The 144,179-nt window shown below is 45.6% G+C and overlaps 1 protein-coding gene and 1 long non-coding RNA gene across 2 annotated transcripts; one reads left to right on the top strand and one right to left on the bottom strand.

Moving 5' to 3' along the window:
* Positions 1–39,548: 39,548 nt before the first annotated feature.
* Positions 39,549–121,454, bottom strand: BACE2 (beta-secretase 2). The gene is made up of 9 exons (XM_014839280.3): positions 120,690–121,454; positions 85,505–85,593; positions 76,065–76,281; positions 72,051–72,179; positions 70,751–70,885; positions 68,438–68,539; positions 63,717–63,866; positions 57,566–57,734; positions 39,549–40,041 (listed from the first exon to the last, which is right to left on the bottom strand). Exons 1-9 carry the CDS (start codon positions 120,999–121,001, stop codon positions 39,788–39,790), a joined length of 1,557 nt encoding a protein of 518 aa, XP_014694766.3. The 5' UTR covers positions 121,002–121,454; the 3' UTR covers positions 39,549–39,787.
* A 14,458-nt stretch (positions 121,455–135,912) lies between these two features.
* On the top strand, positions 135,913–141,757 carry LOC123278373 (uncharacterized). Its single transcript, XR_006515733.2, has 4 exons — positions 135,913–136,094; positions 136,675–136,984; positions 140,286–140,460; positions 141,326–141,757. It is a non-coding gene; the product is annotated as an uncharacterized lncRNA (long non-coding RNA).
* Positions 141,758–144,179: the final 2,422 nt, after the last annotated feature.

Genomic DNA, 144,179 nt, shown 5'->3' with positions numbered 1-144,179 from the left:
TTTCTCCGACTGCGCACTCCAGTTCACTAATTACATATTCAGCTCAATATAATCTGCTGTTAAACCTGTTCACTGGGTTTGTTGTTGTTGTTACTGTATATTTTTTTACTTTTAGAAATTCTACTTGGTTTTTTCAAAACTGCCATATTACTTTTTATACTTTCCTCAAGGTATCTGGAAGCCGCCTTGATTTCATTCATCGTAACCAGCCTAAGCGAGTTAAGAGTGTCTCTGATGATTCATTTGTCCAAGGTCTTTGCAAGCTGTTTTCGTGGTTCGAGCCCAGGGAGGTTTTCGCCCAGTGGCTGTGCATGGGGTATTGTATTGGAAAAAAATAGATGAAAGAATGTCTTGGAGCCAGTGAAAGTAATTTTCTCCAGAAAAGATTTGTGTTTGCTTCTGCTAGGGGCCTGAGTCATTACCACTCTGGGGCCATCTTTAAAAAAATATAAATTCGAGGCCTGAAAATCCCTGGATGACACAGTCAATTCACAGCAGTCTATAGGCCAACAGGAGCTGTTCATTTGAGGTTGGTTCCTGCCCTGACGGAGCTGGGCTCCCAGTTTTTTTGTGTGGAGGGTTTCCTGTCAGACCCCTCGGCTCTAATTAGGAGGATTGACAAGTGCCTTTGGGTAAAACGTGGTTTCCTGGTGTGCAGCCCCCAGAGGCAGGGGGCCATTCCCAGGAGCACAGGGAGATGGGGAGTTCAGTCTGCAGTGGGGAGCAGAAAGGGGTGGGATGTTAGAAGAACATTACAATAAATGAAGAATGATGCATTTTCAACGGGGAGGTGTCAACCGTAACGGAAAACAAGCAGGAAATAAAAGAGAGAAGGGGAAGAAGACATCAGAAGGCCCCCAGACTGAAAGGTGCACTCGGTCCACCCTTGTGACCGGTGGCTGAGGATTATGACGTCTCCTTCGTGATGCTCATGTCTGCATACAAAGGGGGCGCCTCAGAGAGGCCTTCCCTGGACACCCCCAGAGCCCACCCCTCACTCCTTCTTACTCCTCTTCACTGCACTTAGCAGCATCCAAATTCTTTTCCTTGGTTTGGATGCTGTTGACTGTCCGTCTCCTTCAGCAGAGCAGAGGCTCCACCAAGGCAGGGCCTCATCGTGTGCACTGCTGGGACCCATTGCCTAGAACACAGCCTGACATGGACGGGCTGCTCAGCAGATCTCTGGCGAGCACACGAATACATGAAGGAATGAATGATTCCATTGAAAGAGACAGCAAGTCAGGAGGGGCAGCAGACCGCAAGGGGAAGTGAGTTATGAGTCTGGTTTAGCCATCTGAGTGAGGGGTGGAAGGCTGCCCAAGATGCAGGGCCCGGCGAACAGGAGGGTTTACAGGACTCTGGAAAGAGGGAAGGAATCAGCTAAGCAAAGGTAAGAAAGAGCAATCTCGCTAGCCTTGATTTCCTTCTTACAACGAGAGTAGCAGAGGACATTCAGAACAGCGATGATTGCAACCACACCTTCATGTCTTAGCACCAAAATACATGCTACGCATCTTTTGTTTTTAATTAACATTTTTTTTTTAGAGCAATTTCAGGTGTACAGCAAAGCTAAGCAGAAGGTACAGAGATTTCCCATACATCCCCTGCCCCCACACATGCACGGCCTCCCCCACTATCCACATCCCCACCAGAGTGGCACATTTGTTACCACTGATGAACCTGCATTGACTCATCATAACCACCCAAAGCCCATGGTTTACACTGGGGTTCACGCTCGGTGTTGTACATTCTGTGGGTTGGGACAAACGTGTAATGACATGTTTCCATCATATAGTGTCATACAGAGTAGTTTCACTGCCCTAAAAATCCTCTGTGCTCTGCCAAGTCATCTCCCCGTCCCCCAGGCCCTGGCAACTGCTGATCTTTTTACTGTCTCCATAGTTTTGCCTTTCCTAGAATGTCATACAGCTGGAATCATAGTATATGACCTTTTCAGACTGGCTTCTTTCACTTAGCAATATGCATTTAACTTTCCTCCGTGTCTTTTTGTGACTTGATAGCTCACTTCTCTACATGCTGAATAATATTCCATTGTCTGGATGTACCAGTTTCCTTATCTATTCATCCACTGAACGACATCTTGGTTGCTTCCCAGATTTGGCAATTATCAATAAAATTGCTATGAGCATCTGTGTGCAGGTTTTAGTGTGCACATAAGTTTTCAGCTCCTTTGGGTAACTACCAAAGGGTGTGATTACTGGATCATATGGTAAGAATATGTTTAGTTCTGTAAGAAACCACCAAACCTCTTCCAAAGTGGCTGTACCATTTTGCATTCTCACCAACAATGAGAATTCTTCTTGCTCCAAATCCTCACGAGCATTTGGTGTCATCAGTGTTCTTGAATTTAACCATTCTAAAAGGTGTGTACTAGCATCTTATTGTTATTTTAAATTTCTTTTTGAGGAAGATTAGCCCTGAGCTAACATTTGCTGCCAATTCTCCTCTTTTTGCTGAGGAAGACTGGCCCTGAGCTAACATCCATGCCCATCTTCCTCTACTTTATATGTGGGATGGCTACCACAGCATGGCTTGCCAAGTGGTGCCATGTGTGCACCTGGGATCCGAACTGGTGAACCCTGGGCGGCTGAAGCAGAACGTGTGAACTTAATGGCTGTGCCACCAGGCTGGCCCCTCTTATTGTTATTTTAATTTGCATTTCCCTGATGACATAGGATGTGGAGCATCTTTTCATATGCTCATTTGACATCTTTATATCTTCTTTGGTGAGGTGTTTGTTAAGGTCTCTGGCTCACTTTTTTCTTTTAATTTTTCATTTTTCTCCCCAAAGCCCTCCGGTACATAGTTGTGTATTCTCAGTTGTGGGTCCTTCTAGTTGTGGCATGTGGGACACTGCCCCAGCATGGTTTGAGGAGCGGTGCCATGTCCCTGCCCAGGATTCGAACTGGTGAAACCCTGGGCTGCCGAAGTGGAGCACGCAGACCACAGGGCTGGCCCCTTGGCTCATGTTTTAATTGAGCCAATTGGTTGTTTTCTTATTGTTGAGTTTTAAGAATTCTTTGTATGTTTTAGGTAACAGTCCTTTATCAGATGTGTCTTTTGTAAATATTTTCTCCCAGTCTGTGGCTTGTCTTTTCACTCTCTTGACATTGTCTTTTGGAGAGCAGAAGTTTTTAATTTTAATAAAATCCAGCTTACAATTATTTCTTTCATTGATCGTGCCTGTGGTGTTGTATCTAAAATGTCATCACCATACCCAAGGTCATGTAGGGTTTCTCCTATGTTATCTTCTAGGAGTTTTATAGTTTTGCCTTTTACATTTAGGTCTGTGGTCGATTTTGAGTTAATTTTTGTCAAAGGTGTAAGGTCTGGGTCTAGATTCACTTTTTCGCCTGTGGATGTCCAGTCGTTCACGCATCATTTGTTGAGAAGACTATCTTTGCTCTACTATATGCCTTTGCTCCACTGTCAAAGGTCAGTTAACTATATTTACGTGGGTCTATTACTGAACTATCTATTCTATTCCTTTGACCTACTTGTCTTTTCTTTCGCCAATATCACACTGTCTTGATTGTTGTAGATTTATAGTAAGTCTTGATGCCAGGTAGTGTCCTTCCTCTGACTTTGTTCTTCTCCTTCAATATTGTCTTGGCTATTCTGGGTCTTTTGCCTCTCCATGTAAACTTTAGAGTCAGTTTGCCAAGATCCAACAAAATAACTGCCTGGGATTTTGATTAGGATTGCATCGAATCTATAGATCAAGTTGGGAAGAAATGATATCTTGACAATCGTTGAGTCTTTCTATTCATAAACATAGACTCTCTCTCCATTTATTTGGTTTTTCTTTGTTCACGAGAGTTTCGTAGTTTTCCTCATCCAGATATTGTTCATGTTTTGTTGGATTTATACCTAACTATATTTTGGGGGTACTAACTAAATGGTATTGTTTTTTATTTCAAATTCCACTTGTTCACTGCTGGTGTATAGGACAGCAACTGATTTTTGTATATTAACTTTTTTCCTGCAATTTTGCTGTAATTGCTTATTAGTTCTAGGAATTTTTTGTTGATTCTTTCAGATTTTCTACATAGATGATCATGTCGTTTGCAAGCAAAACCAGTTTTACCTCTTTTACAATCTGTATAGATTTTATTTCTTTTTCTTGACTTATTGCATTAGCTACAATGTCTAGTACAATGCCAAAAAGGAGTGGTGAGAGGGAACATCTTGTCTTGTACCTGATCTTAGTGGGGAAACTCTGAGTTTCTCCCCATTAAGTATGATGTTAGCTATAGTTTTTTGGTAGATACTCTTTATCAAGTTGAAGAAGTTCCCCTCTATTCCTAGTTTACTGAGAATTTTTATTATGAATGGATGTGGGATTTTGTCAAATAGTTTTTTCTGCATCTATTGATATGATCATGTGATTTTTCTTTTTAGCCTGTTTATGTGATGAATTACATTAATTTATTTTCATATGTTGAACCAGCCTTGTGTACCTGAGATAAATCCCTCTTGGTCATGGTGTAATAATTCTTTTTATACATTGCTGGATTCAATTTGCCAATATTTTGTTGAGGACTTTTGCATCTATTTACAAGAAAGATGTTGGACTGTAGTTTTCTTTTCTTGTAATGTCTTTGTCTGGTTTCAGTGTTAGGGTAACGGTGGCCTCACAGAATGAGTTACAAAGTATTCCCTCTGCTTCTATCTTCTGAAAGAGATTGTAGAAAATTGGTATAATTCTTCCATAAATGGTAGAACTCACCAGTAAACTCATCTGGGTCTGGTGCTTTCTGTTTTGGAAGTTTATTAATTATTGATTCAATTTCTTTAATAGATATAGGCCTATTCAAATCGTCTATTTCTTCTTGAGTGACTTTTGTCAAATTATGTCTTTCAAGGAATTGGTCCATTTTGTCTAGGTTATAAAATCTGCAGGCACAGAGTTGTTCACAGTATTCCTCTGTTATCCTTTTAATGTCCATAGGATCTGTAGTGATGTCCATTGTTTCATTTCTGATATTGGTAATTTGTACCCTCTTTCTTTTTTTCTTAGCCTGGCTAGACACTTATCAATTTTATTGATCTTTTCAAAGAACCAGCTTTTGGTTTCATTGATTTTTCTCTACTGACTTCCTGTTTTCAATTTCATTGATATCTGCTCTAATTCTTACTATTTCTTTTCTTCTGCTTACTTTAGATTTGACTTACTCTTCTTTTTCTCCCCTGCCCCCACCCCCACTTAGGTGGGATAGGACGGCTGGAGTGGGCTGGAGTTGGGTATTTGCCTTCCCCCAGGATGGTTAGGCTCTGATAATACCCCAGTAGGTTAGGTTCTGGTTAACTTGTCCCCTCCCCTGAGGGCAGATCTTGTTAAGAAGAACAGAGTACTCTGGTGTATTCCAAAATGGTTCCTTTTCCTCTCCCTCTGCTGGAAACAGGAGGAGATTTTTCTCTATATTTACTGTGAGAACATGGTCAAGTCCCCAGAGGTAAATCTCACAATACCGTGAGGGCCCAGCTCTGACTGGGTCCCCCTGGAGCTTTAACCCTCAGGGTTGTCCACCTTGGGCCTCCAGCAATTTGTCAATTAAGGTTCAGGTTTTCCTACCTGGCCTCTGGTTCCCATGGCAGTTTTCACTCCTGAGTCTCTGCTCCCAAAAACTGCAATTCCCTGCATTCACCTGTCTCTCCAATCTTGGGGGCAGTGGCTTACCCTGTGTGCTCTCCTCTCTTATGGACCTGAGAAGAGCTGTTGACTTTTCAGTCTGTTCAGCTTTCCCCTTGTTGTTAGGATGGAACAGTGACTTCCAAGTTTCTTACATGTGGAACTGGAAGCTGCAGATTCCTAGGTGTCTTTTTAATTCTCTAAAATTTTTACACATCACATTACATGTTTTCTTTAGCTGCTGCTTTAAAGAAGGAAGCTCCCCATTTGACTAGTCAGGAAGAGAACTTATCAATAAAACGTTATTTCTATAGATAAAATATTATAGGCTGTCAAAAAATATCTTACATGATAAACTATAGGGAAATGAATTAGGCCACAATCTATGACCAAAGAAAGAAAAAGAAAAAAACCACAGTGAGATAACACACACCTGAAAGAAGAACTAAAATTAAAAAGACTGACACCAAGTGTCACCAGGATACGGAGCACCTGGAACTCTTCATGCACTATTTGTGAGAGTATGAAATGATACACCCACTTGGAAAATCATTTCACAGTTTCTAATAAAGTAAAACACACACTTACTATACAACTCAACAATTCCTCCCCTAAGACTACACTGCAGAGAACAGACTGCATGACATATGTACACAGTATCCACGTAGGATCATAGCTCAAAACCAGATACAGCCAAAAAATCCATCAACAGGAGAATGGATAAACAAATTGTGGCATATTCGTAGGATGGAATCTACTCAACAAAAGCAACAAAAACAAAGAATGCATTACTGATAAATGCAACAATATGGATAACTCTCAAAAACTATTTTCCTACATACTGGATGTCTGATTACACTTAGATGACGTTTAAGAGCAGATACAACTAATCGATGGTGACAGAAGATAGAATAGTCGTTTCCTCTGAGCACAGGGTGGAAAGGTATTCAGTGGGAAGCAGCAGGGGAAAACTTACTGGCGTGACGGAAAAGTTCTTATCTTTATCTGGGTGGTGAGTACACAAGAATCCTACGTAAAAAGTTATAGAGCTATATACACTTAGAGTCTGTGTGTTTTACTGCACATAAAGTACGTTATCAATATTTCAGCGGGAGGCTGGCCTGGTGGTGTAGCAGTTATGTTCACGCGCTCCGCTTCCGTAGCCCAGGGTTCGCCAGTTCGGATCCTGGGCACGAACATACACACCACTCATCAAGCCATGCTGTGGCAGCATCCCATATAGAAGAACTTGCGAACAACCTACAACTAGGAGATACAACTATATACTAGGGCTTTGGGGAGAAAAGAAAAGGGAAGATTGGCGACGGATGTTAGCTTAGGGCCAATCTTCCAAAAGAAAAATTTCAATAAAGTCTGTTATCAAAAAGAGAAAAGATGAATGGATAGAAATGATAGAGCCGAACAGTGTGTGAACCTTTGCAACTCATGGGGCCGTGGAAGCACATTTACAGTTCAGTCTGGCCGACAGAGCACACACAAGCTGTCCTGGTCAAGCGTCATTTCAGGCCTGGCGTGGCCTCCTCCGAAGCCTGCTCTTGGCTCTGATTGCCTGCACACACCATGAGCTGTCCTCACTGTTCTTCAGCAGGACTGGAGGGAACGATCTGTGGTCCCACCTGGACCGGGACAAACATCCCCACTACACTGTGTCCTGCCCTTCCTTCAAGCCTCCCCCAAGCCTCTCCTCTTCTCTGCCACACCTTCCACTGGCCCCCACAGCCTCTAATCATCTCAAATCCTCCAGCAACCTGTCAGTTCATGGGCGGCTGGTCTACAGAGCCATGGCATGAATGTGACTTGGGATCATGAATAGCTGCCCAGGTCAGTCACACACACACATACACACACACAAGACCCAGTCTGTTTTGTAAGTCATGTGCACTCGTATCTTCTTCTTCTTTTTTTTTTTTTTTGAGGAAGATTAGCCCTGAGCTAACATCTTCTGCCAGTCCTCCTCTTTTTGCTGAGGAAGACTGGCCCTGAGCTAACATCCGTGCCCATCTTCCTCTACCTTACATGTGGGATGCCTACCACAGCATGGCTTGCCAAGCGGTGCCATGTCCGCACCTGGGATCCAAACCAGCGAACCCCAGGCCGCTGAAGCGGAACGTGGGAACTTAACCGCTGCGCCACCGGGCTGGCCCCTCGTATCTTCTTCACTGGCCCTTCCTCAGCTTCACACACTGAATTGAACATACAGTCATGTGCCATATAACGACGTTTCACTCAACGGCCTGCATATATACGATGGTGGTCCCATAAGATCAGCACCATGTAGCCTAGGTGTGTAGGAGGCTCTACCATCTAGGTTTGTGTAAGTGCACTCTGTGATGTTCACACAACGACAGAATCTCGTTTTTCAGAATGTATCCACATCAAATTACACATAATCGTACTTATCTTTTTAAATGTTATGTTCATTGGACTTAATTTTTTTTTTTTTTTTGGTATCTTCTCACAGGGCTTTGCAGTCAACGACCATTCAATTCATACTACAGACCATCAGTTCTCAAAGCGTGGTCTGGGGACCCCTGGTGGGTCCATGAGACCCTGCAAGGAGTTTGCAAGGTCACAGCTTAATAACGCGACATTAGTTGCCTTTTCTACTCTCATCCTCTTGGGAGTTTCCCACTGTCTCCTGAGCAGCTCTGCAGGACTCAGTGAAGAAGCATTTTTCAAATGACGGCTGTATAAGGAAACAACATCATGCCAGGGCAAAAGGATCCACTTCAAGTGCCAGGCAGACCAACACATTTTAAAGTAACAGAGGACGAAAAATTCAGTTTCAGATTCTACGCTGCAATTAATCTTTAAGAAACCACCATTTGTTGAGTTTGGGCATACTATCAAAGAGGAAGACCCACAGTTATTTGAAAAGGATGTTAAGATACTGCACACCGCTCCAACTACTTAGCCATATGAAGCCAGATTTTTGCCAGTCCTTCAACCAAAACAACACATTGCAGCAGATGGAATGCTCAGCGGTCTTCTGTTAAGGACATTAAAGAGATTTGCAAAAATGTAAAACAATGCCTTTCTTCTCACTAGATATTTCGTTTTGGAAGTAAAATTATTTTTCATAAAAATATTTATGTCAACATGCAATGGGTATATTATTGTTACTTCAAAATGAATTAATAAATATTGTTAAAATTTCTCACTTTTAATTTCAAATGCGTAACCTACATAAGAACTTACCTGGCCCTTCAGTGACTTGTAAGGGGCTAAAGGGATTGTGAGATGAAGAAGTTTGAGGACTACTGTTTCAGACTGCCTGACTAAAACACGGAGCAGACCCTTTAGAAAGGAAAGGGTCCAACGAGCCGGATTTGGAGTCAGATGGACCCGGGTTTCAGAATTCCACACGGCGCTAACAGCTTTAAGAAAATTATTTAATAGTCTTGAACCTCAATTTTTTTTTAAAATCTGTGAAATGGGAAGAATAATGACATCATTTTCAGAGTTGCTGAGATTAAATAAGCTAATGCATGGAAGGTACTAGCACAGACACCTGCAGCTGGCAGGCACTCAGCCCTTTGATTATCTATGCACGCTGCCCTTCTATAAGGCTTGGAGGCAGCCAGAGCCTCGGCTGAGCTGCGGGTGAAGTTCAGAATCTGGCCAGCTGACCGACTATAAGGAACGCAAAAGCTCTCCATGTCCCGGGAGGCATCTGGGGAAGGCCACAGGCTGGTGGAGGGCTGACCCTTCAGAGCCCTTCCAACTTTTGGGGGAGAAAGTGTTCCTCCCTGGAGGGGCCAGAAATCCAGACACAGCAGCTCTGTGGAGGTACAGGTCTTAGTTCAATCCGATTCAATCAGCCAACTACCTATTAAGCACCTACTAGATGCCAGGCACTGCTCAAGCCCCAGAGATGCATCAGGGAACAAAACTGACCAAGATCCAGCACTCAGGCAGCTTACCCTCTAGTGCAAAGCCATGCAAACACAGGCCCCTGGTGAGGACCGACCTGCAGACAGGAGGACGACCAATGGAAACCGTGGCCACAGAGAGGGAGTGAGCACGTGCGGTGACCCCCAGAGGCTCTGTGCATGGGGTCACATGGTGCTGCATGGAGGCACTGGTGATGCTGGGGCGCAGGGGCCAGGGATGCTAGAGGCCATGCCAAGCAGGACAGCAGGCTGCCCTGGAGCAAAACAAGGGAGGGAAGGGGAGGAAGCCTGAGGCTGGGGAGGGCACCTTTTGGGTGAAAACTTTCAACTCTCTTCCTAATCACAACTCCGTCTGTAGCTTCCTGGTCCACAACACGTTGGGAGGAAGAGAAATTCAGGGGCCCGTGAACTCTGGCTTGGCAGAAGACCCAGACTGAGTCCAGAAATCTCTGAGTCTGAACGGCGCCAGAAGAAGCTGGGAAAGGTGAACTGAGAGTGTAAACTGGTAAGCCTTTGTTCCCGTCTTCCAGCTGCCAGGCTGGGCTGCCTCCCCTTTTGTTCTGGGGAGCAACCTGGAAGGGCCAGGTGGTCACACACACAGGAAGGTCCCACGCCTCACTGTGCCCACTGTTTGTTCATGAACAGCCACTGCTCTCGGGAAGGGCTGGCGGGAGGGTCCAGAGTGGGGCATCCAAGCTTCTGAACTGGTTTCGTTTGTTCTGCTTGTTGAGCTGCTCCTTGCAGCCTGTTTCTCTGACAGTCTCCCGAAGGTGCCAGGTGTGTTTGTGCAGACAATCCACCGTGACCTTGGAGCTTTCATTGGGAAAGGTGTTGCCTGCAGAAACCAAGAGCGTGGTCACACCCTTAGCTGCAGAAAGCCACCGTGAAACGGACACTTCAGGTTTTGAGAAAAGTCCAAATCTTGGGACTGTTTTTGACCCCCGTAATTGTGATTGGGGATGTTTATATCCCGCAGTTCAAAAAGTTTCTTATATATTTTCTGCATCATCTTGTTGTTCACATGGTGGGACAAGGAGAAACTGAAGCAGAATTCACCCTGCACAGGTGACGCATTTGTGGGGAGAAAAGGCATCTGATTTTTGTGAATGATACAGAAGAGAGAGAACAGCTCCAAGGGGAGGTTGGAGCAACTGTTGCCCACTTGTCGGAAGGGAGGGTCCATGTGGAGACTGGAAAAGAGCTTTCATAATAAATCAGGACTACAACTTATAGGACCACCTACTTGGCTGGTCCCAGAAGTGGACGCTGTGTGCTCCCTTGAGCAGCGAGGAATCCTATGCTCGATGCCAGATCCCTGCTCACAGGGTCCTGTACAGGGAGGCAGCTGAAGTGCACAAAGGGGGCATGAGTACTCAACGGCCACTCAGCTAGAACCTGGGTCTCCTAGGTCCGTCCTGCAGCCTGTGTCCTGGATTCCCGGAGGGCCATGTCTCCTTTGATGGAGATGGATGCAATGAGGTCACCAGGTTCTCAAGGGGCAAGGGGAGACAGCACAAGCTCACACGGACCGCTCACACTCTGTGAGACCCTCACATCACGTCTCTTCCCCCTCGCCATTGCCGCCCTTCTGTGATCTGATGATCGCTTCGCCGTCCATTTACAAAACAAAAACAAACAAAAGACCAACACCCAAATTCATTTCCTTCGCTGCTGGTTTTTACTCTTTATGAAGCAATATTTGCTGACTAGAGTGGCCTCACATGTCAGAGAATGGAGGGAGAGTACCTGGAACAACGCTGGATGCAAGAAAGGCACCCTATGATGGTGACTATTATTATGATCTTAATGGGTTATTTTGTCTCTCACTGTCATAAGCAATCAAGAGGAAAACTAGCTGAATTTCAGTTTTGATTTTAAAAAAGCTACCAAAGAAACACTATATGACACCTGTTCTAGAATACTCCAATGAGAAAAGATGTTTCTTAAAGGCAAATCCTTTTGAGAAACAAAACAAAACAAAACAAAACATCTCAATAGCACATGCACGCAACAGCCCAAAAATGCCAAATGGAAGAAAATGAAAATTATTTCTGAAACCCAGTGATTCCTAAGTTGGACTGAGTTGCAGGACTGCCCTTATGCTTTATGTACCCCAAACCATCACTCATCCAGCCAAAAGCTTACTGCCTGGACACCCGCCCTCCTCCGCCTCCCCGTGGAACCTGCACCAACCCATTTTCTTTGCCGTCTTCCTGCAAAGCTCTTGGAAAGATGGCAGCCTCTCACTCGGCCTCCACACTTCTACCCGGCCTGGGCTGGGACCCAGGAGATCTCCTAAGGATGACGAGGCTCCACCTTGAAACACACCGTTGTGAACACGTCTCCTTTGGGCGAACTGAAGGCACGCGGTCAAACAAAGGAGGAGCAAACGCCGGGGAAGTCACGGCATTCGATGTGCTCAATCACTTCAGCACTAACACGCAAGCCACCTGGGGTCCCACCCGCCTTCGGCTCCCACCTGTCACGGTGCCACACGTAGCACAGAGTGACCTTCTGACATCACTCTGACCACCTCACCCTTGACTGGTTGACCTTGACAGCACCCAACTGACCCCGTTTCCAGATGTCCTCCGCCTTCTCCCCGGGGACCGTCCTACGGTCCCCAGCTGGAACCTCCAATGCCTCCCACTGCTTTCAGGGAAAACCACGAGGCTCTCAGTGAGGCACCCACTCCTCCGCCGCGGCAGCTTCTGCCCGGGGTGCCATCGCTGGTCGCCCGGGTGGGGTTGGGGGCATAGGTGGGGGCCAGCCGAGACATCCTGGGTCAGGGCCTGGGGTTCCCGCCCAGGTCCCCTGGGGGGATGAGGGGATGAGTACGGAGCGGGGCCCAAGTCTTCCACAGGCTGAGAAGGGGCCCGAGGGTGTCCTCACGTGGACTGCCCGGTCCACGCCGGCGACCCTCGGGCTCCGCCCTTAGACACCAGGGTAGGGGGAGGGCTCCCTCCGACCCCCAGGGTCTGGGCCCGTGGGGCTGCCTCAGGTCCCAACCAACCCTATCCAGGCCCGGCCCGCCCCGCCCTGCGTTGCAACCAACTCCGACCCTCCCGCCCTGCGTCCCCACGCCCCCGGCCCTGCCCCCGCCCCCGACCGGGCCGCGCTCTCTCACCCAGTCGCCCCCTACGGTCTCTGCGCACGGGGAGGAGTTGGCGCCGCTGCGCCCGCGCCATCCCCGCCAGGTCCTGCGCACGCGTGGCCGGGTCCACGCGGTCCCCCACCCCCACCTCCCCGCCGCTCCAGGCGGCGCCTGGAGTCTACGCAGCCTTTCCGGTTTGGTGGAGCTCAGGAGAAGCAAGTTGGGCCTGTACGGCCTCTCCCACGTCGCAGGCCCCTGGTGTGGCCTTTGGGTCCATCATCGCATCCCCTGCCACATGTCCCCTTGGGTCCATCACCGCCTTTCCTGCCCCCTCCCCCATGTGTCCTGTGGCGTCCACCACAGCCTTTCATGCCCCAGCTAGTATTTTTGGAACATTTGTTGCATGAAACAATGCTCTTAGTCATTGTAATTCAAATTCAGGCCACCCAGGAAGAGGAGTTGGGGCCGTACCCCCTATTGTGGTCATCCTTGTTGACAGCTAAGGTGTGTCTGATCAGCACAGGATTCGGCTGGAGAAAGGCGGTTTTCTGAGAGTAAAACCCTACACTCATTCTCCTAGTTTGTTCTTGGTCTCATCATGCAGAACAGTCAGGATACCTGGTCAGGAATGCAAAGCAAATCTCCTTGGTCACCTTGCCTCACAACACCGTTCCAAGGAAGCTCGCTCATTGTGTCCTTACAATGGAAATCTCCCTTTCAGCCGTGAGCCAAAAGCTGCTTTTCCTTTATAAAATGAAACAGCGATCAGTAGAGTGGCAAGTAGTTAAATACACACACACATCTTTTTTAGAGGTGAAAAAAAACGTTGAAGACATGTTTAGTAAAAACGTCTGCCTTGTTTCTAAAGAGAGAAACAAAAGAAGTTTTGCTCTTTGATTGACTCTGGTTTGTTTGGCCATTGCCCTCCCTCTCTTCCCTCCTTCCAACATCTCAGAGGGACGGGTGAATGAAAGAACGAACGTCTACCTCGGACCTCTGACTTCCATAATGTTGTTTTATAATCACAACAGTCCAGGAAGGGGAGGACTGTCATACCCATTTTACAGGTGAGGCAGCTGAGGATCTGAGAAGTGTAGTAAGTTGTTCAGCGTCACACAGCTGGTAGGACTCAGGCTGAGGGCTCCCCGGTGGGCACTCTCCTTCCTGTCGCCCAGGAGCGTTTATCACTCAGCATTATAAAGATATGTTCCCATTATCTCCGCCAGCCCGGAGCCTATGAATTACCTGTGGACAGAACTCTCTGAGACTAGCTTATCCAGCAACTAAAATGATACTTGGCGCATAGCAAATTTTCAATGCATTTTGAATAAACGAATGAATGAATGAATGAATTCTATGGAAAGCAATGAAATAAAGTGAAGACTTAATTTGATTCGAATTTACGGATTCTAGGTTCTAATCCCAGCTCTGCCGTTTTTCTAGCGAGTCCACCTGATTGTTCTGGCCCTTAGCTTTCTTGCCTGAAAAATCGCATGATGATGATGATGACTGTTATTAACCATCCACCTCCCTAGTTTTCGTAACGATGAAATGAAAACTCCCTTACCGTCTCTGTGCTGTTTGAAGCCAATAATGACAAGTGTCATGTCGAATGGGTTTGGAGAGGGAGCGGCAGACAGCAGCCAGCTCTCTCCTGCGCCTGGGCAGAGTCAGAAACCCCACACATGCAGAGAGGGGTCCTCAGCTTCCCCCACGGCCTGACTGAGCAGACCACAAAAAGTGGATTGTCTTCAGGATGCTCCACACCCTGGGAGCCAGTGTTAGCAAAAACATATGCTGTGCATTTGTAGAGAACATAAAAAGTCCCCAAACACCAACCCAGCCCATGGTTTCCAGCGTCTCAGTCACTTCGGGTGGAGGCCACTGGTTCGCAGCAGGGGTTGCACACTGCAGTCACAGACGCATGGGAAAAGCACAGAACGGAGGCCTCATCGCTGAGATTCCGATGTCATTGTCTAGGAACTGACATTTGTAGAAGGCCCCTAGGTAACTCTACAGACAGAATTAGAGCATCCTGCGTAAGTCTGTAGGGCTTTTCAGCCTGGGCACCGCTGAGATTTTGGGCCAGATACTTCTTTGCTGTGGGGGCTGTCCTGTACGTGGTAGGGTGGTCACAGGGAGCACCATCCCTGTTCTCTGTCCACTAGATGGCCAGTAGGAACGCCCCCACTGTGATCACCAAAAATGTCTCCCTGGGAGGCACCACTGCCCCCACTTGAGAACCACTGGATTTGCTCATAAAGGGCGGGAGGAGAGCAGCTCTGGTGGCATTTGATCCTCAGCGGGTAGTCCCAGAACCTGAATCACCTGGGACCTTGTTAGAGCTGCAGAACCCCCCACCCCACCCCAAGTGGGGTCCTCATTTTCACAAGCTCCCTGGTGACTCACATGCACGTGAAAGTTTGAGAGCACTGCCAAGCCATGGGAGGCCGTCATTACCAGTTAGTTTATTAAAACAGCAACTCACCAGCTGCATCCAGACAATATGAGGTTATAGCCCTGGAGTGTCTGGGTGGAAAGGACCTTGGGAAGTCATCTGACCCTCCCGGACAAGGACCTCGTGGTTGTGTGGCTCCTTGCAGCAGAGCTCGCTAGGGTGAGGGGCCGGGAGGCGCAGGTGAGAGGGCATCCCTGGTCCCTAGCGTGTGCCTAAGGAGGACCTTGCTGGCTGGGAGGGGGGCAGGGATGGGGACAGTCAAATGACAGGAAAATCAATGACGGTCATAACCAAGGAACTGGGTGAGGGAGTCTGCTGCTGTCACAGGGGCAACCTGTTCCTCCCACCCCTCCCTTCTAGACGCCTTGCAAATGACAGCCATGCTGGACCAGTGCTTCTGGGTGTGTGAACAGGGGGCTGCCCCAGTGGGGTAAGGATGGGGAGGGAAGCATGGGCAGGACCGAACTGGCCCAGCCAGTGCCATCAGCTGAGCTGAAAGCAGGCCTGCCAACTGGCACTCACTCTGTTTCCTAAAAGGACCAGTCCTGGAGTTGCCTCTGGCCTCCCCCGGACACGTGCAGGTGAGAGCTGCTGAAATACAGACCTCAAGGTTAGCCCTGAAGTGTCGGGGAGCACGAAAGGGCAGCCCGTGGGGGTATTGTGGACATGGGCCAGGTGATGGGAGGGTGGGCCTGTGATATTCGTCTAAATAGCACCTCCCCCTCCCTTCCCTCTCTCCCCTCCCTTGCCGGTTCCCCTCCTCCACAGCACTCAGCACTACTTGGCATTATTGCAGGCGTTTGCTCATTAACTTGCTTATGATCTGGAGGGTATCCCCTCTCTGCTAGACGACAAGCTCCACGAGGATAGGGTCTGACTTGCTCACAGCTGAGTCTCCAGGGCGTCAGTCAGGCCCTGGATCACAGCCAGACCTCCTTCAGTATTTGTTCAATGGCTGGATAAACGAACGGGCAAAGAGATAGATAAGCCTCAGGTTTATTTTAATAACTGAGGCAACTACCTCTTCTTCCTTCCTCTCCCTCTGATGACTTAGTTCCCTGTATATTTACCTGCTTTTTGAAAGGTTACTTGAGATTTCTCCAATAAAGGACAAAGAGGAGTGCCTCAATGTTAGTTTTCCTGGATTGGATTCACTCTCTTCTAAGACATTAAAGACTGCTTATATTAATACCTCTTATTTCTCCTAAGAGTTCGGCTTAGCAAATGCTTTCATTCATTCATTCATTCACTCATATATTCCACAAAAGAGTATCTATTGAGTAACTACCATCCGGCAGGCAACATGCTAAGTGCTGGGACAGAAAGGTAAGCACAAGTGTGCCCTATGTCACGGAGACCTGAGCTATCGCTGTGCGCTGGAGGTCAGTGTAGAGGGGGGATTGTCAGAGGGATCCCTCCCTCATCCGGTCACGGAGCTGCTCCATGGAAACCTTGCGAAGAGCAGGTCTGAGGCTCAGCACGGGAGCTAGTTTTACAGGATGAGGGAGGCAAAGGCCTTGCTGATGCCTGAAGCGAGGCTGACCACGTCAGGAATCCTGAAACCAGACACCCAGGCCCACGCGCAGGGCCTTCTTCCCCTCGGACGGGTTAGGTAAGTTCAGAGCGCCGTTCCCTGCTAGGTACACAGGTGGGGGGCTTGGGAGTGGGAGCGTGGAAAGGGCTGGAAAGCACAGGTGGATCCATGCGGAGGATCAGAGCAGCTCTCCAAGAGTGAAACCAACATGTTCCTGCCAAGTGCATGATACAGAAATGGATCTCAACACGCACACATGGTACATTTAAGATCTCCCCTGTCTGGGGATTCCAAATGTTTTAATGAGATTGTAAAAAGCATAGACAAATAGAAACAAGCAACCATTCATTCACTTATCCAGGAAAGAGTTATGGTCTCCAAGCCAGGCACAGTGTAGGATTCTGGTGGAACAATGGTGACCACATCCACTGCCTGCTTCCCAGCAGGTCAACAGGTGGGATACAGGCCAAGCTAATCAACATCATGGGTGGGTCGGTGGGGGGGTACTTGGTCTTCATCCCATCTTAGGAGGACCTGGAGGGCTTCCAGAAGGAGGTGGGGCTGGGCTGGGGTCTGCAGGATGAGAGGCAGTAACCAGATAGGGTATTCATTGAAGGTGGACTTGGGGGAGAGGGTGTAACCTAGTTCTTGCTACTCAAGTGAGGGCAGCCCCATGGAGCAGCATCGTATCGCTGGGAGCTTGTCAGAAAGGCCCTGTCCCAGACCTACAGAACCAGAGCATGCACTTTAACAAGATGCCAGGGTGAATTGCGTGTGCATGAAACCCTGAGAAGCCCTGACCTAGAGAATTCTGTGCAAAGAGAATCTGCACAGTCTTGGGGGCAAGACTGAGTCTGGGGCCAATATTCAAACCTGTAAGTGGGCGGGTGAGTGCGACCCAGGAGAGAAGTCTGAAAACCATTGCTCTGGGTCCGTCTCTCTCTCTCTCCTCAGTGAGGCCAGCAAGACGGGGATTGGAGCTTCCTGACTCTCTCATCCAGTTCAGGGTTTTATATTCTTTTTCCTCTTTTGCAGTGGTCCCTATGTTTCAAGTGAAAGAAATGCAATCAATAAACAAGATGTGGACTTCGCGACTCTCGGCAGAGAACGCGGTTCTTCTTTCAGTGCTTGGCGTTCTGGGCCGTGCGCGAGAACTTTTGCTTAAATGTTTCCTCCTCACAGACACACAGAGTTCAGCCAGCCAATTAAAGCACCAGTGCTCTTGAGGCAGAGCAAACTAGAAAGCCTGAGTAAAAAACGGGCCAAGGAAATGAGGCAATGTTTCGCAAAATTCATGATACACAGAAGAAAAGAATTAATCTTACAATCAAGCAGATGCCTTTAAAATTGGTAAGGATCTAACAAATAATAATATTAATATATGTCAGGTGACCAATCTTGTCCATCGCTGAGTGGAGTGTGAATTTGGATATCCTCTCGGGAGAATTATCCAGACCAGGCACTGATCTGATGGAGTCTGTTTCCAATAGCACAGCTACGCTCTCTGCTCCAGCTCTCTAATGGATTGTTGAAGGATTGAAGGAAATAGTGAAAGCACAGAAAAAAAACATGTAAAGACATAACATATAATATGAGCATTTCCCAATCCTAACACTATTCAAAGAATCAAAAGGCTAATTGGATATCGTAATGGTTGCCCTGCAGGAATCTATTCTTTCACACTTCAAAGCCAGGACAAGTCATTGTTTTTCTTGGATGGCTCAGAACTGGTTCTGTCTGGAACTGGGTGCTAAACCGAATCACCTTCCTCCACGGTTCATGCATTCAAACCACGGCTACTGAGTACCCATTATATTCTGGGCTGGGCAGATTCGGTCAGCCCACAGCAGCTGGCATGGCCAGCCACCATCTGTCCTGGTGGTTTGGAGGCTGTTGTGTGACAGTTGTGACATATTTTGAGGTCCTTCTTGTCTCCAGGTTGACAAATAAAAATGGCAAGCAATAGAATATATTGGAGAATATGAGGAAGCCATTTGGTATAAACCTAATTCGGCCTGACCTTGTCTTTCCAAAAGGGCCTGACCGAGGTGGTTGAGCATGCCTTGTATATCTGCTTTAGACATTCCCCATGGCAAGAGCAAAGGCCCTTGAGATAAAGGTGCAACTTCCCTCCCCCTCCCAACGTTGGCATTCCCTTAAGGATTAAGCATCTTTCCTTAGGCTAGGAACTGATTGCTGTGCTCACCTGTGACCACCCAGCTCGAGACAATAGGCTTGCCTCCTGCTGCGCCCGCCAAGATAGCAGACCCACTACCTGCTGTGTCCATCAAGCGCTGTGCCGACAGAGCAATCTTGTGATTATTGTGGGAGGGACATTTCAATCCTATGTGAAACGTCCTGTATGGGGGTATATAACCACTCTGTATACCTCCTTCCTTGGTACCCTTTCTTCTTCTGGAAGAAAGGCCCCGGGCCATGGTCCTCAGATTTCAGCTCAGAATAAACTCACCCAAATTTTCATTCATGGATTGGTTATGGATTATTTTCATCAACAAGGTATAGTGCCAGAATGTAGGGTACCTAGAGACTGCATTGTGTCATGGGAGAGGTAAACTAAAGTCAGACTCAGCTGGCCTGGAGCCATGGGAGTGGTGCAATCCATAGAGAAGGTGGTTTCAAGGTGGGAGAGGCTGAGGGCTGGGAGCCAGAGAAGGAACCAGCTGCAGAGTCCAGAAGACAAGAGTCTTTAGAAAAATCTTAGTGAGGGTGGAGAACCTTGAGCTCATTAGGAGGTAGAGTCAAAAGGACTCAAGAGCAGTTTGGTGAGGGAAATGAAGGAAAGGTGGAAAAATGAATGATTCAGATTTCCTGCCCAGGGTGTGGGTGGGAGGGGTTGCTACCCATTAAGACAGAGAATGGAATAAGAACAGGATCAAGTGTGAGGGATGGGAAGAAAATAGTGGGCGAGGTTTTTTGTGTTTTTTTTAATGGTACTTTCTGATTATAAAAATTATATATATTGACAGATGGCCATTAGACTTTGGGTGGTGAACATGACGTAGTCTACACAGAAGTCAGAATATAATGATGTACACCTGAAATTTATATAATCTAACAAACCAATGGTACCTCAAAAATTAATAAAAATTATTTTCAAAATTATACATATTTAGGAAATATGGAAATTTTTTAAAGAATATTTTAAATCCCCTGTTGTTCATTTTAGTGCATTTCGGTCCAGGCTTTGGTCTCTTTTTCTGTGGGAGAGGTAGGCTCAGATCAGACTTGGGCTGGCCTTGAGCCATGGGAAGTGTTGAGGCTGCCAGTGTGTGGGTGTGGAGGTGTGGGTGTGGGTGTGAGATTAAAATTGTGGGGTTTTTTAAATTGAATATCAACTATTTTATTTCAGATTTCCAGTGAAAGCAGAACCTACGACATAGATTTGCTTGCCAGTAGTGTATGTGGGACAAGAGTGAGGGAGTCGGCTCAGTAAGAAGGGAAGGGCAAGAGCCGCTGAAGGGTGTGCTAAGCTGTGGATTACCAGGAGAGCAATTGAGGCGGAGTCCCATTAGAGACTCAGAGGAACCGTGAAGAATGAAGCCCACAAGTCTACCCCTCGGCGAGGGAAGGCTGAGGTGTTTACCCACCAATTCCCACCTCTCATTGGTGCCAAGTTGCCTTTGGGTTTGTTAAATCTCCATTACTCTGGTAGTTATCCTTTTTATTTATTTATTATTTATTATTATTGCAGTAACACTGGTTTATAACATTATATAAATGTCAGGTGTGTATCATTATATTTCAATTTCTGTGTAGATTACGTCCTGTTCACCACCCAAAGATGAATTACTGTCCATCACCACACACATGCCTAATCACGCCTTTCGCCCTCCTGCCTCCCCCTTTCCCCTCTAGTAACCACTGATGCGGGGTCGGTGAGCCGAGGAGTCAAAGAAAGATTTCTTGGACTCTCAAGATCTGGCAGTAGTGCTCTTTTATTTAGAGAATAGTGTGGAATAGCATGGGGACAGGACCCATGGGCAGTCAGGCTGCTGCTGCCGGCATGGGGACAGGACCCCTGCGTGGGGACAGGGCCCACGGGCAGGAGGAGCTGCTGCTGCCCCCACTAGTGCTGCAAACATGAGTGGAGAGTAAGGCTAAATTTAAGGCATAGGTATGTGAGCCATCTCTTTATAAGACAAAGGAAAGAACGTGTAAAAAAGTTAAAATGGTATCAGTGCAGGTGGGGTCTGGCCATTGGGTGGTCCCACAACTTTTAGATAAGAATCAAATGGGATTAAGCAAAGGCCAGAAGCCACCACCCTAAATCAGTTACATGAGGTCGCCAGACAGTAACCAACTTAAGTCCTTGCCTTCCCCATTAAGAGTTTCCAGAGATAAGGCCATCCTGCCTTCCTCCTGGTGCAGAGGGGGAGGCATGGAGATTTCCTTACAAATGTAAACGTCGCCCAAAAGGGGCAGGCAAACTGTGCTCCTCGGAGCCTGCTTCTCATCCGCAGTTTTAAAATTAACCAGCCTGAAATTCTCATCAACCACCAATCCAATCTCTGTTTCTATGAGATTGTTTATTGTTGTTTTTATCTTCTACTTATAAGTGAGGTCATATGGTATTTCACTTTCTCCCTCTGACTTATTTTGCTTAGCATAATACCTTCAAGGTCCATCCATGTTGTCACAAATGGCCAGATTTCATTCCTTTTTATGGCTGAGTAGCATTCCATTGTGTATATATACCACATCTTCTTTATCCATTCATCCCTTCATGGGCACCTAGGTTGCTTCCAAGTCTTGGCTATTGTGAATAAGGCTGCAATGAACATAGGGGTGCTTATATCTTTGTGCATTCATGTTTTTCAGATAAACACCCAGCAGTGGGATAGCTGGATTGTATGGTAGTTCTATTCTCAATTTTTTGAGGAATCTTCATACTGTTTTCCATAGTGGCTGCACCAGTTTGCACTCCCACCAGCAGTGTATGAGAGTTGTCTTCTCTTCACATTCTCTCCAACACTTATTATTTTCTAGCCATTCTGATAGGCGTGAGGTGATATCTCATTATGGTTTTGATTTGCATTTCCCTGATAGTTAATTATGCTGAACATCTTTTCATGTGCCTATTGGCTATTAGTATATCTTCTTTGGAGGAATGTCTGTTTAGATCTTTTGCCCATTTTTTAATTGGGTTGTTAGTTTTTTTGTTGTTGAGATGTATAAGTTCTTTATATATCTTGGATATTAACCAAAAGATACATGGTTTGCAAATATCTTCTCCCAATTGTTAGGTTGTCTTTTCACTTTGCTGATGGTTTCCTTTTCTGTGCAGAAGCTTTATAATTTGATGTAGTCCCATTCATTTATTTTTTCTATTCTTTCCCTTGCCCTGTCAGAGATGATACGTAAAAATACGCTGCTAAGACCGATGTCAAAGAGTGTACTGCCTATGTTTTCTTCTAGAAGTTTCATGGTTTCAGGTCTTACATTCAAGTCTTTAATCCATTTTGAGTTAATTTTTGTGTGTGGTGTAAGATAATGGTCTACTTTCATTCTTTTGCATGAGGCTGTCCAGTTTTCCCAGCACCATTTATTGAAGAGACTTTCCATTCTCCAGTTTATGTTCTTGGCTCCTTTGTCGGAAATTAGCTGCCCATGGATGTGTGAGTTTATTTCTAGGCTCTTGATTCTGTTCCATTGATTTGCATGTCTGTTTTTGTGCCAGTACCATGCTGTTTTGATTACTACAGCTTTGTAGTATATTTTGAAGTCAAGGAGTGTGATGCCTCCAGCTTTGTTCTTTTGTCTCAGGATTCCCTTGGCTATTCAGGGTCTTTTGTTGTTCCACATAGATTTTAGGATTCTTTGTTCTACTTTTATGAAAAATGTTGTTGGAACTTTGATAGGGATTGTAGTGAATCTGTAGATTGCTTTAGGAAGTGTGGACATTTTAACTATGTTAATTCTTCCAATCCAAGTGCACAGAATACCTTTCCATTTCTTTGTGTCATCTTCTACTTCTTTTGACAAAGTTTTATAGTTTTCAGTGTACCAGCCTTTCACCTCTTTGGTTAAGTTTATTCCTAGGTATTTTATTCTTTTTGTTGCAATTTTAAATGGGATTGTATTCTTAATTTCTCGTTCTGCTACTTCATTGTTAGTGTACAACATTGTTAGTGAAATGCAACTGATTTTTGTATGTTGATTTTGTATCCTGCAACTTTACCATATTCATTTATTATTTCTAAAAGTTCTTGGTGTATTCTTTAGGGTTTTCTATATATAAAATCATGTCATCCGCAAATAGTGACAGTTTCATTTCTTCTTTTCCAGTTTGGATCCCTTTTGTTTCTTTTTCTTGCCTGATTGCTCTGGCTAGGACTTCCACTACTATTTTAAATAAGAGTGGTGACAGTGGGCATCCTTGTCTTTCAGTTTTTATCCATTGAGAATGATATTAGCTGTGGGTTTGTTATATATGGCGTTTATTACATTGAGGTACTTTCCTTCTATACCCATTTTATTCAGCGTTTTTATCATAAATGGATGCTGTATCTTGTCCAATGCTTTCTCTCCATCTATTGAGATGATCATGTGATTTTTATTCTTCATTTTGTTAATGTGGTGTATCACATTGATAGATTTGCCGATCTTGAACCATCCCTGCATCCCTGGAATAAATTCCACTTGATCATGATGTATGATCTTTTTAATGTATTGTTGTATTCAATTTGCTGAGATTTTGTTGAGGATTTTTGCATCGATGTTCATCAGTGATACTGGTCTGTAGTTTTCTTTTTTTGGCGTTATCTTTTTCTGGTTTTGGTATCAGGGTATCGTTGGCTTCATTGAATGAGTTAGGAAGCTTCCCCTCCTCTTCAATTTTTTGGAAGAGTTTGAGAAGGATAGGTATTAAGTCTTTGAATGTTTGGTCAAATTCACAGGGAAGCCCTCTGGTCCTGGACTTTTATTTTGGGCGAGGTTTTTAATTACAGTTTCTATCTCCTTACTGGTGATTGGTCCATTCAAATGGTCTATTTCTTCTTGATTCAGTTTTGGGAGGTTGTATGATTCTAAGAATTCGTTTGTTTCTTCTAGATTATCCAATTTGTTGGTGTATAGGTCAACTACATCACCCGATCTTGGAGAGATGGCCTTTGTAAGAGATGCCTTACAACGCCTGCAGTGTGCTTCCCTCTCATCACCAGTTCCAAATGTTCCAGGAGTTTCTCTTGTGTGGGCTACGTGTCTCCTTCTGTTGCAGCAGGTTTGCTCTTGCTGCAGGTGCCCAGGGTGGCTAGGCTGTCCCCCTGGCTGGCTGGTTGTAATGCTCAGCTGTGTGTGGCTGCTGTGGTCCTTTCAGTTACTTTATTGGGTTTAGGGAGCCAAGCACAGTTGGTTGCAAGATCTAATAGCACATTCCTGTTGCAGGTTTTCTGTTAAGTGAACAAGCTTGGCTGGCTGCTAGGGTCAGGGACTTACAATTGCTATAGGCCCCCAGCCTACAAGGCTGTTGTCAGCTCTCTCAGGAGTGCAGCTGAGTGGGTCCAGCCCCAGGCATGGCAGCACGTAATTGTTTCAGGCTTTGGAAGGTGGGCCTGATCCCCTATGTGGCTGTTTGACAAGTACAAATCTGCTGCAACTGACAAGCCCCACCACCCACAGGGCTGCACAACCTGTCAGCTCAGTCCCGCCCCATGCGTGCACGCAAAACCATGGAAGCAGACCCACTCCTCCCACTGCAGAGGCCACGTGCACTCCACCAATGCAGGCCTGCCCCTTGCCCACACCCTGCCCCACCAAGGGAAACCCACTTTCCCAGCTGTAGAGGTTCCAGGCACCCCACCTTTGAGGGCCCACAATTTGCCTGAGGGTTTGCTGTTGGGTGGGGCCAGTCCCTAGGGTAGGGTGCCTGCTCTGGCTGATTAAATTGGTGCTCTAGTGGGTGGGGCAAACCCATTGGCTAAGAGGCCAGGGGAGGAACTCCAATGGCATCTGCCAGTGTCTGTGTCAGCATCCCCGCACTAGGTCAAAGTAATGGCTGCCACTGTCTCAGTCCCTGGGGAGGTCTCACCTCTCACCGAGATGCACCCAGAGTGTATCCAGTGAGTCTCTTTTCACCAAAGGACTGTGTACCTTTCTTTCTGGTGATTTTAGCTTGTTTTCTGAGATGAGTGAATTTGTACATGGGCCCTTAAGAGCAGGCTTTTTTTACCCTCTTATGTCTGATAGCTTTTCTGGGACAATTCCCTGGTTTTGTTAATAGCCATGAAAGCCAGGTATTATGACACTCATCTCGGTTGTGCTGAGTCCAAAAGCTGCTTATTGCGGTAATGCTCCCCGACTCAGATCCTCTCCTTCAGAGAAGGCTTTGTACTTTAAGGTTGTGCCTGGCTGGCCATGAAGTTATGTGCTAGAAGGTGGCATTTCCCTCTCCAGAAAGGATTTCTGCCTTGTCTACCTCTGTCAGCACTGTCCCTTGTTGTCGGGGTTCCTTTTTATCTAGGTTTCAGTTCTCTCTCAGGGGTAATTATTCCAAGAGTAGTTGTAAATTTGTTGTGTCTGTGGGAGGAGGTGAGTTCAGAGTCCACCTCCACTGCACCTGCACACCTTCTCTCTAAAATTGCTCCTCTCACTGCATTGACAGTTTATATTACTTTTTCTCTTAATATAATATAATCATTTCCTGACCTTGAAATTGTTAAGATTTTGAATGGTTGTGAGTATTCCACCCTATAGACGTGTGACAATCACTCTTTTTCTTTACTGTTGGACATTTAGATTGCTTCCATTCTTTTCCACCGTGAATAACACAGCAATGAATATGTTTGTGACAAATCTTGATTTGAGTTTTAACAAAAAGTTAAAAAAATTTAGATAGCCAGACTAAAATCTTCCCATAATAAAAACCAAACAAAAAAAAAACCCTTAAAATGATATGAAAATATATACAATCAAAACTGAAGGCCAGACTTTCAGAATGAACATGGCCATATAAGTCAGTGACTTTCTCCTTTTTCTCTTTGAAATCATAGAAGAGAAACAAGAAAAATGAAACCAAAAAGCAAACTACAAACGAAAAAAGCGAACTAAACTACAGTTTCGTACAAACTACTAAAAACCTTGCATTTTTAGTGAAATGAGGAGAGAGAACGGCAGACTACAAGTCTGTGCAGAAGCTTCCAAAAGCAGCTGAGGTCAGGCAGAGGTCATGGGGAAGAAATGAAGAGACAAAGGATGGCAAGTGAGTTAGGGTTCAGCAGCATCCAGTCTCAGAAGGCACTGGAAAACATTCATTTCCCTGAATGAGTGGCTCCCCCTGCAGTGTAAAAGGCTTATTCCTTCTTTTCAGCAACAGGAAAGGAGAGTGAACAGGGCTGATGGCACTCCTCGGAGAAGCTGTGAAACTATGTACACACAAGTTTCAAATTTCCAGAAAACAGTCTGCTTATGTGGCAGCAGAGAAAGATGTAATATGAGAACTGTGAAACCTGGGAGGCAAGGTGAAACCTATGTTCTCGGTCCCACTGCAACCTCCTGGAAATAGCTGGTCCACAATTTCCAGTGAGTGAACGAATGATTTAAAAAAGGAACTCAAGCAGAATGGATGACCAGATGTTACAAGAAAAAAATGTGGAAAAGAGCGGCAAAACTTAGCATCTAATGAAGAGCACTGACCAGAAAAAAGATCTTCAGAGAGCAGATGAAAAGTGTAAGCATGCATTTTGTGACAATTTTAAAAAAAAGAACGCATTGAAGTAATTCCTTCAACGAAGGAGGCTCAAAAAGAAGAAATGCAACAATTGGGGAAAGGCAGCAAAAGAACAGGAGGAGACGAAACTCAAGCTGACCGAACTCAAGAAAGACATAAATATACTAGAAGAAAATACGTTTGTGTTTCCTTACACACTTGGAGTTGAAATGGCTGTTCTAATGCTCAAGTGCAGAACACCTGTTAGAAAACACTTAGTAAATTTGAATGTGTGTATACACCTTTCTCAAAGGCAAAAAGAGACAAAAAAAAAAAAAAAACAACAAAAAACCCCAACACAAGCTAAGTCAAAAGACAGGAAAAACTGGAAAAAAATATTTGCAACTGATAATCTCCCTTGTTTTTTTTTTTAAATTCAGCCATCGCACATGGTGCTTTCTATGTGGCAGGCATTATACTGAGCTCATTGCAAAGATTAGCTCAGTTAATTTGTGCACCAACTCTGAGATGCAGTGTTGTTAGTAACCCCATTTCACAGTTGGGAAAGTGGAGCAGGAAGGGTTAAGTAATTTGCCAGGATGACACAGCTAGTATGAAGCTAATATGTAGGCACCTCCGCATATAAAGTCTATAATCTGTATACCAATATTTACATGAGTCTCTTGAAACTGACCAACAGCCCAGTAGAAAAATGGATAAAAGATCTGAAGAGTTCATAGAAAAAAAACTGCAGTTGGCTCTTAAATAAATGAAAAGATGTCCAAAGTCTTTCATGATAAAAGATATGCAAATTAGAACTACACTGAAATATCATTTTCACCTATCAGCTTTGCAAAAATCCCCCAATTTTCTTAGGCTTGTTTTTTAAAATTGAGGTATAATCGATATATAACAATATATTAATTTCAGACGTACAATATACTGATTGGATATTTGTATAGATTGTGAAATGATCACCACAATAAGTGTAGTTAACATCCGTCACCGTGCAGTTACAAATTTTTTTTTTCTTGTGATGAGAACTTTTAAGATCTCTCTTAGCAGCTTTCAAATATGCAATACAGTATTATCAACTGCAGTCAGTCGCCATGCTGTACATTACAAAAGTTCTTGATGAGAGACAGGGAACCAGGCACATTCATATATTACTTGTAGGAGTGTAAATTGGAATAATTCCTTTTTTTTTTAAGGTATACTTTCTGACGAGAAAGATTGGCCCTGAGCTAATGTCTGTTGCCAATCTCCCTCTTGTTTTTTTTTTTTTCTCCCCAAAGCCCCAGGACATAGTTGTATATACTAGTTGTAGGTTATTCCAGTTCTTCTATGTGGGATGCTGCCACAGTGTGGCTTGACTAGTGGTGTGTAGGTCCATGCCCAGGATCTGAACCCGTGAACCCCCGACCGCTGAAGTGGAGCACATGAACTTAACCGCTTGGCCACAGGGCCGGCCCCCTGGAATAGTTCTTGTAAAAGGCAATTTGACAGGGCTTGTGAGGATTGTAAATGTAGGTGTCCTTTGACCCAGCAATTCCCCTACTGGAAATGAATCCTCCACGTGGACTTGCCCACACAGTGATGTTTGTATAAGCTTACTCATTGCAACAACCTTTTAAAGACAAATGGGAAGGCTACATGGCAAACTCCTAGCAGATTCCCTTGGCAGAGGTTAGGGGTGGTGGGGAAGGGGTTGAAACGAGGCAGATGAGGCGTCAGGAGTGGGAAGGAGATTTTTCACCAAAGATTGTTTTGACTTTTGAACCTTGCGAACGTATAACCTATCAAAAGTTAAATGAAAAAAGGCTTAAATGTAAATAAGGCATAAAAAAGAAATAACAGAAATAAGAGACAAATATTAGGAAGAAGATAAAGTTATCATCATTTGCAGATGATATAATTTTCTTCTCGGCAAACCTCAGAAAATCAAAGCAGGAAAAAAACTTGTTTGAAACAATAAGTTTACTAATGTGGTCAATTACAGGATGAAAACATCAAAGTAGGTACATTCAGATACATAAGCAATAACCAATTTTAAAATGTCATAAAAAAGTCCCATTTATGACAACACAAAATCCGCAGTCCTTGGGGATTAACTCATCAAGAAATAGGCATTCACCTCCCACATGAAGTGAACTCTTCTGAGGGATGTGATAAATGACCTAATAAAGACACAACTATGCCATTCGATTGAATTCAAAGGCTTAGTTTTGTAACAATGTAAATTCTCCCGAATTTCATCTACAAATTTAGCATGACTTCTAAACAAATCTCAAGAGGACAATGTTAGAAACACCATCCAATATTTCTAAAGGATATCCAGGAGAATAAATACATGCTAATCTTACATCAGAGGACTAACCAGGGGGAATTGCCTCCCTATATATTAAAATCACATGAATAAGTGACAGTAACTGAGACAGTGGACTCGAAGCAGACGCACACATGGGTCAGAAGAGTCCTGAAGGGGCCCCCAGGAAATGCAGGGATTTACAAACACTCAGGGTAGCGTTTACTCAACCAACAGGATCTAGCCTATTGGCTGAGCGTGTAGCAAACATCACATGAATACATTGTTTAGAAATATGGAAGTAGCAGGAAAACAGGACTGGGAGGGGGCTGCCTCTGCTCAGCGGGACCTCAAGGTGGGTAGAGGTGAGGCAGCAGCCTGCCCTGTTTTTTTGTGATAAGCTTTTTGAGATAATTTGAATTTTTAATAATGATATCAATGTATTACTTGAATTAAAAAAATTAATTCAAAAATCCCTAAACCATCCCTTTCCTCCTTGACTCCCACTTCTTGGGGTAACACGTTAGGCTGAGTTTCATGGACTCACCAGACTCTTATTTTTTGTACTCTCACATTCATATCAACATATTTCTCTTTAAAAATGGATGTAATATTGGCATATTATGCAGCAAGTGCTTTTCTCACTCTATATATTTCCTGGTTTGTCCACATTTCTGTTTCTTGAGGATAGATTCCTAAAAGAAGGATTAATTCAGAGGTGACCTGGGTATTTTCGGGGATCTCCGGCATGATGTTTCCGAAGCATACTTCCCATTGGCAACCTAGGACACTGCTCACCTGTTAGGTAGCTATTCATCGTTAAGAACTTTGTTCATTTGGGGCTGGCCCCGTGGCCGAGTGGTTAAGTTCGCGCGCTCCACTGCAGGCAGCCCAGTGTTTCGTTGGTTCGTAATCCTGGGCGGGGACATGGCACTGCTCATCAAACCACGCTGAGGCGGCGTCCCACATGCCACAACTAGAAGGACCCACAACAAAGAATATACAACTATGTAACGGGGGGCTTTGGGGAGAAAAAGGAAAAAAAAATTTAAAAAAAAAGAACTTTGTTCATTTGACTTTTAACCATAGTCATGCATCACATGGTGACGTTTCCATCAACGACGGACCACACAGACGACAGTGGTCCTATAAGATTAGCGCCGTGGAGCCCAGGTGTGTAGTAAGCCGCACCATCTGGGTTTGTGTTAGTGCGCTCTATGATGTTCATGTAACCGAAACTTCAGTTTCTGAACCCGGCGCCAATCCAAACAGCAAGAACAGAGTCTTGGGTGAAAAGGAAAAACAGCTTGACTTTCTTTGCCAGGCAGTGAGAGCAAAGCAACGGGCTAGTGCCTTAAGAATTGCTAGCTCCCCATTAAAAAGCGGGTAGGGGTTTTGTGTAGGGGAGGGGGGAGCATGAGGCCGTTCTGGTGGGCTCCTCCTCACCAGCCTGTTCGGCCTTGAAGCCTGAATTTCTTTTTGCTTGACTATCTAGACTTTTCTGATCAGGTTTCATCTTCAGTCTGTGTTTGGCCTTGTGAGGCTGAATCTTGATGTCTGGATCTTGACTTCCTGGGAAAGACAGCTCACTCATATACTAAGGAGGGACAGAAAGACCTGGTTAGTTTTATTTATTATTTTTTTTAGGAAGATTAGCCCTGAGCTAACATCTGCTGCCAATCCTCCTTTTTTTTGCTGAGGAAGACTGGCCCTGAGCTAACATCCGTGCCCGTCTTCCTCTACTTTATCTGTGGGACGCCTTCCAAAGCATGGTGTGCCAAGCAGTGCCATATCCGCACCCGGGATCCGAACCGGCGAACCCCAGGCCACCAAAGCGGAACACGCGAACTTAACTGCTGCACCACTGGGACGGCCCCAAGACCTGGTTAGTTTTAAACAGCAGTTGATGATGCTGAATATGCACAGCTGTAGTTAGCAAAGCTTATCTCAAAGTTTTTTTTCTCTTCTTCTAGCCCAGGGAAGATTTTTTTTAACCTCTTCCTCCTGGGTTTCATTCATCCAACAATGAAATCGCCTGATGATGTTTCTCAGAATGTATCCATTTGATAGTCCCACTTCTGGCAGCTTTTGTTCACTGCCTTTGCCTGTTTTTCTATGGGGCTCTCATGTTCTTCTTTGGTGTTTTAAGGGTACCTGGGGTTTGTTTTAATGAGGTATGGTAAGACATGCAGAAGCAGAGATGACTGTTATGAAGGAAGACCATTAGAAACAGGATGGACGCATGGACATGCCACGCAGGGTGGAACGGGGAGCATCAAGGTCGGCCAGGAGGCAGGGAGAGGAGGGGGAGAAAATGAGCCTTTATTTTGGTTTCCCAGGAAGGAACAGGTGAGGCAGGGTAGATAGGTTTAGGATGGGCTAGACTGAGTAATTTCAGCAGGCTCTGGGGCACAGGCGCTGTCTGTAATCACCTGGTATCTGACCCTGGGGTGATTAGTGGCCCAGGGTGTGACAGCCGATAAAGGATGAGTTTGAGGGTGGGCTCCAAACTGGTTGGTTTGCCTTTGAAAGGCACGCATCTAGGTGTGTTGGCTCCCAGGTGAGCTGCTTGCTGTCTCTAGGAATCGGCTAACCCGGGAGTCCAGTCTCTCCAGGGTCAGCCAGGTCCCAGATGTCAAAGCATCAGCATACAAAAAATAAAAGACGTGGTTAACACATTTGGCTTATTTGTATGAGATGTTTATATGTGAAGAACAGAGGGCCTTTTGGTTTTATTTATTTATTTTTTTTACCATGCTGACACACTTAAGACCTTGGCCTGTGGGGTCTCATCCTGTGGGGTGAGATCTCCCTTGCCCCGTACTCCTCAACTTCTCTGAATCTGTCCTCTCTGTGCCCCATGCCGTCCACCCCAGGGTTTAAGAATATTATTAGTAACAATGTGTACCAGATAGGGCTGATCTGAGGATGAAATGTCATAACGCATCTAATATGCATGTCCAGAATTTGCCGTTCAATAAATGTTAGCTTCAGTCCTTATATTTGTTAAAAATGTTTTCCCTTGTAGCATTTTGACTTTAGCAGACATCATGTCCAATTTTTAAAAGCATAATTTTCCCTTCAATTTCCAGTTTTTAACCTTATCAAGACAGTAGCAGAATGGTTGAGATTGTGGGTCTGGTCATCAGACAAGCTGGCTTTTTGAATCTGGACTCTGCCACGGACAGGAAGAACCTGGAGACATTACAGCCCCTCTCTGTGACTCAGTTTCCTTCCCTGTGCAGCAGCCAAGGGGCTGGAGATGTGTATTTGGGGATTGTCGCTAAGATTTATGACACATCTGGGCACCCTATTTTGCAGATTCTATTTTGGAGAAGAATGGAGGAGCAGACATCCTTGGATAGTTGCTGGGGTATAGTTTAGCTACATACACATGCTTGATGAAGGTAGCCCGTGAAAGTGAGCAGAATGAAAAAAATAAAACCACAAACGTCATACCGCAAAGTTTCACAACAGCACCACCTAGTGACAAGCACACAAAATCACACCTGCAGTGCCATCCACCGCTTAGGATGGCAACATGGGATAAACCAGCACAGAAAACAAAAGTGCAATGAAATCAAATTCTCTCCTTCGTTATTAGAAAGCAAACATCCTATTCTGTTTCTCCAGTAACTCATGCTTCACTTCCTAATGGTTTGACATTCTCTCCCCGCCCCTTTCTTTTTGTCTGGGTATCGTCAAGCAAGAAGTGTCTAGTCCTTGAAAGAAGCATATTTTTCAAGGATTGGTGTTAACAGCCAGATCACGGCTCACAGACGAGGTCTGCCTCCATTAATTAAGTACCGTTACTCCTTTGCGAGAGTTGGTGCACACCCCTCTCTAGACTGACCCACTCAGCTGGATCCTTAATGCCCAAATGATACAGCACACTTCTGGAAGGTGTGGCTCTGCATCCCACCTGGGCGAGAGCGTGGTGTAGAGAAAGAGCTCGGCTTTTGCAGGTGGACAGAGCTGGGTCCACCCCCAGGATAAACACTTTCCTGACTGTGTTTTCCTCGGCACGTGAGTTGGAGCTGGCTTCTGAGTTGGAGCTGGCCTCTCATCTGCAGAATGGGGAGAACACCATGTCCTTGAGGGGTGACTGTGGCAGGGGGACGGCCAGCCATTCCCAGGCGGGCATATTTGGTCCCCAAGACTAGGCTGAGCACCCTAATCCTTACCACCACTTACGTGCGCTCATTGTTGTCTTTTGTGTAGGCGGTTTCTCTCCACTCCGGGGATGACTGTCGCATCTAAAGGACTTTATTCCTCTCCCATTTTCAGCATACTTTACATCTTAACCATTGGGCCTGGACCCTCCCTCTGTTCAGTTTTACCTTTGATGCTTTACGGGACTCTGTGTGAAAGCAGAGGAGGTTAGCAGACCGGGACACGCCGCCAACAGCAATTTCAGGAGTGTGACTTGCACTAAGAATTAAAAAATTCCAAACCCAGCAAGTTGGAAGTATTATTTATTCAAACAAACCAAACTCTTTTATTTCCTTTTCAATGGTATACATCTTAAATTGTTGGTACATACAAGTATAAAAATAGGATTATTTTAGAAAACTCCAGTTTTGAAGTGCACAACGATTCGGACATTGGTCAGTAGCCGCAGGGCCACTTCTAAGATGGAACGAATACTTCTTTGCTCCAACTCCTGGTCCTATCACACCTTTAATTTAAGTCGATATACTAAAAATAGAGGGAAATTCCAAAAGGGAAATATAAAATAACCTTAAGCATTTTCAGAAATACAAGTTACACTGAAGAATTGTGTATTAAAGGACATTAATCTGAGATGTACACATAAACACATTTCGTAAAGCACTACTTTTAGCATCCATTTTAGCAGACAAGGCTTGTAGCTCTTTGGCCCAAAAAGAAACGCCACTAGTGCAGCAGAAAAGTCACCCTTTTTAAGAAAAAATGAGTGCCTCCTTTAAGTGACTGAACATAGAGATTTTAAACTTTAAGTATATTTAACTGTGCGAATTAACAGAAATGGTAGGAAATGCATCATTTTAGATGACAAACATTCAGCTTTTATTAGCACATGACAAATCTCATTCATTCTCTTTCCTCTCCTCGTACTAAGTAATGCCAACGCTAAGTACAATTCCAAAACTCACAGCTAAGAATGTAAAATAGTACATCCACAATTCGGAAAATGAGAGAAAGCAATTCCAGGTTGTTACCACCAGCAACAGAGAACATAAAACTGGATAAAAAGCTGGAGTCAAGGGAGTTTATTTTGGGTGATTTTTGTTATAGATCAGTAGGTCCTTAATTACCTTTGTTCACATTTTCTTTATCTCAAAAAGATAATCTTTGAACGTTTTCTTAATTTTCATTCAGGAGTGTTAACTGCAAAAATGGGAAATTTTACCTCAATAGGTAACATGAGACAAGCTGAAATCTTAGTTATATCAGGACTTTTTCAACAACCTCTACATGTAGCACTTAGAGGAAAAAATAAGCCCTGCCTTTTGGTCACACCTGCCTTCTCACAATATTCTGATCCATGCGTGCATCGTGAGTACAAACACATATATTCCAACCTAAATTAAGGAAATTCTGTAGAAAAACATCATTGCTACAGGACGCGAGGTTTCAAAGAGGCTCAAGGTTTCAAGTCTCCTTTTAGTAACATCATTAAGATGGCAGCTGTGCTCAACTTATTTGAAATCTATTTTATAAACCTATAATCTGTAATTATATAATTATAAATCTATATTGGTAAAATATTCTACTCCGATGGATATGTGTGGTACACCTGTGTGCTACGTACAATTTAGACTTTACCCATTGGGTCCGGTAGAGGTCATTCTCCATCTGTAAAGGGAACTGCCTACTTCTCATGACTGCCGGGTAGGCGGGGGCAAACCCCGGCCCGTGGATATCTAGAGGTGAGACAGATCGTCCACCATCACACCCTCTCCTGTAACCTGAGATGCTAACTGGTACCCAAAGGCTGTATGGGACACGTGGAGGCCCTTGACCATCAAACATCAAGTGCCCTGGAGTCACTGTCACTGTGGGCTGGATCCGAATTTATCAGGAACCTTGATGTGCCTCTTGACCCAGCCTTGAGCTACCGGGCGCTCGCTCTTTAAGAGCAAGTGTGCTATAAAATTACACAGTACAGTGCAGTTTAGAAACACCAGACATCTATGTGCAGTATCTGATTATAAAAACCTCAGCGAAGGTTCAGGGGTAGGGGAGAAAACACTGTATGGATTGGTTGAAGCTGTGTGTCCTCAAGTAACTAATGTGCCCAGAGGTTTTGCAGACACACTGACGTCACTATGAGGCCTGGCTCTGCTCTCACTTCCCCATTCCACAAATATGACTAATGACAGGCTGTGTCAGGCTGTCCTCACCCGCCCCCCGGAGGACATTCTCAGCAACCCAGGGCGCTTGCCCAAGGCTGAGAGCCATGGGTGGCCTTCACTGGAGTCTCCTGGGGAGACTAATGAAGTGCTCTGACTGAACTGGACCAGGGTGAGCTCCGGGATGTCACGGGCCTGCAAGGGATGCTGGTTGCCCGTGAGCCACACTGATGCACAGGGGCTCAGAGGCTGACAGCAGTGACATGAAGGAGCCTCCTGCTTCCTCTCCAGCTGTTCTTTCTGGAAGTATCTCTGACAGAAGGTATTCTCAGAGGAGTGTGGTCGGGAACCTGTAGGACTCTGAATCACGGCCGGCCTGGCAGGGTTGGATAGAAATGGCTGCGTCGGACTTGCTCTGGCTTTCAATGAGACAGTCAGGGCAGCGGCTGCCAGGAGCCCTTCCCAGATGCTCAGATCCCAAACTTTGCCAGCTCCCCTTTGGCCCCAGCCTCTTGACCCTGCCCTATGAACTTCCTAGCGCACAACCTTGAACCTGCAGCCTGAGGACCGTGTCCGTCTTGGGAGTTTGGGTACCATAACTTTTAGTAGAACACAGGTGATCTAAAAATGGCTGCAAAAAAGTTTCTCTTTCACAAATTATAAATCCTGAGGGGTCCCTTTGGATAATTCCTAAAAAGAAAGCTGTGCCAAAAATGTGGGTGAAATGAGCTGCCTGTGACACCCTGGGGTGTTTTCAGCTCCTCTAGATCTTTGCTTTCATCTGCTGGTCAAGGGTTATGACATCTTACCCGACCTTCTTTCCCAGATGCTAGAATTTTCCAGGTCCCAAACATCCTCTACTCTCTATTCCTTGAATGAACCAATCTTCACTTGGCTTGGTCAACACAAAGCGGAAGGGGCCACAGTTTTTCACTTTGTCTGTGCTGACATCTGACACACAACTCCAGCTCTAACATTCTTGAAGTTTGGGGTTTGTGGCTGTGTAAGATAAACCACATCTCCAATTGATTTAGCAACTTTAAGGTTAAAAGAAATCTCAGGATTCCTGCAGTTAAAGCTACTTTTCCAAAGGAGCACATTCTGCTTATTTTGTCAGCATACTTTTGCTTATATTTTTATTTCCCTTCCCCAGTTTCAAATGTATTTTTCCAGCTTGCTATTTAATTGGTAAACTGCCAGAGGTTCAAATCCGAAATCCTTAAAACCCACTAGAAATGTACACAATAACTTCTGTGGTGTGGAGTTTTCTTGGCACTAAAAAATCTCATCCCTCTCTTGGAGAAACCTGTAATTTTACATTTTAGGGTGTTTAGTTGTTTTCCCCCCAAAAGAAAAATTCTTAGTAGCAAGCTTTTCCTCTGAACAGTTCTGTAATCAATTCTAATAAGTCTGTGCAAGAGAAAACGCACTGGGATTCCACCCAATTATTTGGTCTCCACTAAAAAGGAAAAAGTCTGTGAAACTCAATTATTGTTGTTTATGGAACAGGATGTTTGGCAGTGACTCTTCCAAAAGACATCAAGTGGCACCAGGCCAGGGCTTAGAACTGAACCATGCTGGGCAAATCCACCACGTGGGGATGCGGTAAGAGGAATTGAACAAATTTTCATTCACATAGAGAACCTATTAAATAGTGAAATAATCCTTCGTCACCTCTTAAATGAGTTCATGGAATCTCCAAATCACAGCTGCTCTGCAAATTCTATTACCTGACGCTCTGCAGAGCTGTGAATGCTGCATTGCTGGGAATGACTTCCGTCATTTCAAACCAGAATGGACCCCACATTTATCTCCCACCAAAACCTCTGCATTTCACAATGAATCAGGTAAAACATCCTTCCAAACACTTGGGAGTGGACTGTGTTTAGGGAAACATTCCCCGCTGTCACACGCAAGGAAATCTGTTTCTTTAATGCCAAGTACTTGTTTTTGATTCTAAGAAATACAAAATAGTGTACGGTAAATGCCAGGTGATCTGACACCAGTCACTTGTGGTTCTTTTAAATTCCGGAGGAAAAAAAATAGAATCAATCCTCATCTCATTTCCTTGCTATTTTCCATAAACAGTTTCAGTTGCTGAAGACAGGATTTCATTTCAGGCTTCTGAACAGCTTATCAAGACTATAAAGCCTCACCCTATTTAAAAAAAGTATTGTTCATGTAGAAGCATCTATTTCCCATCAGAGAGTTGACAAGGTTTTGACAACAACCTAATGCTAGGTTGAACCTTTCAGGAAAGGACCATCTTCCAGCATTTTCCACAGTGTGTTACAAGGTAAAAATGATACCCTCAAATGGTTGCTACTTCCTTTCCTGTTCAAAGCCAGCCTTCTTGAAGCTTTTCCAAGCTAAGTATCAATTTACATAACTCGAGGAGGTGGGTGTCACTAACAGGGTTTTGACTCAAAGTCCAATTTTCTGCAGCAAGGCACGCCAGGAAAATGTCTCACATTCAATTGTCTATTTCATCCGTGTTGCTAAGTTATGCTTTTGTAATTTAAGTATTTCCATTAAAATGTCACATCCAATGACATCTGAGATGAAAAGGTAGCGAAATTTGATATGAAATACAGAGCATTATAGCAAACTTCATTCAAATACCCTAGCTTGAAATCTGACTTGGTATTATCATGTATTCTGGGAACAGTGCCTGCTAATCTACTTCAATAGAAATGTTCCCCAGCTCAGAAACCTAACACAAGAAAATGGAACAGAAGACGCCTGTGTGAAGAAACACGGAGCAAAACTAAGCGGGTCATCCCAGCCATTCTATCCTTTCATTTCAGGGGTTCATATTTTTCATAGCAAGGGGAAGACACAGTCCAGGGGCATTGCCTTCACTTCTATGCAAAGTGCCCCACAAAACAGGAACCAATGAAAAAGCCAACTGGGCAAGCAGAGAATTGGACTTCCAGAGACTTCTAACTCTGAAATGTATTTTGAGACCAGAAATGATGATGAGCATCTGACAACAGAATCCCCTTCTACCATCCCATTCCAAGATGGCATTGTGCCCACCATGCTTGAACTATATCTTGAAGAACACAGAAGACTCACGCTCTTTCTAAGATGCAACTTAAACCTTCTCCACAAGAATCTCACAGATTCTTCTGGCTGTGGAGTCTGCGAGGACACTGTGACATGTATAAGTGGCCCCACGTCTCTTTGGCACTGTCAAATATTTCTAAATATGGAGGTGACCTGGGGAGCCAGTGAGGAGAGAGGGCTGAAACATGCACATGTAGCCTATTTTGAACACAACGCTCCAGCTGGAGGAGATGCTCCATAGTCAGCCCTTCCAGTGCAATTTTATTATGTGCCCAACTCATTCCAATAGCAATGCAGAGTGAACATTGAACATGGCACACGAATGAGAGAGAAGGAATATTACCTTTGAACTCTTCTCCTAATTACATCAGATCATATAAAGCTGACTACATTGAGTTAAAGGCTTCCACTTTTCTTTGGCAAAGGCCTAAATAAATGACAGCGAGTGGAAATTTCCTCAAATAAGGATACCACTGCACATCCAACTCGTCACCCAAGATTGAACACACCAAAGGGAAGAAGGATGTGGGTCAACCGCTCAACGGATTTGTTTAAGCTGATTCAGATGAATGTGCTTGAGTCTAGGGGATTCTGCAAACAGAAACACATAGTTTCAAAGCACAGGAGGAATTGGGTGTTCCCTTCACGTCCTTTGCAGGTCTTGGATCTTCCTTCCCCGAGACATGCTCAGAAGTACGGGCATTTAGCCATTTCCCTATTTCCCCAAAGGGTAATAATCAACTTACCTTCAGAGAGTTGGAAGAGAAACAACTAAGCTAGGGAAAAAGAATTAGTGTTTCTCATTAAAACACTGTTTGTTCATTTTAAGTAAGAGTAAGCATGGCGATAGTGACCAGCTTGGTGACAGACCTTCTCCAGGTTGATGTGAGCTCAGCACCTGTTACATCTCACCTGTTGGAATGAGGGTTCTTTTAGGTGAGGTCAGCAGCTGGGACCAGGCTGCCTGCACTCCCACCCAGGCACAGGACCCTAGGCAAAGTCTCAACAGAGGTAGTTTTTCACTTTTACACCAACAATACTATGCAAAGCAGTGAGTACAAAAGAGTAGGTTTCCTTCCTACTCTATCACGATGGATGGAAGGTCTTCCATCTTCAGAAGAGGCTGGTGAAGGCTGCTGGGTGACGATCTTCTCCTTGAGGATTCAGCTCCCAATCAGAGCACAGAGACCCAGAAAAGGGGCCTGCTGCTCTGTTTCCGACTCAGAAGGGGGCAGGATGGTTATATCATCAGGCCCCAGGCTGCTTCTCCTGCCATCATATTGCAAGCCTTCTTGTATCACTCTGACCTGGGTTGAGGCTTAGTGCAAAATACTCTTAAGTGAAATAGAAAAAGCTTCCCATTAGCTAAGAGGAGTTATAAACTATATGCACTCACTTCTCCAGAGATGGGAGGGAGAGAACTAGCCAAGGCTTGCTTTTTTTTTTTTTTTTTTTTTTTGGTGGTATACCTAGACAGTTTGGTATAATCAGTCACATAAAGGCTGCAGCCCAATTCACTCTGTTTTGGTTTAGAAGGAGGTGTTTTTTATTATCATTTTTCTTGGAAGTAGGAGAGAAGGAGGAAGCTTTAAAATCAAGAATCAAAATACAGTGAGTCTCGAAGGCATCTGGGAGCAGAACAGAGATTTAAGACTAATGGACATAGGAAGAAACCTTGCCTTAGAACCCCTGCTTACTGCACTTGAAATTTATTTCTCTTAATAGTTGAGTTCAAGGTTGCCCGAGTTCAGGCTTTGCTCTTCATTTCCAGCGATGCCGGACGAGAGAGGACTCATCATTGACAACCTCAGGATCTCGGGGGCCATGCCGACACCGGAACGGAACTAGCAGCAGGATGATTAAGATAAGAAGGATGATTCCGCACACGCTCATAAGAGTATAGGAGACAATCCACAAAATGGGCTCATTCAAAGGCAGGGCAGGGACACAGTTGCTGGCTACATCGTCTGTGGAGAAAGGCCCAGAAATTTCAGACACCGGAGCACCTGCAATTTCTGAGGAGACAGAAGGGGGAAAATCCACAGCTATGAAATGAGCAGTCCATCTCTAACATATGACAAAAGAGATAACCCCTTGCTTTATCAAACCACAGTCACATCGGCACTCAGGTTCCAGGGGCTCAGGCATCTGAGCACGCACTGAGCAAAGTCTCGGTGGCTGCGTGCCTTCAGAGGGTCCAGTCCCTTGAATCTGGAATGACAGCATGTTTCAAGGTCTACAGGTGCTGAACCTATGTGATGGAGAGCGATGTGCATAAGGGCATACACAGAAGCATCAGGTGCTCCGTGGAGGGCTAGCAATGGCTGGAGCGCTATGCAGGTCAGAGAGTACCGGTCAGTGCCCGGTAGGGACATCTGGGTTGGTTGTGCTTCCTCAGTGGAGACCAGCAAGGAAGCGTAAGTAGGAAAAGCAGTAGCATCTGAAGCAGAAAGCTCAGCTGAACCTGTCTGAATCATGGGGATGTCCCCTGGTGGATTCTATAACAGTGTCTCTTAATGGGTTCCAAGACCACCTGGGTCAGACTGGCCCAGGACACCCTTCCCCGCCCCAAACTTGTCCCATGTCACATCTACAGTGTACAGAGGACCCAGAATCAAGAGTGGTAAAGGGGTGCACCACCAAATCCATGACATCACTGGCAAGAAAGAGAAACAGAGCTAAAACTCATGGGTGACTTTTGCTAGCAGACTCTGGGATAACACTTTCACTGGGAAGGACGTCTTAGATGATTTCTTACAGCAGGTTTGGGGATTATCAGTATCTCCTTTACCAACTCTCCACTTATCTGCTCCTTTCAGGGGTACAGATTTGTTTGACACCTTAAGCTTTACTTGGAAAAATAAATAGGCCTTGTTACCCATTTCACTCATAATTAAGAAATGAGTATTTAGGCACTAGAAAGCAACATTCTAAGCATTTAATTTTTCTGTAACTAAAGTCTCAAGATTCTAAGGCCTGCTTTACTGAGGAAAGAAAAAGTCAAACTAACAATGGAATAATGCCCTTAAAAATGAGGGACAAAACAAACTTGACTAATACATTTTCTTGCTAAGGTGGATTCTGTTCATGTGGATTCATGGCTTTTACTAAGTGTACTGGAAGAGAAAAGGAATGAACAAGAGCCTGCAAATACCTAAGAACAGAGATGCTAGCCTGTGGTTAATCTAGACCCCCAAGTGTCTACAGCTGTGGTCAGCAAAGGATATCCCACAGACCAAATCCGGCTTGCCAGCTCTCTCTCTTTGAAAATCGAGTTTTGTTGGAACATAGCACATCCATTTATTTACATATTGGCTAAGGTCACTTTTTTCTTCTTCTTCTTCTCCCCAAAGCCCCTGAGTACATAGTTGTATATTCTAGTTGTAGGTCCTTCTGGCTGTGGTATGTGGGCCGCCGCCTCAACATGGCCTGATGAGCGGTGCCACGTCCACACCCAGGACCTGAACCAGCGAAACCCTGGACCGCTGAAGTGGAGCGCGTGAACCCAACGACTCAGCCATGAGGCTGGACCCATCGGCTGTGGTTACTTTCATCCTATAACAGCGGTGGAGCAATTGTGACAAGACCACTTGGCCCACAGACCTTCAGAATCTACTACCTGGCTCTTTATGGAAAAAGTTTGCCAACCCCCAGCCTATAGCATGAAAATGAAACATTTAACAAATATTTTAAATAACTAAAAATAACCCTACTCTTCTTGTTACAAAGGCAATACATATATATGGTAGAAAACTTGAAAATATGAGTAAATAAAAATAAGGAAATAAAAACATTCATAAATTCACCACTCGAAAATAATTAATATTCATATTTTAGAGTATAATCTTTTTCTATGCATCAACTTTTGAACAAAGATGGGACCATGTCTACATGCTGTTTTGTAAACTATATTTTCACTTTACATGTCATAAAAATCTTTCCGTATCACTTAATTTTCAACCATGCTATTTTTTATGACTACACAAAAACCATATTCCAGATGTATCAAATTTGTTGACCAATGCTTCTTTGTGACCATTTACGTGGTTTTCAATATTTCTACCATCATAAACACTCACGTATGAAACATCTTAGACCTAAGTCTGTGCCCATTTTCTTAATTTCTTCAGAGTGAGTTACTGAAAGTAAAATTATGGGTTAAGATGTGCTCACTTTTATGCATCCAGATATACGCTGGCAAAATGTCACCAAGAAAGACAGAGCCAGTACACATGCCCACCACCATGGTATGGGAGTGTCCACTTCCCATTCTTACCACACTGCCAAACAGAAAGAGGAATGATGGTCTTCAATCCAAGATCATAATGTTCACAAGGTTTTTTTTTTTATTACTAGTTGGGGAAATCATTTAAAAAACACACTTTTTGGCCATTTATATTTCTGTTATAATTTCTATCTTTTTCTCATCAATTTGTAAGAATCCTTTATATGGTAAAAGCTTTATGCTACAAATGTCTTTCCACAGTGTGCCATTTGTGTATTTTTACGTATTTACTTTATAATAGAGAAGCTTTAACAAATACAATTATGAGAGTGAAATACACTTAGTGGAAACCATGCTTAGCTCAACACCCTGACACAGGAAAGCATATAGAAATTGAAAGTCCCTTGAAACCACGTCTGCTTCCAGACAAGATGGAGTAAGAAGGACCAGCTTTACCTTCCTACCTGAAACAACAAAAACATTGGATGTAATATATGAAAAAAAAGGGCTCTCAAGATGTTGGAATTTGGGTGAGGAGAGAGAGCCAATCCTGAGGGGGGAGGGCAGCTGCAGCGGGCCCCACAGTTGCCCCAGCTCACCACCTTGAGAAAGTGGCTGGGTTGTGGCACAGAGGAGGGCACACAGGCAGAGGCTGGCAGAGTTAGACTTTGCAGGGAGAGTGATGGAGAGCTCCACATCTCTCTAGAGAGCCTCCCTTTTTTTTTTTCTTTTTTGAGGAAGATTAGCCCTGAGCAAACTACTGCCAGTCCTCCTCTTTTTTGCTGGGGAAGACTGGCCCTGAGCTCACATCCGTGCCCGTCTTCCTCTACTTTATACATGGGACGCCTACCACAGCATGGCTTTTGCCAAGTGGTGCCATGTCTGCACCCGGGATCTGAACTGCCGAACCCCGGGCCACTGAGAAGTAGAATGTGCGAACTTAACCCCTGGACCACCAGGCCACCCCAGAGAGGGCCTCCCTTGAGCCTTCAGCTGAGTGCTCACCAAAAAATGAGTGAAAGCCCCTGGAAGAACCACTTGAAAGGATTAAAAGGAATAGCGCTTGGGGCTCACAGACAGGGCTGAGAATAGCGCCTGTTACCAATTGTTCCCTGTTTACTCTCTTTTCCAGAGTGAAAAAAATCCCAAATCCCATCCACAGGGCATCAATTAGATACTAAGGGTCTTTCTCTGTAACGGGAAGAATTAACCTTGGCCTAAGCACTGCTCTGATCCCATCCAATGAAGCTTAAACGAAAGACAAGAAAGGACCAGACTCTTTCCACGTACCTTAACTATAACCCAGAACAGACGTCAAGAATATCTGTAAGAACACAAAAGTACTCAGCACTCAACAAGGTAAAATTTGCAACGTCTGGCATCCAATAAAAAATTACCAAGTACGCAAAGAAGCAGGAAAGCAACTTATAACGAGGGGAAAGAACAATCAACTGAGCTTAGCAAGAAATGACACAGATGATAGAATTAGTAGAGGAAACTAAGACAGCTATTATGACTGCCTTCCACCCCAGATGCTAGAAGAAATATTAGACACGTTAAATAGAGACAAACAAGCCACAAAAAAGACCCAAGTCAAACTTCTAGAGATAAAACTTGCAACATGTGAGTTGAAAATAGGCTGTTGGGTATTAATAGCAGATTATATAATGGCAGAGAAAAAGACTAGTGAACTTAAAAACATAACAATAGAAATTATCCAAAATAAAATGCAGAGAGAGGAAAGTACAAAAAAGAGAGAGAGAGAGAGAACGTCAATAAACAACGGGACCACTTGTAATCAGAGCACCCAAATGAGGGGAGGGGAGGGGAGACAGAAAAAGTATTTCAAGAAATAATAACCAAAAATTTTCCGAATCTGATGGAAACCATAAGCCCACAGATCCGAGAGGCTCAAAGAACTCCAAGCATAAAAAACACAAAATAGACTACCCCAGTGTATTGCTGAAAACCAGTGATAAAGAGAAAACCTTGAAAGAAAAAAGAAATATTATGTACAAAGGAACAAAGAAAAGGATTACAGAAGATTTCATGTCAGAAATAATGCAAGCTGTAAGACAACAGAGCAACATCTTTAAAGTACTAGGAGGGGGAAACTCTGTCAACCTAGAATTCTATACCAAAATATCTTTCCAAAAATGGAGACAAAACAAAGACGTTTTCAGAGACACACAGCTGAAAGAATTCATCACAAGTGCATACACACACACATACACACACACAGTGGAATATTATTCAGCCTTAAAAAAAAAAAAGGAAATTTTATCATCTGCAACAACATGGAAGGCCCTGGAGGGCATTACGCTAAGTGTAATAAGCTACATACAGAAAGACAACTACTGCATTATCTCATTTATACGTGGAATCTAAAAAAGTCAAACTCATAGTAGCAGAGAGCAGGATGGTGGTTGCCAGGGGCTGGGAGAGGGGGACAGAGGCAGATGTTAGTCAAAGGATACAAAGTTTCAGTTATGCAAGACGAGTAAATTCTAGAGATCTAGCACACAGCACGGTGGCTACAGTTAACAACATTGAACTGCGTACTTGCAATTCACTGAAAGGGTAGATCTCAAGTGTTCTCACCACCACGAGAAGAAAAGAAAAAAAATGATAACTACATGAGGTGATGGGTATGTTAATTAGCTTGACTGTGGTGATCATTTTACAGTGTATACATATACCAAAACATCGAGTTATATCCCTTAAATACACATAACTTTTATTTGCCAAATATACCTCAATAAAGCTGAAAATGGAAAAAACCATCACAGCAGCTCTGCCCTATACAATACACTAAAGGAAATCCTTCAAGCAGAAGAAAAATGGTATCAGATAGAAATTTGGATCTACACAAAGGAACGACAAACATCAGAAACGGTAACTACGTAGGCAATTATAACATCTTCACTTTTAATTTAAAATATTTCAGAAGATAATTGACTGAATAACGCAAAAATAATAACAATGTTCTGGGTGGTGTATAACATGTGCATAAGTAAAATGCATGACCACAATAGCACAAAGGACAGAAGAGAAGAAATGGAGCGCCCTCTTGTGGGTTCTTATTCTATACGAAGTAGTAGGCTGTGATAAATTAAAGGTGTGTACTATAAACCCTAAGGCAACGGCTAAAATGACACAACAGAGAGTTACAGCTAATAAACTAGAAGGAGACAAAAGACATAAAAATACTCCATCCAAAAGAAGGCGGAAAAAGGGAAAAAAGAACAGATGACACAGAGAAAACAAAGAGCAACATGATGGACTTAAACGCAACCGTATCAATCATCACATTAAATAAAAATAGTCTAAATCGGAAGTTGGAAAACTTTTTCTGCAAAGGATCAAATAGTAAATACATTAGGCTTTTTTGGGGCACAGATGATTTCCGTCACAGATTCTTTTTGAATTTTTTTTTTTTACATAATCCTTTAAAAATGTAGTTCACTGGCCATACAAAAACAGGCTCCACACCAGATTTGGCCCGCAGGCTGCTGTTCATTGAACTCCATTCTAAATATACCAATTAAAAAGCAGAGATCGTCAAATTAGATAAAAAGCAAGACCTCACTCTATGCTGCCTACAAGAAACCCACTTCAAATGTAAATACTCGAACATGTTAAAGTCAAAGGATGGAAAAAGATGTATCAAGCTAACACTAATCAAAAGAAACCCAGAGTGGCTATACTGATACAGAGTAGATTCAGAACAAAGCGTACAGCCAGGAATAAAGATGGGGATTTCATAATGATACAATGTTCAATTCATAAATAGGACACAACAATACTAAACATTCATGCACCTAATAAAAATCTCAAAATACAGGAAACAAGAATGATGAAACTGCAAGGAGAAATGGACAAATCTATAAACAGAGTGAGAGATTTCAACATCCCTTTCTCGATAATAGTCAGAGCCACTAGACAGAAAATAAGTGAGGATACAGACTATCTGAACAATGCTACCAACCAACTTGACCTAATTGACAATTATAGACTACGCCACCCACACAGCAGCATCTACATTGTTTTCAAGAGCATATTTATCAATATAGACTATAGTGTGGGGCATAAAACAAGTTTCAATAAATTTAAAAGGATTCAGTTTATACTAACTATGGTTTCTGACCACAGTGGAGTTAAATTAGAATAACAAAGATATCTGAAAAATCCCTAAATATTTGGAAACTAAATAATACACTTCTCAAACTATAAAACTTCTAGAAGAAAACACAGGCGGAAATCTTTGTGTCCTTGGGTTAGGCAAAAATATCTTAGCTACAACATCAAACAGATCAATCTATAAAGGAAAAAAATTTGATAAATTTTATTTTATCAAAATTAAGAAATTCTCCTCTTTGAAAGAATATATCAAGAGATTGAAGACTGGGAGAAAATATTCGCAAGTCACATTTCTGATAAAGGATTTGTACTCTGAATATAAAGAACTCTGAAAACTCAATAGTAAGAAATCAAACAATTCAATACAAAAATGGGTAAGAAAATTTGAAAATACACTTTACCAAAGAAGATATGTAAGTGGCAAATTAGCACATGAAAAGATGCTGAAATTATTAGTCATTATTAGGGAAAAGCAAATTAAAACCACAATGAGATACCACTTAACACCTATTAAAATTAAAAGGACTGACCATATCAAATGTTGGTGAGGATGTCGAGGTGAAATAACTCTCATACACCGTTGGTGGGAATCTTAAAAGATATAGCCCACCTTGAAAACAATTTGGCAGTTTCTTAGGAAGTGAGACATAACCCTATTATGTGACTGAGCCATTTCACTCCTTTCTATTCACCCAGGAGAAATGAAAATATATGTCCAAGGACTTCTGCACAATGTTCACAGCAGCTTTATTTATAACAGCCAAAAAACCTGGAAACAACGCAAAAGTTCAATAGGTGAATGGGGGTAAAGAAATTGTGGTATATCTATACAATTGAGCATTGCTCAGCAATAAAAATGAACTATTGATACATGAAACAACGTGGATAAAGCTGAAAATAAGTATGTTGAGCGAAAGAAGTCAGACAAAAAGGAATGTATGCTGATTCCATTTTTACGAAATTCTAAAAAGCGAAAACCAATCTAGAGTGACAGAAGGCAGAGCAGTGGTTACCTGGGGGTGGGGTGGGGTCAGCAAGGGCTGGGGGGCAGGCAGAACGAAACAGGGCAAGGAAACTTTGCGGCTCGATGGCAATGTTCATCAGCTTGTTTGGGGTGATGGTTTCAAGGGTGCGTACATATGCGAAAACTTATCAAGCTGTACCCTATAACACGAACTTTTCACTTTAGACCCATTTTATCTCAATAAAGCCGTTAAAAAACTCAAAAGTACACGATAGTCAAAAACGTAGTTAAAGAATAACACGTGATATGATCACATTTAGGTTAAAAAAGAAAAACGAAACCAACCCCAGCTATGCTAGGTGCATGGGGATTGATTTTAGTATTGTTCTACAATGCCCAAGATTATACACATTTTTTCATGTATTACGTCTATATATACGCACAATAAAAATATTAAAAAACCCAACAAAATAAAATTTTCTTCAACGTACATGTATTACTTTTATAATCAAAAAAGTTGTATACTTTTTTTAAGTTTTTGAAAAATAGCACCAATTGAAGATTGTCAGACATAATGCATAATGCAGGAAACAACTGCATTCTCACATTTGCTAACCAGCTCCTCAACGTTAAAGGAAAGTTGATTTAAAATTACTTCTGGAGGATATTTTCTAGAAATGCCATTCACCGGACATTTATTACATATACCACTAATTCCACGGTCATAGAACAGATTTTCATTTTTTATGTTGGATTTATTTATGAGAGGTCATACTAGGCAGTGATGAAGAGCACAGACCCCAGGGCCAGACCCTTGGGGTTTAGATCCTAGCTCCCATTTATGAGCTGTGTCATCTTGGCCAAGTTACTTCTTTGCCCCTCAGTTTCCTTATCTGTAAAACGGGTATAATAATAGCATCTACAAGTCACCAGCTCATATGGATAACCAAGTTAAGAGAAGTTAAGCACTTAGCATGGTGCCTGCAAGGAGGTCAGTGCTTCCTAAGTGTCAGCTGTCAACATACTGTTATTTTAAATTCTTTCATCCATGCCTTGGGTTAAAATTTTAATTACACATTTTCTCTGCCCCCCAGAGAGTCCAGACCCAGTTGATAATGAATACCTGAGGAAGAGATATCAATTCACCAACTATAAATATTATAATGGGGGCCAGCCCGGTGGTGTAGTGGTTAAGTTCTTGCACTCTGCTTTGGCAGCCTGGGGTTTGCAGGTTCAGATCCCAGGTGTGGACCTAGCACCACTGGTCAAGCCATGCTGTGGCAGCATCCCACATATAAAATAGAGGAAGATGGGCACAGGTGTTAGGGAGGGAAGGAAGGGAGGGAGGGAGGGAGGAAGATTATAACGATAGGGTCTTTTTGGCCATAGCTTACAACATAAAGTGCACTGTCCCTTCAGATGAGTTAGTAGGCACTGAGATGCTTTCTGAGTAGACATGGTTTACTTGGAAGAGTGTTCTGGAGTTACAGGACAGGTTTTCTGGACCCAGGGCCATTTTGCTCTGCACACACATGAAAGCCACTTAATATCTGGGACCTCAGCGTTCTCTTCTTTAAAATGAGAAAGGACGGCTGCCTGATCTATGTCTTTGGGGGCCCCTGCCTTTGGCATCTTTTGACTGTATTCTAAGTAGATGGCAGAGCATATCTCTGAAACCCTGTTCTTAACAGCTAACTTTCCTATTTTAAATACGAACATGCACCAGATGATCCACTTTCAGACTGCAGCACGGAAAATTCAGTGAAGTGACTGCCACAATCCATGATATGCCTCAAGTTGTATAAGCTGAAATCTATACAGCTCTTGGGTGCTAAATGTCTCAATCTATAAAAAGAGATGGGTGGTATTTCAGAAGCTTTGGATCCATGAAGAGAGAGCTGTCAATTTTCACACTCTATTATTTTCCTAGCTATAGGAATCTTGGCCTGGGCAACAAAGAGATCTGGTCCAGGGATACGAGACTCTATGCTGAAGACTCAGGTTGGTCAGCTCTGTGGCACATCATGACCACTGCTGCCTTATTAATCTGGCTCTGATCTGAGACTAGATAGAGACTCTCCATGGGGATGCTGGGTGAGCTGAGGAGAGGCAGGGGCGGCAGAAGAGAAGCATCTGAAGATCTTTTTCCAAAATATCCATCACCCCCCTACCCACCACCATTCTGATATCCCCTGGCTGCAAAAGTGGGTGAGGAGGTAGACCATGTGGCGTTTAAAAAGCTCCCCTGGGGATGCTAATCAAAGAGCTCCCACTTACTGCTCTTCCCACCCTGCCCCAGCCCTTACAGACAAGCCTAATGAAGGGCACCTCCCAAAGATTTTGGTTCCATCAACTGCTCGTTGGTGCAAAGATGGAACTTCCTCCTACTATAACACATAGAACTGAGGATAAAATATAACCCCCAACTTAAAAATATGGAGCTGAGCCCAGAAAGAGGCCCCAGGGCTGTGGTTCCAATGACCAGGGCGGGGCAGAAGACTTGACCCCAGCACTAAGGCGACAGATTTTAGAGCCGAGATGCCAGTGAAAGCCTCGCCCATTGGTGGAAGGAGCTTCTACCAACAAGACGGGCTGACTCTTTCTGAGGTCTAAGGAGGAGCGAGTGAGGATGGCAAGAAACAATCTCCTATGGGAAATGGAGCCTCCACAGCTCTACCCCAAGCATGACTGGGATCTAACTTTACACATCTTGGTGTCGAAATCCGAAAGGTCTCACGGTCTGAGGACACTCAGCTGAAACAAACGTAAAATTGCTTTACAGCAACATTTTTACAACCCAAGGCACACTGAACTCTCTCAGAAGGAAAACAAGCACTCCCACTAAAGATAAGCTCACAAAAAAAATTGCCAAGCAAGTGAGAAAAAAATCCACGGTGAGAGAACAGTCAGCAGACACAAAAACAAGGAGACGCGCTCTCCATAAATGATAGAAAAATAGAAGAATTCGTTTGAGATTACACAACAGCTGTGTTTAAAGTGATTAAAAACTCACTAAAAATACCAATAAGATTTTTTTTTAACTAAACAAGCTGATTCAAAAGTTCATAAAGGAAAAGAAAATGAAGAAAGAATAGTAGGGAAGTTTTGAAAAAAGAAGAAGAAATGGAAACTAATACTATGAGACATATCAATGCAACAGAATAGAAAATCCCCAAATAAATATACATCTCCCAAATATTTGCTAGAATTTGGTATGTAATAGTGGGATTTCAAATTAGTGAAGAAAATATAGATTATTCAATAAATGTTATAGGAACAATAGGGTAGTTGTCTTGAGGAAAGAGAGGCTTAACCCACACATTCTGTGTGAAGGCAAACCAAACACAAAAGTACTTGAACAAATTACAAAAGAATTTTAGTGAGAAAGGCCATTTAAAATGTGACATTAAGCCCAAGGGCCTTAAAGCAAAACACTGATATATTTAAACATATACAAGTAAACATTTTTACACTAAAATTCATCCTAAGCAAAGATTAAAAATAATTGACAATCGAGAGATGAATTATAGTTGTTTTCTCCAGACAAATGGTTAATTACTCCATTACGCAAAGAGCTCCTACAAATCAATACCAGAAACTAAAAACCCAACGGAAAAAATGGGAAAGAGATATGAGTGGATAGTTCACAGAAAAGGAAAAACAAATACCCTTAAACATCTGAAAAGAAACTCCAGCTCACTCACGTACAGTAATACAAATTAAAACCACACTGAGATAGTCTTTTTCATCTATGAGATTGGCAAAATTCCCCAACATGTGACAACACCATGTTGGTGACGCTGACTGGAGAAACAGGCCACCGTATACGTTGCTAGAGAACTGGGATAGCCAGGGATAAACGAGTATTACCTCTTGGAAGGCAGTGTGGCAACTTTCATCAAGATTACAAATATTTATCCCCTTTAACCCAGAAATTCTCCTTCTAGCAATCTAGCTTCGAGGTATACTTTCATATAGTGATAGACATTTATGAATGGTATCCATTACAGCACTGTTTGTAATAACAAGAGACCGGAAACAACCTAAATGTCTATCAATAAGGAATTGGTTAAATAAATTAGAGAACATCCATATAAGGAAGATCATCATGCTCAAAAACAAATCATTAAAAACATAACTTTACAGACTTATATGATTTCATATGACTACCTCTGAGGGAGTGGGGCACTATGTAATTCATTGTATCTTTTGAATATTACCTAGCCAGTTTTTTTAATTAAATAAAAATGACAAGAGATAAAGGAAATACAAGCCATAAGAAAATTATTACAGAACACCGCAGAAAAGTGAACTAGTATATTTGAAAAAGTACAAAATAGAATCTCTAAAATGAAAAGTACAGTCAATGTAACTAAAAACTCACTGAATAGGCTAAATAGTAGATCAAACATAGCTGAAGACAGAACTAGGCCAATATAAAATGCACCTGAGGAAAGCACACAGAACGCAGTAGAGATATAGAGAGGAAAATATGAATGAAAGATCAAGGGACACGGAGGAAATAATGAGAAGTCCCAAAGTTTATCTCACAGGAGATCCAGAACAAAGGATGAAGAATGGGTGTGAGGCAACAGTGGAGAGGTAACAGCGAAGAACTGATGATGAAAATCAGGAATGATCAGATTTAAGAGGGCACAATGAGTCTCAAGAAGATGAAAAAATAACCTGTGTCTAGATACATCCTGGTAAAACTTCAGAACACTAGAAGTTTAAAATAAAAGAAGTAGCAATAGCAGCCAGAGAGAAGAAACAGATTACCCTTGAAGGCATAATCATTGAAACTAACTGGGGTCTTTTCATCAGCAATAACGATGGCCAGAGAACAACAAAATAGCATCTTCAAAACAGGAAGGCAAAATGGTGGACCTAGAATTCCACAGGCAGCTGAATTATGATTCAAGAGTTGGAGCAAAATGAAAGCTACCTTTCAGACTTTTATAAAAGAAATCTTAAAGCACATTCTTCAGCAGAAAGGAAATGGCTGTGTAGTGTTCCATGGAACAGATAGATGACGATTTGTTTATCCATTCACCTTTGTTGGACTTCGGGCTGTTTTTAGTTTGATGAAAATGACAGTTTTATGTAATTAATGTAATTATTAAATGAAGTACTATTTCATTTAGTTTTATGAATAAAGCTGTTTCTGGTCAAGTCTTTGGGTGGACATACACATTCATTTCTCCTTTGCATATACCTAAGAGTGAAATTGCTGAGTTATCGACTAGGAGTATGTTTAACATTAGTAGAAACTGTCAATCAGTTTTTCTATGCATACTAAAGAATTTCAGCAAACTGGGAATCCCTTAGGGATTAAAAAGGAATTCCCAAAACCTACCCCGTGCATCATGCTCAATGGTGAAATATGATAAGCATTCCCAATAAAAAGACAAAAATGTCCATTATCATCATTTGTATTCAATATTGTCTCTAAAGGCATCACAAAAATAAATAAAGAAATAAAGAAAAGATATAAAGGCTAGAAATGATAAAAAGTGTATCATTTGCTGATTATATTACGGCTTTCATAGAAAATCCAAGTGACTCTAACAGCTATTAAAAAAAGGAGAATCCAACAAGATGGCTGGATAGAAGATTAATATACAAAAAAATTGCATGCCTATATATCAAGTCTTATTACAACTACAGAAATTGAAACCATATGTTATAGCACAGGGATAGACAACTACACCAATGGGACAGAATAGGATGCTCAGAAACAAACCCACGTATATTATGGGTCTTGGTACATGACAAAGATGTTATTAAAATTCAGTAGGTATAATATTTAATCTGAATTAAATAATTCAATCTGAATCTAATCAAGCTTCCAGACCTAAGTTCAAGTTTACATAATATATGATATTAAATAAATATGTTAAATGATACCATGAGGAAATACTCAAGCAAATCTGAATACGATACCTTCTACAAAACAACTGGCCTTCCAATTAAAGCTAAGAAAAACATTTTTGGAACAACTTGGGAAATTTTAGTATGATGTAAACATTACATGATATGAGACAAATATTGTTAATTTTTTAGGTGTCATAATGGTATTATGGTTATGTAAGAGATTGTTCTTATTTTTAAGAGAGACACAATGAAATATTTAGGGGTGAAATGTCATGATATCTGCAGCTTATGTGCAAATGGTTCAGCAAAAACTACATACACACATATACACTTACACCGATATATGGCAAAATGTTAAAAATTGTTAAATCTAGATGGTTGGCATGCAGGGCATCATTGTATTCTTTAAGTCTTTTCTGTATATTAAATTTTTTCTTAATGAAATATTGAAAAACTCAGAGAGGAAACATATATTCAATAAATGATGCTGAGAAAGTTGAACGTCCCTATAAAAATTAGATTCCTACTTCACATTTTAGAAGAAAATGAAAAAAAGTATACAGCATCTTTAGAAGAAAAAGTCTGTACTTTCTTAGATTAAAGAAGAATTTCTTAAGGTACAAAGTAAAAGTGATAAGGAAGAGATTGGTAAATTTTATTTCACTAAATTAAAATAAAATGCAGATGAAAGACACCAAAAGCAAGTAAAAAAAAGCCAAAGGGATTACAAGAAGATATTTGCCATGCACATAACCCAGAAAAATTAATATCTCAAACATGTAAAGAACTCATACACAGCAATAAAAAAAGATAAGTAGAAAAATGTCCACAAGCTGTTAATAGAAAAATTCACCATCAGAGAAAAAGCTCAAACTTCCCATAAACATATTAAAAGTTGCATAGGAAGTAATCATATGAAGTAATCAGTTACAATGTGACACACCTAGATAGGCAAAAAACCAAAAAAGTATGATAATACGTTGAGGGAATGGAAATTTTTATATAATTCTGGTGGTCTGGCTGTTTTGCAGACAACTTTGACAGCAGCCAATAGCATTGAGGACTGGCATACCAAATCACCTAGGAATTCCACTTCCAGAAGATCTTATCCACATGCACAAAGATGTTCACTGCAACACTATTTATAATTGCAAATATTAGAAAAAATCTTAATCAAAGAGGGCCTGGGTAAATAACGGTACATTTCTACAATGGGATACCACACAGCAGTCAGAATGAATGACCTAGTGTTCCTATCAATATGGAAAATCCAGAAAATGTAATGTTGAACAATCAAAGCAAGCTGACAAAAGATACACACAGTACCATTGCATTTGTATAAATTAAAAATACCAAAAACTCGAAAGAACCTGTGTTTTAAGTACTTATTTACGGGTTTATTACAGGCAGCTTCTAAAATGACTCCTGCTGATCTCTGCTTCCTGGTATTTACTCTTGTATCAGGGCTGCTCTGGGCGACCAATAGAATAAGGCAGAGTGATGGCGTGTCACTTCCAATATTAGGTCATAAAAAGACTGTGGCTTCTGTCTTGGGTGCTCTGTTGCATGCTCTCTCTCTCTGGGATCAGTTGCTCTGGAGTGACCAGGTGCCCTGTCTTGAGGACATTCAGGCAGGCTTATGTGGAATCCATATGGCAAGGAATGGAGGGCTCTGCTCACGACCACGTGAGCTAGCTTGGAAGCAGACCCTCCAGCCTTCAGATGGCTGCAGCCTCATGAGAAACCCTGGACCAGCATCATCCAACCAAGCCTCTCCTCAGTTCCTCACCCGCAGAAAATGTGAAGGTCATAAAGTGCTGCTAAATTTGGGGCAAGTTGTTATCCACCAATAGATAACGAATCCAAGGTACTTATAACAATGTAGTGAAGTTATAAGTGTGTGGTAAGTATGAAAAACCATACACACCCATTTCAGGCTGAAGGGTAACTCTGGGGAAGGAGGTGAGTTGGGGCTTTAGCTACACTTATTTTTTATTTCTATGACAAATTTTTGAAGAAAATATGACAAAAGGGTAGGATTTGTTAACTCTGGGGGTTCCATAAGGGCGTACCCAGAACATGATTTCCTGCAATTTAAAACATTTTGTTATTTAAAATACGTTATAAATTAAAAATAAACTCTTAAAAAAGAACAAAAGGCTGGCTATCTATCCCATTTATTATGATGCTACAGACCACTGTCTGGCTGCTAACTGCAGCCCTGAGGGAAGTAATTGCTCTAATGGCTACAGAATTTGCACTGAAGGGAGGGGCACAGCTAGGTATATTCCCATCACTGGTAAAATCTGTTTAAGAACCAAAATCTTAAATATATTTTTAAAAATAGCAGCCAAAAAACTTACACAAGAGCACCTAACAAAGAATTCACGATGAAATGCAGGAAAACAATGTTGCTCTGCCTAGAGATGCTTAATATTAAACCATTTCCCACAGCGATCCACTTAGGAAACGTACGGTAATTACGCTGTCCGTGGTACTAAGCAAAGCGACCCGTGTGATGGCTGTTGCCATAGTAGCCCCTGCTTTAATGGTATTTAACAAGAGAACAGAAATTGTGGGGAAAATTGCTTTCATTCTTAGATTCTCTGGGTTAAGAGAAGTAAAACGTTCACAGCTGGGAGCGACAGTAGCGTTTCCGGGTGTATGGCCCCAGCTAACACCGCAGAGAAAGTCCTTCCTCGATGACGACCTGATGAGCTGCAAGTTAATGCACATCTGAGAGGTACACATTTATTTACTCACCACTAAGATAAAAAAATGACACGTCCCAAGGATTCTGAGTGTATTCACTAATACAAAGTCAAAGAAGTCTGCATTGCTATTTAAGACGCTATATTGCAACGTACAAATGCGTATATGGGGTTGAGTGATTTTATTTATATGGAATACGAACTGGCCTCATAGTCCAGACATCATTTTTTCCTTTTACTATTTCTCTTTTTCCTGTCTCCAAACTGTTATTTTACTTTTCAGGAATGACAGTATGTCGAAACCAGGATAGGAAGCATCACTTACTTGCTTTCTTGACCAGAATTCCCATTTTAAGACCATGATTTAGGGCGTGAGACATAACTGAAATCTCTTTCTCCTGAAGAAGTCAGCTGTGACCATTTAGCATTTTGCCTTCACACCCTCATCTCCGTGGCTCTCCTCCGAACTCTTCAGCTGGTTCTAGACCACAGCAAGGTCTGGTCAGAGCTGAGGCCACCAGCATGACCAGTGAGTATTCCTGCCTGTCCTACAACTTATCTAAGGTTTAAGGCTTTTTTCATCAAACGAATTTCTGTTCCTTCGTACATGGTGATCTTGTATTTCACGACAACCCCGCCCTGCAGTTTTCTTCTGCTCCACCTCCTTGTCATCAGTTCTTTTGCTTCCTTGCATTTGCTTATTTTTTCTCTGCCTTAGCATGTTACCAGCACAACTTTGGGATTTCTGTTACTGACCCCAAACTGAATGTACCAGAACTTTTTTCAATCCTGCAAAGTCCTGGTTTGAAGCGCCGCAGCCCTCACAGCCACTTCCTCCTCGCACACTCTATCTCTGCTCGTCTCCACAACTCAATCTCGTGCTGCCTTCTATGATTTTCCTTTTCCTCACTAGCCTGGGCTATTAGTCAGAACTGCCTGATCCTCCTACTAAACCGTGTGCTGTGGGAACGCTCCATTTCAAGCAAACTGTTAAATCTGAGGACATTCTCAAGTTTCAGCGGTTTAAGCATACTGTCAAATTTGTCATGCTCTCCTGGTTTCTCTGAACACCTGCTCAATCCTCAAGCTAGACTCTGCAGAATAATGCTGCTGTGTCATCCTCATATCATCTCTTCCAAGGAATTCTACGAGAAAAATGGGCTCCTTGGTCTCATTATTTTAGGATTTTGAGAAATAGCAATGACAGGTCTTTACTTCTTATTTCATAACGAAGATTTCTTCGAGGAAAAAAAAAATACACACAGCTCACAGCTTACCTATGAATTGTCTTCTTTATTCATTTTGCTTTCACTGTAAAAAACTATAATTCATCCCTAAGGCCCCACAGCTTTAAGTTCAATATGAGAGAGAACTTTAATGACTCACATTTCTTGAGCATTGCCATGTGCCAAGCACCGGACTGAAAGTTTGACCATGGATTTTCTCACTTATTGCTCTCAGCAATTCCACAATACATGTTATTGAGAAGACTTTGATCATTGACAATGGGCAGGAGTGAAAACAATTCAACGGGAACAGACTTGTCATCACGAAATGCTTCCAAGTTAGTTAAGTGACAAAAAGGACTCTAGGTAGGGCTCCCTGCCCGCAGAAGGATCGCTTACCTGCACAGGGGCTTGCTGCAAAGCCTACCCTCTTCCGAGCTCTGTCAAAGACCACGTAGAAACCCTCCATCACGGTAGCACCAATCACCAGCGCATTCGTGGAAGGGGAAATGCCGAATCGGTAACATTCATAATTCAGGCCAGGCCCCATCATGGGCTGAATGTAAAGCTGTTTGTTTCAGAGGAAAAAGCAAACAAACAAGAAAAGCACAAATCAGGCGACATCACGGAATCGTGGAGGTCACAGCATGCTCAGAACCCTCCGAGGTGCTGGGGGGAGCTAGAGGAAGAAAGAGGAGGAAATCCGCCCTGCCGTCCAGGAGTTGAGATCATAAGCATGGTGATGAACATCTCTGAAAGTGACAGAAACACGTACACCACCTGTAACTGTACACGGGTACGCCCACACAGACGATGTCCATCTGTCTGTCCATGCGTCCATCCACCCAGCAGTGTTTTATTGAGCACTTTATATAGCCTAAATATTGTCCTCAGTGCCAGCACTGCAAGGATGAATAACACATAGATGCTTCCCATCTATTGGGGAGCAGGTAGGTAAATTCAGAGTGGAAGTGCCCCAATAGGCCCCATCTGCTGGTAATGTTGACCAGCTAACTGTTCCCTCTTAAAACTCTTTCTTCACTTGCCCTCTAAGAGAAGGCACTCTCTTCTTCTTCCTAACTTATTGGCTGTTCCTTCTCAGCCATCTGTATTGGGTTTGCTTCATCTTCCTCACCTGTGAGCATCAGAGACCTCCTGTGCTCTGGCCTGCTCTCTGTCTTCCCTCCCTGGGTGACCTATGGTCCTGGGTGATCCATGATGCTAAGTACAATGCCTTTGCTCTGTGCTGAGACTCCCAAATCTTTATCTCCAGCCCAGGTCTTTGCTGTCATTGTCACAGTCTTACGTCCACCTGCCCACTCGCCACTCAACTGGCATCTCAAATATAATATTTTAAAAACTGAACTTTGCATATTGTCCCCAATCTGCTCTTCTCTCAAGTTTCTGTCTCAGTAAATCAATGACACAACCAGTTACTCAGGCCCTAGACCGCTTACCCTACATCCAAACCATAACCTGAACCTGCAGGCCTTCCTCTGAATCTGAATCTGATCACTTCTCCCATCTCCATCGCTACCACCCTGGCCCAGGTCATTAGCATTCTCTTCTCTCATAGGCTACTGCAATGGTTCCAAGCTGGCTGCTGAATGCCATCTTTCCAAAGTGCTGGTGTTATCCTCTGTCAAAGAGAACTTCCGAGGAGGCAGCTTGGCAGATGTAGGATGATGTCCTCAGCATGAGAGAGAAAAGCCCTCCCACTCAGAGAGAAGACACAGCACCCACAGAGAAGCCGTCTGACAAGTGTGAAGACCATGTCATGCAGATGCTGTGCTGCGTTCAATAAACACCAGATGTGGCCCTTGAGATGCCCTGCAGGCGAGAGTCTGTGGCAGGGTAGGGGGGCAGGGTGTAGTCAAAACTTCAAACGATTAGTGAGCAAGTCAGCATCATGTCAGTAATGACAACCCCTCTGCTTTTTAATGGCGAAAAGAAAAGGGTGGCTCAATATGACAAAATGCTGAGTATTTGAAAGAAAGCAATAAAGTGCGAAATGAGTGAGAAAAAGGACCTTGTGGTGAGTAATGATTAGCCCTAAAGGGCAAAAGCAGGAAGAAAAACTTGGAGGAAAAAGGTCTGACTGATGATAGACTGAGTCCTGGGCCTGGGGCTGGAGGGAGGGTGAGAGGGCTCGGGAGGTGGTGATTTTGGAGGGAGCAGGAAAGACTGAAGGGAGCCCAGCAGGGAGGGGCTGTGGTATGAGGACTCTGAAGGGGAGGATGCCAGGTGGGAGGCAGACTGAAGACTATCATGGCGTGGCGGAGCACTGGTCACTATGTCCAGGAAGCACACAAACACTATTTAAAATTTGAACAGAAAAGGAAACCAAAAGTCGTGCTGGGAAAAACCTGTGAAATAAAACCGACGCCTGAAGAAGATGAATGCCATTGCGTTTGCCACGTGCAGAGAAGACCAGAGGGAGAGGAGTCTCAAGGCAGGGAGGCAAGCAAGGACCCAGCCAGCTGCTGTGTCCGGGGAACTGCTCCCGCAGTCACAGCCCTACACTGATGTCTGTAAACCCTCTTCAAGGCACGGAATCATTCCAGCCTTCACTATATTTTTGGCACCGAGGCATCTAGTGTATGCGAGGCTCCTGGGAGAGCCTCCACACACGTGTGTCACATGAATGAGTGGTGCTAAGCTTGATCCGTGTTAAATGGAATACCCAACTTCTCAGGATCAACTGAAATTAGGAAAAGGTGGGGGACACTCAGCTGCCACTGAAACACTTTGATTTGAGGTTCCATAAGCAGGACCTAGGAACAGCCACGAACACACACACATCTACACACCCCTACCTTCGAATGAACTCTTCCATAATAAACCCCAAACAACAATCAAATACGATGCAACCAATGATCCTGATGCAAACACGATGCAAACCGAATTTGTATCTTTTACTCTGCCCTCCCTGTGTGCGTCTCCGCTGACTTCCAACCAAAGTTCCAGGCTGTAAATTCTGTAACATGTTGGGAAAGCCGCAGTATTGCTGGAGCTCGGAATAAACTGTCTGCCTTAAACCGAAATAGCACAAATTGACGAATCCATGGTATTTAGACTGAAACTATTTACATTTTTAGGATTATGTGAAAAAAAAAAAATCCGAATTTGCCTGTGGGCTGGGGTTGGGGGCTGCTTTTGTAAACAGGCCAAATAGGATTCAGTCCATGTGTTTTCTGAAAAGTGTTGGGGACAGACAAAAGTTAAGATAATTGCCTTTCGTTTTTTTAAAGATTGGCACCTGAGCTAACTACTCTTGCCAATCTTCATTTTTTTTTCCCTTCTTCTCCCCAAAGTCCCCCTAGTATGTAGTTGTATATCCTAGCTGCAGGTCCTTCTGGCTCTGCTATGTGGGACGCCACCTCAGCATGGTCTGATGAGCAGTGCTATGTCTGTGCCCAGAATCTGAAGAGGCAAAACCCTGGGCCACCAAAGTGGAATGTGTGAACTTAACCACTCAGCCATGGGGCCGGCCCCAAGATAACTGCCTTTATGTGATCTTTTTGCACTAGTAATCCTTTGCCCATCTACTACTCCTGATGCCTGAAAGGTCCTGGGTAGGGACCCCATTCTAAATCTTTGGTGACAAGGAGCCCTGAGGACAGCCCTAAAGGGATCAGGAAGGGGGCTGGGCAGGCAGAGCTGGGGTGTTAGGAGAGGACCCCTCAGTGCTCACCCTGAGGGGTGTGTCACCGGCAGATGGAGCTTGGACGTTGCCATCAGGAGATCATTCACAACTGCCTGGCTAAGTCCTTTCCAACACGGCAATGGAAAGCCAATGGGACGGCGACGTGGAATAAATCAAGACAACAGCAGGAAAAGCAGGTTTTTAAAAATTGAAAATGTGAACATGTCAAAGACAACCAAAACACATCTACAGGGGCTGGCCCCGTGGCCAAGTGGCTAAGTTCGCACGCTCCGCTTCCACAGCCCAGGGTTTGGCTGGTTCGGATCTTGGGCACAGACATGGCACCACTCATCAGGCCATGCTGAGGTGGCGTCCCACATGCCACAACCAGAGGCACTCACAACTAGAATATACAACTATGTACTGGGGGGCTTTGGGAGGATGAAGAAGGGAAAAAAAGAAGATTGGCAACAGTTGTTAGCCCAGGAGCCAGTCTTTAAAAAAAAACAAAAAAAGATGCTGGGATGTAAACCATTGTAGCTAAATATTAAAAAAAAAAAATCTACAACCTCACAAGTGAGAATAATGCTCACCTCTTATGTAGAGAGATGCAAATTAAATGCAACACTCCCAACCCCTTCAATATACTCCTGCGCTCGCCCGGCTCGGTCCTAAAAGCAGTTCCGATCCCCGTGAAGCTTCAGCTCTGACAGCTATTACCTGCCGGGCCTTAGATCGACCCCTGAATGCCTGCTTCTTTCTCCTGCTTCTTCTGAGTCTCTGACTGTGCCAACCAAGCTACATGCCACTTATTTACCAGTCTCATTCACCTTTGTCTCCAAGGTAGATTTCACTTTTAGTTTAGTTTGGTTTGTCGAACAGCAGGATGTGGACATGACGAAATGATGTCCACATCTTGCTGTTCGACAAACCAAAATTTAATCATCAAGAGCATATTATTTCAAAGATGCTGAAAACATAACGTTCTAACATCACTCTATGCCATGCCACTCATCCAAGGATACCTCCGTCTTCTGAAAACATCATTGGCAAGTATGATCATTTCTCCTTTACCGTCACAGAGACAGACACAGAAAGGGCTAAGTGACTTGCTCAAAGTGACAGTGTGAGTCAAGGGCAGGGCTGAGGGTGTAACTCCAGCCTCTCGCGCTCAGCCTATGAGGCCTCTGTTGGGCTGTATTTCTCTTGAAGCATCCAATCCTTTCCCCAATGACTCTCCATTTCTCTAATGCACATCCCCACGTAGAAAATTGGAAATGGGGAAAAGGATTATCATTTCCTCTTTTTCCTCTGAAATCATTCCTCCTTCCTTATCCTCCAATCCCACCCCTTTCTGCCAATTTCACCAAAACACGACAAAGACGCCCTGATTTATTGGTCCAACAAATGCTTATCACCCACCATCCTCTACTGCATGGCAGTGTTAGGGAAGGAAGGACGATCTTTAAAACTCATGGTTCTCATCTTGGAGGAATTAACAATTTAACTGAGGAAGGAATATAAGTGCGTGTGTGTCTGAAGAAAACAGAAGTCAGATGAGAAAGGCAACAGCATAAAATATCCCCCGGAAGATATGATCTCACGCAGGATGAGCAGACTAGAAAACACGCACTGGGAGTTTGAAGGGCAGCTCACAAATGGCTTATTCTGCTCAGCAGAGGTTCAACAAAAGAGGAGTTGTTTGAGTCGGGTCTTGAAGGATGGGAAGAATTGGAGCACGGGCGGACTGGGGAGGAGATGGCCTTTCAAGGCAGGGGCTGGGGTGGGGGGTGGTTGGTGGAAGCAAAGGTTAGGAGACAGGAGCAGGCACGAAGCACTGGAGGACGGTGGCTGACGGGTAGAGGGTCCAGAGCAGCAGGAAAAGGCTGGAGAACAAGGAGGGGTCCAGGGAGGGGCCCCTGGAAAGGCAGTGGGGGAGGCCTCCAGCGTTTAAATAGTGGGACTCACAGAGAGCCCTCAGCAGGGAGGCTGGGCTCAGAGCTGTGGCTCAGGAAGACTAATCTGTCAATAGTTTTAAAAGGGAGAGAGAGTGGGGACTCGGGATGCAAGGAGGGCACTCTGGAAGTTCCTGAGTGGTGGAGAGGGGACGTGAGTGACGTGAGGGCTACGGGAACGGGGGGAGAGGAGGAGGCGAGAAACGTGACTCAGGAACGCAGAACTTGGTCTGTTTAACTAGATGCTTAGGATGAAGAAGGAGCCAATGATTTACTGAATATGGAAAAAAAAATGTTCTCATCTCTGAGAATCCAGTTTTATTCTTTTTTTATAAGTAAATAGGGAGAAACATATGTATTGGCGTTATGGGAGATGTTGCGGACAGAAATGTCTTCGATTCTTGACCTTTCCTTGCAGCCACGCCCTTGTTATGTGACTCTGCAGCTCCTCCCATTGGGAAGTGGCGCCTACTTCCCCACCCGGGGGATCAGGGCTGGCCTTGGCCTTGTATGGGCAGCACTGGGCAAGAGGTGGTGGCTGGCTCTGGGCCTCGACTTCAGGAGCCCCTGTGTGTTTCTTCTCTTTCTCTCAGAACCCTGCCACCACCGTGTGAGTCGGGCACTGGACAGTGAGAGACATGGCCCCATCACTCCATCGACTTAGCTGCCAGACAGGTGAGTGAGGCCAACCTAGACCCAGCCTACCATCAGCTGATCAGAGACACATGAGCACACCTGGCAGAGACCAGCAGACCTGCCCAGACTCATGAGCAGGAATAAATGCTCCTTGATTAAAGCTACTGGGTTTTGTGCGCGGTTGTTACACAGCATTATTGTGGCAATCGATATCTAATCCAGGGGTGCTATCTGAAGACACACATCATGCACAAAGTGCTTTCCTTGGCGTGGTCCATGTTACAAAGAGAAAAGCACACAGCCAAGTTCGTACCTGAGGCAGGATAGTTATCCGGAACGACCTGCTGGAGTTCTCGGCTCTCAGGTAGATGGAGATTTTAGGGAAGTAAGACCAAGGTGTCTCCGAATTCGTCCAACATGCCAGCTGGGACCCAGTCCAGAAACCATCAGAGAATTCTGGAATCTAGACAAAACAGGATCGTGTGAGAAACAACGACTAGTCTGGCACATCAACAGGAACCAGCTACCAGCTCTCCGAGTCACCTCGCCAGATGCCCACAGGGAGAAACAACGTTTAATTTGGACAGCATGGTGGAGACATCAGCCCCTGGGAAGAGTAATAAGACAAAATGACAATTACTCACATTACCGAGCCACGTGGAGCACTTACTGGTGTTAGGCTCTGTTATAAGCCCTTTGCAGCAATAATTATTTAATCCTCAAACATTTCCATCAGTGCAGTAACACTGTCCCCCGTTTTACAGATGAGGAAACCAAAGCACAGACAGGTGAAGTAACTTGCCCAAGCCAAGGTCACACAGTAGTGGGCAACAACCCTTTAGAAGAAAGACCAGATCCTAAGTGTGGCCGTCAAGGCTCCGTCCAGCATCACTTCTCTGAATTCTGTGGGCCCAGCAAGTTTTCTTCTGACACAGAGCCCTCTGTGGGCTCCCTGTTCTTCTGGAACATCTTTCTCCTCCTCCAGATCTCAGCTCAGAGGTCACTTCGTCCAGGAAGCCCTCCCTGGCTGCCCCACGTAATGCTGGTATCCCACCACGTATCTCTCCTTGGCCTTTCTGCTTATAGCAGCTATAGTTTTACCTTTATGGGAGTGATTGGTTAACTTCTGTGTCCTGCTGGGATCTGAGCCCTCTAAGGACAGGGGTCTGTTGTCTACTGCCCCTCGTAGTCCTAACACCCAGCCCATAGGAGACACTCAGGAAATACTTGTAGGAGACCACGATTGGCCAAAAGCATGAGACATCCACCTGCGCCTCCCATCAGGGGACTGGAAGGGCGATGCCACCCGCGTGTGTCCACTAGTTGCTGAATCCGCACGTTTATTACAACTGCACCCACGCCATCTCACAGACCCAGCAACGGTTTCTGAGCAGAGGCTGCCCTGAGCCTGCAGCTCCAGAGGGAAGGCCTGTGCCGGCTGTGCCTCCTGTAACACCTCCAGCCCAGGGCCCCGCTCAGGTCAGAGCCAGAGGAGCATGTGACGGGGGCGGACGTATGCTGACCGGGAGGAAGCGGGTGTCTGTCAAGGGAGCAGCCTTGAGGAAGAAAGAGACATGGGAGGCAAGTTGAGGGGTTGGTGGGATTGCTTAGGAGGGAGTGCAGGGAGCAGAGAGGGGCCTAGGACCCACCCTGAGAAACGGGCCAGCAAAGGAGATCCGGGAAGGGGGCCCTGGATGGGAAGATGGCCAGGGAGGAGGGTGTGTGGGAGCCAAGAGAACATCCTGGAGGCAGACAGGTGAGCGGGATGCTACAGAGAGGAAGCAGGACAGGACCCGGGGACACCGTGGATGTCACTGAATGAATACCGAGTGAGCGCTGCCTGCTCCACAACCACACACGGCAGGTGCCGACCCCCCTCCCAGGGCAGACAATGCGGGAAAGATGCCCTGAGGGCTCTTCCTCTAGCGTAGGTGGACCAAGAGAGCACAGGGCACACCAATGCTGGCGTTAATATATTTTCACCTTTTACAAAAGCGAGGTCAATTTGAAATATGCATCATAGGAATGAAGCCCTTGCCAGACGAGTTGATAAGGGGTAGGGCAGACCTTTTGCTGGCTTCTAGGAAGACCTAAGGGCGGGTGGGCCTGCACCAAGGGCACCGAGCTCTGAGGTCAGGACTATGACCAGGTCCATCTGCAGATGATGAATGAGGCTCACGGGGCCAAGTAACTCAGCTAAGGGGCACGGTGCAGAACTGGATATGGGATCTGCTGCCTCCATGGAGGCACCCGTAAGTCTGGAAGGCCTCCCCGGGGGCTAAGCCATGTGTCCTTGGAGGGCAGTTCCTACTCTCAGATTGCAGTTTTCAAGTCAGAAGTGATCTTAAAGCGGGTGTCATGTGCTTCTGCATTTTACAGATGCAGAAGTGCTGGGCTCTGGCCATGTGGGCACCGCGGCTGCACAGGAAGGGAGACCAGGTCTCCACCATGCCCAAAACTCCCCACCAGGCTCGTTTCAAAATAGAGACTTACAAACCCTTCATTTCTAAAATCCTATCTGAACGCTCAGGCCAGGAGAGAGAGCCCGGCCTCTGTCCTGTGCCTACCTCTTCAAAGCCAGCCCTTTCCTTAACCAGCAAGAAAACTCGAGCCAAGAGAGCTGGCTGAGAGGAACCTAGCAGATAAGAAGAACAAACGCATCTTTGGTCCCCACACAATGGGACAGTGACACCATCCATCTTGTTGAGCTTTCCCTGCCCAAGACAAACAGCCTTCCCGGATTTCTCCTTCCTGACGCAGGCACTGAAATCAGAGGATAATTTTAGACAAAGCAAACAGATTTCGTAAGCTCGTTCCTTCTACCTCGTGGTTGTCTTACAGTGGCTACTGAACACGTGCTGCAATGACCTCAGGAGTGCTAAGGTCTGTGGGTCATGGCCCGCTCTCTCAGACACGGAGAAGGGCTGAGTTCACAGCCTTCAAGGCCCGGCTGGTTAAGGGCTTGCTGGACTCACACGCCGATGCTGGAGGCAAGTCCTTGGGACAGTTGAAGACACTGATCGCTCAGAATATCAAATTTGAAGATGCTCATGTTAATTCTGCTGAGCACATTTTTACTCCTGAAGAAAACCAGCATCCTGCTCCTTATTTCCAGCACGGTCTGATTTTCGGCCAGCGTTCTCAACGCAAGGCACTAAAGCTTTACCTGCCGACTTCTCTGATTCAGCAGACGTGAGACACGACACAGGAGGGGCTTTGCCCTGGCTCTCGATGCAGCTGCTCCAGGCTGCTGCCTTGAAGATTTTAGTTCAGAAAGGGCCTCCGAGTTATTTCTGTTTTATTTCCGCTTGGCGTTCCTTTGGTTTACCCGCTGCTATGCCACCACGGTTCTAGACTTTTGATGTTTTGGTTCAGGACAACCCAAAGCCCTCTTCCTTCCATGTTTCTGCTGTCACCTGGAACAAAGCAGCTGCTGTGCGCTTTCCTATCAACTGTCCTTTGAATTCGGCCGTCCCAACAGAGCGGTGGCACAGTCAGTGCCGAGTTTGCACCAGGATAAAGGGTTTATGCAGGAAACACTCCTTGTTGGGGAACTGGCGAGGGTGGTCCTGCGTGGACAGATGCTTTTGAAAGCACCCAAGGAGCCGAGACGAATGTTTATCCCACGTCCAAACAAATAGTAGTTGTGCCGTGGTTTGGACACTAAATAGAAGCCCCTCTTTACCTCACACCCACTGTTCCCGGCACTTCACCCCAAACCCTCACGACAACCCCACAGACGAACGTGGAGGCTCCCAGAGGGCACAGTGCCCTTGCCCCAGGCACTTGGCTAATAAGTGGCAGAAAGTGCGCTAAATTCATCTCCGTCTGACCTCTGAAGCTGTGTTCGTTCTCATCAGTGCCTTCTGGTCCATGCCGTTACCCTGAACTAACTGGGAAGTTGGGGTCACACTGGGAATACCGACAGCCAGGTCCCCCACAGGTATGTTGTCCTCGCCCATGATTTTTTTTTTTAAAGATTTTATTTTTTCCTTTTTCTCCCCAAAGCCCCCCGGTACATAGTTGTGTATTCTTCGTTGTGGGTCCTTCTAGTTGTGGCATGTGGGGCGCTGCCTCAGCGTGGTCTGATGAGCAGTGCCATGTCCGCGCCCAGGATTCGAACTAACGAAACACTGGGCCGCCTGCAGCGGAGCGCGCGAACTTAACCACTCGGCCACGGGGCCAGCCCCTCACCCATGATTTTAACTGTATTTCAGCATAACCGTAAGATAATTATGGAATCTGTCTGACTGACCTTTGTCTTCTGGGCATCATCTTCTTTTACAGAAGTTAAGAATTAAAATCTCAGCATGGCTTGGATGCAGGCCAGAAAGGAGGAAGATTTTTGGTTTATCTGTTTCGTTTTAAAGGCTACAAACATACACCTGGTTTACTATTTACTTTAGTCCACAGTCATCCCTCAGCATCCACGGGGATTGGTTCCAGGACCCCTGCGGATACCAAAAGCCAGGGATGCTCGCGTCTCTTATGTAAAACGGTATAGTATTTGCATATAACCTAAGCACAGCTTCCTGTATACTTTAAATCATCTCTAGATTACTTACAATTCCTAATACAATGCAAATGCGGAGGAAATAGTGGTTATACTGTATTGTTTAGGGAATAACAACAAGAAAAAAAGTCTGTACACGTTCAGTACAGATGCAGCATCACAGGCCTTTTTATCCACAGTTGGTTGAATCCACAGAGAGGGAACCTGCGGCCATGGAGAGCCGAGTGAAGTACATTGCCAAGTGTTTCTTTTCTTAGATTAGAAAGAAAGTGCTACACCCACTATACTATTATTTGAAATACTCAAAAGCACCGCGTGGTCAGATCCAAGTCCTCTGAGGTTAAAGTGAAAGAATTATTTGCTGGTTAATGTCAAAGAATAAGACTGTGAACTTAATAAGTAATTGTTTAAAAAAAAACCCCAATAGTCAGATGGAGACTATTTGGATAACACATGGTAACACTCCCCAGCGTGTGGTCAGGACTTGCTGTTCTCCAAGATTCAGCATCCTGAGGACTCACCAGAGATGCGCGGGCCACAGCTTCGACCACTGCGTTAAACACCTTCTGGGGCAGGCGCAGCAGTGTGGTGCCACTGTCCACGATGGCCTTGTCCGCATTATACTACAATGAGGGAGGGATGGGGGAGAAGGCACATGAGTGACATGGCATTTCATATCAACGCATGGCTCTAGCCTGCTGTCTCTGTGCATCTGTTACATACAAATTTGGACAGCCCCAGTACCTCGTTGGTGGCTACAATTCATCTCACATTCTCGGAACTTGGGAACCAAGGATCTGCTGGCCCAACATCCTCATTTCACAGATAAGGAAGCTGAGGCCAGGAAGGGAAGTGGCATGACCAAAACTAACTGCCCTCCCAAAGCAGACCTCTTCTCTTATTTTGAGGTACCCAAACTTTCCCATCAAGGAACCCCCAAGGGCAAAGAGAGAAGACCCATTTGTCTTTAGAAGTTGAAATGACACATTCAATGTCATTGACGCAAATCATACAAACTCAACTCTCCGTTATCCCACTCATGGAGAAAGAGAAGAAAGAAGGGCAGTTTTTGCATACCCCATATTTGCATTTGGAACAGAACCAGAGCTCCATCCAGTAAGAGAATCCCACAAACACACACACACAAGCTCGCCAGCCCTGTTCCCACCTCCACCATTCTTTATGGGGCCGAGTGAGGAAAATGGAGGTCAGTGGGCCAACACCAGACAAGCCACTCCACCACCAGAGACATAACGGTACGAGCAAGGCCACCCAGGGATCGGCTGAATCATGGCAACTTAATTCCCCCTCTTTTAAAGCAAATCTTTAAAGTCATTTGACTGAATACATCAAGCAGGTCAAAAGGAAATAAGATTTTGTCAGGGAGCAGGTGGGAGGAGTGAAGAATCTTGAGAAATTGAAATACGTCAATTTACTCATATTATTTTCAGATTTTATTTTTTTTTCCTTTTTCTCCCCAAAGCCCCCCGGTACATAGTTGCATATTCTTTGTTGTGGCTCCTTCTAATCGTGGCATGTGGGATGCCGCCTCAGTGTGGCTCGATGAGCAGTGCCATGTCCGCGCCCAGGATTCGAACCAACGAAACACTGGGCCGCCTACAGCGGAGCGCACGAACTTAACCACTCGGCCGCGGGGCCAGCCCCTCATATTATTTTCAAATGTAAAGTTATTTTCAGTTCAGAAGCAAATTTAACTACAGTCTAGTTTGTTCAAAGAAATTATCACTTTAAAATAACTGAAAGGGCTGTAGCCGCTAAAACGTTGTGGTGGGACGTTCTGGGTTTTGTTTGGTCTCTTGTGGCGTGGGTGGTATATTTGGTGGCAGGAAAGAATCAAGAATCTAAGCATCAAACCTCCAAATATATGCTTATACTCCCTAATACACACACTCACACACACATACGAAGAGTTTGTGTTTTATTATAGGCCCTCATATTTGACGCTACCACTGGATTCTTTATTAGCAAATGAGTGCCTTTTGACCATCAACACAGATCTGTGGACGGAGGACTGAAGCATCCTCACAGTGGAAGGGACCATCACTTTAGCAAACTTTGGTTTCTCAGAGGCATCTGTGCGTATGAGCATTTATGGTGGAATGTGATGGTTAACATGAAAAGAAGTGAGGACAGGTAGAAGCATAATGAAATGCTGGTGGTTTTTGAAATCCACTCTGAAAATGCTGTAGAAGACCGAGGCTGCCTCAAGTCCTCATCATCGTCGTGTCGTTACGTGCCACAAATAAGCCGAAATGCAGCGAGAGGGTGCTGACAAGTTTAATAAGAGGTCTGGTTTCGCGGCTCTGCACATCTGCCCCCTCTCAGCACCGTGAAGCCACGCACATCTTTAGCCACACACGTAATTTTTGTTCGAGTAAGAACTGTGTGCTGGAGGGAAGGGGGGCGTTAGCTAAGAATGGAGGACAAAGCTGATGATTTATTTTTGGTTTCATTTTGCTTACTTTTTGTCCCCCTCTGTCTCCTTGCACTGATGAAAACTTGCTTATTCATCCTCTTAGAGTTCAGGACCATTGGTCCAAGATGAAGGGTAAAACGTGCAGCTCTAGACAATTCGTACCATTTTATGCTGATTTCCTCTCTGAAGCCAAGTGGCCAGAAGAAAGCCATTTTTTGGGTGGGGAGGTGGGTCACTATTTAATTTACACAAAAAGGCCCTATAACCTTTGATGACAAATCTTTGACTTGCCTTGTAAGTAATGTACCTTCTGACTTCATATTCAGGTCCAAGCTGCAATGTTTAAGCACCCCAGGCACACAGACAGGTAGACACAAAGGGATCACAGCGTAAATACCTCTCTGCAGTCCAGATTAAGGCTCTGGCCTCCGATTTCCAATTTCAGAATTTCTATCTGATAATACCACTCCTCCTTAATAGGGGTATACCAGATGTCTCCTCTGTACAGACTCGGTTCAATTCCACCCAGGACCTGGGAAGGAACATATTCACAAGTGTAAGAGAAAAAATATGCGGGCATGTAACAAGTTACACAAAGAAGCACGCACTTAGAAGGTGAAACGTCACTGAATCAGTACTTTCCCTTTATTGTGATGTTATAAAACACATATATATGCTTGAAAATTAAACACGGAATGTTTTGGGGCCATGCATCCAAAGGTCAAATAACTTTATGCGCTAGTCTAATCAAGATGCTTTGGTGGTCCCCCTTATCTAAAGGAAGTCCACGCAATTCTAGCTTTACAATATTGAGATTCCACCCCCTATCCCGCAAAGAAATGCAATAAAATGGTTAACCACCTAGACTGACCATCATTCAGTTCCTCACAAGACAGAGGATGACTTCCTGTCCACACACCTGCATGGAAAGCAGAACAAAAACGCTTCCCTGATTCAAACTTCATTCTGCAAAACTATGTAATGTTACCCCGCACAATTCCAGGCTACCCTCTAATCTGAAAGGGGGTAAGAAGGGCGTGAAGAGCCGGTGGACTGTTAGCAAATGAAAGTGGCTGAGCCTGCTTCTCACGGTCAGAGAGCAAAGGGTTGGCAGCACCCACCCGGAGAGGGCCCTTCCGTGCATCCTCCTTGTCACGTCCCACTTTAGACATCTGGGTGCAGGGTCTCTCAAGGGGATGCTTGGGCGACAGCACATCTAGTGCTGATGGCCTTCATTCTGTTTCAATAGAAAACTTTGTGTACGTGTGTGTGTGTTGTGAGAGGGGAGAGAGATATACAGGTGTCCCTGTCTCCCCACCAAATTTTCAAAATCCCTTTGCCGCCTCTACCCAGAGTAAGGCCACCTACCACCACCCCCCCACCGCCTTGTTTCTCACTTGCCCCTCTACCATCCACCAAAACCAGTTACCTTTCAAAAGAAAATTTTAAAAAGCTTTAATAGAATCTGGGGAAGTGATGAGAATCATCTTTTTAGATGGTAGGATGATCAGGAAAGATCAAAAATAATACCTAATTTTATCCATTTTTGCAAAGGTTCTGTAACAAGGATTATCACAATTTTACAGTACTTATGTATGCCTACATGTTGAATATTTCTATCAGGGTCTTAATAAAACAGAGAAAACAGCCCCATTGATTTGTGATATTTCGCCCCTTGAAGACTAAAAGATACCCACAAGACTACCTCCGTTGGTACCAGGTCCAGCTACTGGCAATCCTGCCCCACACATCTGCATGGAGAAAACGTTGGGGATTTTTGCTTGTGTCACCAGGGAATCAAAAAATGTCTCCAGGGAACTTGATGGCTGGAGGAGGATGAAAAAGAAGGACAACAGCTTCATGACTCATAATGAGGACAGGGAGGGATCCCATGTGGACACCAGGCATGATAATTTGATATTACTTTATGCTTAATTTTTTTATGGCTAAACAATAAACAAGCTTATGATTAAGTACAATAACTTGGAAACCTCCCACAGAACTTCCTACTCCTTGGTATTTTTCCTTTTGGTATGACTTTGTTGTAAGAATAAGAGAGGAAGTGGGTGACCAAAGTACATGGTGGATCCTAATCTTAGACACCTCAGAGTAGAGAGAGAAGAGTGTCTCTAGGAGCTGCCTTTGCAGCTTCAGAAAAAGTCTGTATTCCCCTCTTTCAGCCACAGTCGTCCACCACACAAATGAGATGTTCTGACCCAAGAGGACAGCTCATCTAAGATCACAGACCCTGGACATGGCGTAGCACTGCCAGCTGTCTACTGAACTCTGATGATCAGGAAGGTGGCAGGAAGGGAACGGTGCTATGCTCCTGAACATTGAGAGCCCTATTATTCCTCATTGCCATATTTTGGTAGCCCTAATTTGATCTGCACCTCCCTTACAAGCAGCCTTACGTTCAGAGGACACCCCCATTTCCCCAGGTCTCAAAAGGAAGAAGGATGGTCTGTAAACAGTTCTGAGTTGGGATGATGAGGATTATTTTAGGCTGGTTACTTTTAAAACTGCAGATGAGAAGGGGGCTGGTTACCTTTAATAAAAGCAACTCTGAGGAGCGGGAGTTTGCTTGCCCTTTGTTGGGAAACATTTACATTTGTAAGGGAAACCTCCATCTGTAAAGAGGCCTCCTCTCTGTGCCAGGAAGAAGGGGGATGACCTTATCTCTAGAAACTCTTAATCAATGCCAAAGGCAAGAACTTAAGTTGTTTACTGTCTGGCAACCTCATGTAACTGACCACCCCCCCAACATCCTCCTTTGTCTTTAGCTGAAGATAATGTTTAAGCGGTGGCTTCTGCCAGGTTTGATTCTTATCTAAAAGTTATAGGACCACCCTACCGGCACTGACACCATTTTAACAACTTTTTACATATTCTTTCCTTCGTCTTGTAAAGACATAACTCACATACCTATGCCTTAAATTTAGCCTTACTCTCCACCCAGGTTTGCAGCAGCAGCAGCGACAGCAGCAGCTCTGACTGCCCATGGGTCCTGTCCCCATGCTATTCCACACTATTCTCTAAATAAAAGAGCACTACTGCCAGACCTTGAGAGTCCGAGAAATCTTTCTTTAGACTCCTCAGCTCACCGACCCCGCATCGGGTGCGGAGGGGGGCTCGGGTGCTGGTGGTCATGAAGGAAGGAAAGTACTCGACTCACATTCAGAATTTGGCTTTGACGACTGGGAGATAGGAGTTAGTCCCTAGGAGGTGTTAGTTCTTGATGAACACTTAATTGCAGTAGCATAGATGCTGTAGGCATAGTCTGACCACCTACGGTTAACATAAGGAACAATTACTTATTATCTGTAGGAACTAAGACTGTCATTCTAGAGGGAGTGAGAATAGAGCCCCATTATCAAATAGATATAAATCTTCCCATTTGTTTGGTTCATTTGTATGGGGCCTCCTTCCTGCTTCCTTCTCAGACTCTGTGGAATCTCTGGCAGAATTCAGCACCGTCTCTATGTGTAATCTTTGTTGAAACACTTTGTGTTTGGGTCACTGAGTGAGACGAAGCCCTGTCTTGGAGTGGGCTGGGTCTGCCGGTGACCCAGTCTGGTGCTCTCAGCCCCCCTGCTTGAGAGGCAGCAAAGTCAACACTGCCTGGAATTGGCTCCTGGCTCCGCCACCTGATAATGGAGTGACCTGTTCCTTTGTTTCCTTATCTGTAAAATGGGGATAATAATACCCCCCTAGAGCTGTTCTGGGGCGTAAATGGGTCAATACACAGAAAGCACTTGGAGCAGTGCCTGGCACCTGGTTAGGGATCTATTATTATTCTGTCAAGTCATTCCTCAGCAGGCCTGTGCCTCAGGATCCCTTAAGAGCTTTAAAAGCACACAGTTGCCCAGGACCAACCCAAGAGAACCCGATTCAGCAGGTGTGCAGCTGGACCCGGGCATCTCTAGTGTAAGAGACCCTGTGGTTGGTTCTGACACATATCCTTGGTGGGAAGCTTCTGGGATGGACCAGAGGCCACCACACACTATGACCACCACTGAGCACTCGGCTAAGCTAGCTCAGAAGCACCTTTGGACCACCAACCCAGGCTGCCCTGCCAGTCCCGTTCCAGCCATGCTTCCTCCAAACCCCGTTATTGTCTCCTCAAACCTGGGCACTTGAAGCCAATGGTCGGTAATCTTGGAATTTCATAGATGAAAAGATAAAAGGTCATGTGGGGAATCTGGACACCCCAAAGAACTCTGAAGTAGTTTATTCTCAAGGAAGTTTTACATATTATTAATTCCAGACCATTTAGCTTTACTCTCCCATCTTCCAAATAATCAGCACAAAATCTTCTCATACTCACATCTTTCATTTTCAAAGTCACATGAAAGTGAAACACTTTGCCCAAGGTCACATTGTCAGTGAAAACATATTTAGGAATGTAGGTTATCACCAGCCTGAAAATCTCCTATTAAGCTCGCCCTACCGTACTAAGGAAAAAGGGGATCCAGAACCCATTTGGGCTCTGTAGACAGAGTGAGAAGTACCCCCGGGGCTCTGTGCTCTGGCTACCTCTCTGACCCTCAGTCTGCACATCTCTAAAATGGGGATCATATGGCCTTACAAAGTCTGCCTCATGGGGAAGAGGTGAGAACCAAGTGGACCAACATCTTGTAATGTTCTCAGCCTAGTGCCTCATGGGCTTTTCTTTCACCCTGAGAAGCCACGGGGTTGGGGAACTCCCCTTGCCTGATGCCCCCCCCACCCCACTCCCTCACCTCACCCCCCGTACCATCTGCTAGGAAACTTGAGTTGGAACAAATATCTTCAGGGAGAGAGAAAACAGGCCTTCCCTTTGGGATCCTCGTGGACCAATGCGGGCTCTTTTGTCACTGGGCCCACTGCTCTGCAACCATCTAGCTTCTCTCTTGTTTCACGCTTGGCTCTGCCTCAAAGCCTGACACTGAGCAGTGAGAGGCCAAGGTGTGGAGTCTGGTTACAGGCAGGAGAGGTGACCTCCTTCTGCTTTGCTCAAGTGCATGCAAACCTAGCCAGGTCACCCAGAGCCCATGGGTACACCCTGCCGTCTAATCTCCCTGCCTCGGAACCCTTCCAGTGGAAATTCCCAGCACAGAGGCGAGCCTGCCTCACTCCTCCTGCACACCAACACTATTTCCGTTAGGTTGGCCTGAGTACAGATATCTGGAGAACATTCAATTGTGTCTTTCCCCATTTTGTGATGGTTCTGATGTTCACGTGAGCAAGGGTTCCCCACTTCCTCCTTGGCACATTGCTACTTCTCGTGGCTGGAGATCCCCAGGGCACACTTTCAAGTGGCCCTCATTCTGGCTCCAGGTGTCTCCTCAGAGGGCTTCTGGAGTGACAGAAAGGTGGCAGGACGCTCTTGCCCTGGTGGGGGAAGGCTCCATCTTCATGTGAACATACGAATTTAATAAATGTGTTTTCTTTTAACCCTACCCGAAGAAAAACTCCTAAACAAACACCATGATCAAAGTGATTCAGATTCTGTTAACATTCTTAAGCTATACAACTAAAACAAACAAAGACAAATGAAAAAAAGGAAAAATGCTTAGAAATACAACTAATTGTGTGCCCACAGGTCTGTTTCAACCGTGTGAGTCTCACTGTCTCCAACAGCCTGGACCCATCTGTGGGCCCCTCCAACGACAGGCTGTCAGAATCTCATCCGATCACTTGATTACCGTGGCTCCGTGCATTCTCCTTACCTTCGCCAGGGTTGCATAGGCAAGTCCAAGGATCCCGTTCCATTTAATGCCAGGCAAAAAGAAATTCTCAGACTCAAAAATAGTGGCAATGTTGACAAGAAAAGAACTATTGAAGCCTTTTGGGATGGTGACAAGGTCCTCCCCAACGAAGCCAGTCCAGCTCCCCTGTGTGTACTTCACGGTGACATCAAAGCCCTTGGAGCGGTACGTGCTGGACCTGGAGAAAGAAGGAAAAAGGCATCGTACTCTGTCCACATACCCATGTCCGACCCAATGGCTGGTCATGGTGGCAAAGACAGCTCTCCCAAACACAGAAAGTCTCCTGCAAGCAATTCCTAATATTAACAGTGCTCACGTTCACGGAGTGACAGTTCCCACAAAACATAGTCACTAACGTTGCACAGTGTTTCTGCGCCCCGTCGAAGGGAAGTACTGGGGTTGACATGTGGCCCCCGAGTTTAACCCTTCCCTCTGCCCAAGTCAAACCTCTAAGTCCAGTGCTTTCCTTAACTGCAGTAGCCTTTCACAGCACAGCCCAATCTGGGCACCTGCATGGCCCTCTGGCTTTGCAGGGACCCTGCACTGCTGCTCTGTGACACAGGGAGGGCCTGCAGACTAGAGGGAGATGCCACCAGCTTGTGCCAGTAGTGACCTGGGGTTCAGATTTATACAAACAACCAATGTGACGAATAAAGACCAAGCCATACCCGCCAACACCAACACCGCGGGCCGTCCTCCTCAGGGCCCACGTAACCTCCTGATGGCACAGGTTCCTTCTCAAGGCCACCCGCCCATGCCCCAAGGCTGATTATACTCATACCAAAATACAGGGGATGAAGCTAATGACATGGCTGTGACATAAATTGCTGTGACACCATCTACACCCCCACATGCATATAGCCCTAAGGGTAAGAGTTACAGACACAGAATAACATTAACAAGATCAGACAATGGACAGGGCAGAGAAAATCCTGCCCTCGGGATTTCAGAGACAGACAATAAACAAGTGAATACATAAAATTCCAGGCGGTGATAAGGAAAGATAAGAGCTATCCAGGAAATAAAGCAGGGTGAAGAGAGGGCAAGTGACATTTGTGTGAGACCTGCATGAAGACAATGAGCCATGTGGGACATGGGGAAGGGACATCCTGGAGAAAGGACAGCAGGTGTCAAGGCCTGGGGTGTCCAATCCTGTAAGGTAATTCTCACATCCATTATCCATTTGAATCAGAAAATTCTGCTGGATTCTGCGAAGGAACCCGGGGAACATCTCTAGGCAAATATCTGGGCATTCAGACCACCCTCCCCCTAGGAAAATGATCAAGTTCCCAAGAGAAATGTCAGATTGGCAAACAGATAATTATAAAGTGTTGCTGTTTGCCTGTTTCCATGTACTCTGTTTTAATATCAAGTCTCTGAACATTACTATGTGTTAATGAGTCTTTGTTTGCAGGATTGCATGAACTAGCCCAGTCTTGTTTGGGTTCAGGGAAGAAATTAAGCCAGAGACGATATGGGCTTTTTTTTTTTTTTGGTACATCTTATAAGCTTTAAAAATGTTAACAGCCTTGGGGCCAGCTTGGTGGTGTAGTGGTTAAGTTCGCGTGCTCTGCTTCAGTGGCCCGGGGTTCACAGGTTCGGATCCTGGGCATGGACCCACACGTAGCTCATCAAGCCATGCTGTGGCAGCATCCCACATACAAAATAGAGGAAGATTGGCACAGATGTTAGTGCAGCAACAATCTTCCCCAAGCAAAGAGAGGAAGACTGGCAACAGATGTTAGCCAGGGCCAATCTTCCTCACACACAAAAAACGTTAACAGTCTTTAATTCCGTAATTGTACTTCTGAGAATTTGATCCAGAGAAACATCCATGATACAGACAGAGGTTCACGTACAAAGAGAGTCGTTATGTTTTATTGATAACAGAGAACAGTTGGAAAACACCTAAATGCCCAGTAAAAAGGAAATAGTTTAGTAAATGACAGTACATCCATATGATGAAATTATGTAGCACTGAAAAATGCTATTTACTGAGACATTTTCAATGACAAAAAAAATTAAAAGAAAAAATCGTGTATTGGCAGAATCTTCTTCAAAACAATTTATTACACTCAGATATTTATAGTGCTACCTCTAGATGGTGGGGTTTGTGGAAGAGATTCTCATTCTTGTGGGTAGGTCCTTCTACATTTTCTGCATATATCACTTTTATAATCAGGGGAAAAAAGTTATTTTTAAAATGTCTGGCAGACAAATTTTGGAGAAATTTAATTTATTCTAACTTCATAATGGAATATAAAATATGAAAAATGTTTAATTTTAGTATTTTCTTACATTTTAGCTCATTCCACCATAATCTTAAAGTGAGAGCAGCATTAAGTGAACACTTTGTGTGCACGCGTCTCCTGACAAGGCCAGGCACAGATGGAAAAGTGACAGTGGATGGACCCTGGGCACCCACGGAGCACTGAGGAACCCACCACAAATTACACAGGTAAAGTGCACAGTCAGGTCATGGAAACGTGGGCACTGGAGGATTGGCGGAATGTCAAGTTTTAGTGTCAGAGTCAATTCAGCGGTGCCTGGCACACAGCAGGGGCCACACACATTTACACTGAACAGCAATGAAAACACTGCATCATTTAGTCCCTTTTGACAATTAGCGGTCATTCCTCAAGTTGGAGAATACGCTCTTGCTAACGGGAGAGGCTATCTATCTTGAGGTGCTTGGAGAACACCATCTAGTGTAGGGTCAGCAAGCTTTTTCTGTAAACGGCCAGAAAATAAACGTTTTAGCTTTTGTGGGTCACATGATTTCCATTGCAACTAGTCAGCTCTGCCAGTATAAGGAGGAAGCAGACGCAGGCGATGCATAAACAAACACGCATGGCTGCGTTCCAATAAAACTTTATTTACAAAAAGAGGCAGCAGGTCAGACATAGCCTATGGGCCCAAGTTTGCAGTCCCCCAGTCTAAAATGTCATGCCTTTCTTGTGTGAAGCTGTTTTCTTTTGATTCCGTCCAAGCTACAGAAAGCTCCTTAGAATCTGCTAATGTTAACAAAAAGAGTCTGAACACCTAGTTGGCATATGTCTTCTATAGTTTCCTGACCAGGTTGCTATTTCCCTCATGGGGGGAACGTTCTGGATATTTCAGTGCCATGTGCAGAGAGATGAGAGGTAACTGGAGTTACACTGCCTGGCTTCAAATGGGAGATCAACCACTTATTAGCTGTGTGTGACCCACCCGGGCCAAGTTATTTAACTTCTCTGTGTCTCAGTTTCCTCAACTAAAAAATGGGGCTAACACAGTATCATAGCTCATGGGGTTAATTCTGAGGATGAAAAGAGTTAATTCTGTAAAGCATTTAGAACAAAGTCTGGAACAAAAATAGCTGCTATTATTATAACTATCTAATCACATCCTACCTTTATTCAATCTATGAACTACAAAGAAAGGGTAAGAATTGTTTTTTCTAGAAAATGCTCTGATAGCTACTTTTACGGAATATCCAAAATTGTCTCATATTGAAGTCCAACCACCCCCATGACAAAGGGGCATGTCTTGGGGGGATGACGTGGTTAAGGTGGTCGGGGACGTGGGGGAGCCTTCCAGCGTTCTAAAAAGTAGAGCTCTTCTGTCTTCCAGACCAGTGCTGACCAAGAGAGCTTGCTGCCATGAACAAAACATTCTGTCTCTACGCCGGCCAATATGGTAGCCACAGGTGGCTACTGAGCCCTTGAAATGTGATGACAGTGTGACTGAAGAACTGAACTTTTCTTTAACGTTGATTAATTTAGATTTAAATAGCCACATGTGGCTAGAGGCTACCTTTGTAGAAAGCATCGTCCTAGATAATGTGAGAAAAAAGTCATTCTAAGCTTATATTCCCTGAGCTCCTTAAACTAAGCCTCGAAGGGCAAAATCCCCAGAGATGAACCGTAAGCAGCTCTAAGGATGATTAATGTATAGTTTCCAGCACTAAATTAAAAAAAAAAAAAAGCATTCCTCCATCTTCGTGTTCTAACATCCTACCTCTTGGCACTAAAATGCTTTGGCTCTCAATTGCTCTGCACACTAATTAACTATATTGAGAGGGAACCCTAGATTGGCTTCTCCTTTGTAGCGTCCATCCTGGGTGCTCAGGAACAGCAATCAATCAAGGATGTGGGTAGCCAGGAAAAAGTCAGCTCACAGCAATAAAGTCACTTTGAATCCAATTCAGGAGACACTCTGCCTCTGATTAAGAGTGTCAGGGAACGCAGGATGGACAGTGAAATTAACTGAACTGAGGAGGAAACAGTTGCAGAATATTTTATTATTTTAAAAGAAACCCATTATCATTTTCAGAGAACATAAAAAGAGAAAGTTTGGAAGGGCAGAATTCAGAAGAGTTAAAATCTTGGGCCCACGGCTTTGCTTCTCCTAAGCCATCCCACCCAGGGAATGTCCTAAAGAACTCTGCCCAAGACTTCCCTGAGGCTCTTCAGAGTTTGGAACCTACCTTCGGGGTTGTTGGTCCAGCCTAGGTGGTCAGATACCTTTCTTGCTCTTGCCCTATTCTGGAAGTGACCAGACCAGAGTGGATGGGGCCACTGACAGGCCATGGGCTGCTCAGTTAGCCTGTCCACACTGGAGCTTGATCAACATCCTCAGCAAAGGCAAATGCTCAAGGGCTCCAACAGGGAAAGTCCCCTCCTGGACAGGCAAACAACGCTGGCTTGAGAAATTATCTAAATAATCAAGCAAATATGTCTGTCATCATCACATGGACAGATGAGGCGTTTGGTCTCGAGGGTCCGGTTCAGCCTCCTTAAGGAGGTCACCAGGTAATTCTCTAATATCCTAATTCTACTTACAAGCACCTCTTGAGGAAAAGAAATGGCTCCCTTGCCACAACCACACTCTGTGGGCTTCACCTCAGGTGGAGTACAGGAGGAGGAGACATCTTCAAAGGAGACAGACAATTTCCCAAATAGATTAGGAGAAGGTCAGATGGATAAGTACACTGGACCTCTCATCAAGCCAACTGGCTGGATGCTATTTTATTGGCTAAACAAGAAGTACATCTAAAAAAACCACACCATTTTCTTTTTGCTGTATAGTAATTCACTGGAACATCCACCGCCATGAAAAGCGGGCATCTGATGGGAACAAGCTACACAGACGACTAACGGTAGCCTGACGTCTCATTCCATAAATCAAAGAGATCTTGTCAAAGAACCCCAAGCCAAATCTCCAATTACTGGGAGATGTTTCAGGAAGCATTAAACCTGAATATCCAAAGTCTGGGGTACTTGAATCAGAGGCTGACAAACCCAACCAGAAACCTTATTTTAACTAAGGGAGATCAGAGGGACAGCGAATACAGAAACATCACAGGGCAGGGAGCCACATCTCTGAAAAGGAAGCTTTGTTAAAAATTGAGAAAGGAAGTAAGAACATTCTCTTGGCTTCCATCAAATACGATGATGGGAAGAGTACCTTCCGCCAACTCTAAAGTTAGCTGAAAGCATCAGACAAATTAATCATACATAATTTACAAAATAAATTACGTTCCTAGTTCATATCTTTAAAATAACAAATCTGTGTTAACATAAGTCTATGAGAAGCATGGGGGAAAAAAGAGGAAAAGAGAGCAAAGAAGTTTATCACAAATCTAAGCAAGTACTGAACGTGCAAAATATGCAAGTTTAGCAGGGGTGCAGTTGATAGAAGGGAACTTGCCTAAAATTAAAAAATGGTACGCTTCACATCTGATTCAGCTAGAAGAAGCCTGACAGGTCTGTTGAAGAACGGTTCTCTCTCAAAGACAGGCAGTATCGGGGCTAGAGGCCCAAAATGGGGGTGACGTTTTATAGGTAACAGGTAAATTTCAGCAACGCTTGCAAATGAGGAAGGCTGGCTGAAGTTTGAATGATGGAAGTGCCAGTGGATAAAACTGACGATGGAGGGGACATCTGGGACTTTCCCTGCACATTGGTGGGTTCCATTATTTCTTTTTATTTGTCCACAAAAGGAGAGACGGATGAGAACCTTGAGGGCCCAGAAAGCTGAGAGGGAGCCCTAAATTCTCCTGTGGGGTTAGCAGGAGAGAAAGCCTAGCCACCACAGGAGCTATTGCACCCCACCCCCCCTTTCCCTTAAGGTTCTTATGGCTGGCCAAATAATTAAAAAGCAGGTTAGCAGTAGAAAATCAAAGTTTAATGACATGTACACATGGGAGGAACTCAGGCAAAACTGAGCAACTCGCCACAATGGCCAAGTTGCCCCCTTACATATCATCTCAACTAAAGACAAAGGAGGATGTTGGGGTAGTGGTTTGGGCCTTCAAAGGGGAGGAAGGCAATTCACATTAGACAAGTGTTTACCCCATGGGCCACCTAGAGAGAATGTGGCCAGAGAGACAGGATTTCAAATAAGATGTGCTTGTGGGTGCCTTTCCCATCACACCTATTTCACGTTGTACTATAGTCTCGTGGTATAAGCCCCTTCCTGGATCAGGCCTTCTATCTTAAACTCTTTTAGGCAATTTGGGGGAAAGCCAAATGTTCTTCCTGAGTCTTCTGAGCCTCTATTGTCTCCAGCTCCAAATAATTCACACACCGGAGTGGCGCATCTTGGGGCGGCCTGCCCCGAACCCCACCAGGATGTTCCCAGGAGTTTTCACATTAAGTCAGGTGCAAAGGAGCCAGAGAAGTTCAATATCTAAGTATCAAAGACAAGGACATCTGCCACCTGAACACAAACCTGGCCAGCAAGGTCGGCAGGTAAGTTAGAAAGATGTGTTCTCCTGAAGCCTGAAAGAGAACCACGGTTCAACCAAACAGTGAACAAAGTGGAAGGTAAATGAGAAAGACGCCAGTTGTCCACAGTCAGTTAAATACAGTGCAGGTATTAAATGGCATCGTACACAGTGTTTGTAATGCTGACTATTATTTATCCTTGAATGTTTCAATAGCTGTATCTGCATGGCAAATGGGTCTCTGGCTTGAAAAGCACACTTTGACCTTTAATTGAACCCTGGCTATGAGCAGCTGCCAAAGAACTACCATTTACCTACCAGGAAGGAAGTAACCATCCATGGTGGCAAATTTGCATATTTCAATCTATAAAGGAACTATACCCTTCACCCTAATTTTGGCTTTACGATGCACTACTGTTTTTTTTTTTCCTATTGTACCATGTGTCTACAGATGTGTGATGAAAATAAAAATTACTCCAGGAGGTGGAAAACTGATAGGCATGGCACAGAGCTCAGCTCCAAGTCTGGAAGTTCTGAGTCCTGCAGTAGGTGTGGGGAACCGGGTGAAAGTATAGACTACAGCCTTGTAGCAGAAAAGATGTAGGGCTGGGATTGCTTTGCCACCAAGATAAACATTTTTTGCATAGTTCTAATATACATTGAATTTCTGGGAACGCAAATACTGTATAAACTGGGGGAAGGTGATATTTTCGGGGGGTAATTTTACCAGGATTCTTCACCTACTTGGAAAACCACATCATCAACTCAAGCTGCTCTGGGTGTCTGAGTCTGTTTCAATCCACTTTTATCAGTCTACGCTGGGTGCTGCACGCCCACGGGGAGGGGCTCACATCCTCCTACTGCACCAGTCTCCACTGTAGTTGACCCAGATGTTTCACACTGAGGTACTGACCACCTTTTATAAATTACTGCTTACTCCCCCTATATTACACTGGGGCAGTGAGTTATAAGACCTTTGCATTTCATTTCAGGGCATCACAACTCACTAGTTATAGAAAGGGCATGCTGGGGCTCAAGGTTTGGGAACTGCTGACCTAGAAACTCCAACTTGGGCAACTTCTTGGCATCTTGAACCTCCTGTGCTACATGAGGAACAAGAGGTCTGGACCAACTTGAAGTTCTGTTCCACGACCAAGCAGTCCAGTGTGGGCAGTGGGGGGTGGGCGCTGTTCAGGGCAGAGGATTTGGAAGAACCACCAATCTGAACAGGAGAGGGCAAAGGGTGGCCAGTGCATCATGAGCCTACCCCTCCCCCACCTGTACTCACCCAGAAATACCCCTTCCCCCACATCACACATATTTGCAATTACAGCAATAGCTTCAAGGCACAAAGCAACCACTGGCCAGGAGTTTCATCCTGGAATAGCAACCACGAAAGGTTATCAATACAGAGTCATGGACAAAGCTATGGGTTCCCTGAAGGAGGGGCCAACCAGTTATCTCTGTATAGCACCAGCCCCCACTCCCCTCCAGCTGTACATACAGGAGACACACCTCTTTGTGCCACCAGAACGGAGACCACAATGTGGTGCCGGCAGAAAGCAGGTGGGCACTTCGTTCACACTCGGCAAGGCCTCCTGCCTTATTAAAACAGCCCGGTATTTTCAGAAACTTCTCAGCTATTCTTGCCCTCCTCCATCTCTCCCTTCTTTTTCTCCCCAGCTGGGTTGATTCCCTGGAACCAAAGACCGCGGCTGAGGGAAGCAAGAACTGGAAGACACAAGGAGGATTTACGGGAGGGAAATCTGATGGACAGCTGAGGCTTTTGACAGTACGAGACCCTAAAAGTCAGCCAGATGTCAGCTTACTTGCTGTATCTGTGGAGTTTAAATTTTAAGGTCACAAAAATAGATGTGAGATCAAAATGTGCACAGCCTTGGAGCAGCTGCAGGACCCCACGGGCTCCTCTGGAGCTGAACACTGACAGCCTCCCAGTACCCCTCTGCAGCCCAGAGTCCCAGGCTGGACCGCGCAGAGCTGGCTTTATTCCGGAGACCTCCACCCGGCTCTGCTCTTTCCCACAACCCGACTCCACAGCGGCCAGCTGGGAGCCCTGGTCTCAGGCCAAGGGCCTCGTGCTCACACTTACCCTTTCCTAACAAGGCATGGATTTCTCTCACCTGGAAACACCTCCCTGAACAGGAATGGCTTAACCTCTCCTGACCTTCGGGGCCATGCAAGGTGGCTTTCCAAGCGACCCCAGGGTCTTGCCCAGACCAGCCTCACGCTCACATCCAACGCTCCTCTGTGCTCAAGGCCACCTCCACTTTAGGACAAGAGAGCCGGAACAAAGAAAGGATCAGAGCTCCCTGCCACTCACGTATGACCACAAAACTTGCGTGTGACTTGAATTATTATAGAGTGAACCTCATGAGAATGCACCAAGGCTATTAGAGAATCTTCCTATGGATTCCCCTGGAATGAGCACATACAGGTATGTATACATTACACACAAATATACTCACAAAGGTAGACACATCCTGACAAACATTTACTACACATGTGCACAAATATCCACACACACAAAATTATCCCCATACATACAAATATATACATACACATATCCCCCTTAAAATCAAACACACGTCTGGCGTTTTGTTCCAGCATGTTTTGAAGCATTTGTGTGATGCCCCCAAACCTGGCCACACCCAGCCATGGACCCATCACTCACCTCTCGGCATCAAAGTAGGAGTCTATGTACGCATGCGGGGCACCTGCCACGGCGAAGTTGCTGCTCCCAGTGTCAACCAGAATCTGCAGCTTTTATTTTTAAGGGGAAAAAATAGAAACCATCAGGTTACTTGAATAAGGCAACATTCTTGAATAATTCTTTTAAAAGCTAAGTACTGAGAACAGTTTATTAATTGGAAAAAATGTACATCGATCAGAAATTTTTAAAAAGCTGTGATAAAATGGAAATCTGGACACAGGCCATGAAGAAGTTGCAGCAGGAAGGGGAAAACAGTTTTGTCCAAGATACACACACGCCTGAAAAAAAATGAATTTAGCAAAATAGCTGGAATTTCCTTTTTAAGCCATTGGTACTTGCTAAAAAGCTGGCGCCCTTTCTCTCCCTGGGCTGTGGGCCAGGTGGGTCACCTGGCTGGGACAGCCCTCTTCCCGCCTTTCCAATCTCACTTGGAAATACCGATGCAGGGGTTCTCCCCTCCGAGGATGCCTCCCCAGCCTCCTCCTAGCAGTTGAGATGCCCTCATCTCTGCTGCATAGCACCTGGGAACACCTGTCACCGGTGCCGGTTTTCAAGTTTTAATGAGGTATAATTTACATACAATAAAAATGCAAGATCTTAAGACTTTTGACTGGTATTCTTTGACAAGGTGTGCACCCAAACCAAGATACAGAAATGTCTATTATCTCTGAAAGGTCCCTTTATGCCACTTTCCAGTCATTCCCTCCTGTTCCTCAGAGGCAACCACTTTCTGACTTCTGCTACCAGGGATTGGTTTCACCAGTTCCTGGACATTCGATAAATGTGATCACGTGGGGTTTTCTTGAGTCTGGCTTCCTCTGCTCAACCGGTTTGCGAGCTTCTCTCATGTTGGTGTGTGTATCGGTACTTTGCTTCTTTTTACTGTTGAGTGGTACTCCTTTGCATGCATATATCACAACTTATCTATCTTCCTCTTGATGGACATTTGAGTTGCTTCCGGTTTTAGGCTATTACAAAGAAGGCTGCTATGGACATTCTTGTATAAGTCGTTCTGGGACCTATGTTTCCATTGTCTTGGGTAAAGACCTAGGAATGAAACTTGCTGGGTCATAGGATAGATTATTTTTAATGTTTTTAAAAAAACAGCCGAATAATTCTTCAAAGTAGATAAACCAAGTTACACTCCCACAAGCAATATACCAGTGCTCCATCTGCTTCATTTGCTCCATGTCCTCCCCAGATTTGGTGGTGTTGGTCTTTTTTATTACAGCCATTCTAGTGGGTGTGGAATGGTATCTCATTGTGGTTTGAATCTGCAGGTCCCCAGTGAGGAGGGTACTGAGCTGCTGTACTGAATTTTAGTTGCTTTACCATCTCCCCAGGAGACAATGATATTCAAGGGTAGGAAGTGTGTGGTATCCATCTTTTTACGCCCAGAGTTTACCCCAAGTCCAGACACATAGCCAACTCTTTACAATGAAGACATCTTTTAGAAATAAAGAGAACGTGTAGATATAACCCCAAAGATTGAAATCGAGTTTAAAAAACTACAGATACGGAAATCTAAGTTGGTAAGTTTTTACCTTGGATCATCTTGTCACCAATTAAACTGCTGCTTTTGTCAACACATGCAGTTTTGCCCAAGCCAGTGGTTTTCGTCCTCCTCTTATTTGACCCATTGGCAGAATTTGACTCATGCCCTTCCTCCTGGAAACACGTTCTTCATTTTGGATTCCAGGACACCACACTCTCCGAGTGCTGATGACTCCCTCTGAGCTCCAGGCTTTACCTACTCTGCACCCCCACTCTGATGTCTAATAGCCATCTGTTAGGGGTTGAATAGTGTCCCCCAAATAGATACACTGAAGTCTTAACCCCTCCTACCCGCAAATGTGACCTTATTTGGAAATAGGGTCTTTGTAGACATAATCGAGTTAAGATGAGGTCATTAGTGTGGTCCTAGTCCAATATGTCTGGTGTCCTTGTAAGAAGAGGAAAATGCCACTTGATGAGAGACTCACAGGGAGAAGGTCGTGTGACGAAGGAGGCAGAGATTGGAGTGATGCAGCTACAAGCCAAGGATTGCCAGCCCCCTCCAGAAGCCAGAAGAGGCAAGGAAGGATTCTAATCAGCATCTCAGAGTGATCATGGACCTGCTGACACCTTGATTTCAGGCTCCTGGCCTCTAGAACTGGGAGAGAAGAAATTTCTATTGTTTTAGACCACCTAATATGTGGTACTTTGTTATGACAGCCCTAGGAAACAAATACACCATCTCAAGTTGGTCTTGACATGTCCAGAACTGAACTCCCAGCTTGCCCCAAATCTTCTGCACCCACAGACTTTGCCATATCAGTCAATGGTGGCTCTGTCCCGTCGGCTCAGGCCATTCAGCTCAGAGTCATCTTCCCCTCATGTCCCATGTCCAGCTGTGCCAGGAAATGGTATCTGCTCTACCTTAAGGTGATACCAGGTGCCTGCCCGCTTCTTATCACCTCCACTAGGACCAGTGTGGTCAATGGCACCATCAATCTCCCACTTATCCCTAACCAGCCTCCCAGCAGCCACCGTGACCTTATTAAAGTCTAATTCAGAGCTTGCCAATCCTCTGCCTTCCCATGGCCCTCGATGTCTCTCAGTGTAACAGCTCAAGTCCTTATACGACTGCTAAATCCGTCACCTGTCCCCTGACCTCATTCCATCCCCGCCATGCTGTTGGGTGAACACTCCAGATGCTCTCCCCTGGGGCCTTTCCACTGGCTGCCTTTGCTGATGTGGAACATTCTTCCCGAATATCCATATGGCGCACTCCATCACTTCCTTCAAGGCTTTAATCAGTGGGCACTTCTCAGTGAAGCTAGCCCTGATCATCCCTTTTGAATTGCAGTTCCAAGCCCCTGCCAGCACGCCTTCCCCTCCTTTGCTCCCATAACCCTCATCACCTTCTGGCACAGTTTCAGCAATGGCAGCCATTTAACAGCACCTACTATGTGCCAGGGACTCTTGGAAGTGCTTCATATATATTAACTTGCTTAATCCTCACAACAGGGCAACAGCATCATGGACTCATTTCACCCATGGGGAAACTGAGGTGCAAAGAGGCTGACCCGCCTGCCCATGCAGGGGTGCGTGGCAGAGCTGGGGCTCGAACCCTAGGTGTCCTACTCCAAATGCATTCTCTGAACTGCTGTAACCAGTTCCTGGGTTCTGTGAGCTAGCCTACAATTCACTTGTTCATCACCTTCCCCGCCTGCCCTCCGCGCCACCAGCATGAACACTCCAGAGGGCAGGCACTGTTGCCATTTTGTTCACCACCCTGTCCCCAGTGCCTGGAACAGGGTACAAAGAAAAAATAGATTCAGGAAAAAACAAAAAAGGAGATGGAGTCCATGCAGCTGAACCTGCTCTGTGTGGGTTCGCAGAGGCACGGTGTTTGGGCTGCTGGGCAAATCCCATGCCAGGGTCTGCTCTGTCTGGACAGAGCCTCCTTCATCTGCTAACTTGATGGTCTTTCCCTCACAGGAAGCTCCGGAAATAGTGAATAACAAACAATTATCCTGCGAGAACCTGCCGGGGGTTGTGGACACAACACATGCGATGCCCGATGCCCATGTTTTCTCAAACCAGAATCTACTTGGTGACTTTAGAGAATTCCCTCCCAATGCTGAAGGTCACATCCATGACAGTTCTGCAGGACTGGGGCCTGTAGGAGCGGAACAACAATTACCCCTTTACCCTTCTAGGTTCTTGGCTGAGACCCTGTAATCAAAGACAGATTAACAGGAGAAAAACAAACAGAAGTTTAAAAATATGGGTACCTCTTGTATACATAGGAGGTACCCAGGAAAACTGAGTAACTGCCTGAAATGACCCAAGCCATCACCTAAAAACGTTCATCAGCTAAAGACAAAAGACAGGCGTTGGGGGTGAGGAGTCAATCATGCGAGGTGACCGGGAAAATCACAGTGAACAATGCTAAGGTGGTTACGCAGGTTTAAGTTGGGTCTTGTCCATTGATAAGAGTTTCCAGAGATTGAGTCACCCCCCTCTTCCTGGTACAGTGAGAGAGACACCATTACAAATAGGGATTTCCCTTATACACGTTAATTTTTCTTACAAAAGAGTAACCTCGATTTTCAGAGTTTCTCATGTGTCTGTAGTTTCTTAAAAATAATCAGGTGAAAATAATCTGATGCCAAGGAGGCATATTTTGGGGTGGCAAATTCTGCTCCCCTTCAGGACTCAGGCCTGAAGTATATCTAAAAGATGGTGACGACATACATAGGGACCACAAATGCCACTGAATGCATCTCTGCTTTAGGAAGCGAATCCTCTTCCCTTCATTTTCATTTACCAACACACAGTTGCTAGAACATTTGCAGGGTCTCGCTCCCCCATAGACACATTGGATTGGTTTTAGATAGAATGCAATTTAAAGAAATATATTCTCTGGTTCTCCATTCAAATATTTGAGGTGCAACAGCCCAAGCACCGAGTCCTACAACTGGGATTGGATTTTATCTGAATTTATCATGCATGTGCAACGGGGCCAAGTTTATCTGCATGTTCTTGGATTTTACTGGAGAGGACTGGTGACGCTGAGAAACTCTCACACGCATCTGTGAAAGATGCCATGAGTGGAGCCATATTAAAATAGAACCAGAAGTCCTTCCAGAGGAACAGCCTTGCATATCTTGTTTTCTTTATCTTCCAAACTAGACCAAACCACCAATATTCCAACAAGTCAGTAGGACAAGAATATCCTGTTTGTAAAGACTGATAAAACTGGACTTTGCTGATGACTGAATCGCTAACAGATCTATGGAGTACAAACCCAGCCTCACCTCCTCCAGCACCAGCGAACTCTTCCTTAATACAACTCACCTCATCTTCCTCCCTTTTTCCCATAAAAGTCCTAAGCCGCTCTCCTGTAATCGGAACACGTTTGGGGTTTCTATTGAATCTGTGCTCCCTGACTTGCAATTCTAACTACCCAAATAAATATCGCTGTTTAAACTGTAGTGATGGAAAGGTTGCCAACAGGTAAAAACAGGAGGAGGGGACGGTCTGTCAGTCAGTCCTGCTGGGCTAGATAGTCCTACAGGAATACAGATAGAGTTGTCTCTCTCTTTCTGCTCCTAAATACTCTCACTTTCAGTGGCTCACCACAACATGATGCTCAAAGGGGGCAGGCATATCAGAATCTCTGATTTTGGTTTTGGTTTTTTTTTTTTCTAAATCCCTCAACTTCAATTCTTTCACGAGATGAGTTTAGACCATTTGCATCCAATTATATACATTTTTCTTAATCCTATCACTTCTGGTGACGTATTTTCTGTTTTAATCCCATGGTTTAGGATTTTTATGGAGGCCTTTTTACTCGGCCTGATTGATTACATCACTGGCCATTGGTGGTTGATTCAACCCCCAGCCCCTCTCCCCTCCCCACAGGTGAGGCTGAAAGTTCCAACCCTCTAATCACAGGGCTGGTTCCCCATCCTGAGGGGCTTGTCCAGGGCCAGCTCATTAACAGAACCCAGCAGCTGAAGGGCACTTGTGATGAATAACAAAAGACACCTTTGTCCCTTTAACCACTTAGGAACTTCCAAGGGTTTCAGGAACTCTGTGCTGGGAACCGGGACAAAGACCAAATTGGGGTGAAGACCAAATGTATATTTCTTCTTATAAATCACAGTATCACAGACGGTCAAAATAAAAACGGCCAGGCTCGGGACCTTGCCCATCACTGGAATGAAGTTCTAAAATGTGACTCGTCAAGCAGCAAGGCTATCATCCTAACAGCAGACTCCAGTCCAAGCTGACACACTAATCTAGGTAACCTGGGGGTCCTGAGTCCCCCATCACTGTCTCCACGTGGCAGATGCAAATGGCTCCTGGAGGCAAGATGAGCCTTAAAGTTGCTTGGGTGAAAGCAGTAGAGGTGAAGGAGAAAGAAAAAAACAAAAAGGATTCCTTTAGGAGGCAAATCAGGGAATCTCAGGCCTTTAAAAGGAGTTGGAGCTGTTGGGCAAGACACTTCAACCACCTTAAAATTAAAAAAATCTAAAAAAAATTGCATAACAGTGAGAAACACTTTTTCTCCGTCATTAAAAGGTACGAATAATAAAGGCTATAGATTCCTGCCCAGGAACACCCTTCCTCTCCATGCTAGGGGTCAGTCAGGAAAGCCTGCCATTTTTACAAGTCTTTCCTGGGTCTTGCTGGCAAACACACACCCAACCCAGTAGCCCAGCGGGACACCTGTGGTAAGACCCGGCGTCCAGCAGTTCTGGTTCTCAGGCTGGCATTCCACATCCACACCCAACAGGCCTGCAAAACTAGGTGGCGTCAAAGCAGACACAAGACTATTGTCCTTGGCATAATGGCCCCAGTGATGAGGGACTTTCTCAGTTGACATTTCACTCTTATTTCCTTGGTGTGGAATTCCACCCACAGCCTCCACGTCATAGCAGAACCGAGTCCTTTTACCACCCCCATCCTCACTTCTGCCACACTGCACATCGTGCCCCCTTTGCAGAGGCAGGGGACACAAAAGCAGAGAAAGTTACACCAAAACATACAGTGCATTCTTCCACACACTGACTTCTTCTAATTTCCCAGGCATTTGGTATGACCGTATCTTCCCCAGCTATTTCAACGGAAGCCAGCTTTCCAGAAAACTCAATTCTGAGTCACGGCTTTAAAAAGCTGTTTGCCACCTTGGTTGCTCCTAGAGTATATGATTTGAGGAGAGAAATCACCCCAATAAATGAGGAAGGGATGGCTGGGGGAGCAGTAAATGCTCTGGGTTGTTCTTCAAGTAATGCTTCTGAGTGGCAAACAGGCCAACATGTTTTCTTGTGAGACGACCCTGAAAATGGACATTTATCATGGTGGCTTCTCACCAGGGCCATGACTTCCTTTTCACAAGTAGTCTCAACCACAAAGAAAGAAAAATAGTACCACCTGCCCTGTAAATTATACATGATCCACTCTGAAACGACCGACGCTCAAAGGCTGGGGGAGCAGGTTTCTCTGACACCTCCCCCCACCCCTCACACCAGCAGTGTCATCTGTTGCTTCCTTTATCCCGGGAATTTCCAAAATCATTTCCCGCCTCCTTGGGTTCAACTCCTTGCACACACAACAGTCTAACCCAGGACACGTCATTCAGCCCCATAAATGGACATGGAAAATACACAGGCAGTCTCAAATTCAGAGAATGTTTTGACCTTTCAAAGCACAACAGAAAGTGACTCAGAAGCACATAAGGAAGACATTATCCTGGCTTTACAACGAGGAATGCAGAAACGCTGCCGAGAGAGACAGATCCTGGGAGTCACCCCTTCCTTCCCAACACTGAGCAGCCTCCTGAAGAACTCACATTCCATTTATTCCAAGAAATAGTAAGGAGTGCCAAAAATATGCCTCCACGAGGAGCTGTGGGCTTGTATTCTGATGGTCATTAGCTTTTCCCGATTCAGATCGCCTTACCAGCATCAGGGTCTCAGGGGCCCTTGCACGGCAGGAGCAAGTCCTCACTGTGCCAGGCTCAGGGCAGTGACAAGAGCAGCAGAGATGACAGACACATGATCCTGCCCCCACCCACCCCCCCCCCCCCAGAGTTTAGAATCCATCAGGGAAGAACAAAGTGTCCACAGGTCTGCCTTTGAAAGCTGCCTGTGATCCAAGTTGTGAGACCTAGGAAGGCTTGGAACTGTGGCAGTTGACAAGGCAAATTTTTCGTCCACTTCTTAAAGACAGCAAAACCCAAAACACATTTCCTGGCGCTCCTGCCTTTCAGTTGCTTCACAGCCAAGCATCAGTGGGTTAGCTCCTGTCTCAATTCTTCACTTCCCTTTCTTTCCACAACCTACCGAAATGGGGTTTCTGCCTCAGCGCTCCAGTGCTGGCCAAGCTACCCAATGACCTCCGCACTCCACACCCATGGGCACCTCCTAGCTCTCCACTCACTAGTCCAGCCTACAAGCAGCACTGGCCACTACTGACCAGTCCCTCCAAGCTTTGGAAACACCACCTCCTGGTTTTCCCACCACGGCCCTCCCTTCTCAGTCTCGGTTGCAGATACTTCCTTGTGCTCTTGGAAACACCTTACACGTTGTTCCTGAGAAGTCTGTGTCCCCAGCCCCCAATGCATCATTTTCACCCTGGAGTCTATCTGTCTTCTCCAGATAGCATCCCCAGCACAGGGCACTCTCCGTGAGAGGGGGGCTCACGTGCAGGCCATCTCTTTATCCTCAGTACCTTGGACAGTGCCCAGGGCTCAGTAGATGCTCAGTCAACAGCTGTCGCATAAATGAACAAGAGTCAGGACAGAGACTTTTGTTGAGTGGAGACTAAGTAGGAGAGATGGCTATTCCAGGCAACAGGACTGTGTTTATTCATTTATAAAACAAATCTGCATTGCACGCCTACCAATTATACACAAAATGTTGAGAGGGCGAAAGGTCTTAGATGATCTATTCCAGAAAAAAGAAGACGTGAAAATTCTATCACTCCCAAATGAAAACTTCCTTCTTCTGCTTCTTTGACAATATTCTCCAGTTCTAGCAGTCCCACCCAAATTTTCACAATGAAATTTTACTACATAATCATGAAATAAGGACAACCATTACACACAAATTACCAGAGAGGGAGAACTGGAGACATTTCTAATGTGAACAGTTTTTTCTCCCCCGTGGAGAGGGCAGTCCTATCTTCATGTCAACATGGCCCTTCACTTAGCTGAGCAGTGACACAGCACAAGGGCATGGAAGTCGGCAGCCGGGGTCAAGTGGCCCTCCGCCACTCACACACCTGTGCCTGAGCGGCTCCTTCTTCGGTTCCCTCATCTGGGAAAGGGGCAATTGACCGCTCTCCTGGGCACTTGTGAGGAGTAAATGCATCATGCAGGTTAATTGCTCACACAGTGCAGGCTCTCGAGAGTGAGCAATAAACGCTAGCTTTGATTACATGCACAATTTTTGGCAGGACGTAGAAAGACTGAGGTCAGTCACTGGAGGCCATCAACACAAACTCCATGATGTCCCAAGGCACCTCTAGCCAAGGTCTGGTTCCAGAGTGATTTCAATCTAACAGATTCTTCTGGAAGATTCCTTTAGGAACATTCTTAGGGACTATCAGGACTTTATCAGCACACCTTGCTGTGCTGGGACAAAGCTTGTATTTAAAATGGCACATTTTGTGGGATTTTGTTTTCCTCTTTTGATTCAATTATAAGCCACCCCTTACCCTCTCTGCCAGCCAGCCAAGAGCTAATTACAAACCACACTCAGGTGGTGTCTCTGAGACCCAGGCTGCCCCACACCCTCTAAAAGGCCTCCCAAATGAGACATGATTCATTCCTCTCTCCCCTGACAGCCCCTGTCCCTGATTTTGGCCCCTTGGCTATCTGCATCTTTTACTGGCCTCTCTTGAGCTTCTAAGTTGCTTGTGGGCAAAGCCCTTTTTCTTAGTCTCCAGAATGGTTACAACTAATAGGGGTTCCTTGATCACCTGATCCATAAGGTGAGGAAGAAATACGTGCCAGCTCCACCTGGGAGCCGAGGGAAAGCAGATGAAGATGGCAAATCTGCCAAGAAGCTGGAAAGAGTTCTCCAGGCCAAACTCCTGAGACATTTGTGCAAAGTATTTAGATTTTCTAGAATTGGCTAGAGCAGCTAACTTAACTTCCCAGCTGCTCTATAAAATAATCATGCACTCCCCTCTGAAGTATCCAAGGATCACCAAAGTTAGAAATGAGGAGATAGCAGAGGCTGTCGGTGCCCACCGTGTGCCCTGGCACTCATTCCAGCTTCTGGGGCTTTCTCCAGCTGCAAGAGCAGCCCGTCCCCTCTCCCCAGGGTCCAGGGCCGGGCTGAACGCTCCTAGGAGGAGCCCTTAACCCAAATTACACAACAGCTGATGGACTGAGACCTCCACTCGCTCACTCCTCGGGGGGACAGATCCAGGTCTGCCCTGGGCCAGCTCCCAGAAGTCCTGGTAGGGTTGAGCCCAGGTGCCCACGGCTATAACCTGCCCATCCGTGTGCCCTGTACTCCCTTGACCTCCTTCTTCCCCCTCACTTCCCTGTCCACCACCACTGTCTCAGGGCAGGGAAAACAAGGGAAGGTTACTCATGCTAACCCTGCCTCCTGGACCCCAAATACCAAATACCCTTTAATTCAGAGACCCTAAACAAGAAAAAAAACCCAGAGAGGTGAGGAGAGCTAAGAGCTCCCCAGGGCAAAGAACCATCTGATGGTTCTACCACCTGGCAGAAACCTACACACAGACTGTGCGTGTCTCCACTGTCCCTCTTTGATCTGCTGATGCATGAGGCAATCACCTACAGAAAGCCATTTGCCAATTGCTGCAATAAGGTAAATAAAATGTTGCACTGAAGGGAAAAACTGGGTTATGCATCTAGATGGTGATCAGCAGCCGGAGGAGATTTCCCAGAGATCACTGTGTCTTTTTCAGCAGGTTAACAGATAGGAAAATTAGCAGATAATTTAAATAATGGCTCATTTAACACAACGATTCCTAATTACATTAGCAGCCCATCTGCCGAAGTCTGCCAGGGAGTGGAACCCATAGCCCGGCTTCCTTCCCGGCCCAGCTCCGCGGGGCTGTTTGCCCACAGTCATTCTGTGTGATTGCAGGCGCTGATCTTGTTAATCAGGTTCTTTCGGCACTTCAATTCTAGAAATGAGTCTCATTTACTCAAACACGTCTTGTTGAAGAAAGCAAAAATAATTGCCACAAGCCGTTTCTCCACAATCTAAAATTAAAGTTGTTTTTATAAAGAAGGGAAAAAATCATTTTCAAAGGGCTCCCCTTAACACAAACAGATGTTACAGAACTTATCTAAGGGGAGCCTGATTATACAGTTTATTCCGGCTGTGTTTGTGTGGTGTGTGTATGTATGTATGTGTGTGTGTGAACACTTTCACATTGCAGCACGGGCTCCTTCTCCATGCTGGTTCCCTGGCTCTTTCTGGGAAAATCACAACTGCCAAAGGGATGGCGGCAGGGACACGGGCTCGCCCACTTGACGTGGGCACATCGTGAGTTTTCCATAGGATGCTTAGGGCACGGCAGGTTCAGACTGGCCGTGGAAGTAGAGGCTAAGGGAGCAGAATCTAGTGCTGGTGTGGAACTCCCTGTTTTATGAACCTAAGAGTCATCCCCGAATCAGAATCCTTCTGGACACAGGAGCTGTTGCTACTTCTGCAGCTGAACCCTGTCCCTGGGGCAGTGAGTGGTTATTGGAGGGAGGCGGGAGCTCCCTGACTCAGTTTTGAAACTTTTCAAACAACCCATCCCTGCTAGGAAGAGTGAGACGGCTGGATTTCTGAGGTGGGGGGAGATTTTATCACGCACCCATGGCGGATGCCCTTCAATGTGCTGGCAGCTATGTCCATTCACAGGATGCTGGTTTCAAGTTCCTTTTCTACCTATGGTTCCAGGACACAACTTGCACTCAGTACGGAGCAGCATGAAAAAATACCAGTTTTAGGGTCTGTTAGACCTGCATTTCAGCCCTAGCTTAGCCTCCTTTTGGTTGTGGAACCTAAGGTAAATTACACACCCTCTCTGAGCCTCAGTGTCCTCATCTATAAGGTGGGATGATAAAGAGTGTTGACCTGACGAGACAAGAGATAACATATGGGTGAAGCACCCAGAATAGGGCCAGGCACATTGGGATGCTTTAATTTCTCAAAAAGAGCTGGTGTGGCTTTGTTTTCCCTCTTGTCACAGGGCTGCTGACTTCTATCACTGTGCGGATATGACTGCATCAAATTACCCAGAGCCTGTCACTCGGAGTCTCTGCACTGTGTCTGGTCTAGACGCAGATGGGAAGGGGCGTGCAAAAGCCCCAGCACTGGCACAAGTGTATTCAGCCGTCCTTCCCCGGACCACAGCGGCTGGTCCTGCAGCAAGTGCTGCTGACATGGACCTGAGCACAGATGAAGCATCTGAGAGCAACCCATACGTCCGGAGCACCTGCACTTGGCTGGAACAAGGCAGAGTGCCATCTAGGAACACCCCGACCCCAGGGCCACAAATACTGCTTTCACTCTGCCTGCCTCTGCTTCCTGCCCTGTTGAGCAGCACCTGTCGCCCGGGTGCCCAAGCTCTTCCATTCGCTTTCCCTCTGCTCCACTTCCACAGCCCATGTGTCCTGTCTCTTCCACTTTCGGAATCTTTCCTGAAGCCGTTCATTTTCCTCTTCCTCCCCTTCCACCTCCTTGGATCACCCCGGGGGCTGCGTGTCCCTAGCTCTGAGCACAGTGCCTGGCACCCAGTAAGTGCTCAGTAAAGGTTTGCTGAAGGAATGAATGTTGCCCAAACGTCACTGAGGCCATCCCATCCCAAGAGACCCAAGTCCAGTTAGTTTGCGCTCTCTGGATGGGTTTTCCCAGGGTCCGATGCCCTCCTGGGGTTTTGGTGAGTTCTGGGGCATCCCAATGGCAGTGACTCTTCTGGCTCCAGGGTTCGGCTTCCACTGAGCTGATTTCTCTCACACGGCGCCTCCAGGGGCTGTTCCTTTCCCTCCAGGGCCACCTCAGCGTGGAACTCACATTCTTTCAGTGATGGACGACCCAGGCAGAGACTGGGAGTGGTGGGTGGGGTACTGTGGCAGGACCACCTAGGGCGATGCCCCTGTCCTTAGCAGCCTGCCAGCCGTGGCCTCGCCACCATCCTCTCCCCGCCCCGCCTCTCAGCTCCCTCACACTGCAGTAACTCCGCAACCTCCTCCTGTCTCTGCTGAGCAAACATGGGACGATTTGGGGCCTCTCTCAGTGAACAGCCTGGACAACTCCAAAGTTTTAAGTTTTTCCCTCCTCACAACTCCTCTCAACCAGCTCCTGGGAGAGCAGGAGAGTGGGAGAAGGATATATTTTCCCACTGATGGGAATTACACAAACCCTGCCCCAAGCCCCAGAAGGCAAGAGAGCCATCTGGGCATCGAGACTGTAGGTGCCCTTTTCACTTCTGTGGAAGATATCGTGGGGGCAGATCCTGCAGGCACTGCCCAGATCCCCCTTCGGTGCAGGCTGAGCTGCCCAGCCGCGGGAGAGAGGTCAGCTGGCCTCGTTATCCAAAGTCATGCCCTTTCTGGGGACAGCCACATGTAATGACTGGTCAATAATGGAGAATAAAGGCCTGGCCATCTCCACCTAGCTTGGGACAATTCTGCAGGGCCCTGCTAGCTCCCGAGCACCCCATGGGGCAGCCGAAGCTGTCTTTGGGCTTCATCACAGCTTGACGCCCCTCTGCCCACTCCTCCTTCCTCCCCACCTTTTACGGGTGTGGGTCCCAAGAGAACTCCGTGGACATCCTGCAGCTACGCTCTGCTCAGAGCTGCTCCCGGGGAGCCCAACCCATGACTCCCCTCTCTATAGAGCAAATGCTGGATGCCTACTTCTCAAAGCACTTCTCTCCGAGCACAGCCTTACCAGATGCCTACGCCTGGTTCTTAAATGGTCCATCTCCAAAGGAGAGGGTGGAGCCTGTCTCCCACAGTGGACCAGCCGGTCCACCCACCCATCAAAGGCCAGGGATGGAGGCCTCACAGCACAGCAGGCAGACCTGCTCTCCACTCTGCCACCAGCTGGCTGGACAGTCATCTTTTGACCTCGGTTTGCTTATCTATAAAGTGGAGAGAATCATTTCAGCCTTCAAAATCAGTGTGTCTAAGTTTAGTTGCTGTCCAAAGAATTCAGACAAGGAAGCCATCTGGATTGTGGGTCTCCCCAAGTATGCCGGGACAGCCCACAAGCCTGGGCAGACTTCCTCGGGACAGACTTGGCATAATGATCAGCCCCTGGCAGCCTGGACTGGGCGGTGGCCTCCCAGGCTCCAAGGACAATTTTTAACGGCATATAGCAATAGCATTAGTGTACACTTGGAAAGGCAGAGAAAACGATCCTTCCAATCCACTGTCCTAATGAAGCTGTGTCTGTGGGATTTCCAGCTCTCGGGCTCATGCTCACATGTGAGTCTTGACTCCTGGCTTATTTCATTTAATATTCTCAGGCTCCATCCATCTTTTAGGCTGCTGAGACTTGAAGACATCCACATGCACATCCTAGGGGTCTGCTCAAGCATCCAGGCTGCCCTGGGACCTGTGACTGGCAGAGCCAGGGCCGGAATCAGGGGCCGATTCACCACTGGGCTCAGAGCTCATGGAGCAGCAGGCATAACACCTGAGGGCAGACGGCGTCACACATGAAGGCGGCGTCTGGCTGTTGGCCAAGAGGCTGCACATGGCGGCATTATCTCCATGCATCATGACAGTCCAGGGCCTGCTTCCCTGCACCTGGGATGCAGAAGCCAAGCATGGACTAAGAAGGGAGCTACTGTCAGCAGTTTACCTCAACCAAGCTTCTGGAAGTAAGAGCTGGAAGCCAGAATGAGCTTATTTGTTTGCAAGGAGAAATTGAGTGACAGGTGGGCTGGAAGCTTCCATCTGCTTGACCAGCTCTCCCTCTCTGGAGAGAAACTGGGGAAGGAGGTGGAGAAAGAGCACAAGTGGTGTCCTTTCTATGAAGGATGTCACAGCCTCCGGGATCTCCCTGGACTGTGGAGTTTCACAGCCTCTGAAGTTACACTACCTACGGGCAGGATGCAAGCCCACTGATTGAGGAATGAAGGCGGACATTCAAACAGTCATGTGTGAAAGTCATAAGGCTGGACCTCATTCACTGACGCCAATAAAAATAATGATATTTTTTCGCACAGAAAAGAAAATTCACGCTAAACTGCTTTTAAGAAAGCACTATGTAAAAGGACAAAAGAAGGTTTGTCTCCATATTTTGGAGCTCATCGGGGGAGGGGATCTGGGCAGGAAGCTTCTACAAACAGAGGGGAAGTTGGCCTTTTCCTTCCCAAAAAGACAACTAAAACCACTCCCCCAAACCCAGGACCCGCTTCCAGGAATTTTAGGAGATGTCATTTTTGCTAAAAATCAGCTTTCTGCACATTTTCCAAAGGAGTTTAAAGAGATTCTCATCAAAAATGTAATGTCTTAACTCTCAGGATATTTCTGGAGTTTCACTAAATATTCCTTTTTGCTCAAGAGTTGGTAACAGTGATTGCAAAAGCATTTCAGATCTGAACTTTCAGAAAAAGGACATGGGATTAACTTCACCCTGGTATCTCACGTTCAAATACTGTCAGTTTTTAGTAAATTAAGAAAAAAAGAAAAAGAAAGCATATACACTAGCTGCAGCAACAGGCAAATTTTCAAGTTACTATTATTATAAAATGGTTCCTCCTCACTATTATTCTAGGTATTAAGATTCGTTTTTTAAAAATTGTGGTAAAATACACATAATATAAAGTGTACCATCGTCACCATTTTTTAAGTGTACAGTTTCATCGGTGTTGGGTACATTCACATTGTTGTGCAACCATCACTATCACCCACCTCCTAACTTTTTCATCTTGAAAAACTGAAACTCTGTCCCCATTAAACTAACTCCGCATCCTCCCCCTACAAGCCCCTGGCACCCGCCAGTCCACTTTCTGTCTCTACGAATTTGACTACTCTAGGCATGTCATACAAGTGGAATCATACAGTATTTGTCTTTTGCGACTAGCTTATTTCACTCAGCATACTGTCCTCAAGGATCATCCATGCTGTAGCAGGTGTCAGAATGTCCTTCCTTTTTAACGCTGAATAATAATCCACTGTATGTATACACTACATTTTTTTAATCCATTAATTCATCAATGGACCCTTGGGTTGCTTCCACCTTTTGGTTCTTGTGAAGAACGCTGCTATGAACACGGGTATACAAATATCTCTTGGAAATCCGGGTTCAAGTCTTTTAGGAAGATCAATTCTTTTCAGTAAATATTTAGTGAGGAGCTACCACGTGCCCAGGCCATGGAGACAAAGAAGATAGAGACGATGCCCCTTATGGAATTCACCACCTAATGTTCAGACAAAAGACCAGCCTTCTCTTTTACAACGGTTTCCAGTCTCTGTCGAATTGACTATAGGACTGGTGAGGAACAAAGCATAAGTAACAAGAGATGATTGATTTGAGGTTTATCCCCTGAATTAAAAGTTTAATTTCTAAGCCCTTTCCCCTACCACTCAAGACACTTAAAAAAAATTAGCTCCCTCTGTTTATTATGATGTGTGTCAAGGTACTACAACCAATTTTAACAGTGTAAAACAAAAGAGAATTAGGCAAGTAAATTTCCTAATAAGAAAATGGAACGCCAATCACACAATCCATTATTCTGAGTTGTGCATACAGATGACTAAATCATGACCGCACATATTTAGACCTGGCACGCCAAGTGGCCTTGCTAGGGTAGTCTACTAGAGTTTATCTATGAAAACACATGTAAGATACTATCATTAAGTTCTTCGAAAACAGAAAATGTGATTCAAGTTCTAAGTGTCACAAAGATACAAAAGCCTTCTACCAACGCTGACGATTACACATGAGTATGTTAGCAGTAATGACTGATAATCTAAGATTCCCCATCTTCATGTCAGTGTGCGATGCTGTGACCTAGTCTTCACCAATGACACCTTCTTAAAGACTAAAACCTTATCTCCATTTTACATAACCTCTTTGCATCCTGATCTGATCAGCCCGAACTTGGAATGTGTAACACAAAAAGGTTGTTTTCAGGTTTGCTACCCTTTGCTAATTTCAGGCCAGCCGTTTAAGAAACAGGCTATTATTATGTGGTTTAGAAAAGCCTTTGAAGTTTTTTTCTTGTAAAACCCATGAGAAAAAAAAAGGTATTTTAATAGGTATATGGTGATCAAAGATATCATTTTCTGCTAAAAAGATTTTTTAAAGCCCTTCCAAGTAAACTCCTCTTAGGAAAGACATTAAATCTCCATTGAGCCACATTTTTACGGTGTCCAGATATTTTGCAAGAATGCTAACCCTGAAAAGAAATGACGGATGCATCCCTCTTCAGCTTCTATGCCAACGAAATGCAGATGTTTTCCTAATTAGGTCATAGAACAGTCACACAGAAACCTTTCAGAACATTCTGTAGATGGGAGAAACTAAGACTTCGCAAAAACATTGCAACATATTAACTTTGGCAAAATATCCAACATACATGTGAGAGCTCTTGCATAACATCATCAAATTCATCCAATGCAGCAAAAGTAGAGACAGATACCATCCACGTCCTCCTAACTCCAGCGTCTTGCCATGGGCACTGGACCCACCCCACCCCCCACTCAGGACAGCATGCCCCCAACTCCCCCATCTCTCTTCTCCTCTGATGTGGAAATAGCTCTTATCCACATCAACCACAACCCTCATGGGCCAAAGCTAACCATCTGATCTTCTCTCTGTGGGTCCGTCATGGGATTTGGCACTGTTTCTGACCTTCTGCTTCCCTCAGCTTCCGAGACATTACCATCTCCAGATCTCCCGTCTCTCTGGCTGCTCCTTCTCAGAGCCTTCAGCTGATTCCTCTGCACCTCCCCAACCTCTAAGTTTTGAGGTGACTCAGGGTCCTTTCTTGGTGCTCACTCCTCTGTCTAGACTCATTCCATGGGGTAGTGCATCTGATCTCATGGCTTTACATGTCTCCTCTGCTGTTGACTGTCAAATTTAGGTCTCTATCTGGGACTTCTTGCTTGAACACCAAATGCATATTCAGCTGCTACTGGACCATTCATCTTGGATGGTATCAAAGGCATGACAATTTGGCGTTTCCAAAACTAAACTCCTAATTTACCTTTTCAGCCATGTAACTCTCATCAACAGCAGTCCCACCTTCCTTTTCTCTCACCTCCTCTCCCACAACGCACCCACTGTGCTCCTGACCGGGGCCTCCTTGGAGCTCCTCCAACATGCAAGCACATGACCTCCTCAGGGCCTTTGAACTGGCTCTTCCTCCTGCCTGGAACACCCTTCCCGATGTACCCTACTCACTCTTTCTTCAGGTTTTTGCTCCAATGCTCCCTCATTAGAGACACTTTCCCTGGCCTTCTTACCTAAATTACTAGCACTTCCCCACTCCCTGCATGCCTTTGCCCACGTTTTAATGTTTTTCATAGCATCTTCCACCTTCCAAATACAACATATTTACTTGATTTTCTCTCTCTTCCCGCTAAAATGTAAGATCCAGGAAGGTCAGTTGTTTTGCCACTGTGGCTCACTGCTGCATCCTCCGGGCCCAGAATGGGGCCAGGGAAGTGTTAACTGCACATCAAATACTTGTTGGATGTGTTTAGTCTATGTAAATTACAGTAACTGCCTTAACAAAGTAATAACCAAACTCAGCCATTGGACTAGATTTCATTAAGAGACACGAAAATTGAAGAACTGAAATGAATCTTAGGGGTCATTGTTTTGTCCATTGGAATCACTCCAGGAATTAAAAAAATACATATGGAATCTCCAACCCAGAGAACAGAGCCTAGAATCTGTACTTTTAACAAGGTCTCAGGTGGCTGACGACCAGCCAAGTGTGGGGACCACTTATCCAGCCCGACCTTCTGGTAATGCAGAGCTGCCGTCTAGAACCACCCCCACAGGTGGTCACATTTCTGCAGGATGCCTCAGTGACAGGAAGCTCATTACTACATCCTAACTTGTTACAAGTTCAGGGCATCTGTTTTAGATTGTTCTTTCTTCTTGGTTTAATCAACATATATTTACGGTGGACCTACCCTGTGCCGGGCACAATGCTCCATCCTGGGATGAATGGTTAGCAAGAAGGACTCAGTGCCTGTCCTTAGGGAGCCTCCCAATGGCTAAATAGTTCACAGCCCCACCACGTCCCAGCAGACCTATGCCGGCCCTCTGCAGAATACCTTCTTCCACGAGGCAGCTCAGGGACTACTTGAAATGAGACAGAAGGCCCTCCCAAGAGCCCACGGTGGCCCTCCTCGGGGTGTTGGGCAGATGCACATCTCCCTGGAGTCCTCCACGGAATGGTCATGTGACATGATTCCTGCTCCTTCCGATCATGGGAGCTTCTCAGGGTTCCATTTAAGTCAACATCCAGCCTTCGTATCACCTTCCAGTGATCCATTCATCAAACATCTAATTATCAATTTCCCTATATGTCAACTAAACATTATCCATTCCACGATATACACAACAACCTGCTCATTTAGCACAAAGACCTGTGAAAATAATTCATAGTAAAAATTGTATTACATGATTTCGCAATTCCCTAAAACACATCAGACAAAGATGAGATTTGCACTCGATAAAGATTTTTTAGAGCTCCGTCAGACCCTGCCCCGTGCAATCAGGGCCTCTAGCTGTCAGCATCCAGCTGAAGTTTGAAAACAATCAAGTTTTAATCATTGACAACGATCCCAAAAAATGCTCGGTTTGCTGGTTTGGCAAATATTGATTACTGTTTGAAACTGCCAGAATTAACTCAAACTTTATCTCTTCCACTGCCAAAATAGATTTCCTTCAGAAATGAGTCTAAGTGCAGACTTTAAAAAAACATGTCACCACACAATTTCCTGAACTCTGATTTATAGAGAAGAGTCTTGTAGCCTTGCTACAGAGCGTTAATATGCTCCTAACCAGCCCGTCTGCCCCACCTCTTGGTTCCTGGACCAAATGGAGATTTGAGCTGGCTGCTCAGCCCTAAATCTTTTCTCCCCGGAGGAGGCTGCCAGGTTTGGAGATCAATGAACTGCCGAGACGGAGACGAGACCATAAGAGTCACGGCTGAAAGCTTCATAGTCTTAAGTGCCAGGTTTTGTACAAAACATTCCAATCTTTTTTGTTTCAAGTGTTCAGAAGGGCGGGCAGCTAGACGGTCTTGGCCCTTGGATAACTGGCTATAAAAGAAACCATAATTTTCTGATTCACCTGAATGTCACGATTTTGCCCCAAGTGGATGTGTCTTGATTTGTGAAAAACAAATAAACTTAACTCTATTAAATGTGTTTCTCCCAAGTCTATCTTTAGTGTGGTAAGAGTGGAGGGCTTTCTGGCACATAGTCCCTGTTCAGTATGTTTCTATTGTATTAACATTCATTCATTGAAGAATGAAAGACTTAATAAGACAAATATTTTGTATGGTTCAGAAAATAAGGCCAGGAGGGATATTATAGCACAGGGACAATTCTATCCCAGAAGGTCCCCCACCCCGGCCTCCTTCCTGCCATCAAGGAATGGTCATGATGAAGGCGAGCGATGATGGGAGGGTGAGGCACCTGGGGTGGCAGCTGTGGAACCTGAGTGAGGGGCGGGAGGCCAGAGCTGGACCAGTCATGTACATTAGGACCTGATCAGGAGCTGGGAGGCAAGCCAGCTGTATTAGTTAGCTGGGGCTGCCGTAACCAAATACCATAGACTCGGGTGGCTGAAAAAACAGGAAATCATCTTCTCCCAGTTCTGGAGGCTGGAGGTCCAAGATGGCAGCAGGGTTGGCTTCTCCTGTGGCCTCTCTCTGTGGCTTGCAGACATCGGCTCTCCTGCTGCCTCTTCATGGGGTCATCGCTTTGTGCACACGTGCCCCTGGTGCCTCTCTGGGCATCCCCATCTCCTCCTTTTACAAGGACTCAAGTCAGACAGGATTAGGGCCCACCCTGGCCAACTCATTTTAACCTAATTACTCTTCAAAGGTCCCATCTTCGGATACAGTCACATTCTGAGGCGCTGGGGGTTAGGGGTTCAACATATGAATTTTAGGGGAACTCAATTCAGCCCATGATGGGGGCGGGCCAGAGGAGACCCTATAGATCACACGGTTTCATTCCAGGAGCCTGTGGGCATGCAAACACTCACGTCAAGTCCAGAGGAAGAGGAGACGGCGAAGATGATGGATTTGACGGTTACCTTGGCTTCTCTGAGCTTCTGCCGCTCAGTATATTTTTAATATTTTTATAATGAATATGAAATAAAACATAATTATATTTTATAATAAAATTATAAAACTAAAATATATTTTATATATTTATATATTTTTATATTTATCTTTAATATTTTAATATATTTTATATATTATATTTACATAGTCATAATTTCTATAGTTAATGGAAGTTAAAACCTATAAATCTTAAAATAAAATTCTATTTTAACTATTAAATAAAATATAAATTTCATCATAAAATATATGTCTAATATCAATTTTATGTTTATAAAAATATTTTTATGTTTTTACTTTTACAAATGAGATCAGCAGAGGCCTGAAATTAAACACTCAAAAGATTTGGACACACTCAAACTAAACACGGTTTCACTCCTTGTCACCATCGCCAGCCGCATTAAGCAGGGCCCAGCAAAGAAGGGATTCTGCTCTGGAGTTCACCGTGGAGGTGTGATGGGGGGCTGCCCCGGAGGTGTGGGCAGCAGTAGGGACGGCTCCGGCCGAGGCGCCCAGGGCCGCAGTGTGGGAACCTTCCCATCCTGGCTCCAGGGGCAGCGTGCGGCCCGGGACCCGAAGCTGCAGCTGTGGAGGGAAACGCTGCCCCGTGAAAAGCAGACGTCTGAAGTCTTGTCCTAATGAGTCCAATCCGAAGCCAAGAGAAAAGGGAGCCTGTGCAGTACCGTTCATGGAAGTCGGCGCCCTGATGCAGGATAGAAGGGCCTGTGCTATTTTCATCCGGCACCCAGATCAGAGGCCTCTTGCTGGGCGCTGGCACGGCCCGGCTGCCACCCACAGAGGCATCCCCAGCACTTTGCTCCTGGTGCCTCCCCCTCCTCCTCCTCCTCCCTGTGGCTTCTACCAGAAGAAGGTGGGGAATAGGGCACTGCCGGCAGCAGGAGGGAGTTGGAAGCTGGGGCAGCCAACCTGCCTGCCCACGTACACAGGCGGAGAAAGATGAGAAGATTCCAAGATGCATCCTGACTTCTGAGATTGTTCCCATAAAAAACGTGGGCAGTGCTAAAACTCAAAGGGGGTGTGATTCCCATCGGCTGATCGGACAGAGGGGTGAAGCACCCACACATGGGCTCTGCATGGCCATCTCTGTCGGGAGTTGATAGTTAACGGTTTAGAGAAATCTTTCAACTGTTCAGTTCTATTCTGGGGCTGCTTTGGCCAGGGAGCTTGTTAAAGAAGGTGGCAGCGTATTCCACAGAAGCCGAGTGTCAGCAGCAGACAGGAAACGGAACACATGGATGACTTTACTGACCAAGAACTGGCCTGAGTACCAAGACACGCCGACTCAGTCCAGCAATGGGCAGTTTCTCTCCAATCGAACCAGGCCCACCATTCCTTACAAGCCTCCTGAATTCTCGCAGTAACTCTGCCAATTTTTGGATAAACTACCCCATGGAGAAAAATCTTTATGTGTATATATCTATAACTTAGGAACCAAGAGGCCGCTCAGCCCAGTAGCCCAGAGCGCATGGTCTGGGGACCAGCCCGCCTATTTTCAAACCCTGGCTCTGCCTTCACGAGTCGTGTTGCCTCAGCAATGTCACCATCTGTGCCTCAGTTTCCTCGTCTGTAGAATGGGGATAGTGAATGGTAAACTTCCATCTTCCCTAACGTCAACCAGTAGCTTTAGCAATCTAACCAGAAAGTACTGCTTATCTCTAGTTTTTTTTTTCTTAAACAACTGAAATTCTGTGGAAGATTTTTCACAGGTAGTAAATTCTGTTACCAGGTTAAGAGTTCAAAAAATGTTTTTGTACGTAGCAAACATATCATTTTTAGTAGTAGAAATCAAATAATGACGGAAACGTTTAAAGATAGCATCTTCAAAAAGACTCTCCATAGCAGGAGTTTCTTTTGAAAAAGCGCTTTCTAACTCAGTGTAAAATATCACCTTAAAGGGACATGTTTTAATTGTTTTTATTATTTATTTCAATTGGTGATAAATATCACCTGAAAGGGACATGTTTGTTTATTATTTTTTTCAACATCTACTGGGTGGCATACCACTGCCAGCCACTTATCATCGCGGTACAAGCCAGCAAATCTGGAACTGTGGCTTTCTGGGAAATAAACACATGTAACTCACATTTAGAGGTCTTGGTTTTTGAAACAAACCAGACCGATGATGTCCTGGAGCCTGCAAACCTCTGTGACAGGCTGTTCGCAAAGGAAGGCGTGAGAGAGCAGAGGGCGTGCTCGCTGAGCTGCAGAACCATCCCAACGTCAGAGAAGTCTGTCCTGCACAATCTTGAGACAGGCGCCTACATGGGCTGTATCTGCTTCCTTAGACACACTCATCCTCTCTGTTCTCCACCTCGCTTTCCTCACTTGAAGTTGTTAAAGATAGCCCTGGTTCACTTACGGCAGCATCGTGTTCCACGGTGTAGATGGACCACAGTTTACTCAATCAGCCCCCTTCCAGTGAACATTTGGGTCGTTCCCAATCGTTTCTACTACAAAGAATAGCCTTGTGAGTTGCTTTTCCTATTTTTGCCCAAGGTAACTTTTGTGTAAACTCCTAGAAGTGGATTTCTGAGTCAAAGGATGAATGCATACGTAACGTGCCTAGACATTTCCCAACACCCAGAAAGTTGTGATGGTGCATGATTTGGAATGTTTTTGGCTGCAAATAAACAGAAAACTATAGATTTAGAGTGGCTCAAACAAGTAGGGATTTATTTTTCTCTGTATCAAGGAGTCAGTCTCTAGAGATAGTTGCCAAGAAAATCGCTGACCTCTTGCTGGAGGTCAGAAGCTGGCTGTCCCTGTTGAAGGCTTTGCATTTTCATCAAAGGCAGGAAGGAGAAGAAATTATAATCCCAGCAACACCTGCCACTTTTTATCAGGAAAACAGGCTTTCCCTGAAACCCCCTAGGAGATCTCATTTAGGTCCCATTGTCCACAGCTGAGGAGCCACAAAGCTTCAGGCCAGAGAGTTGGGAAGGTGTCTGAGTTTGATCAGGTAACAGATTCACCATCATTGCCGTGTTTCAAAAACTCGACACGGACATAAAAGATGAAACTATACTCCATACCCGGCCTACGCGCAGCCCTGGACTTCCAATCAGCCTTTACAGCTTCTCTTGTAAATAGGAACAGACAGCCAGGAATCACCAGACATTTGAGGAAAGCCACTAGCGTGGCACAGAAACCATGACAAATGCCCTGACAAAAGGAATTCAGTGGAAACAGAGAAAAGGCAGGAAGCAGAAAGAAAACTTCAAAAAAAAAAATCATAATTAACATCCTCAAAGAAATAGAAGATGCGCAACTTTGAAACAAGAATAAGATGCAAGAAAAAAGGGAACATTCGAAGAAAAAGAAAGTGCTCTTGAAAAATTAACATCTGGATGACAGGCGGTCCAAAGAGAGAAAGAACAATTACTAGAAAAGTTCTCAGAACCTAAGGTCATGAGCTTCTAGACTGAAAAGGCTCACCAAGCTCCCAGCGTAAAAACAAAAGACCCATGCCAAGACACACCGGCATGAAGTTTCAGCATACAGGTCTAAGAATATCGCATATACAATATCTCATGTATCTCAGCGTCTTGTATATAGTCAAAGTTCATATTCAAAGAACCAGAAATCACAATTGCATTGGGCTTACGCACAGCATCAATGGAAAAGATCGTGTAAACAGAGCTTCAAGACTCTGGGAGGTACGTGGAGATGCTGGTCTGGCCAGAGGAGCCAGGACTGCCGGGCCCCCACGGCTCCACCCACTCACGGGGGTGGGGATCCAAGGTGTTACAGATAGAAGGGAAAGGGTGCACCGGTGCACCATTGGCTGTGCTCACCCCCAGGAGCCCCATGCAAAGCTCTGGTGAAGCTGGGTAGGAGCCTGAGGCTTAGAGTTGAGGTTTAGCAGGTCTCGCCTCACCCAAGGTTTGAATACGAATATTGGAATTTTTCAATTCTCCAGCCAGCCTCATGATTCAAACCCAAGACAACAAGGAGTGTGTCCATACAGACTGAGATAAACAGGCACAGCTCAGACTTGGAGGGGAAGGCAAGCATCCTCCACAGCCACACGGGGACTCCACCCTCTGTAAACAGCCCAACACATGGCCTGCCACATGACCAGCCCCCTGGGCTACAGTCACTCCCATTTGGGTGGAGTGAACAAAAAGCTGGGGTAACAGAAGTTGCCCATTTCCTACAGGGTTAACGAGCCAAAATGTATATACATTTACTGATTGAAGGATGATAAAAAATATTTTATATTTTTGAAATTTGTGTATCCTTAAGAACTGATGTCATATAGAATATAAGCAAACAGATAATAAATTCTTACGCATACAGAAGCTGTGGGAGCCGCACTTTGGTAAACCTAGTTATGGATTACACGTAAGTGTCAGCGGATCAGGAACAGGGCAGTGTTTCGCAACCTTTCCTGCATGGCTATTTGACATCGCAAGGTGCCAGCCATTCGAAAGGTTTTGAAAGTCCTATGTTCAGAGCACTCAGTCTTCAAAAAAGGTTCTGTGGTTGCTTTTAGCCTCAAACATCATCTCTCTTTGCCCCCTCACCATTTTCTCTTACTCAATGCCTACACATCACATCTTCCTCTTCTGGAAAAAAGTTCAAAGGACACACCACAATAAGAGGTCCCATCCAGACTGACTCACAAAGGCTTTGTGAGTTCGATTCTAGATCACTTTAGAAAGTCAGGATTTTAAAGGAGGGCTTGAAAACTCTGTTTTGTGATTCCTGGGCCAAAATGATGCTCTCCGATATATTCAGCGGTAGAGTCTTCATTTTCTTATTCCTCAAATGTTAGCCTAACCCGTGTCAGTCCCAGTTCCAGGCAGGAGGGATGCAACAGACGCAGCAGACTGTGCTGGCCCCAACGATTCTTCGCACCTGACCCTGAAGCCTCGCCATATATGCACCTGATGGCTTTCTCTGGCCAGCTGAAGGACCACAAATGCTGAAGAGTTAGTACCCCTGGGAGCAGCCCTCAGCCCATGACTGACAGGAGTGGGTGACTGATGCCCAGCTCCCTTGCCCCTCCACAGGACAGCTGAGTCTATCGGACATTCTCAGAGATCCCCAGGATGGAGCCCCATTGCCCACACCTGTAACTGCTCCATCACACACACTTCCCCACCCCCGACCCACGATTCCTGGGATCGCCTCCCAAATAAACTGTCCACACTCACATCCTTCTCTCATTCTGTTTCTGGGAGAACTCAACTGAAGACACTGCTAGGAGACATCAGTAATAGTCTAAGAGGTCTCCTGCACCCCACCAGCCCCAGGCTCTGAGTTTCATTTTCCTTTGTAATTCAGAAACTCTCCTGACCAACCATATTTGACTCCTCCTCCCCCAACTCCTCACTCCCTACACACACACTGCCTGTAAGCGGGGTAGTATGATGTTTTCACACTCTTTGTAAGCCCTTTTTCTCATCAAATCAAATCCCAAAGCACAATTTCAAAACAGATGAAAGGAGAGCTGCTCCGGAAGCCGGGCACATGGGAGGTGCCCTCCCAGGTAGAGCCCTCAAGTGCCTGGCCTCACCTGGAACACGGCTCCCCCAGCTTCTCAAGGCTGGGTCCTCCGATCCTGCTGGTCACAGCCTAGACTGCGCCTCCTCTGAGATGTCTTCTGGGGCCGCCCTCTCTAAAGCAGCCTTATTTCACCCATGCCCGTTACCAGGCTGTATTATCTCACGGTACTTACTTAAACTTCCCTTTACTTTCTTTACAAGCTGCCTTCCCAAAAAGCACATAGGTTCTACAAAAGCAAGGACCATCTGTGTCTCGTGGACTGTTGCATCCCAGAGCTTAGTACAGGGCCTGGTGTACAGTAGGCACTTCATAAATATGCTGGATGAAGGATTAAAGCATGTGCATCCTTCAGGTCTAGTTCAAAATTCTTCCATCTCTTTAACCCCCAATCACTCCAGTTAGAGGCGATTTTTAACTCAATGCCTTATGGCGTCTGGCAAGAAAAATCATGATGTTAGGAACAAGACAGGACTGTAAAGATCAGGGGACACCAACAGGTGTCAGCATGCTGCCACTCCTGGCTCGTGCCCCTGGCAGATACTTCAGATGGACATGCTCCCCTCACCTCTCCGGGCAGCTGCTCCCAGGCCAGCTGAGTTGACGTGTTGAGTTGCCAGGATTTCTCCCCCTCGGCACTGTTGACCTTTGGAGGCATGTAATCTTTTGCTGGAGGCTGAGGGGGAGGCAGGCTGTCCTGTGTGTTGTAGGATGCTGAGCAGCATCCCTGGGCTCCATCTACTAGATGCCAGTGGGACCACCCAAGTTGTAACAATCAAAAATGTCTCCAGACAGTGCCAAATATCCCCTGGAAGGCACAATTTCGCAGGGTTGAGAACCCCTGAGGTAGACCTATTTGCCACCCCTGGGGTGGGCTCTATTCCCACCCTCTCTTCAGAGGGCTAGGAAGCAGAGAAGCCAAAGCCATCACATTGCCTCTTTGCTTTAGCAAAAATAACCACTGTCCGGTAAAGGGACGAGGCGGCAAAACAAATTTGTCACTGGAACCACTGTAACAACTTCTAATTTGCCCTACCTCTGATTGAACAAGCATACTTTTTAGAGTGGTAACCACAGGTTGAGTGGAAGCTCCAGACTTTGAGATCAGCGTAACGGAGAAATGGGATGTCTGCTGAATCTAATAATTTAAAAAGTGGTGCTTGTCCTTGTCTTTTTTTCATTTTGATTGTCTAGTAATTCATTTTTATTGATTTACAAATTATTGCTCCATGACTGGAAATTTAAAAAGGATGCAATCAGCACGGAGACTTCGAACAGCCCTGCTTTAGAGGGCTTTCCCTGGAGGCAACGCTCCACGTTTCCAACTTGCCAAACACAGGGATGCTCTTGGAACGCAATCTGCTTGAGGTAGAGATTTGCTAAACGGGCAGAGGAAACACATAACCAAACAGCAGCATTTAGGAAGATGAAAGAACCTACGCATTCTGCACAGGAAACCACTGAGCAGAGGAGCACCTGGCCTCTGAACCGCATCCAAGGGCTGGGGCCGGGCTGGCTGCTTAAGGGAGACTTGGAGGACGTGATAAAGTGCAGTTTCAAAGGCCCTGGTGCAGCGAGCCTCACCCAGTAATTCTGGACTGGATCACGGGAATCTGTGTTTTTTAACCGAGTCTACAAGGCATTCTTAGTCCTTCCCGGGGCCAGCTGGGTTTGAGAAGCAAGGACTCCAGCTGTGGCTTGCAAGCCAGCAGCATCCACCCTCCCCTCTCCCTGGCGCTGAACCAGATTCTGCATTTTAGCGGATCCCCAGATGGCTTACCTGCATCCACCTGATGAAAATGAGAGCTATTTAAAGCTCTCACAAACAAAATAGATTATAATCACTGAGAGTTAGAGCTTCTAGAAGGGCTCTCAGGTCACCCGGTCAAATCCCCTCATTTCCAGACTTGGAGAGGTGGAGGAATTTTCTGTCCCGCATCAAGCATTTGGCAAGCAGCACAGCTGGGCTCCGGCATCCAAACTGCCTAACTCCCCAATGACTGTGCAAACCACACACTTTTGCCTGCTTCCCAGGGGCTTGTCCGATTGGAAAACGCTTCTGAATTTCCCCAGGAGGCAGCCTGATGCAGCGGAAAGGGCTCTGGATTCCCCCCTGAGGCTTCTGGAATCCACACCCACCTCCCCTAAACAGCAGCTTTTGTTCTGGCCTTGCCCCGGAAACAGGTCAGACCAGATTATCCCGACCTCTCTGCCACCTGGAAAACTTTTTGTCTCAGTACTTTCCACTTTTTTCCCCCATGGTACCGCCTTCTGAGGGGGCTGCTTTGCGGGTGGTTTTCTTTGGCTTCTCCGGGGGTGGGGGGCAGCTGGGGGGGGGGGAGGTGCTGCAAGTAGGTCCCTGCCCACTGCCAATAAGGCCATTTATCCAGCGCTTTTCTTGGAGGGGCTGGAGATCTGCAGAGGGAGGCAAAAGGCTGTCTGTCCTTTGCAAGGCTGGTTATAAATTCCCCTTTGCCAATTCCCAGTCTGGAGTGAAATGGAAGGAGCAAGGTCTGCCCCTGTCCTTTACGGCTCCCTGGAATGATGAAGCCGGCCCAGGGCATCACGCGCTGTCCCGTCTTCAGACAGTCCTCTTCATCTTCCTAAAATGGCAGGGCCAAGAATGTGTATTTCTAGGTACCGGTATACGATGTGCTGTGTAATAAAAGTCCAACAACATCCAACCTGAGACCTGTGTTGGGCAGCAGGCATTACCTCAAAAACCAACCTGCTAGTTCTGTTTCCTTAACGTGGCTATGTCAGCACTCCAAGAGTATTTTCTTTCCCGTTTGAGAATCCCAAGAGTTAAAAAAGCAACCATTTTTTATTGAGAAGCAATAGGCAAAAAGAACCAAATCATTCATATGGGCTAGGATGGGACAAAGGGGAGCCAAGTGACAGCCAATCCAACTGTGTGTCACACACTGATTCTCCACAGCCTGGGAAGCTAGCCCAGAATACGGGACTCACACCTTTACTCATATTCCGCCCCGAAACAAGCATGCAGGAGGCGGGCCGTCCACCTGCCTCACAGGTGTGTGCTGTTCTCCAGGTAGTATCTGTTGTCACTGACGTACAATGAGCCCCAGTGTCAACTTCTAGCTCAGGCTGGGCAAGCGGAACAGAGTGACAGGTTGGAGGAATAAGTGACAGACGGCAGTGGAGCCAAGTATAAGCAGAGGGCCCATTGTGAGGCATAAAAGGAGGCTGGCACTTGGGTTGAAGGGAGAAGCAGCTGGATCACACAGGACCCACCACCTCCTCCTGCTGCACTCTGCGTGGAGCTGGGGCAAGAGAGAGTCAGCAGCCACCCGCTGCCTAGGTGGACCCTGAATCCAGGGACCAAGGGCTTGACCTGCTCCATTCAGTGTCTGAGACATAAAGTAAATCCCATAACATGCTGCTGGACACCAGGGGGAGGGGAAACCATCACCCCCAAATTCCTCTCCGCAGGTCCCACACAGCCATGCCCTAGCAGAAGGAGACATCACTCACGGCAAGAGCTAACCACCGTAAGTAACCTTTCCCTTTTGACTTTCAGTTAGAGGGGTCATTCTCGGGGGAAATAGGAAGCCCCGAAGTTAAGCCCACTTACCTACAGCAAAGGAAATCAGAGAGAAGCCGAGAAAGGGCTGGGCACGGCCAGAGAGGTACTTGAGGCGAAAAGGTGGGCATTCTCTAACAAATATATCCAATTAAAGAGGGGGAGACAGAGGCCTCACAAGGTTTTTTAAACATGAAATCCAAGCTGTGAAGCCGTCCGTCCACATCTGAATTGTTCCCAACCTGAGCATTTGTGAGTCATGGGCATTTAAATACCGGTGATCTGAGCTTGCACAAGTGGGCTTTTCCCATGTTACGCAAGAATTCCAGCAATTCTAGCACTGGTGCAACGTGACAAGAGGTATTTTAAAATTCTAAGTAATTATTCTCTAGTGAGGAAACTGACACAGACATACAGAAAAGGATATGAAACCCTCCCCTCCCCTCCTTCCACCCCGTCCCCAAGTGCACAATCCTGTCCCAGGCTCCATGTTCATACAACACCCTAGCCACCATTTGCTACTGCCTTTAATGAAAATTATAGTTGAACTCCCAATAAAAATTATTGGCAATTAAAAAAAGGGATAGAGTGAAAGAAAAAAAGAGTCACAGAACAATAAACTTAGGATGAACTCATTGTGGGTTAAATTGTGTCCCTCCAAAGAGATATGTTAAAATCCTACACTCTTGTACCGGTCTTGATCGAGGTAATCAGTCTAAGATGAGGTCAGACTGGATCGGGGTGGGCCCTAATCCAACAACTGGTGTCCTCAGAAGAAGAGGCAAAATTGGACAGAGAGACACACACAGGAGAGAATGTCATATGAAGTTGGAGGCAGAGGTTGCAGCGATGCACCCACAAGACAAGGAAGGCCAAGGGGCACAGGCCCCCACCAGGAGCTGGAAGAGGCAGGAGGGAGCCTCTCCTAGAGCCTTTGGAGGAACCATGGCCCGCCCACACTTTCATTTTGGACTTCTAGCCTCCAGAACGGTGAGGGGACACATTTCTGTTGTTTTCAGTCACCTTGTTCATGGTAATGTATGACAGCAGCCACAGGAAACTAAGAACTTCAATGATCACCTGCTGATGAGGAAAGGGAAGCACAGGGAGGCTGACGACTCGTCCACGGTCACGTGTGTACTCAGTCCCGGATGCTTCCTACCACACCCAAGTCATTCACAGATCCACAAAGATGGCTGTTGTTCAGAAAGCCATGGGCACAGGCAGAGCAGTGGGAAAGTGCTCAGACTGTGCAACTGGGCAGACCAACTGATATCCCGGCTTTGTCACCCACTAGCGTGGCCTTGGACATATTACTTGGCATCTCTGAGTCTCAGTCTCCCCATCTGAAAATTAAGTCACATAACTGTCCATACTTCAAAGGACTGTTGCGAGGATTAAGTGAGGTGACGTGTAAAATATTCAGCATGGCGGCCAACACCCAATAGGCCTGACATAAAGGTTAGCTGTTAATTCTACAGTTGTTAATGATTTCTTAAACTGCCCCTCCAGGCTGTTTGGAGCAGAGGCCTTGGCTTGGCCTTGCACAGTCCTCTGTCATAGGACCTTTGATGGGGAATTCTTTCTCCAAAGCCTAGGAGCTGCCACCTTTTCCTCAGAGGAGTTAGTGAGAACGTAGCTTTGCCTTCCCTGTTCTTTTAATCTCAGTAATCACTCCTTTTCTCATTGTTCATAACAGTTTACCATCTTGTTCCATCAAATGTCTTCCTGCTGGCCTTCCTTTTCTCCACCTCCCCTGCAGTGAGCTTAATGTAATTTGGGGACACTGGATGGCTTATTCTGAAAAAGACAAACTCCTAAACCACATATGTTTGGTACATATTTTCAATCCAAGGTCTTCCAAAAAATTGTGTATTGAGAAGCGATCATCGAGCCAACGTGCCATGATTAAAATGCGAGTCCCCAAAATAATCTTAGCTCTTTACATTCAATGTTTAAATAGGAAAATCGTTTTGCTGTCTGTTTTATCCATATGAGTAGAGATAATCTCTCATCAGAAACCCCAAAAACCTTTTTGAAGCCATTACAAGGTACATACAACAGACCTTTAGCATCTTCCATGTATTTATTGCGTTAGGATGAAAGTCCTTTTTTTTTAAAAAAAAAAAGGAAATTGCTATAATTATAATCACTTTTGAACACCATTATTATTATTATTATTAATAAGACCAAATAGCAAGGTTCAAGCAGATGCTGGTTCTCTACTGTTAGAAAGAAGTCACATAATGCTATCAAACACCCGGCAGTCATCTCCATGCCAACGTGGCTGGGCGCTCACACCGGCTTCTGGGCAGATGACTGTGATGTCTTAAAGAGTGTCAGACAGAACAAGGGCCCTCTGCTCTTGATTAGAGCGTTCAGGGAACGAGCACATTTCCAATGGGTGGCTTTCCCACGGGAGAGCGGGATCTGTGCAGCTCTGGGTCCTGCTGAATCTTCTCTCTCACTTTGTTTCCCGTGCACACCTGGATCCAACTATGTATTCATTATGCCATGCCTTAAACATTGCCCTGAAGGAAGGGGAGGAGACAGGGGGAGTGTAGGGGGTGGGACAGCCCAGTTAGGGTCTTACATTAAGTCCCTAACACCTTGGGGTGTAAGGTTCAGAGATCTCTGGCTGGAAAGTGTAGTTTGAGGCCAAAAACCAAAGAAAAGAAATCAGGAGGCAGGAATGGAAGGGAGCAGGCACCTGCCTGGTGGTTCAGAATTTGGGTTCGATTGCTGGCTCTCCTTTCTTTTCTTGCCCTGTTGCCCTGGGCAAGTCATTCAACCTCTCCAAGCTTCAGTTTTCCCATCTGCTAAATGGGTATAAGAACTGTGAAGATCCCCAGGGAGCGCACACACAAAACACACAGCACAGCGCCTGCTGCGAGGGGAGTCCTCCACACCATCTATGACTAGTACTTAATTCTCAAAAAATTCTTGGTTATTTACTGCTTGAATTTATAATTCCACTTTTCTCTCCACCTAAGCAAATTTTATTTTAGGCTTTGGAGAATCAGCAGAGAATAAAAGCATGACTCTTGGCCATTAATAGAGCAGAAAAACTCACTCCAGGTTCAGAAGTCGCCCCACAGCTGCCCGCTCCGGCCCACTGCAAACACCCTGCTGGTGCTCAGAGACATTTCAGGGAGGGACAGAGAAGAAAGGACTCCTGATGCACTTGTCGCTAACACCAAGAGTTTACAAGAGGCATTCGGAAAGATCGTACTCATGGATTTTGCTATAAAGCAGCTTATTACTAAATCAGGCCAGGAAGGAAGCACAGAATATTTCATTCCCCGCCAAATGTAAAAATTAAATCTGGATTGTTAAAAGCAGCCCTCCCTGGAAACATGAAAATGTTTCACTGAGAAATAACCTTGAATGAACTACTTCCCTGGCCAAGGTAAATATATAAGCAAAGGAACTCAATACATTTCTATTAATCAATTAAACATCATCATTTTAAAGTAAAAGTCATTGGATTAATTAATAAAGACAAGCTATTATTTAGGAAAGCTTTCTCTTCTTTTGCTGTTTTTGAGACCCAAGAGAAATATTTTTAATTCTTCTTGAGGCTTTTTTCCCTTCCCTTCTTCTCTGCAGGGAGATGGGCATCCTTTTGTCACAGCACCCAGGCTACCCAAATCTACTTTACTTTAGCAGAGAGAATTCCTTTCCACTCCAAAATCTACCCAAGCCTTTTTTTCATCAAGGCACACATTTCCCAGCTGGAGAGTCATTTAGAGCTTGTTCCAAAAGATTACCCTTAGGCTACAAAAGAACTTCATCCTCAACATCTTGTGAAATCTTGTGAAAGGAATCTTGTGAAAGGCGAATCCTATGAGGTTCTCACCACCAACACGTTTCCACGTGGTGGCTTTTCCCAGCACCAAGATCTTGTGGTCCAGATAAGCTTTCTCAGCTGACTCCTTCTCAGTTCCCCCCTCTGCCCTCCAGCCACAGCCACCTTGGGAGATGGCAAAGACAACACTCACACAAGAGCAACTGGAATACACGTTTTGAGCAGAATAAATTTTTGAAGGTTTTTTTTTCCCTAAACCAATTACACAAGTATAGAAGTTATTCAGTAGTTTCTTTTTTTAAAAGAATTAGCATGGCGTGTCCCTCTTAAGAGAGTCTTGAGTAATTTAATTAGAATTACACCAAAGTCATGAGTCTGTTCTATTTATGGGGCAATCGAAGCAGAACTAAAACCCAAACGACAATGTTAAAAACAAAAATAAACTATCTTCAGGCAGAGTATTCCACTGATAAGAAAAACCTGACTTCGAATCCCACTCGGATCAGCTAGTTTGGAAGGAGGACGAGGGCCAAATCAACTCCTGGGCTTTGTTTTTCTTAAGATTAAGAAGCCTGAGAGCATTTGTTTCTTGCCACAAAAAGTGCTAATAAATGAAAATCAGAATAAGAGGAAAAGAAAGCTGTTTGACTTTATTTTCATTTTGTCATTGTGAGGCCACTTGGTCCCCGGAAGCCTAGCTCAGCCCCTATTTTTTCCCAGGATCTTTACAGCACTTGATGCTTTCCCCACACACGTGTGCAGACGCTTGGCTCCGTGCAGAGGGGCTGGGCAGCGGGACCGCCAAGAGGCTGTCAAGGCGGCTCAGAGCGAGGGAAGCGGCGCCGGGAAACCGGGCAGCCTGGGCGGGCAGCGAGCGAGCCTCCACGGACAGGATCGCTCTGAGCTGAGCTCCCGCATAAATCGCTTTTCAAAGGTGCTGCACCGGTGGAGGCCGGCCAAGAGCCTCTTGAGCAATGAGACAGCATGGGGGCGGGGGGTGAAGGGAGAATATCAACCCAAAGTGATTCCCCAGTAACAACAGCATCGCGCCCCAGGCCCACCGCCACCTCGCTGGAAGGTGTGGGGCACCGGAAGGAAATCCTATCTTAGAGGCAAGTTACAGGTCTTCTCAGCCGCCAGCCCACGGAGGGGGAGAGCTAACAAGTTCTGAAACACTTGCACACACCCCTCGGTGGGGCCCCGAGCAGGGCTGCCTGCGCTCGGCGTCCCGAGTGTGCGCGTCCCCGCTCCCGGCGCACCGGAGCCCCTCTGCGTGTCCCCGATCTGCTCTCCGGGGACAGGGGACAGCTACTGCTTTGGGGACGACGCCAAGCCGCGCCGAGGTATCGCTGGGCGCCCCCACGAGTCCCCGAAAAGCCCGCGGCTGCAGCCGGGGGGAATGGCAGGGGCGGCAGGGCGCCGGGTCTGGTGTTCGGGCGAGCGGACTCCCACTGACCTACCTTCTGCGGGGGGGTCCCGATCAGCATCTCCAGGTAGTAGCCGCGGCCAGAGTCCCCTTGCAGGTTGTCCACCATGGCCAAGAAGTTGGCCGCGCCCCCGGCGGGCTCCAGGGCAAGCGCCAGGCCGTCGGCGCGGGGCACGGCGCGGGGCTCGGAGGGGGTCCCGGGCCTGGGGGTGGGCGCAGCTCCGCGGCTAGTGGCCACGGCCACCCGGAGGGGCAGCGTGAAGGGCGCGGGGGCCAGCGCCGGGGCCGCGCGCAGGAGCCACTGGGCCAGCAGCGGCAGCAGCAGCGCCCGGGCCAGCGCGCCCATGCCCGCGGCGGGGCCCGGAGAGCGCGCCCGGCCCGGCCCGTCCTGTCCCGTCCGGCGGCGGCGGCTCAGCGACTCGGCGGCGCGCGGGGCTGTGGGGCAGGGCTGGGCGCGCAGCGGGGCCGGCGGCGGCGGCGGCGGCGGATGCGAGGAGGACCGGGGGAGGAGGAGGCTCGGGGGAGGAGGAGGAGGAGGAGGAGGAGGAGGAGGCGGAGGCGCCGGAGCCGCCCCAGCCCGCGCCGCCAAGTTGAGCAAGTTGGTCGCCGCTGCCCCCTCTGGCGGGCGGCGGCTGCCCCGCAAGGGCCGGGCCCCTCCCCCGCCGCCAAGGTCAAAGACAGGCGCGGGGGCCGCCGGGGTCCACTCGGACCCGCCCTGTCCACTCTCGCTCGCCTCGGGCAGCGCCTCTTCCCGGGGAAACTCGAGTCCCGAATTTCCTCGGAACGCGCCCCAGCGGCCCCGGCCAACGGATGTGACGAGGCTCATCCGATACCAGGCGAAAGTTTCGGGAACCCTTAAAGGGGCAGCGAAGGCCTGAACTGGCCCCCCGGCGCGGCGCGCAAGGGGCCCCCGTGGGTGTCTCCTAGCCCCGCAGCAGCGGGGGCTGGCAGGAGTGACTTGGAGTCAGAGAGGAGAGCAGGGAATCGTAAAAGAGCCGTGAGCATCTCGAGGAGTCAACGAGTCTGCGCCTCTCCTCGCCAAGTTCATCCCTCCTTACTTCAGCCCACCCGGGTCTGGCTGCTTCCCCCTCCCCCGCCCCCATTCCTGCCCATTTCCCCTTCCTCAGCTCCCTTCCCAGACTGAGTGATTTTGATGAGGTCTGAGTGGAAGCTGAGAGGGTCCAGGGTTGAGGGAGGCAGGCGAGGACGGCAGAGGTTTAGAGACTTCTCCCTAGAAATCCTGGGCAGGGGTGTGGGGTGGGGTAGCTGCTGTTGCAGCCTGCCTGAGCCCCGTGTTTCCCGCTGAGGAGGTGGCGTCTGCAGTGGCCTCTGAGCCTGGGCTTCTCCGCCCCACGCTGGTCCGTAATGCAGATAGGACGCAGCTGGAGCTGTTCCCTCAGCTTCCCCAGGACTCCCTCAGGCTACCTAGCAAGTTGCTGTCAGGATCCCAGACCGGGGCCGCCAAGTCTGCACCGCTGCCTTCCATCCCTCCCCTTCCTCCCCCAGCCAGCTCCTGGCGGATTATCTAATTAATACTTGTTTAGCCATAGACACCAAGCCCGCAGAAATGCGTTTAGTAATGCAAGCAATGAGGGCTATTTTATTTTAGGTGCTAAACGCAGGGGGAACAATTATACACGCTAACGTCCATCGATTGCTACTGAAACAGGGAGTAGAAAAATCTTTCTACCTCCTCCAGCTGAATTATGTTGGCTGTTTTAAAAACATGCAAGCCCATCTTCAAACAGTGGGGAGGTCGCTGCAAAGCTTCCCTCCTCCGTGCAATTTCCAGCTACTTCTGCTCAAGATTTGATTTTTATTTCTGTCTTCTCAATTTTAAAACCAGCTCTGGCTCTGCAAGGGACCCTTTTGTGAGAGATCTTCAGCTGTATTGATTTTTTGATGACTTTAACTATAAATCACATTTTCCCCAAACTATATCCCAACTTTAACAAATCCTCAGCCACACAAAGAAAGGCAAGTTGGGTCCCATGATATAATCTAAATTGATATTCCCCATAAATCTGCATAGTTCTTTCAGAACCATTACATTCATATATTCACATTCAAATTCAAGGTTGTAGAGGAAGTGTAATTTTTAAAAAATGATTATTTATACTCCTCAGTGTTCAGTCTTGGGGGGTTCAAAAAGACATTCAGACAGCTCCCTGAAGAATGTAACCTTGTAAAAAGCACACGGAATTTATTAAGGACATTGACATAGGGGCTACGTGATGTATAAGTTCAACATTAGGGACATTTGCTCTCTCTAATAATTAAAAACCACAAGGGAAATTTTAAAAAATCAAGTCTAATAAAGGTTTGTCCTTCATGAAACTCCTGACTCCTTCTAGTGTGAGTATTCATGAGCTTTTCATTTTGAGAGGGTTAGTTTAAGTTTGCGGGTAAACAGATGCATTAAGATATAGTCGCAGAGGAGCTCATGCAGTTTTAATGGATGGCAGAGCTGTCTCATCAGAAAATAATGCAGGCTGAAGTGACAGCATCTGACCGTCCCCTTGGTCATCTCTATTTTTATAAGTGGTCCTAGAGTTCTTAATCCCTACTCAGAACTGTGGGGCTGGCTGGATTTGAGAAACAATAATTTTATCATCCAGGTGTTTTAATTGAAATCATAGGTGGCAGTCCTCTGATGGGGTAGCATCCATTTTGTTTAATATCATCCTTGAAGCACTTCTTCAAGAAAGAAGCCACTCCCCGCAGTATTGGTGAGCAATGCAGAGGAGGAGGGGGGAGACAGTGAACACCTCACTTCCCCATAGCACCCCCACAACGTCTTCAGACTGGCCCATGCTCCCTCACTGCACCCCTAGCTTCCACCCTTCCTTCTCTCCCCGCCTCTACCTCCGTCCAGCATCAGTGAATGCCGCCATTTTCTGCCACACACTTCCTTGGTCCACAAAGCCCCACAAGTGGGATGGGCCCTTCCTTCTTTCGAAGGGTGGACGTCATTGTTAGCATGTCCTTGGACAGCCAAAATTGAGGAGGAGTCTCACCCCCCAGCCCAAGGAGCTAACCGGGAACTCCTTCCTGGAATACGTGGCACTTGGCCAGAAAGATTGTCATCAATGTGTTTGCTGATGTTGACTGCTCTTGCTGCTACTTCTGACTTCCTTTGACACCAGCGGATGTCAAACCTTTTGGTCTCAGCACCCCATTCCACTCTTAAAAATTGAGGACCCCAAAGAGCTTTTGTTTATGTAAATCATTTCTATCAATAGTTATCAAATTAGGAAATAAAACTGAGAAATTTTACCAGTAGGTAATAATTTATTTGAAAATTACAATAATAAACTGATTACACAGCAACATAAATAACATTTTAATGAAAACTAACTGCACTTTTCAAAAAATTAGTGAAAAGAATGACGTTATTTTCCATTTTTGCAGACCCATCTCACTTAACGCAAGGCTGCTGATTCTCACATCTGCTTCTGCATTCAGTGTGTTAGGAAGCCTCTGGAAAATTCTACCCAAGGCGCAGGAAGGCATGAATGAGAAAAGGGAAAATAACACTTTAGTTTTAACATAAAAATATTTTTGAGCTAAAGGACCCCCTGAAAGGGTAAAACCGCACTTTCCTAACCGCTGTTTTCCTACCATCTGTCTTTGGTTTCTACATTTGCATCTTAAGTCATTTTCAACATATAAGGAGTCTTATGTGTCAGGCACTGTGTCAACGACTGGGAAGAAAAGGCGCAGTAAGAGCTGGTCCTTAAGTTTGCAGACTATATCAAGGAGCACCTTTCCTCTCTGTCTATCCCAGCGCCTCCCAGACTTAGCAAGAAGGGGACAGCAGCCACCTGCAGCCCGGGGGAAGCTTATCAGTTCAGCTCTTCCCTGTCCTGCAGCTTCATTTTCTGCCTGCCTCCTGGCTCTTTCATAGCAGCTTACGAACATGCTTAAAGCTCCCACTTCTCTCTCTTTTTTAAGAAACTGTCTTGATCCTACCCCTCTGCAGGTTACTGCCCCATATCTCCCTCCCCTTATAGCCTCACTTCTTGAAAGTGCCACCTGCGCCCCTTATCTCAACTTCCTGCTCCTTCCCTCACTCCTCACCATACAAAGCTCCACTCACATATTGACGGCCCTGTATACATTTCTCCATCTTTATGCTTAGCTACCCACTCCGCCCATTCCACACTGGTTTTCCACTCTAATGATTTTATGGGTCTAGGTGTTGAGCATACGTAGCTGATAACATCCGACCCAAAAAAGAGGGAGACCACCCAACATTCTGTGCCTCCTGATGGAAGTCCCCAATAGTGCCTGTGAAATGTTCTTGCCGAAAAATCAAACCTGAATCTGACAGAGCCTCTGCATCACAGGTTGGCAAACCACATCCTGGGGGCCAAATCTGGCCTGCTGCTCATTTTTGTAAATAAAACTTTATCGACACACAGACACACCCATTTGTTTAAGGAGTTGCAACAAAGATTCGTGGCTCTCAAAACCTAAAATATTTACAAAGTTTGCCAACTCCTGCTCTAGATCAAAAGAGTCCTGAGACCCTTACCAACCAATTGCAATATGGAGACCTTATTTGGATCCTAATTTGAACAAAATGAAAAGGTTATTTATGAGACAATCAGAGAAATTTGAACACTGGTTGGATGATGTTCTGGAATTATTACTATTTTTAGATATGATAATGGTATGGAATGTGTGTAAGAGTTCTTATCTAGTGGGACACGTGTTACAATGTTTATGAATGAAATGAGATGTGTTTCAAAATAATACGGGTTGGTGGGGAATATGCCAGTGTTCTCAGCAAAATGTGTAATCCTAATAATGACCCCATCAGCAGGCACCGTTATTATTCCCATTTTACAGAGGAGAAACCGAGGCACAGAGTCGATACTTGACTGCTGAGTGGTGAGAACCGGATTCAAATTCTGGGGTCTGGTTTCAGAGCCTATGCTCTTCACCATGGGGCTAGGGCCACCCCTTTGATGGGGCCTTTCTGAAGATCACAGAATGGTCACACTGAAGATGCCCTTCAGAAGTGCACCTGCCTGGGGAGCGTGGAGAAGGTGCAACGGGCCAGGGTGGCCCTACAGACAGTATCCACATTGCTCGTTTAACAGACATATGTCGAGCTCTCCTCTGTGCCATGTACCACATCAGAGCTGGAGCCACATGGCGAATAACACCAGACAGCCCCTTCCAACAGAAATCACAGTTTAGCGGGAGACAGACTGTAAATACCTTTCCTTTTTGGAAACACCCCTCCACCTTCTGAGTGGAAGAGAGTTGGGGGATGGCAAGCCCAGAGAAAGGGAGACCAACTGGGAGCCCACTGCCAGAATCCACGAGGATGGTGGCAACGGGCACAGGGAGGGAGAAGTTAACATTTAGTGTTGAGAGATTAGATCTTCACAACATAGCTGCATAATAATTCTTTCTGTTTGCGTGGTGCCAGTGCTGTTGAGTTTTTGGAGCAGTGACACAAATCCTGGCTCATCTTGATCCTCAAACAGTGGGAGGGAGAGATGGGAGATATTTCCATTTATGAGGGACAGGAGCACTGAGCTCCCACCACACCCTGGATGCTAATTGCTTCACATCCTCTACCGCTTATCCTCTAACACTCCCAGGTGGATGGGCATCGTGTGCCCATGTCACAGGGGAGAACACTGAGGCACAGAGAGCTTGAAGATCTGCCTAAAATCACAGCAAGTAACCAGATTTGAACCCGGTCCATCAGCTGCGAAAGCCTATGTTCTACTTTCTAAGCCATGTTGCCTTCTTAAAATGACTAATGAGGCACATTTTGGGACAGAGGGAAGTAAGGATTCACCTCAGACTTCCTTTAAATACCAACTTGCCCTCATGCATTTAAAATAGGTCCCCATCTGCAAAAAGCCATGCACACTTTCAGGAACACATTGGTTGGATAAATAAGGCCCATCTGTGTTATATGACATCAGCAGGGCCCACTAGGCAAGGCTCTACCTAGAGAGGGGCCACCATAATCATGGTGGTTTCTAAATGTCTGTCCACCACCAACCCTGCTCTTTCAGTGAATGCAGAGGTGACAGCCGATGGAAGGCACATGGGCTATGAGCCCTGAGACCTGGGACCAACTTCTGATTCTGTCTCAGACCAGTGAGTGTCCCCAGGTGACTTTCTTCTGCTCTCTGAGCCTTGGTTTCCTTATTTGTGTGTCTACTGCCCAGCTCCAGGGGCCTGTTCTCTAGGACTCAGCATGAATGGTGCCTCCTGAAGTTGTGTATCAGTCTGGCTTATTTACTTGCTTTAGTAAACTCCTTGTTAGGATTAAGTTATATTCCATAGTCCCTTGATTCTATTTGTTTACACATTAACCACTCTAAAGCCAGGACACAGATGTAGTTGCCCATATAGCTGTGTGTTTGGTGTTATTCCTGGTCCCAGGATGAGAAACCAGTCGCCTCGACATTTCAGTTAGCAAACCATTTAAGGATCATTTGAGAAAGATGTGTGATCCTTGAGGATTGTCTAAAACATTCTGTTGATACTTTCAGGGAGTGTCAAGAAAACCCAGCATAAATGCTTGCAAGAAGGTGACAGGGGCTGGGACAACACTTGGAGACGACACTAGGAATCTACTTGTGTTAGGCAGGAAAATGGTCTCCTAAAGATGCCCATATCTGAACCCCCAGAACTTGTGAGTAAGTTACCTTCTATGGCAGAAGGAATTTTGCAGATGGGATTAAATCAAAGCCCTTGAGGTGGGAGATTATCCCAGATTATCTGGGTGGGCCGGATCTAATCGTATGCATCCTTAAAATCAGAGAGCCTTTCTCAGCTGAGGTCAGAGGGAGCCGTGATTACAGAAGAACAGTCAGAGATGCAATGTTGCTGATTTTGAGAAGGGAGGAAGAGACCACAAGCCAAGGAATACAGGTGGTCTGAGCAACGTGTGAAGGCAAGGAAACTGCCTCTCCTCAGAGCCCCAGAAAGGAAAGCAATCCTGCCAGCACCTCGATTTTAGCCCTATGAGACCCAAGTCAGACTTCTGACCTATAGAAGTGTAAGATAATAAAATTCGTGCTGTTTTCAGCCTCTGAGTTTGTGGTAATTTGTTACAGCAGCAACAAGAAACTCATACACCACTCAGAGGAAACTGTATCACCTCTTACCCTAATGGCACAGAGGATGATATTGTATGGGAAAGCATGGATATCGATGGCCCTGAGTCCGAAAAGGATTTGAAGAGTTGGGGAATGTGAAAATTTTAGGAATAACTTACCAGTTTATTTAATCTATAAAGGAATGTCAAATTGGGCTAAAAACCACTTTCATAGATATAAAACAAAAATCCCAAGTGATAAGAAAGTATCATGTCATGGCTTAAGGGTAGCATTTTTCTTCTTAGTGGCACACGAAGTAATGGGTCTTTTTGCTGAGGTGTGTGTCTTACTTTGATCAGAGTCGGTGAAACAGGGCAACCCGTGTGGAAGGATTCGTTACATAGCAGCCGCTCAATAGATGTAGTTTACCATCCCTGAATGTGCTGGATTTTAAGACTTGACCCCTTGGCTATGTCTCCTGGGATTTTTGGGGTGTCTATCTCCACTGTTGTCTTTCCTTGTTACTCACTTCTAGGGCTTCGTCTGAAATCGCTTTTTTCCACTCTATGGCTTGGCTCTTCCACCTTCTCATTGCAGTAGGAACAGCTTCCATTTCTCCTTCTAGAGACCAGTAGTATTTGGTTATGATCCCACAGATGAGAGAGTGGAATCCTCTTTACATAGTTAGCTTCCTTCTGGAGTTCACAGTTTTCTCATTCAGAGACTCTTACATCATCATAATTAATTAATATTCATGCACAGAATTCATGCATTCAATGCAGGCAGAGTCCTTGAGTGGCAAAGTCAGAAGTGGGTTGCTGGCTGCAGACTGACTCATTTAGCCGCACACATGTCTTCTTTAATGGGCTGTATTTATTTTGGTCACCTTCTGAAAGGCTTAATCGCTTCCCTTTCCTGGTGAAAGTCTGGAAGACAGATTCAAGCTAGTGCCTCCAAAAGCATCTGTTTTGACAGGGGCCATTTAGAGAATGGGACTGTCTTTTGTGTGGATTTATGAGTTTGTTGGAGGAAAAAAGTAAACAGTGAAGAAGGGAGGGCATGAAGGAGAAAAAATAGGGAAGAGAGGGCAGGAGAAAATGCAAGTCAACCTTCAGTGGGGGACAGCTGGGGACCTGCACTGGCCCACCCCCTCCCAGGAGATTCCTGTGCCCAGTGGAGTCTTAGAGCCCCTGGCTGGTCCAGTTTAAATCAGATCAGATTCATCTCCCAGTGGAGAGAGAAGCAATGTGGCCCTAGAAGCCCCCTCCCCCTCAAGCTCAGAATGTTGCAGCCCATAGTGGATCTTCTGGATGTGGGTTAAATGAGGGGAAGGTCAAGGACCTCAAGAGACAAATAAGCAGTCAGGGCCCTCCCCATACTTACATACGGCTCCCCATAAAGCAGCCAACCAAGGTATTTGACCTCAGATTGCCCCTATGGGCTGCCTGCTGAGTGATGTGGGACATCTGGTCTGGCAATGTTCTTAGCAAACAGCAGGAACCCCGAGGGGAGAGGGCAGGGCTGCAGTTAACTTTAGGATGGCATTATAAAAAAGTTGCGGAGGAGGGCTCCAAGCAGCAGTGAAAGCATGCCCGGCCCCCACTCTGAGCTTCCTCAGCCTTCTGATGACCACTCAGAGACAGAAGAGAGGCTGAAAGGGTGGGTGGGTGAATGTGGAGCAGTTGTGGGAGAACTCATTAAAAATCTCAGAAATTCCACCAAAGTGTCACACACACACAGTGACTGTCAGCTTTTGCCTGCAGACTCAAGGGTCCATAGGCAACCACCTGACTCAAAATGGCAGCCACTCCCTGTGAGCTGCTTCTTAGCCCTTGCCCACCTGCCCCTAATCCTGCCTCTGCACCATCCCCAAAAGGAAGCATGTCAGCTGACCCTGCTCCCTAATTCCATTCTCTTGACTCTCTCCCAAAGACTCCTGCCAAACCAGTTACAGAGAGAGCCCACAGTAACTACCAAATTCATCAGTTTTAGCTTTTACTTATAAATATGTGCAGGCAATGAAAAGTTCCCAGACACGTGAGGAGAATCAGCAGCTGAAGGAGGGCCACTGAGCTGGGATGGCAGGGGAAGACTTAAAATATAATTTAAAAAAATTTTTCCCCATGGAAATTTCAGAAGCTATTAAATGAAGGAAATAAGAGCTTTTACTGTTAGAAAAAATTGAGCAATTGGAGCTCAAAAAAGAATTCCTAGAGATAAAACCATAATTTTTCAGAATAAAAGAAAAACTCAGTGGAGGCAGTAAATGGCAGAAAGGACAGAGCTCAGATCTGATGTGATGAATTAGCAGCTCAATATGGTTTAAGGAATTGCTGCAGCTCCAGAGCAGACAGACAAAGAGATAAGAACTATGAAAGGCACTATCTATGATGAAGGGAAATCCAGGAGATATTTTTTTCATGTCACAGGTCCCAGGAAGGGAGAATGGAAGTGGTGGAGGAGAATCAATGATCAAAGAAACAAGAAGTGAGCTGAAGATGTCGGATCTAATGATGCTCCCCAAATGCTGGGTGGAATTATTGAAAAAGACACTTAGGAATTCCAAGATAAAGCAAAAATTGTTTAAACTGTGTGTCTGGCTGGCATGGGAGTGTCTTTAGAAGACTAAATGGCAGAAGACAGTAGAACAACTGACCCGAGGTCCCAGAATTCTGTCTCTTTTGTGGGAGGGAATAGAAGAAAGTATGGTACACCTTCACGTGCCATTTCTGAAAAAGGTCTTACTCATGAAATACTACAACCAAATGAAAAAAAAGAATCACAAGAGGAATTCAAGAAAAAGGAAGATGCATTCTGTAAGAAACAGTGAGCAATGATGCAAATAAAACTTAGAATTGAATCTAGACAGTTGTTGATAATATGACTGAAAAACTTCATGCAATTGATAAGAAAGGATTCTCAAATACTCCATGCAAAGGGGAATGAAAAGAAAGCTGGGGTAGCAATACTCACATCAGACAAAATAGACTTTCAAAAAAAAACTCTGACAAGAGACAAAGAGGGGCACTACGTAATGCTAAAGGGAACAATCCAACAAGAGGATATAACACTGGTAAATATCTATGCACCCAACATAGGAACACCAAAATATATAAAGCAAATATTAACAGACAAAAAAGGAAAAATAGTAGCATAATAATAGTAGGGGACTTTAACACTCCACTTATACCAATGGGTAGATCATCCAAACAAAGATCAATAAGGAAACATTGGCCTTAAATGATACATTAGACCACTTGGACTTAGTAGATGTATACAGAACATTCCATCCAAAAACCACAGAATATACATTCTGTTCAAATGCACATGGAACATTCTCCGGGACAGATCACATATTAGGCCACTAAACAAGTCTCAAAAATTTAAGAAGATTGAAATAATAACAAGCATCTTTTCTGACCCCAACAGTATGAAACTAGAAATCAACTACAGGAAAAAAATCACAACAGCCACAAATATGTGGAGATTAAACAAAATGCTACTGAGCAATGATTGGGTCAATGAAGAAATCAAAAGAGCAATCAAAAAATACCTGGAGACAAATGAAAATGAACATACAATATGCCAAAATCTATGGGATACAGCAAAAGTGGTTCTAAGAGGGAAGTTTATAGCAATACAGGCCTACCTCAACAACCAAGAAAAATCTCAAATAAATAATCTAACAGTGCACCTAAAGGAACTGAAAAAAGAACAAATGAAGTCCAAAATCAGTAGAAGGAAAGAAATAATAAAAATCAGAGCAGAAATAAATGAAATAGAAACTAAAAAAAAAGAAGAAAATTAATGAAACCAAGAGATGGTTCTTCGAAAAATAAGCAAAATTGAGAAGCCTTTAGCTAGACTCAGCAAGGAAAAAAGAGAGAAGGCTCAAATAAATAAAATCAGAAAGGAAAGGGAAGAAATAACAATGGACATCTCAGAAATACAAAAGATTCTATGAGAATACTATGCAAAGGTATATGCCAACAAATTGGATAATCTAGAAGAAATGGATAAATTCTTAGAACCACACAACCTTCCAAAACTGAATCAAGAAGAAATAGAGAATTTGAATAGACCAATCACTAGTAAGGAGATTGAAACAGCAATCAAAAACCTCCTCAAAAATAAAAGTCCAGGACCAGACGGCTTCCCTGGTGAATTCTACCAAACATGCAGAGAAGACTTAACACCTATCCTTCTCAAACTCTTCCAAAAAATTGAAGAGGAGGGGAGGCTTCCTAACTCCTTCTACAAAGCCAACATTACCCTGATACCACAACCAGACAAAGACAACACAAAAAAACAAAATTACAGGCCAATATGACTGATGAACATTGATGCAAAAAATCCTCAGCAAATCAAATACAACAATACATTAAAAAGATCATACATCATGTTCGAGTGGGATTTATTCCAGGGATGCAGGGATGGTTCAACGTCGGCAAATCTATCAATGTGGTACACCACATTAACAAAATGAAGAATAAAAATCACATGATCATCTCAATAGATGGAGAGAAAGCATTGGACAAGATACAGCATCCATTTATGATAAAAACTCTAAATAAAATGGGTATAGAAGGAAAACATCTCAACATAATGAAGGCCAGATATGACAGACCCACAGCAAATATTCTCAGTGGAGAAAAACTGAAAGCTATCCCTCTAAGAACAGGAACCAGACAAGGACGCCCACTTTCAGCATTCATATTTAACATAGTATTGGAAGTCCTAGCCAGGACAATCAGTCAAGAAAAAGAAACAAAAAGGATCCAAATTGGAGAGGAAGAAGTGAAACTGTCACTATTTGCAGATGACATGATTTTATATGTAGAAAACTCTAAAGAATTCACCAAAAAACTTTTAGAAATAATAAATGAATACGGTAAAGTTTCAGTATACAAAATCAATGTACAAAAATCAGTTGCATTTCTATACACTAACAATGAAGTAGCAGAAAGAGAAATTAAGAATACAATTCCATTTACAATTGCAACAAAAAGATTAAGATACCTAGGAATAAACTTAGCCAAAGAGGTGAAAGAATCTGTGCCCTGAACACTATAAAGCATTGTTGAAAGAAATTGAAGAAGACACAAAGAAATGGAAAGATATTCCATGCTCTTGAATTGGAAGAATTAGCATAGTTAAAGTGTCCATACTTCCTAAAGCAATCTACAGATTCAATGCAACCCCTATCAAAGTTCCACTGACATTTTTCACAGAAATAGAACAAAGAATCCTAAAATTTATATGGAACAACAAAAGACCCTGAATAGCCAAAAGACCACTGAGAAAAAAGAACAAAGCTGGAGGTGTTACATTCTCTGATTTCAAATTATACTACAAAGCCATAGTAATCAAAACAGCATGGTACTGGCACAAAAACAGACAAACAGATCATTGGAACAGAATCAAGAGCCCAGAAATAAACCCACACAACTATGGACAGCTAATATTCAACAAGGGAGCCAAGAACATACAATGGAGAATGGAAAGTCTCTTCAATAAATGGTATTGGGAAAATCAGACAGCCACATGCAAAAGAATGAAAGTAGACCATTATCTTATACCAGACATAAAAAGATAACTCAAAATCGATTAGAGACTTGAATGTAAGACCTGAAACCATGAAACTTCTGGAAGAAAACATGGCAGTATGTTCAACATTGGTCTTAGCAGCATATTTTCAAGTACCCAGTCTGACTGGGCAAGAGAAACAACAGAAAAAATAAACAAATGGGACTCCATCAAACTAAAGAGCTTCTGCACAGCAAAGGAAATCATCGACAAAACAAAAAGACAACCTAACAATTGGGAGAAGATATTTGCAAACCATATATGTGATAAGGAGTTAATATCCAAAATATTTAAAGTACTCATAAATCTCAACAAAAAAAGTAACAACCCAGTTAAAAAATGGGCAAAAGATCTGGATAGACATTTCTCCAAAGAAGATACACAGATGGCCAACAGGCACAGGAAAAGATGTTCAACATCCCTAGCTATCAGGGAAATGCAAATCAAAACTACAATAAGATATCATCCCACTCTGGTTAGAATGCCTATAATTAACAAGACAGGAAACAATAAGTGCTGGAGAGGATGTGGAGAGAAGGGAACCCTCATACACTGCTGGTGGTAGTGCAAACTGGTGTAGCCACTATGGAAAACAGTATAGAGATTCCTCAAAAAATTAAGAATAGAGGGGCTGGCCAGAATTAAGAATAGAGGTGCAGCAGCTAAGTTCACATGTTCCACTTCAGCAGCCCAGGGTTCGCCAGTTCAGATCCCGGGTGCGGACATGGCACCGCTCATCAAGCCAAGCTGTCTCAGGCATCCTACATATAAAGCAGAGGAAGATGGGCATAGATGTTAGCTCAGGGCCAGTATTCCTCAGCAATAAAGAGGAGAATTGGTGGCAGATGTTAGTTCAGGGCTAATCTTCCTCAAAAAAAAAAAAAAAAGAGAACAACAACAAAAATTAAGAATAGAGCTACCATACAATCCAGCTATTCCACTGCTGGGTAGAACATGAAAACAGGAATGCGTAAAGATACATGCACACCCCTATGTTCGTCACAGCCTTACTCACAACAGCCAAGACTTGGAAGCAACCTAGGTGCCCATCAAGGGATGAATAGATAAAGAAGAGTGGAATATATACACAGTGAAATACTCCTCAGCCATAAGAAACGATGAAATCTGGCCATTTGTGACAACAGGGATGGAGCTTGAGGGTATTATGCTAAGCGGAAATGTCAGAGGGAGAAAGTGAAATGCTGTATGAACCGTATGATCTCACTCATAAGTAGAAGATAAAAACAACAACAAACCAACACACAGACACAGTGATTGGATTGGTGGTTACCAAAGGGGAAGCGGGGAGGGAGGAGGGTGAAAGGGGTGATGAGGTTCACGTGTGTGGGGACGGATGGTAATCAGTCTTTAGGTGCTGAACATGATGTAATCTACACAGCAACTGAAATATAATGATGTACACCTGAAATTTATATAATGTTATAAATACGAAACCCAAACCAGTTAACAATGGAGAACCACAATTCCAGATTATTTCACCAAGCTCTTTCAGTCTGGCTGGGAGGGGCTGGGCGGGAAGAAGGAAAAAGGAACAGGAGAGCCCATGCAACACTGCCCTGGGTGAGAGTGAGGCTGGATCAGGAGGGTGGGAGCCAGGTGGGTTCATGGAAGGGTTATTTGAAAAGAGAGAGGAGACATCGCAGGGCCCAGACACAGGATTTTCCTCCTGTTTCACCTCCTCACACTGCCTCAGCTCTGTTGTGTATAAAATGGGAGATAAATCCTACTTCATTGGCTACTGTGAAGTTAAGACATCATACATGCCAATCACCCCATACAGAGCTGGCACGTTTGAAGTGCTTAATAGTCACTAGTTATTATTTTAATTAATAACAATTATCATTATTGTTGATGGTGATAGGAAAATATAAGTTCAACCATATTTTAATTAAAAAAACTAGGACTTCAGGGGCTGGCCCAGGGGCGCGGTGGTTAAATTCACGCTTTCTGTTTTGGTGGCCTGCGGTTCGCTGGTTCAGATCTTGGTGCAGGCCTATGCACCATTTGTCCAGCCATGCTGTGGCAGGTGTCCCACATATAAAGTAGAGGAAGATGGGCATGGATGTTAGCTCAGGGCCAGTCTTCCTCAGGAAAAAGAGGAGGATTGGTGGCAGATGTTAGCTCAGGGCTAATCTTCAAAACAAAACAAAACAAAACAAAACCCTAGGACTTCAGTTAAGCCTTTATAAAAACTTATAATGCACTATAAAATATAGAATATAAATTTATAAAAATTATAAAATTATAAATTTTATATAAAATATAAACACCTTTCAGTGCACTATTCTGGGTTTGCAATAGTGACATTCCACGCCCCAGTGACAAACCTGTACCCCTGTGGAGTCCTGTGGAGGGAAAAACCTTTGTAAAGACCCAGGGGAGGAGGTGGGTGTGTCCTGTCCCTGAGTGAGCTATACAAATGGAACCTGCTGACCTGGGTTGGGTTGGGTTGGGAGGGTGGAGTTTATTTGCTGTTTCTAGGAGGTTGGGGCTTCACTCCCTCGGGTGGGTGGGGACCTAGTCCAGAGCTAACAGGAAACCACGTGAAAATTCTCCCTCGGGGCAAAGAGCAGGTTGTAGGCCTGTGTACACAGTGGGGTGGCAGCTGTTAGCTTTGCAACCGCTGGCATGGGATTTGAGTCACAAGCCTACACTGTACTTTGGAGCTCCCTTCTGCCCTCGGAAGTCCTGCAAAGGGCTGTGCTTCCTTGTACGACGACGAAGAGAAAAGGTCCCCAGCAGTCTCTTACAGACAGGTGCTCTCCTGGGGGAAACCCTCCCTTAAGAGTCACTAGGGGCAGTTGGGGTTTGGGTCAGAGAGGGCAGATGGGCGCTGTCAGGACTGGCCTTTGGGACTTTCTGGGGGTTGAGGGAGGAGGACCTCTGATAGAAACTTATCTTCTCCTGAAGTTTATTTAAAGCCAGACAATCACCTTTATAATGGTTGCTATTTATCAGCTGCCATATGCCAGGCCCTCAAACACTTTATCTCATTTAATCCTTAAGGAACTGTGGGCAGGGGGCATTATCATCCCTAATTGACACGTGAGGCCGCTGAGACCTGGAGAAGCTAAGGAACCTGCCCCATCGTAGGTGGAGGAGATGCTGGACCCCTGGGCTGGAGGAATGGACCCACCCCATAACTTTAGGAAGAATTTGGGACAACATATTTCTTTAGGCTTTTCCTTCATCGATATTTTTAGGTGACTTCCATTTAGGTGAGGCTTTAATTTGGTTTTGAAAGGAAATACTCTAATGTATCCGTCCTTGGTGCAGAACAGTAACACTGCCCCCCTGAAATGGAAACAATCTTGCCTTCTCCTTGCGCTCTTGCAGCCTGCCGCTTTCTGTTTATGAACGTGGCAACCCGCCTTTCCTTCTGCCTGGGAATGTGAAGGCTCCAGTGTTTTTATTTTTCTAACTCCTTGTGATAACCTTGGGCTGGGGCATTATGTACTCGAAGCTCGAGGCTAAATAAATCAGCTCACATCCTTGAGTCCCTGTTGTCACCACATTGGACATTGAACTTGATGGAGTCCCTTGATGGAAACCAAGTGTGAACCCTGGGGATGGGCTTGCACAACCCAAGGAAGGACAGCCAAGGACATGAAAATAATCTTTGGCTCGGAGCCCCGGAATGGAGTCGGTGAGTCCTCGGTTGCGTGTGACCTGAGCCATCAGCCGCACTCGATCCAGGGCTGGCTGCTCACTTTTTTTCTCTTTTCTCCTGATTTCTTCGCCACCTCTCTCTCCTGGTTTTCCTCTGTCCTCTTGAGTCTCTACTTCTCAGGTTCTGGTTCCTCCCTCCTCGACCCCTTAGTGTCAGAAATGCCCAGGAGCAGTCCTTGGTGGTTTCCTGTGCCCTGTGGGGTCTCATCCAGAATCACGGCTTGAAATATCCTGCCAGTTTGTAGTACCAGCGCAGCGCTCTTCTCATCGACCCGCACTATGACTGTATGTTCTGCGTCCTTGATAATCCGCTGGGATTTCTAATGGATATCTCAAATTCAACATGATCAAAATGGAACTTCGGCTTTATTACCCTCACTCTCCCCCCAAATCTTCTACCTGCCGTCTCCCCCGCCTCAATGAATATCCCACCTTTCCTTCTAGTTGTTCAGGCCACAAATTCAGGAGGCATCCTCTACTCTTCTTTCCATCACACCCTGCGTCTAATTGTCGGGAGTCATCCGGCACTACCTTCAAAATTAGCCAGAAGCTGACCACCCACTTCTTACTCCTCCACTGCCACCTGGTCCGAATCACCATCATCTCCCACCTGCCGTAGCCTCCTCGCTGGTCTCCTGGCCACCACTCCTGTCCTCACTGTCTGGTTCTCTGCCCAGTTGCCACAGTGGTCCTGTTAAAATATGTCAAACTGTCACTCCTCTGTTCAAATCTTGCAATGGTTCCCATAGGAACCATGTCTAACAGGGACCTGCCAGGCCCTCTGTGATCCCTACAGCGCCCCTCCACCCTCTCAGGGGCGCAGCCTCGATGCTGTTCCAGGGGATGCGCAAGTGTGCTGCGCCCTTAGGGCCTCCTGGCTGCCTGTTCCCTCCGGAATGCTCTGCCTCTGGACAGAAGTGCACTCCCTCACTTCCTGCGAGCCTTGCTCAGCGTCTCCATTTCTAATTGCAGCCAGCTCCCTTTCTCCCCACTCTGGCCCTGGGCATTTTCTTCCCCGCCCTTACCCTCCTCTGCTTTGTCTTCTTCCAGCCTTCCTTCCTTCCTTCCTCCGCCCTCCCAGCCTCCATCCTTCCCTTTCTTCTTCCTTTTTATCCTTCGCACTGTCTGAGGTTCACTGCCGTGGATGTCTTCTATCAACCAGGCCTACTGACTCCAGAACCTCAGGCCCAAGCATCTCAGGGGGAGCAGAGAACCTGCCCAGGGCCCAGCGGAGACCAGCTGGGGAGGCTGGCTAACACTTATTGGGCGCTCCCTGTATACACACGTTTAGACGCTTTACCTTTGTTACGACATTCCTAAACCATCCACCCCATTTCACAGAAGAGGAAACTGGGGAGCAAAGGGTTAGGAAGCAGCCTGGAGAGGAAGTGGTGGGTAGGTAACAGGTGTGAGCTGACTTTGTATCTGAGAGTATTAGACATGATATAGAATCCTCTACAGGCTTAAAGCCTCAGGGCTTTCTTACTGTGCATCTCTAGAGGATAGGAAGAATAGACTATTCCAACACCTGAGTAAAATATTTACTGCATGAAATTGTACAAGATTAAAATCGCAGTAATGTAGGGCACGATTAACAATATCATCACAGGCTTCACTACAACTCTCTGGAGCTCTGCCAGAGTGACAGGAGCTTTGCGTGTATCCCAGCTCCCACTGCAGCGAGGGTCCCTTCCTCATTGCTGCCTCGCAGGCTGGTGCTTCTGCAGGGCCGGCCTCGGCTCCTGCCGGCCTGCTCCCACCCTCCTCGGGTTGCCAGAAGGGACCGGACTGTTTCCCCTACAGAGTGCCAGGGGGGCTCGGTCCGTCCTCCTGTCTGAGAAGTGCTCCCATGTCCTAACGCACGTGGGGCTCCCCACCACCCTGAACACGGGCACCCCTGCCCTCCTCCCTCACACGCACACATCACTCCACACCACACACACCACACACACCACACACACCATATCGCACACCACACACACCACACCACAAACACCACACACACCATGTCATACACACACACCATACTACACACATCATGTCACACACACGCCACACCACACACTCATACCCACCACACCCACACCATACACACACCATACACACCACACACACACACTCATACCCCTCATACCCACACACCACACACTCATGCCCACTACACACACCATATCACACACACCCGCCCCCCCACACACACTCATACCCACCACACCACACACCATACACACACACATCACACGGGCACACACACATGCACACAAGCCGACAGTCCATTGATGGGTTATAGGCGATGCTCTCAGAGTGCTGGCGCAGGTTTTCCCTTGGCTCCACCCAGTACTCTGACCGGCAGGCGCCTGCAGAATAAAAAGAAAGACGGTTCTGCCGAGAGCATCAGCGGGGACGGTTGCTCTGACCTCCTCTGGGCACTTGGGGTTGTGGTTTGGAACACGAATCTCCCTGGGGATGAGAACCTACGGAGAAGCTGCCCCATTTGCCCTGCAGAGGAGAGGTCCAGTCCTGCCCCCCAATCTGCAGCCCGCTCCCAGTCCCGTTTCAGCAATAGCAGCTCTGCCATTGAACTTGCGTGAAATCCCTTGCGTACACAGGAAATGAACAGTGTTTGTTTGTCCAAGATGAATCTACCCCCGATAAGAATGTATAAACCTTGGGCCACGTTTTGTCTGCAAATGCTTCTCTCCCTTTCCCAAACACTGGGTGGACAAGGGCCTTGGAAGGGCCAGCCAGTTGGGCAGTTCTGGAACTGTCTCTTTAGCTTGCAGGTTTGGTCTCCACGGCTGAATGCTCTCCAGGTTCTTGTCTGCAATCCACCTTCAGAATGGCAAAAACAGTTGAAAATAGCTTAAGTGACACCTGGGCCAGTTTATGAGCAGGTCCATCCTGGGAAATCCCTTTTGTGGCAAATGTTCTCTTTCTGCAGGGTCCCCAGCTTCCCTGGGCGGGGGGATTATGCTTGGGGGTCCTTCTTAAATATGGATGCGCAGAGCAGATCAGTTTGGATAAGTTCAGTCCCCGACTGATTTTGGCTCCCCCGAATTAAACTTTTTTTTTTTTTCTGGCTGGAATATTCTGAAAAAGAAAAAAAAAGGCGTACGTTGGTTTGTCTGCTGTGTGCATTTCTTTCAGTAGAGTGAATGAATCCAGCTTTGTTCGCTACTACAAGCCCCGGCTTTTATCCCCCCTTCCTTGTGTCCCTGTGTAACACTGTACCAGGTAATGAAAGGATTTTCCTTATATTACTGTTCTTTGTTTTCAAGGAACAACAGAGAGCGAGTATTTCCAGACAAGTGAGGAAATTCCCAGAAGCTAGCGGCCAGGGAGCGTGAATCCTGGAGAACAGGCTTGAGATGAAGAAAGGATTCCACATCTCCTACGAAGCTGCTGATTTTCCTTCCTCCCTCAGCAGCGACCCTCCGAACTTCCCACTCACAGGTGTGCACAGGGTCATTCTCCATCCCCAGCCACCTGAGCCTATAGGAGCCGAACTTCCAGACCCAGCTCAGGATGGAGCCTGTTGGGATTGGACAGCTCTAGGGGGTGCCATTCCTAGCACAGTCCGCAAGGACCCTAGGGTTGTGCAGTCCACACTGAGTTCTGGGAAGGCCTCATCTGCTTTGTTTAACTCCTGGCTCAGAGCCCTATCAAAATACCAATCTTATCATGCTGATTAATAACGATCCATTGACCTTTTGGAGTGAGCAGCTTTGACCTCCCAGCCCAGCAGGACCCTGAGGGAGAGTAAGGGCTCTTGCAGAAGAGACAGCCCCTGGGGAAGCCCAGCAGCTCATCCCGCCCCCGCCCTCAGGAATAGTCCAAGTCACCAGCTCCTGGGGACCGAGTCGGCTGGCCCCACAGCTCTCTCTGGTGTCACTTGCTTCATTATCCTCTCGTGGCAGGGTGTTCCAGAATATAAAGGTGACACTGTAATTGCATTCATCCAGCAGAGTCGGATCCATTGAAAATAGCGAGAGGGCTGACAAGTTTTGGCAGCTGCAGGCTCACAGATCACGAAGTGAGGAGGACAAAGACCTAGTTTTAGGATTTTGACCTAATGGCTTGATAGTGTTTTCTGAGGTAGGCCGGGTGTCTCAAAACTCCTTCTGTTTCATGACCTTTGCTGGGCCAGGGGCTTCTGGTGCTCCTGTCCTCTGCCCAGGGAGGTCCCCTACTCAGCTAGTCCAGGGAGGGCCCCTCTCCTGTCTGCGGAACCTCTGTGCACTCTGTCCCCCTTCATTCTTTTCCACCTTCCTCCCTCTCATGATTGTCACCCCATCTCCCCATCTTCATCTTTCCTCAGCCTCCAGTGGGGTTATTAATCCCCTTCTGGTGGCACTCAACCTGCCACGATGCTGCCTCCCAGCTGACACCACCAATGACAGCAATGACAACCGCTACAGGAATTGCTTTCCAGGGTTCCAAGAAGGTTTCAGCTGCACGACGCCCTTCACTCCTCACAATAGACACGGGAAAATGGGTAGATTCTAGGTTATTTTTCTAAAGATGCATGTATTAGGTTATGGTATACATTTGGCTGTTTTGAGACATCACATATTTGAAAAAAAGATTTTTGCTGTTGTTGACCAATATACAATAAAGCTTTTTAGGGGGTTATATAATCTACACTACTTCTTTACCATCAGAAAACCTGGGAGTCGAATGTGAATATAATAACACCATTTACTTTCATTTTCTCTCTACCGCAGGGTAAGAATAAATACCTTGCATTTTTACTGTGTTCTCTGTTTTTAAAAAGCCCACATTAGATTCACAATGTAACTGGATTGTCTCTGCAATCTTTCGAGGTAGGAGGGGCAAGGGTTATTACCTCTAGTTTATGTACTGAGGAAACCGAGGCTTACGTGAGCTAAACGATTTGTTTGGAGTCACAAATAACTAGTACATAGCACAGCTAGAATTGGAGTTTAGATTTTCTGACTTTTTCTACTGCAGACATCAATTTCTTTCCTAAAATTGTGGTTTCTGGATGTAGATACAAAAACCAAGAGTGCACATTTGTATATTCTCCCACCGCCAAATGCAGCCATCCCAAGACGCCCCCTTCAGTGCTCATTTTTCAGATGTCCTGCAGGACTCAATCCCTTCTCTGACCCTCAGCACACACCTTCCACTAGTATTTCACACTCTTTTCTCCAGTTTGTGCCACGGAAGCTGATAGATTGACAGGCACAGTCTTGGGTGGTTCCATTGTCCCTGGCGTGGCCCTGGGGACAAGGCTGGTGGCAGAATGCAGCCTGGCTGGACTCACCTCATGACCTGGAGAAAGAGGCTTTCTGGACAACTTTTCTGAAGGATAAATGAGAGCAGCCACATAATTTGATGATTTGAGCCTAAAGGAGGGAATCATTGTGACTGGTTTTCCTACTTGAAGCCCCGGTGGGGGAATTGTCTCAGCAATACGGCCCCTTTTACTGGACAGTGACCTTGATGTCCTGTCCACCCAGAGTGTCACAGAGCCCCGTGTGCTATGAGCTCCCGGCGGAGGGACGGGGCCCTCGAGGTGGGCTTGTCCGCTGTAGGCTCAGCAGATGAGGACCCCCAGCAAGCCCAGGAACCCCTGTGGGGCCCTGAAGAGCCCTGCCTGTGCTCAGGAGCCCAGCAGATTAGCTCAGGGAGGAAGCCAAGGTAAAACCAGGAGTGATGGCTGCTGGATCCCAGACACACCCGGGATTGGGGAAGGAGTGAGGGAAGATGGTGGAAAATAAGGAGGAGACTTCAGCAAGAGTCCTGGGGGAGTCCAGCTGGTGACCGGTGGGGGTCATCTTAACTGGTCCTTGCTGACTTAGGCTGGAGGGCCTGCTTTATCCCCAGGCTCCCGAGCTCACTTTGAGATGTAAGGAAAACCCAGAAAAACCAGTTTTGTGACTGGACATACTTTCTTCTCTGATGTTCCCTCAGCGATCTCTGAGTGCTTTGCTATTGGAAATACCTATGTCACCTCCACCTGCCAGAGCTGCCTGCTCCGCCGACACCAGCAGCAGGCCCTCGCTGTCACCTTTCTCAGTGTCCTCTCTGAAATACCCTTGTCACCTTGTCCTGATCATCAGCCCAGCTTCCTTTATGCCATCAATCTCCAAACTGCAATCACTAGGATTTTTTTTTAAAACTTCAGCTGTCCACTGTTTATTTTCCCACATAATGACCCCGCAGTCACATTTCTCCGGGAAGCATTAACCTGCGTTTCATCGCGATGTCCTGTGTGGGTTTGCTCCCCGTTCCTGCCTAGGTAGATGTGAAGAGTGAACGTTGCTTTCTGGAGGCACCGCTGACTTGCTGGGTTCGTTTTTATAAAGGTCTGGAGGAGGGAATGCTTTCAGCATTGAGTTATAAATGGCAGTTTGGTGTCCCAGAAAGGGCACAGACTTGGAAGCCAACAAGCCTCGGAGCCATGCTGGCGCCACCACTTCTGAGCTGAGGGACTTTGGGTCATTTCTTGCCCTCTCTGGCCCTCAGTTTCCTCTTTGGTGCATCTACACGATAGTCCTCCCTACTGTGGAACAGCAAGACACGATGTGCTGTCGCCAGGAAGCATGGCACACAGGCCCAGAATGAGGGCTCCCCCAACCCCACCTCGCTTCCTCCGCCCTGTCTTCCCAGCTCATTAGCCTGAGGCCCAAGGACACTCACAAAGGTCACAATCTATTCTGTGACTCAAAAAACTGTCAGTACCAACATGACTGGTCCACTCTGTGTTTCATTGTGTGCAAAAGGGAAATTCAGAAAACGTTTGCTTTTAGACTGACAGTCCTGGTGCATCAGATATCATGGTCGTTACTGTGGTTAAATGGAAGGAGAAAGATCTGGATGTTTAACCAAACATCTGATTGAATTCTTCTCCACAGTGCCAAGCTATGTGGGCTGGGAGACTAGGAGATGGAGACGATGCGAGCTGGGGGCTGGAAGGTTCTAGACCTGATTTCAGCACCCACAGACGGAAGCCCTTCGGACAACTGTGTCACTTCTGCCCATTTATGACGACACTGGAAAAGCATTCGGCCCTCTGTTCTGAAGTCAGGTTTGGCACATGACGGTGGCAGTGCAATTCGCAGTATTGTGATTCGATGAATAATTTTAGGGCAGACATGGTTCCCTCGTGGCCCCAGGCAGTCGATGCACATCCAAACTTTCCTAAT

The sequence above is a fragment of the Equus asinus genome, chromosome 18 (genome assembly GCF_041296235.1).
Source record: "Equus asinus isolate D_3611 breed Donkey chromosome 18, EquAss-T2T_v2, whole genome shotgun sequence".
Classification (NCBI taxonomy): Eukaryota; Metazoa; Chordata; class Mammalia; order Perissodactyla; family Equidae; genus Equus; species Equus asinus.
Note: the sequence above shows the minus strand (reverse complement) of the source record. Positions and strands in the feature narration are given on the sequence as shown.

Excerpts from the sequence above, each read along its gene's own strand:
- BACE2 (XM_014839280.3), bottom strand. The coding sequence starts at position 121,001 with ATGGGCGCGCTGGCCCGGGCGCTGCTGCTGCCGCTGCTGGCCCAGTGG. Across the intron at positions 85,594-120,689 it reads TCGGGACCCCCCCGCAGAAG|CTGCAGATTCTGGTTGACAC; the intron begins GTAGGTCAGTGG and ends TAAAAATAAAAG. Across the intron at positions 70,886-72,050 it reads GTACCAACGGAGGTAGTCTT|GTCCTGGGTGGAATTGAACC; the intron begins GTGGGTATCTTT and ends GTTCCTTCCCAG.